At 44.6% G+C, this 131,956-nt stretch overlaps 17 protein-coding genes across 23 annotated transcripts; 12 read left to right on the top strand and 5 right to left on the bottom strand.

Moving 5' to 3' along the window:
• Nucleotides 1-13,395: 13,395 nt before the first annotated feature.
• Nucleotides 13,396-14,255, top strand: LOC120701613 (ocs element-binding factor 1-like). Its single transcript, XM_039985592.1, has one exon. It carries the CDS (start codon nucleotides 13,490-13,492, stop codon nucleotides 13,967-13,969), a length of 480 nt encoding a protein of 159 aa, XP_039841526.1. The 5' UTR covers nucleotides 13,396-13,489; the 3' UTR covers nucleotides 13,970-14,255.
• A 6,177-nt stretch (nucleotides 14,256-20,432) lies between these two features.
• LOC120700238 lies at nucleotides 20,433-22,484 on the top strand. Its single transcript, XM_039984460.1, has 2 exons — nucleotides 20,433-21,584; nucleotides 21,696-22,484. The coding sequence occupies exons 1-2, from the start codon at nucleotides 21,191-21,193 to the stop codon at nucleotides 22,112-22,114; spliced, it is 813 nt and encodes a 270-aa protein (XP_039840394.1). The 5' UTR covers nucleotides 20,433-21,190; the 3' UTR covers nucleotides 22,115-22,484.
• Nucleotides 22,485-25,945: 3,461 nt separating this feature from the next.
• Nucleotides 25,946-27,084, bottom strand: LOC120700237. Its single transcript, XM_039984459.1, has one exon. It carries the CDS (start codon nucleotides 26,753-26,755, stop codon nucleotides 26,303-26,305), a length of 453 nt encoding a protein of 150 aa, XP_039840393.1. The 5' UTR covers nucleotides 26,756-27,084; the 3' UTR covers nucleotides 25,946-26,302.
• Nucleotides 27,085-39,115: 12,031 nt separating this feature from the next.
• LOC120701612 (short-chain dehydrogenase ptmH-like) lies at nucleotides 39,116-40,627 on the top strand. The gene has a single exon (XM_039985591.1). It carries the CDS (start codon nucleotides 39,498-39,500, stop codon nucleotides 40,440-40,442), a length of 945 nt encoding a protein of 314 aa, XP_039841525.1. The 5' UTR covers nucleotides 39,116-39,497; the 3' UTR covers nucleotides 40,443-40,627.
• A 4,999-nt stretch (nucleotides 40,628-45,626) lies between these two features.
• On the top strand, nucleotides 45,627-50,872 carry LOC120700235 (CSC1-like protein RXW8). The gene is given in 12 exon segments (XM_039984458.1): nucleotides 45,627-45,789; nucleotides 46,812-47,158; nucleotides 47,265-47,411; nucleotides 47,678-47,741; nucleotides 47,834-48,043; nucleotides 48,368-48,559; nucleotides 48,645-48,943; nucleotides 49,067-49,343; nucleotides 49,486-49,761; nucleotides 49,844-49,896; nucleotides 49,898-50,075; nucleotides 50,209-50,872. Coding segments are annotated over 11 exon segments (2,286 nt in total). The 5' UTR covers nucleotides 45,627-45,789; nucleotides 46,812-46,877; the 3' UTR covers nucleotides 50,518-50,872.
• Nucleotides 50,873-54,819: 3,947 nt separating this feature from the next.
• LOC120701610 (pathogenesis-related protein 1-like) lies at nucleotides 54,820-55,840 on the top strand. Its single transcript, XM_039985590.1, has one exon. The coding sequence runs from the start codon at nucleotides 54,988-54,990 to the stop codon at nucleotides 55,669-55,671; it is 684 nt and encodes a 227-aa protein (XP_039841524.1). The 5' UTR covers nucleotides 54,820-54,987; the 3' UTR covers nucleotides 55,672-55,840.
• A 1,115-nt stretch (nucleotides 55,841-56,955) lies between these two features.
• LOC120701609 (EPIDERMAL PATTERNING FACTOR-like protein 2) lies at nucleotides 56,956-57,977 on the top strand. Of its 2 annotated transcripts, none has more exons than XM_039985589.1 (2): nucleotides 56,956-57,257; nucleotides 57,346-57,977. In XM_039985589.1, exons 1-2 carry the CDS (start codon nucleotides 57,138-57,140, stop codon nucleotides 57,664-57,666), a joined length of 441 nt encoding a protein of 146 aa, XP_039841523.1. In that variant the 5' UTR covers nucleotides 56,956-57,137; the 3' UTR covers nucleotides 57,667-57,977. The 2 variants fall into 2 exon arrangements, with proteins under 2 accessions (XP_039841523.1, XP_039841522.1); XM_039985588.1 differs by having other exon boundaries at nucleotides 57,343-57,977.
• Nucleotides 57,978-58,294: 317 nt separating this feature from the next.
• On the top strand, nucleotides 58,295-59,902 carry LOC120701163 (short-chain dehydrogenase ptmH-like). The gene is made up of 2 exons (XM_039985305.1): nucleotides 58,295-58,413; nucleotides 58,817-59,902. Exons 1-2 carry the CDS (start codon nucleotides 58,295-58,297, stop codon nucleotides 59,715-59,717), a joined length of 1,020 nt encoding a protein of 339 aa, XP_039841239.1. The 3' UTR covers nucleotides 59,718-59,902.
• A 402-nt stretch (nucleotides 59,903-60,304) lies between these two features.
• On the top strand, nucleotides 60,305-61,099 carry LOC120701162 (translation initiation factor IF-2-like). The gene has a single exon (XM_039985304.1). It carries the CDS (start codon nucleotides 60,305-60,307, stop codon nucleotides 61,097-61,099), a length of 795 nt encoding a protein of 264 aa, XP_039841238.1.
• A 6,608-nt stretch (nucleotides 61,100-67,707) lies between these two features.
• Nucleotides 67,708-70,364, top strand: LOC120700233 (ergosterol biosynthetic protein 28-like). The gene is made up of 3 exons (XM_039984456.1): nucleotides 67,708-67,982; nucleotides 69,200-69,406; nucleotides 69,855-70,364. Exons 1-3 carry the CDS (start codon nucleotides 67,841-67,843, stop codon nucleotides 69,932-69,934), a joined length of 429 nt encoding a protein of 142 aa, XP_039840390.1. The 5' UTR covers nucleotides 67,708-67,840; the 3' UTR covers nucleotides 69,935-70,364.
• A 737-nt stretch (nucleotides 70,365-71,101) lies between these two features.
• On the top strand, nucleotides 71,102-77,165 carry LOC120700234 (xylulose kinase 2-like). Its single transcript, XM_039984457.1, has 9 exons — nucleotides 71,102-71,252; nucleotides 71,420-71,475; nucleotides 71,727-71,847; nucleotides 71,919-71,993; nucleotides 72,318-72,371; nucleotides 72,457-72,548; nucleotides 72,634-72,808; nucleotides 76,086-76,345; nucleotides 76,617-77,165. Exons 3-8 carry the CDS (start codon nucleotides 71,805-71,807, stop codon nucleotides 76,343-76,345), a joined length of 699 nt encoding a protein of 232 aa, XP_039840391.1. The 5' UTR covers nucleotides 71,102-71,252; nucleotides 71,420-71,475; nucleotides 71,727-71,804; the 3' UTR covers nucleotides 76,617-77,165.
• On the top strand, nucleotides 73,236-75,636 carry LOC120700232 (54S ribosomal protein L24, mitochondrial-like). Its single transcript, XM_039984455.1, has 3 exons — nucleotides 73,236-73,252; nucleotides 73,784-74,060; nucleotides 75,122-75,636. Exons 2-3 carry the CDS (start codon nucleotides 73,864-73,866, stop codon nucleotides 75,480-75,482), a joined length of 558 nt encoding a protein of 185 aa, XP_039840389.1. The 5' UTR covers nucleotides 73,236-73,252; nucleotides 73,784-73,863; the 3' UTR covers nucleotides 75,483-75,636.
• Nucleotides 77,166-78,904: 1,739 nt separating the features above from the next.
• On the bottom strand, nucleotides 78,905-82,780 carry LOC120700231 (receptor protein-tyrosine kinase CEPR1-like). Of its 2 annotated transcripts, XR_005685810.1 has the most exons (2): nucleotides 79,348-82,780; nucleotides 79,147-79,203 (listed from the first exon to the last, which is right to left on the bottom strand). XR_005685810.1 is itself a non-coding variant. In XM_039984454.1 (1 exon), exon 1 carries the CDS (start codon nucleotides 82,381-82,383, stop codon nucleotides 79,438-79,440), a length of 2,946 nt encoding a protein of 981 aa, XP_039840388.1. In that variant the 5' UTR covers nucleotides 82,384-82,779; the 3' UTR covers nucleotides 78,905-79,437. The 2 variants fall into 2 exon arrangements, 1 of the variants encoding a protein (XP_039840388.1); XM_039984454.1 differs by having other exon boundaries at nucleotides 78,905-82,779.
• Nucleotides 82,781-86,091: 3,311 nt separating this feature from the next.
• LOC120700230 lies at nucleotides 86,092-93,517 on the bottom strand. Of its 5 annotated transcripts, none has more exons than XM_039984449.1 (9): nucleotides 93,322-93,517; nucleotides 92,685-92,828; nucleotides 91,377-92,561; nucleotides 89,409-91,115; nucleotides 88,212-89,318; nucleotides 87,753-87,857; nucleotides 87,357-87,446; nucleotides 87,102-87,212; nucleotides 86,092-87,028 (listed from the first exon to the last, which is right to left on the bottom strand). In XM_039984449.1, exons 2-9 carry the CDS (start codon nucleotides 92,742-92,744, stop codon nucleotides 86,534-86,536), a joined length of 4,860 nt encoding a protein of 1,619 aa, XP_039840383.1. In that variant the 5' UTR covers nucleotides 92,745-92,828; nucleotides 93,322-93,517; the 3' UTR covers nucleotides 86,092-86,533. The 5 variants fall into 5 exon arrangements, 3 of the variants coding, with proteins under 3 accessions (XP_039840383.1, XP_039840384.1, XP_039840387.1); XM_039984450.1 differs by having other exon boundaries at nucleotides 92,685-92,825; nucleotides 93,322-93,513; XR_005685809.1 differs by lacking the exon at nucleotides 86,092-87,028 and having other exon boundaries at nucleotides 88,212-88,294; nucleotides 88,386-89,318; nucleotides 93,322-93,491.
• Nucleotides 93,518-95,827: 2,310 nt separating this feature from the next.
• Nucleotides 95,828-99,501, bottom strand: LOC120700229 (receptor-like protein kinase 7). Its single transcript, XM_039984448.1, has 2 exons — nucleotides 96,560-99,501; nucleotides 95,828-96,485 (listed from the first exon to the last, which is right to left on the bottom strand). Exons 1-2 carry the CDS (start codon nucleotides 99,204-99,206, stop codon nucleotides 96,124-96,126), a joined length of 3,009 nt encoding a protein of 1,002 aa, XP_039840382.1. The 5' UTR covers nucleotides 99,207-99,501; the 3' UTR covers nucleotides 95,828-96,123.
• Nucleotides 99,502-112,250: 12,749 nt separating this feature from the next.
• LOC120700228 (malate dehydrogenase, glyoxysomal-like) lies at nucleotides 112,251-117,038 on the top strand. The gene is made up of 9 exons (XM_039984447.1): nucleotides 112,251-112,614; nucleotides 113,615-113,830; nucleotides 114,716-115,030; nucleotides 115,128-115,217; nucleotides 115,317-115,400; nucleotides 115,890-115,925; nucleotides 116,014-116,103; nucleotides 116,217-116,311; nucleotides 116,757-117,038. Exons 1-9 carry the CDS (start codon nucleotides 112,522-112,524, stop codon nucleotides 116,827-116,829), a joined length of 1,092 nt encoding a protein of 363 aa, XP_039840381.1. The 5' UTR covers nucleotides 112,251-112,521; the 3' UTR covers nucleotides 116,830-117,038.
• Nucleotides 117,039-119,460: 2,422 nt separating this feature from the next.
• Nucleotides 119,461-123,775, bottom strand: LOC120700227 (transcription factor MYC2-like). Its single transcript, XM_039984446.1, has 4 exons — nucleotides 123,539-123,775; nucleotides 122,256-122,949; nucleotides 120,506-120,889; nucleotides 119,461-120,020 (listed from the first exon to the last, which is right to left on the bottom strand). Exons 2-4 carry the CDS (start codon nucleotides 122,922-122,924, stop codon nucleotides 119,901-119,903), a joined length of 1,173 nt encoding a protein of 390 aa, XP_039840380.1. The 5' UTR covers nucleotides 122,925-122,949; nucleotides 123,539-123,775; the 3' UTR covers nucleotides 119,461-119,900.
• Between the last annotated feature and the right edge of the window lie 8,181 nt (nucleotides 123,776-131,956).

The raw sequence follows: 131,956 nt of genomic DNA, 5'->3' as shown, positions 1-131,956 counted from the left end.
AGCTGCTGCTGCTGCAGCTGTGGACCTGCGAGGCTCCTGTGGCTGGTGACCTCCTCGCGTCCTCGGTCCAGTGCGACGCTCGGTCGCTGGTGAAGTCTCTGCTGCTGGGGATGTCTGCCGAGTGCGGCCAGACCGTCGTAGAGTCGGTGACTCCTGTGTGCTCTGCCCCTGAGACTGCTCGGACTGCTCTGCCTCTGAATCTGAATCTGCAGCTGTATCTGACTGATCTGACTCTGCTGCTGCTGCTGTCGCGGCTCTGGTGGCCCTGGCACCTCACTCTGCCCATGCCCCTGCCTCTGCCTCTGCCTCTGCCTCTGGGGTCCTCCCTGATCTGGAACGGACGAGCGCGGCCTGATGCCTGCTCCTCGGCGGCCTTGGCCACCATCTCGGCCTTCTCGGCCTCCTTCTCTGCACGAGTCCGCTTGCGAGCGGGCTTCTCGACCACGACCTCCTTTCCCTTTCTCTTCTCGCGACCCATCTCGAACAAGCAAATTGTCGAGCACCTGGTGAGCGCTGATCGGGTGCTGCTGCGGCGTGGAACTGCGGCTGCGGCGGGCTGCGGCTGCGGCGTGAGCGGCGGCGCTTGGAGCACGGAGGCGCGCGCGGCTGGCGTGATGGCGGCGGCGGCGGCTACGCGCAGGCGGCGGGCAGAGGTTTGCGCGGGCGCGGTGCGCACGGGCGGCGCTGGGCGAGCGCGAGGGCGCGGCGGCGGCGACTCGACGTGCAGGAGCGGCGGCGAGTGGTGGCGGCGCGGAGGGAAGGCGGCGGCGCGAGAGGAGCGAGTCGAGCGGCGGCGGCGTGAAGGAGTCGGGCGAAACAGAGGCGGCAGCGCGGGCAAGAGACATATATGACAGGCGGGCCCACGATTTTTCTTAACGCCGGTCGATCCGACGCCTAGGTTTTGATCACCGGTTGATTGCGTCGGTGTAGTTCACCCGAGGCTTCTGCAGATCTGAAACTGAACGCCGGTTGAACCGATGATGTCAAGAGTATACTCGTCGGTTGATAAATCAAAACATCGGTTGATTGCTAGGTCTGATTTGCATTTACTATCACCGGTTGATCCGATGGTCTGACTTTTGTATACGCCGGTTGAACGCCTGAAACTTGACTGAGCTGAGACAAAACTTAGTAACGCCGGTTAAACCGATGATGATGCTCCATTGAACGTCGGTTTAACCGGTGAAGCCAAAAACCCCACACTCAGCTCACTCTTCTATGCTAAGTCCAATAAACTTATAAAATTCAAATAAACTCAAGTCAATGGACTTGCATAGGCGACTTTACCCCTCAAAATAAATAGGATAGCACACTTGCTTAAATAAATTTCTTTTCAAACACAAGGAAAAGCCGCAAGAGAGACAAAACGCCAAATAAAATGTATGAGCCATGTCATAGGAATATTGAAGATAGAAAGCTTCAAACTCATCATGACATTGCTCATTAGGCAATAACGCACCTAACACTTTGCTCTTTTCACTTTTCATGAATTAAGATCTTGTATATGAAAACAAGTCTCATTTTCATCAAGTGATCTCCTTTGTGACCCTTACGCATGCAATGATGATGCAAACTACAACCACATGCGAAAGTATAGTAAACATGAAGTGCACATCTAGATGACAAGAAATGCATAACAATAAATTAAGATCTACTTGTCAAGTTTGAACCCACGGGAAGCTTCTTCATGATGAGCCTTTCAAGCCTAGAGGAAAAACAAGTGGACCACCACCTCTAGCTAAACCCTTGCTCATCACTATCTTACCATGGTTAGACAAGTGTCCTATATGTATGCATTTTTCTATATGACATGGCAACTTACATGACGTTTGCCGCATCTAACACATTGAGCTCATTTCTTAGCCTAACAAAGGTACTCTCGTCTAAAGGTTTTGTGAATATATCCGCCAATTGCTCCTCGGATCTCACACCTTGAAGGGAAATGTCCCCCTTGGCTTCGTGATCACGCAAGAAGTGATGGCGAATATCAATGTGCTTTGTGCGAGAGTGTTGAACTGGATTCTTGGCAATTTTTACGGCACTTTCATTGTCACAAAGGAGTGGGATCCTATCTAGTTTCACACCAAAGTCCAAAAGGGTTTGCTTCATATATAGGATTTGGGCACAACATGCACCGCCGCTATATATTCCGCTTCCGCGGTGGACAAAGCCACGGAATTTTGCTTCTTACTCGACCAAGAAACTAGAGAACGCCCAAGCAAGTGGCAACCCCCGGAGGTACTCTTGCGATCCACACGGCTTCCGGCAAAATCCGAATCCGAGTATCCCAAGAGATCTAAACTAGCGCCTTTGGGGTACCACAAGCCTATGCTAGGAGTGTGCTTGAGATACCGAAGGATCCTATTCACAGCCGAAAGGTGTGACTCCTTTGGGTTAGCTTGAAAGCGGGCACACAAGCACACACTAAACATTATATCGGGCCTAGATGCGGTAAGGTAAAGCAAAGACCCTATCATAGAACGATAGAGGGATTGATCAATCGGTTTACCGTCCACATCCAAGTCGAGATGCCCATTTGTTGCCATGGGTGTCTTGATTGGCTTGCACTCATCCATCTTGAACTTCTTCAAGATATCTTTGGTATACTTTTCTTGATGGATGAATGTCCCTTCCTTCATTTGTTTGACTTGAAAACCAAGGAAGAAGGTCAATTCGCCAATCATGGACATCTCGAATTCCCTAGACATCATGGTAGCAAACTCATGGCTTAGCAAATCATTAGTTGAGCCAAAGATAATATCGTCAACATAAATTTGACAAATAAAAAGATCCCCGTTGACGTCTTTTGTGAACAACGTGGTGTCCACCCTCCCGATCTTGAAGCCTTGCATGATTAGGAAGTCACGAAGCCTCTCATACCAAGCCCTTGGAGCTTGTTTGAGCCCATAGAGTGCCTTGTGCAACCTATAAACATGGTTAGGATTCCTCGGATCTTCAAACCCGGGAGGTTGCTCAACATAAACAAGTTCGTTAATAACACCATTTAAGAATGCACTTTTCACATCCATTTGATACAACTTAATGTTATGATGTGAAGAGTAAGCAAGAAGGATGCGGATAGCTTCAAGTCTTGCAACCGGAGCAAAAGTTTCACCAAAATCCAAACCTTCGACTTGAGAAAACCCTTTTGCCACAAGTCTTGCTTTGTTGCGTACCACCACCCCATGTTCATCTTGCTTGTTCCGAAAGACCCACTTGGTGCCGATGATGTTCTTGTCTTTTGGAGGAGCTTCGAGAACCCAAACTTCATTGCGGGTGAAGTTGTTCAATTCTTCTTGCATGGCCATCACCCAATCCGAGTCCTCAAGCGCTTCCTCTATGCTAGTGGGTTCAATACAAGAAACAAACGAGTGATATTCGCAAAATGAAGCATGTTTAGAGCGAGTTCTTACTCCCTTTGATGGACTACCAATGATTTGACCAATTGGATGATCCTTGGAGATGCGACCATGCTTCACTAGCGGTACTTGCGTGGATGCTTGTTGGGGTGGATCATGGGTGACTGTGCTTGTGGTGGAACGTTTTGCTCTTCTTGTTCTTGGACTTGGGGTGTTGGCGTTGGCACATCTTCTTGAGGTTGTGTATCATCTTTTTCTTGATCTTCATCCATTTGGGGCGCCGTGGAGGTGCTTGGTGTAGATGAGGAAGATCCTCCCCCTTGATCATTGTCTTCATGCACCTCTTCCGGCTTGATATCCCCAATGGACATCTTCTTCAAAGCTTCATCAATCTCCTCATCACCTACATTTTCATAGCCAACAACCTCCTCTTGGGAGCCATTAGATTCATCAAACTCCACATCACATGTTTCTTCAACTAACCCGGAGGTTTGATTGAATACTCTATATGCTTTGGAGTTTGATGCATAACCAAGAAAGAAACCTTCATCTACTTTCAAACTTACCGAGCCTTTTCTTCTTATAGATGAAGCATTTGCAACCAAAGACTCGAAAGTATGATATATTTGGTTTCTTCCCGGTGATGAGCTCATATGGAGTTTCTTGAGGATGTCGGTGAGGATATACTCGGTTGGATGCATGACCGCCTGTTTGATTGCTTCCCGCCCAAAACTTCTCGTACGTGCCATAATCATCAACATTGCTCTAGCTAGGGTATGAGAGTCTTGTTCTTTCTTTCCACCACTCCATTTTGTTTGGGCGTTGTAGGTGCGTGAAAACTCATGCTTGATGCCCTCGTCATCGCACCATTCTTCATCTTCATGTTTTTGAACTCGGTGCGTTGTCACTCCGGATCTTCACAATTGGGGAGTTTGTACTCCCTTTGAGCTCTTCTTGCAAATGTCTTGAAGAGTTCCGGAGTTTCACCCTTATCGCCTAGAAACATAACCCAAGTGTAACGTGAAAAATCATCAACAATTACTAGGCAATAGAGGTTACCACCATGCTCTTGTATGTAGTTGGACCAAAGAGATCCATGTGAATTAGCTCGAGCGGCTTGGAGGTACAACATCGTCTTGATGGGATGATGTGTTGCAACTTGCTTCCTCCGGCTTGACATGCTTACATAGCTTGTTCTTGTCAAAGGTGACGTCCTTCAAGCCGGTGATCATCCCTCTCTTGTGGGCTTTCTTGAGGTTGCTCATGCCATATGAGCAATTCTTCTATGCCAAAGCCACCCAATAGAAGACTTGGTGAAGAGGCATGTCATGGTGCTTGTTTGCTTTGAAGAGAAATCCACCAGTAAATGTTGCCATGCCTAAACCCGTGAATACCAATGACTTGTCTTTTTCATGAGTTACTACAACACCATTCTTGTCAAAGGCACACGTTAGTCCAAGATCACACAATTGAGCAATTGAAATAAGATTAAAACTAAGTGCTTCTACAAACAAAACATTAGAAATAGATAAATCTTTAGAAATTGCTATTCTACCCCAAACCTAAAAACTTTTCCCCTTGAGTTATCACCATAGGTGACGTGTTCATGATCGCCGGGGTCTTCAAGGGAGGTGAACATGCTATCATTGCCGGTCATGTGTTGAGAGCAACCGCTATCAAGTACCCAATGTTTTCCACCGGCTTTGTAGTTCACCTACACACATGAGAATTCACTTTTGAGTTTTAGGAACCCAAACAAGCTTTGGGCCTTGCACATGTGTGACAAGAGCTTTTGGGACCCAAAGTTGCTTGGGGAGCTTCTTCTTTGACTCCTTAGTGAGTTTGCAATGAATTTGGCCTTCACCTTGCCCTTCACTTTACTCAAGAGAAAATGGTTATTTTCAAACATTGAAGAGTAATTCTTGGGTAATTTAGGAAGAGGACGTGATGGTAAAGTGCACTCCCTAGTGTGGTGCCCGGTGACTTGGCAATGTTGGCAATATGATCCAACTTCCTTGATGAAGCTAATCTTGATCTCCGGAGAAGGAGTAGTGCCTTGATTTGGCTCCGGAAATGAACCAAGACCTCTCTTGCCATAGTCACGTGCATTGTTGAAGAGAATTTCCTTGTGGATGTATTCTCCTCTTGAGAGCTTCTCCACACTACTCTTGAGGCTTGCCACTTGATCCATCAATTCCTTTTCCCTAGAAGGTGTAAGCTCGGGCAAAGCATTAGTAGCATTTGCATTAATGAGTAGGTCATCACATGAAGTAGAAGCATTGACCTTCTCAATAGTTTCATGAGCAAAGTTCTCAAGACTTGGGTCAATTGCTTCATAGGCAAATTCAAGTTCTTGATACTTGTGAGCCAACTCCCTATGCTCTTGTTTAAGTTTTTTGTGGCTCTCTTCAACTTGCTTAGCAAGTACAAGTGACTCATTGTGCTTTTTGATCAAGTCATTGTACTTGCCAAGCAAATCGGAGTGGGCAAGCTCTAACTTGGCACGAGTGCTCTCAAGAACCTTGACTTTGCCCTTTTCCCTCTTGATGACGGATGTATACTTATTAATGAGATTAGCAAACTCATTAGGGGTCAAGCTCATCATCACTATCATTTTCACTCTCACATACCTTAGAGTTACCTTTGGCCATGAGGCACATTGGAGGTGGAGGTAGTGATGGTTCTTCATTTGTGAGAGCGATAGTGACTATGTCTTCTTCATCACTTGATTCGTCGCTTGATGAGACATCGGTCACCCACTCTTGCTTTTCCACCAAGAAGCTTCTCTTGGTGTTGCCCCTTTTCTTTGGGAAGAGCTTGGTCTTTTTGTCATGGCTCTTCTTCTTCTCAAGCTTCTTGTTCTTGTTTTTTCTTCTCATCTTCTTCATCATCGCTTGAATCATGGCGATGTTTGCCTTTGTTATCCTTCTTTCTCTTGTCCGGCTTGGGGCAATCGGGAGAGATGTGTCCTTTTTCCCCACAATTGTAGCATGTTTTGTACTTGACATCTTCCCTATACCGGAACATCCTTCTTTTGGGGTCAAAGTTGTAACCCTTCTTTTTATCTTGTCGCTCAAGCGTGTGAACTTTCTCATCATGAGAGCAAGTTCCCCATCTTCTTCATTATCGGATGAGCTTTCATGATGATCTTCTTCTTCATTGCTTGAGCTAGATTCTTGCTTGATCATCTTGAGCTTGCGGTGCTTGTTGACCTTGGTTTTGAGAGCAATTGATTTGCTTGTTGTTGGCTCTTCTGTCATACCAAGGATACTCATTTCATGAGCGCGAATTTCGCCCACAAGCTCTCCCACTTCCATTGTATCAAGATTCTCCTTTTGAAGCATAGCATTGATAATGTTGTACTTGGGCTTCGGAAGGAGCATGAGAATCTTGCGGTTGATGGAGCCACTGTCAATTTTGGAAACTTCAAGAGCATTAATGTCCTTGACAATGACATTCAAGCGGGAATACATATCATTGCAATTTTCATGAGCAAGCATTTAAAAGAATCATATTTAGCTCTAAACAAGTGATATTTTTGTTCACGGACTTTTGTGGAGCCTTCATGAATTTCAATTAGCTCTTTCCATATATCACTTGCTAAGTCCATGACATTTACTCTAGCAAAGACTTCCTCACTAATGGCTTCGAAAATTGCATTTCTAGCCTTTGCATTCCATTTTAATTGCTCGGCGGTGGGAGTTCCGGTGAATCCGGTCTTAGTGGCCAACCACACTTCGGGGGCAATCGCATCAAGGTATGCGGCCATGCGAACTTTCCAATAGGCAAAGTTCTTGCCCTCGAAGTGAGGCGGCGAACCACCCATCTTGGCCATAGCTCTAGGCGGTGAAGCCTAATGATCCAAATGAGCAACGAGGCTCTGATACCAATTGTAAGGATCGATGGACCAAGAGGGGGGGTGAATTGGGCCTTTTTCAAATTCTAAAGCAAGGTAAAACAACCTTAACCTATGCAATACTAGTAGGGCACCAATTCACCAACCGGATAACTAAGCTACCTACACAAGCTAAAAGAGATAAAAACAAAGTAAAGCCTAGCAAGGTAGAGCTAAGTTATGATCTCTAAGTCAAGCTCATAAGTAAATTGCATGAAAGAAAATGCTTGAATAAAGAGAGTGGACAAGAGACGACCGGATTTTTCCCGTGGTGTCGATGTGTTGGCACACACCCCTAGTCCACGTTGTGACACTCACTAAGAGTCTTGTCACCTCCCATGTCACCGAGACTTGGGCGCTCACTAAGAGTCTCCGTTCACCATCCCGGCGTGGTGGAGCTCAAGCCACGTACAATCTTCTTCTCCGGGCTCCCACAATCCTTGGCAAGCTCCGCGAGAAACACCCCGATCACCAAGATCGCCTAGGTGATGCCAATCACCAAGAGTAACAAGCTAAGGCCTTCACTTGAGCAAGAACCGATCACCAAGAACGGATGCACACTAGCTTTTCTCTACTCAAGTCCTTAATCTTGCTTCTTGATTGATTGAAAGCACAAGTATGTGAATGATGAAGCTCAAGGTGGCTCTTGACTATGGTATGAGTGTTTGGATGTTGCCTGGTGTCAAGAGTAGGCGAAATGACCCATTGGAGGGGTATATATAGGCAGCTCACACAAATAGAGCCGTTGGAGAAAAGCTGCCAGAAAACTACGTAGCGCCGGTTAATCCGACGTACCCCCCATTGTCATCGTCGGTTTAACCGGTGAATGTAAACTGCCTCTTCTGAAAACTAGCCGTTACAACTGGGGCAGATTAACCGACGTAGCATCGGTTTAACCGGTGAGTGTAGTTGTCCACTGAACCACTGAAAAATCAAGTCTCTGGACAACTGCACCGACGTTAACTCAAACCTATCGTCGGTTTAACCGGTGAGTACAACTTTTGAATTCCTCTGAAAAAAAAAACATCTCACTGGTCAATTGCACCGACGTCTTGATTCAAACAGCGTCGGTTAATCCGGTGAATAGAACTTGAATTTCCCTGGAAAAACCAACTCTGGACCAATGCACCGACGTTAAATTCAAACACGTCGGTTTAACCGGTGTATTGAATTTGTCCAGACTCTGCTGACTTCGTTTAACCGACGTATGGAAAATTGAGAGCGTCGGTTAAACCGGTGTATAGACTTTTTCTGATTTTGTCTTTTCTGATTTGAGTCTTGAATGAAATCCAAATATTCTTGAGATATAGTTTGAGAACCACTTATTTGAACTTCTAGAAACCTGAGTGACCATAGTGTGCATCCATTTTCAAATGACCATGTCCATGCTCAAGTTACTAAGCTTTAACCCCTCTTAATAGTGCGATCACTACAAAACTATAAAACCTATACTAACCTAAGTGTCCTTCTCACCTTGTGACACTTAGGACTAGAAAGATCCTTAGCCTTGACATAAAATTTGAGTTGAATACCGAGATCGCCTTTTTGAATAATGAAATTTGAGGGGCCTCTTTTGACATATGACCAAATGAGCGATAATGATCTTTTAAGCTGCACAAACTCATTAGTCACAATAATGGTTGTCATTAATCACCGAAACATACCTTGAGGGCCTAGATGCTTACAGTAATCTGAGAGCACAGGGGGCGAAGATATGGCTGCAGCAGCGGCGGTTGACATGTCAGTGACCGAGCATGCTGCCACGCCGTGAAGGGGCCAGGTACGGGCGACTCCGTCCGCTGGAGTATTTATTTTTAACCCATATATGCATTTAGGATGTTTGGCGGCATCTGACCACGCAGTTCGACCTTCCTAAGCAATGCTGCAGGAGATCTATGGGAATCATCCGCACTAAAATGTGATTTCAATAATATCATTAATTATGTTATATATATATTATTTTTTTTGTTGCAGATGATAGAATTAGTATATAGTACATGCAAACCCTATGTTGTGTGATGGAATCAAATTTTTGCCGAATTTGCTTGGCGCTCGAGATGAGGAGCGAAAGAAGTTTTCCTATGCACCACACTTGGATTCTAAAGGAGGCAAATATCTATAATGAAGTACTTGTATCATTATATGAGAGGCGGTTCAAGTCTTCTCAAAATAGTGTCTGCAACCTCGTACGAGTCCGTCGATTCGACGGTTTTAGATTAGATTGGGTTAGTATGATATACTAATAAATAAATTAAATTTAGAATTCTTGATGCAATCAAATTATTTTTAAATAATTGTTCTTTAAACATGTGCCTGTGGCACATGCATCTCTACTAGTAATAATAATAATAGTACAATTTATTTACTGAGTTCACAAGAAGAAAAACAGTTACGTGTGGATCAAAATATGGTTCTATGACCTAATTAATAGGTAATAGCCAAATAACAGCAGTCATCTGACATGGTCACATGCTTCCATTTGTATAGGGTTTGGTTCCTAATAACTCTCTTGGGATCCTTTAGCCCATCACTTGCCCATCATTTCTAATTATAAGGACTAGATATATAGCCCCCTCAAGTGCCTTTGTAATTTCCACTGTTTCCATCATTAGTTTACTCGATCTCATCATCGATCTGGTTAATCTATCTATTATCTTATTATTTGGCCAACAAACGGAGCTTCCACATTCGCTCTCAAGGTCTAGAAATTTCCACATTAATCGGAAAAAATAGAAAAATAAAAATTACCCACCATTGCCATTACGATAAAAATTAGCCTAAAATACCCCTGTGTCTAATCTAAAATCACCCACTAATGCCATTATGAAAAATTAAATATAAAATACCATTTAGCTATGTATCAATTACAAATATATACCATTAATAAAAACTAAAGCTAACAACAATCAATCAAAATAAAATGAAAATAAGAATAATTATCTGCATAATATTATTAAAGCTCAACTAATCAAATTATTATTATAGGTAAATCATAGTTGAATTGTTTTAATCAACAATAAGACAAAATTTACGATAATGAACAGGATGATGTACGGTAAAAAGTTAGTATAACCTTTAAGTAAGGATACAACGACATGCAAATTTTTGAATTTTCAGTACTAGCCGCGGAAATGCGCGGGCTATACGCCTAGTTAATTAGGATTTGTGAAGAACCAATAGGAACCCGCCTACATGATCCCAACCTAAAGTTTTGAACAGGTACTGGCCAAGATCACTTTGCCTATATCTCTTTCTGCACCTTCAGACATATTAGTCTTAATAAAAATGGCAAAAGAGATTGATCTCAACCAACCTGCTGTGGAAAGACTACTACAGTTATATGCATAGATTCATGCATCCATGTTGTATCTCCTTTAATCAAATACTAGTGCTCTACTATATATATGTTTTGTGTTGGAAAAAAAATAAAATGCAAGATGGGAACGGAGAGATATGGACTACAATACTCCAACAGTAGACTAAAGCCGCTGCAAGTAAGCTGCTGTCTGGACACCTGGCCCGATGTCGTCCTCAGTTCATCCTCCCTACCCAACAGAGGAAGCAGGGGCTGGGATTTTTAGATCTCCTTGCTAGATTCCCTGCAGCTGAAAAAGGCTCCTTTATCCCCCAAATCCTGAGGCACACCATGTGGCCGCCCCAGCTCGCTAGATCTCATCTATCACTGATGATGCGTCGTCGTGCGTCCCATGATCTGATGATCCAGTGCAGGCACGCAACAACCTCTGCATCATGCAGATACAGACACGAGCTCCCAGGCTTTACTTGCTGGTAGCAGGGTACTATAAGCCACGCATGCGTGCCATCTGTCCGACAGCCGCACGCTTAACCCTCTCCTTTGATCGCCAATCGGTACAGGTAACCGACTAAACTACCGCGCTAATCATGCTGTGATGCTGTAGCTGCAATCATTCCCAGTTTCTTATTGAGCAACCCTGAAGCTCTTTCTGCCGAGTGTTCAGTTTGCTACACTACATATATAGGAGTACTACATCTCTCTCTCTGTCGTGCTGCCCACTTGCTGAAACAGAAAGAAGCAGCAGGCAACTTTATATTTCTTGCCCAATGTTCAGACAGCGCGATCTAGTATATAGTGTGTGGTGAGCAGTGATTAGTCAGTGTTTCTTTTAGGGCTGCATGCATTTGGTAGACCAGCGGGCTACCTTGTTTCCAAATGCAGGGCAGGCAAGGCCGTTTCCTTCTATCCGAAGGATTTGTTCTGCCTTCATGCAACCAACCAGCTTCCCATTCATGAATCAAAAAAAAAAAAACCAGCTTCACATTCAGAGTTGTTAATTTTTCTCTGACAGATAGTATATATTCATATATAGAGCATCCAATGACGATGTATTTACTCTGATTTTTTTTATTTCTATGAATAACAAATGGAAAGATTACTTGCTTGCGATGCTAGCTAGGCATATTCCATTTCGATAAGGGAAGGCATTATTAATCTTCTTTATTAATATCTTGCGAGGTATTTGCTGATCACACTACTCCCTCTGTCCCATTTTAATTGCACGTTTACAATTCAAAAAAATTCCCAAAATAAAGTGTCAACATAGCAATCTGAAGAGGACAGTGGTAGAGGCTGCTAGGTGGACAGTGCTAGAGGCGCCTGCCGTGCGAGAGTTGTAGTACTAGAACATTCCTCTCCCACAAAGAACTTTGTTTATTGTACTATGCTCTTTTGTGGCTCTGGTAGAGCCACGTGTTGGGTCTGCGGCTCTCCATCACTAATCACTTGCATTGGTGCCCACATAATAGTGGAGCATAACATGCTGCTGGGGTCAATCGATCGTCAATGTGCAAGCTTATTACCTTTATTAATCTTGCTTGCCAGGCTACATACTATATATACATTATTCTACAGCTGCTTGTGTGTCTACAAAAATATATAGGATAACAAACAAGATAAAATCAGCATCTCGATCTTCAGTATATATCCAGACAGATAATATATTAATTTGTACCTGAATCTCTCTCTCTCTCTCTCTCTCTCTCTCTCTCTCTCTCTCTCTCTCTCTCTCTCTCTCTCCTCTCTCTCTCTCTCTCTCTCTCTCTGTGTGTGTGTGTGTGTGTTCATGCAAAAAAGAAAGTTAAAAGGAAATAATTGATCAAACTATCATGAAACTACATGCGTGTTTAATAATTTTATAAAAAAGCTAGCACAATTTAGCAACTTGTTTCCAACAGAACTATATCTTCAAGTAAATGCCAGTTTCCGACATAACAATAAGCATCCGAACAAAGTGACAATCTTTGTTCAATTTAAAATAATATATGGGCCAAACTGAGACGACTAATGATATCTAGCTAGTCCTCCTGATCTTCCTTAGTGACTAAGGTTTAGAGGCTTCGTCTCCTCTCAATCAGGTTGAGCAAGCTAGCTAGCTCTTGTGTTGTTGTGCATGCCTTGGGCATGCACACACAACCAACCAACCAACCAACCAACCCATGGCATGCGTGCACGTCCCTCTCCATCACCACCACCTTGCTCTCAAATGTTTCCAAAGCTGTGATCTTTACTTTAGTTTGCCACCAGCTGATGATGCATCCGTCTTCTTCTATTCTCCCCTATAGAGTACCAACCCAAACTTGCTTTCATCTTCTTCACCACCATGTGGTTTATTTATTTTCTGATGTAACTCGACGGCTTTATTTCCTAGCAAGATCTGCTTGTTGGATCAAAAGTGAACTTTGGGGCGACGATAACCTACGCCATATATAAGATGATGCTCTCTCTTTAGAATTCTGAAAACAAAACCTGCTAGCTCCGTTTGAATTTAAATCTATTTGACCATGTCTTGATGAGTTAGTTGTTGTTTATTTCTCCGGAACACAACATTTATGTGTTCCAAGTTTGTTTTCTTATTCTTCACAAAACCTCAACCTAGCTCCCAATGGTTTTGAAGCCGCAAAGTTTGGTGCGACGACAGTGCAGTGAACCTGTCAATGCAATGCAAACTTTTTTGTTTTTAGAAAAAAGGAAGAAGAAGCAGAAAGCTGCCACGTCAGCGGCCACTAGGGAGCGGGGCCCACGCACCTAGCACAGGCACCCCCTCCCCCCTTGAATCGCCGCCTATAAATTGAGGCTTCCTACACTTGTTCCCTCCCTTTTCCCTCTCTCACCACTCGAGCCCCTCTGATACGCTGCTAATTACCATTCTGCCCCTGGCCAATCAGTGGCCCTCACTCTGCCCTCCCAGCTGCAGCCATGGCCCCCCAGTTCGAGCTCCCCCCGCTCTGTGATCCCGTCCTCGAGGCCTTCCTCGCCGACATCGGCTTTGGCCTGGGACCCGAGCCCACGCCCCTAGACGTCACGACGACGACGACGCCGCCGCCCGAGGAGGAGACGTCGGCGTCGGCCGACGAGCGCCGTCTCCGGCGCAAGATCTCGAACCGGGAGTCGGCGCGGCGGTCCCGCGCGCGCAAACAGCGGCACCTGGAGGAGCTCCGCGCTCGCGCCGCCAGGCTCCGCGCCGGCAACCGCGAGCTCGCCGCGCGCCTCCGCGGCGTGCAGGCCCGCGCCGCGCTGGTCCGGCTCAGCAACGCCCGGCTGCGCGCCGAGGCCGGCGCCCTGGGCCGGCGCCTCGAGGCCGCGCGCCGCGCCGTCGAGCTGCGGCAGATCTACGCCGCCGCGTCCGCCGGCACCGGCGGCTTGGAGCTGCAGGCGCTCGCCTCGCTGATCGTGTAGCATGCATGCATCATGACTGCGCGCGCGCACGTAGAAATTAAATGGAACGTGCGGATCTTTAAATTTTGACTGGATCATCATGCACCTGGAACGAAAGTGAAGGACTTTTTGATCCATCAATCATGGATCACTGCACGATCGACGGAGCAGAATATTCTTGGCTTGTAGATAAATAGATGCATGCACGCGAAATGAACGGAGTTGGCACGTCGCGTTGCACGATTTATATAGAGAAGAGATGCACGTACGCCGAATGTCCGATTTAATATGAGTATATCAGATCCGTTCTAATTTCTCTGGATCGTTCCAATTTTATCGGATGTCTCCGAAGAGACCAGATCTGTTCTAATTTAATCAATCAAGAATGCTCTCGACATATACTATTTATATTATTTGAGATGAAGATTAATTACAACGCAAACGGCCGGCATATATGAAATCCATTTCTCTCCGAATTGCATGCATCGATGTGCCCTGTGCGTATGCTCACGAATTCAATGGTTACTACTACCCCGCGTCCTAAATTATTAGTCATTTTGACTTTCTAGTAGATACATATATTTTACTATGCATCTAAACGTATGTTATATTTAGGTGCATAGTAAAATTTAATACGTAGTTAGAGCAGTTAAAACAACTAATAATAATTTAGGACGGGGGAGTACTTACTAGGCTGTTCTTCTCATTTTCTTGCGCTGTCAAACTCTGTATTGATCGATTTGGTAGTTGTCACACTCAAGCTGAGAATTTCCGCTCCGTGGAATTGCATGCTCAGCTACTTGCATCGTCTGGCGGCAGACGAATTTTCCTTCTTGATCACGCACGCACGCTTTTGAGATCGAGAGATGGCCATGGACCATATATATATGACCGGTCTATTTAGCACCCCGTTGTTGAATATTATTCAACATCCACGGCGGAGCACCCACCAGCACTCCGGCGAGAGAATATTACGGTGCAACAATGGAGGGCAGTAAAATCCTTAGACTGTGTGCTTTCAATGCATAATTGGCCATGAAGACTGTTTTGGCGCAGTTCCCTGGGCGTTGGATCGTGTCAAGGTCGTCGAACTAACAGCGACGACACCCACGGCGGCCGGCCGGCTTTGTTATTTCCAATCGCTAGTCAAGCAAAGCAAGTGTGTGCAGGTGGCTCGTCGCCGTCGCCACGTTGAAAGCAAAGCACAAGCATATATAGAATAGAATTACACGCAGCTACCTAGCTAGCTAGCGATGTGTTTTACGTCTCCTAATTGCTTGCGGCTCTTGCGCTCTCTAATGGGGCTAATGGCGTAGTCATGTACAGCAGTATTATTGATCTTGTACTAGTAGTAGTACTGTCTAGCTCGACGACAGACAAGTACCACTGCTGCCGCCTGACGATCGACACCTTGCATTGCTTGCCACCACCTGCTACTACTAGCTTTCTGCAAATTAAAGCTACGGTGCCCGTCCTTCCTTTTCCTTCATCGTCCAGCTGCTTTGATTCCTTAAACACCGCAGGTGAAAACGACTGTATGTGAGAGCTAGCTACCCCTGACATGGCTGGCCCGCGTGAATCGTGATGCAACGCCTTCAACTACTAGCTAGTGCTGTGTTGGATTTCCAACTGCTAGCTCTTCCCCGATCCATACATTTTACCTGTACAAACAATATATATTGCTGTAAGACGTCTGCGCATATTGATGGCATATATAAGCAGTAGATGTTGAGATCGATTCAGACATGATTCAGTAACTGCTGAGCTTGAGCAATAATGCAATACAATAGCAGTAGAAAAAGTAGTTTCAGGTGGAGCCTGAGATGACATTCTTGTTGCTTTCTTCTTGTAATCTACCGTACTCTTGGCTTCACAATGCAAGTAAAAGGCGTTCCTCCATGATGAGTCTCAGTATGTAATTAACAACTATGGTGTGCTGATGCACTGGTGACATATGTGAATTAATTAGGTAATTAGTGGAGGTGCCACTACGTGCTAATGTAGCAATCATACATTGCTCTAGCACATATATATGTCCGATCCACTTATATTTGAGTGAGACAATAATGGTGAGAAATCCGGTGATCTGAAACAAGGCTGAAAGCCTCGATGCGCTGCAGTTTCCTTGTGGTGAGAATCAGTTTTTTTTCTTTTTCTGAAACTGCCGGCAGGAATTAAATCTGCCCAGCTTGTATTGATGGAGAAGATTAAAAAAAAACAGTAAACAAGGTCAAACCGTTTGTGGCCAATCAGTCAAAAGGCCAACCAACAAGGTCTTGTCTGTTTTTTTTTTCTTTTTGATTACAAGGTCTTGTTTCGTATACTAGCGTAAGGAAATAATATCAGTTCTTCCAGGCCCATACTTTTTTTGAGATATTCCAGGCCCATACTTCTGTCCCCAGCTGGGATGGGCTGCAAATTTCTTAAGCATTTGCGTCCTGGGCCACAAGCCCATCTACAATTAAAGCCAAGTCCTCCGGGCCCAGATAACGATGGTCTCATAGCACCAACTGCACAGCCTTTCTCAAAAAAAGAAAAAAAACAACCGCACAGCCCATCTGGTTATTGCGATTTTGCTCAAAAAAAAATCTGGTCATTGCGACGCAAAATCAAACAGAAAAGTGCCATAAATTCAGCAAGATCTAATTATTATTCCGATTTTTTTCTACAGTTGTCGTCACTGATACCCAAAGCCACAGTAAATCAATAGTGCATTACTATTGCATAAATACTGGACAGCTATTTTTCTCTGATCCTCCAAAACAAACAGAAGATGGATAGGTTGTGTTTTGAAATGAAACTGAAAGAAGAGAGGAAGCAAAATGGGATGATGATCCATGACCCTGGTGTCACCTTAAGACGGCCTTGTTTAGATGCACTGTATGAAGTTTTTGAAAGTGAATTTTTTTATATTCGAAGTATTAAGAACTAGTGAGATGGCTCGCGCATTTGCGCGGCTAGTATCGACAATCTAAATATTTATATATATTGTTGTTGTTATTATTATTAAATTTATACTTTTCCTTTATGTTGTTCTTTACTATCACACTCTATGTCTAGTTCTTAAAAAGTAATTTAAATGTAGATATATTGTCATAAATTTTTTTGTTAGGGCTCTATTACTATCTCCACTGGTCAATCTCTCTTTTCTTTTAACTTGTTCCTATTCTAACTAAATAACTTTTGCTGGCTTTATTTTTTAATCAATAATATAAGTTGATAATTTATACATAACTTGAGGTATCTTTGCAAAGAAGGCAGCTAAAGGTATTTTTGATTAATTTTTTCATAACAGCAATGATTAGTTATTTTCGTTAGGCATAGAAATATTTTTGGCTAATATTATCATAATTATAGTGGTCAATATTTTTTATTTATTTTCTGATTAGCTTGATTATTTATATGTCTTGAGACCAAATATACATAAAGAAGCAAGTGTGTTAGCAATAGAGATTGGGAAAATAGAAAATGGCTTTTTATCTCACTTGATTCTTTTTCGCAGTACTTCTCCACCTTGTATTGCGCACCTCTGAACGCTTGCTTAATAAACGATTTGTGATTTTTTCCATCTTCGTTATCATATCTTATATTGTTGCCGCCGTATGCTATCTCGAACTCTTGATCGTCTTGCTCAACATGTTCGCCTTGACGGCTGTCTCTCAACTACATGTGATTACCGTCTTCAAGCCTAATAACAACACTGCTTATTACTCTTTCGGGCCAACTCACAGTCGTCATGGACTACTGCTCCTGCTAGTCGGAGTCGTCCCATATCCGGCTAAGCTATGACTGGGTCAAGATGAACGCTCCACGATTATTTTAATCTTCCCAATCCGTGTGTACAAATAAGTTTTCTATTTCCATGATTTAAGTTACTGCAATTCATATAAATAAGATATATAGTATTTTAGATTATTTTTTAATAACAGTGGTGGATTAATTTTAATTATGCATAAGGATATTTTGGGCAAATTTTATCGTAATGGCAGTGGTGGGTAATTTTATTTTTTTCTTTTTTCTCCGATTAACATGAGAATTTTTAGGCCTTGAGAGCGAACATGGAGGCTCCTTTTGTTGGCCAAATAATAAGATAATAGATAGACTAATCATAAAACTAATTACACAACTCATCTGTAAATTACGAGACAAATTTGTTAAGACTAATTAATCCGTCATTTGCACATTATAGTAGCAAATTAGTGTCTAATCATGACCTAATTAGACTAATTAGATTCGTCTCGTAGTTTACATGCAAACTACGCAATTAATTTTTTATTTCGTCTAGTTTTAATACTCTATGCATGTGCCGCACGCATTTGAGCCGATAGTTTTGTATTTTTTGAATTTTGCATCTAAATCAGGCATAGTGCCGGAGTAGTTGGTGCAGGTGCAAGGAAGGAAAGCTGGGTTTGTTTCTTGCATTGCATCGCTTGTTTTTTTTTTCAGTGGATGGACAGACAGACATGGACAGAGTAGACACGAGGGTGGAGAAAAGATATCGCGCTGCAGGCCTGCAGCAAACACCAGCGTAACTCCTGGCAGTATAGTGCTGCAGCTTAGCATGGAGTATTAAATTTAGACGAAATAAAAAATTAATTACATAGTTTACTTGTAAATTACGAAAAGAATCTAATAAGTCTAATTAGATCAGGATTATACAATAAATTGCTACAGTAAAACTACAGTAAATATATGCTAATGATAGACTAATTAGTCTTAATAAATTCGGCTCATAGTTTACATATGAGTTCTGAAATTTGTTTTATTATTAGTCTATATTTAATAATTCAAATATGAAAAAAATCTCTTTCAAAAACTTTCACCCGGATTTTGAACTAAAGTTTTGAGATGGGCAGTCGATGTACTAACTAGTGCAGAAAGCACAAACCCGAAAACACCTCCGTTTGTCGTCAAGTACAGCTGTTGACAGCCAATTCTGGCAGTTCAGAGGCCGATCGGTCTGACCGGTCTGTCCAGTTGTAATCCGAGTATGCTTCGTTTTATTTTGAAAATTCTTGTATAAACCGACTTGGAGAGGGGTACGACTTCCCCGGCCTATAAATATAAAGGCTAAGGCCGATTGAGGTATTCCCAATCGAATCAAATCAAAATACGTCTACTTTTTGTTCTCTCAAACCCTAGTCTTTTCCAACCCCAGATTGCTTTCTTCCTTCGTCTCTACGGCGTTTGAAGACGTTCTGAGTGTCCTGCCGACCTCAGAGCAACCCTAGCTGCGCAAGCTCCGACGGGGTCCCTCCCGAGCTCGCGTTTCTAGGTCATCGCGGTTCTCTGCTCTACACCGGTCAGACCGGTCTGTGGAACCGGCCAGACCGGTCGGCCAGAGTTCTGCTGGTTCAGATTGTTTTGACGATCTCCTGCGCGTTCTAGCGCATTCGAGTGTGTTTGCGTGATTCTGTGTCAACAACAGCCAGAGAGCCACTGACACCTTGCATATACACACGATCGATTCAGAAATTGTGAGGAAATGTTTTGATTGGATGCGCACAAGTTTCATCAGGTAGTAGGTAGGAACCTAACCGAATCAGATTCAGATTGGACGAGCTGCAAAATTATAAACGGAGTACCAACGACCATCTCCAGTTCCCCACCTAAATGGGCATGCTCTTTGGCCAGTGTTGATTGTCTGCTTCAGCTTCACTGATGCAAGTGACATGAAGCAATCAAGCATGCTGCATACATGGATCCTGTTTGGTTTGAAGTAGTATAAGTAGCACAAAAATTTTGACTAATAATTAGGGGTACTAAATAAAGGCAATTTACAAAACTAACTCTACAACCCTGCGCTACTTCGCGAGACGAACCTAATGAGGCTTTTGACCGCACGATTAGAGGATGGTTACTGTAGTATCACTGTAGCCAATCACCGATTAATTACTATCACTAAATTCGTCGTGAAAAGTTACACCCATCCGTGAAAAGGTTTTGCAAATAAACACTCATATGTAAAAAGATTTTGCAAATAACTTCGTTTAGTACTCAGGGCCAAGCACCGACGGTCTGTGATCTGATCCGAGCAGCAGGCTAGCAGCCAGCAGGGGAAAGGAAAAGCTGCCGTCCCCAGCCGGGGCCTGCTCTGCAAGAAAAGGAAGGGCTGCCCCATCTGTGTCAGTGGTTGCAGGCTGCCTTTTGTTCCCTCGGTGTTGCGGCCGCAGAGCTCGGGTAGGCTACAGAGGTGACTACAGTAGTAGATACTCGCTTGTACGGAGGATTCCTGGATTCTGACACAACCCTGTTGTGTTGTGTGATCGTCTTGAACTAGCCAAGGAGGAGGCACGGGCATCCAGTGATGATCCATCCAGCCATCCAGGCACCCACCCCATTGGCATTTGGCAATTTGGCATTTTGTTTTAGGAAGCAATTTGGCATTGGGAGAGCGAGCAACCAAGCTCAGCATTCAGCAAGGTCCTGTCTGCCCCTGATGGTCCTGCACTGCAGTTCTTCTGTTCAATATTTTTCTGTGAATCTGCAATGCTTGAATGGATCATGCACCGGCTGCCTTGACTCCGCAAGCATTTCCGTTTGTTTCGCCATGGAGCCTTGCCATTGTTTCTCCTCCAACCTTGTTCGCCGTAGAGCTTCTCTAATCGCTTGTGTGCACAAAACAGAAAAGAAGTCGCCACTAAAAGTGCCGGCCGGCTTGCTGGCTGTTGAGCATACAGCATCAGCATCCGACCAAAGTCCAATATTTTGCTTTTTTTTCCTTTTTGAAGCAAGCAAATGCTTTTCCTTTGCTGCTGCTGCTGCTGCAAATGGCGCCACATGAGTCCACAATCGTCGTTCCTGGCAACTACTTATACCTGACTAGGAGGGCGATTGCCTTGTTAACTTAATCTAGTCAGTTAAGCTTCACACATACACGGTGTCACGGTGCAATGCAGATGTAGGCTACAGAGACCAATCACGTAAAGAAAAGAGGCTTTACGTGTTGTAGCTGTAGATAGGGTGGGAGGAGGAGGAGAAGACATGCCGACCTTTTTGTTCGCACCAGTCGCCATCCAGAGGTGACGACACCTTGCACTTCGTTTCAGTTCAGTTCACGGACACACTCTCTGACAGACTACTCCTCCATGACTTGACTCTGCATCTCCATGAGAGGGAGCACCATCATCCTCACCATCTCTGCCTGCTGCATATCCCTGCTAGTGAGTGCCATCGTTCGTTCACTAGCTACACTAGACACCAATTGCACTTGCAACAATCCAACAAGGCCAGAACCAATCAATGGCGGCCACCGGCTGCTACGGCGCCAGGCGGCTCTCGGACCTACTCCGGGAGCAGCAGGAGCCCTTCCTCCAGCTCCAGGCGCCGCAGCGCCGCTCGCCCGTCGACGCCGCCTGCGCCGGCGGTGTCACTGCGTTAGGCAGAAGCCTGCTGTGCGGTGGCAACAGGGCCGCGACGAAGGCTTTGCTGTGGGGTGGCCTCGCCGGCTGTTTCACGTGCGGCGTGCGCCAGACGTTCCGCCGCCTGCCGCGAGCCGGAGACATCGGCGGCCGCTGCGACGTCGCCAGCGAGCTCGGCGGCGTCGGCGGCGATGCCATGGACGGCGGCAGGCAGCTCAGCCCCGTGTCCGTGCTGGAGCTGCAATCCGACGAGGATTCGCCCGTGCCTAGCCATTGTAAGCTCACTGATTCTTGACCAACAATAAAAAAAAATATTGCCAGCTGCCACCATCTCCGGTCTCCTTGCCCTTGGTAACCCCACTCTGTTTCTCCATTGATTGATACAGGGGATGAGTACGACGACGACGACAAGCCGTCGACGTCAGCGAGCTCGCCGCCGTCTGACCACGACCAGCTTCCCGGCGCCGCCGCCCCATGCTCCACCTTCTTCGCCACCAGCGGCAAGATTCGCGCGATGGAGGCGGAAGTGGAAGGCAACGGCAGCAAGAGGCTGCAGAGGAAGAGCGGCGAGTCCTCCTTGGAGGAGATGGAGCAGGCCACCGTCTCCGGCTGGGAGATGATCGCGGCGGACATCTCCCGTATCCCGAGCTTGGTGGCGCTCGACGTGTCCGAGTCTGCACGGGAGTGGAGGCGGGTCGCCGGCGACGAGGAGGCCCGGCGGGTGGGGCAGAGCATCGAGGCCATGATCTTCGAGGAGGTCAGGTGGGAGGCCGTGCGTGACATGATCTGCCTGCGCGAATTCTGACTTGTGCCATGAATTTCCTGCTGTAAATCGGAAAATTGGGCACAACTTTCTTGTTGTCCCGTGATGTCTTCCCTTCTCAGTATCAGTGGAGAAGGGAAAAGGTAAATTGTAGCAAGGTTTTAGTTTGATTATTTTTTACCACTCCATTCCCTACCATTTCAAAGTTTACAGTTAGCCGTCTCTCTCTCTCTCTACAACTGGAAAATTTGCTCAAGAGGACATGGAGTGAAAAATGGCCAGGTGAAGCCATATGGACTGGCAGGCATTTCTTCTATGTAGATAGTGTTGCTTCCTGTGATAAATTAATGGATTCTGGTAGTGCAGAAAGCAAAAGGACACAGCTTTTTAGCTGTCGTATCTTTTCAGAAAAGAGGTTTCAGAATGCTCTATTCCTGAATCCATGGGGGGTTTTGCACTTCGCTGCTACCAGCTGACCTGAGTCTTTTTTTTTATAAAAAAATTGTCTGGCATAAGCATGCAATCTGGTTTGGGGTTTGTTATTGTTTATTTATACTCTCCCTATCGTTCGGAGTTATAGGTTATTTTAGCATTTTTAGATAAATAGCTTATTGTAACAGATCGGCACATTGGCAGATGGGCCAGACCTCATTTTCGGGTTACTGTAACAGCACTCTACTGTAGCGATGCGGCACACTATTCCCAGGAATGATTGTCCGATACTCAAAACTTAAAGAGAGTCGTACGAGCTTAAATAGCCGGTTCCGGGAAGCGTATTAATTTCGGATCGATTTTTTTGCGCGAAGCGAGGACGAAAGCGCAAGAGAATTAATGGTGTGGTCTACTCAACGTATAGAATAGATCTTAGCCGTTATCCCAGGCCGGGTTGTTACACTTATGTCTATAATTTAGAACAGAAGGAGCAGCTAAATAATTGAGCAAAACCTAGAACCACAAATTGACGTATGAAAATTGAAGTAACCAAGCAATAATTTAGGCAGCTTTCTCTTGCCTTTTTTCATCATCTTGCTCCCCCCACACCCCCCCCCCAAAAAAAAGCTCCGCCCTTGAGTAGCACCCAAAAAACGGAGCAAGTAGGTTTCTCTATTGATAGTCTAGATAAATAGAACATTTTTTTCTCAAATACAATGTTATTGTGATAAAACCAACCAACTGCTTCCATATGCGTGGTCATAAGTTCCTCGCATATGTGTTGTCGTGGTCGCATGGAAGCTAGCCTCTGTTCGCCTAAAAGCCCGTTTAGTCCGTTTAAATAACATTTAAACAGTAAACAGAGGTCACCCGTGTCATTTAGACCCTAAACGGTGAATTAAACACTTGCATGTTTAACTGTTAAAAATCATCTAAACCGTCTAAATAGAGTCGAGTTAAAAGTGATTAAATGAGCTAAATGACCATTTAATTCATAATTTAGTTAGTAGAAGGATTACAATTACCACAACCAATACCGAACTAACTAGCATAGTAAGTATATAAAGTGTTGTGAGATTTAGATTTCTTCCAAAAGATTATTTGGTAGAATGCTTACTTTTTATATATGCAAATATGTAGACTTTATAGCATATTTGACATTTATGAACATAAATATGTATATTTTAATATTACTATGTCAAACCGATTAGGTCGTTTAACTCCGTCTAAACACCATTTAAACAGACTAAACCCTAAACAAAGGTGGCCAATTGTTTACCGTTTAACATTTAGGATAACATTGAAGCTAGCAAAATTTTATTTTTCTTATGGTAAATGGCAGTGGCAGATCCAAAAATGAATTAAGGGGTGGGCTAATTCTTTTCTTCATCCCCCTTCCTCCTCCTTCATTCTCCTCAAAAATGTGTGTGTGTGTGTGGGGGGGGGGGGGGGGAGCTCCATATTGTTTGTGGGGGTGTACCTACCGCTGGATCCACCTTTGATCAATTGGGACCTATGGTAGGTAGCTTGCCCTCGTGTGGTATATCCGACCTATTTTTAAGGTTTCAAATAACAAAAAAAAGGTATGATGTTGCAGCATCTCGATCACTTCACAATTTACATCTTGCTTTTGTTTCCATCTCATCTCCGCCTGCATTAATTGTGAGTTTAGTTGGAGAGTGAGATAGATGAAACGGTTCTATTCTAAATTTTAGAGATGGGATGGTTCTATGCTACGTGTTTGGTTAAAGGGATAGAACGGCTCCATTTCTTATTTGGTTGAAGGTACGGGCATGAAACTGTAGTTACTCCATTAACCACAATTACGTGAGATCCGTCTGTTAGTCACCCAATCCTCTTCTTTCTCTCTTCCCAATTCCCTCATCCATAGCTCCTCCCTACGCCACCGGCCTCCCTCCCTCATGCCGCTTGGCTCGCCTTCCACGCTCCGTACTGCGTTTGGCGCCGGCCCCCAGTGGTGGGTCTTGGCCTCGGGGTTGGGCTCCGAGCAGGCAAGGTGCGCACAAAGCAAAGGGCGGCACGTCGAGAGGAGTGCGAAATGGGAGAGACAGTGTTGGAAGGGAGAGAGCGTGTTCGGTCCTTTTTACGGAACGAGTCCGTCCCGCATATTGAGCGAATATTTCTCATTGGGATGGCTCGATTCCCATGTCCGCGAACCAAACAGAGAACGGAGCTGCTCAGTTCTAGTCAGCTTTCCAACCAAACATGACCTAAAATGGGGGAGGAAGTGGTCATGTAGACTCAATTCATACAGGAGATTTATTGTAGCAGCTGGATGAATACGAGAGTGGTTTTTTTAGGGATAATTAGGGGTGGTAATTGGCCATGGCCCTAGTGGCATCTTCAGCCCATAAAGGCCCTTAGTTCAAAATTGTATAAGATTAGAGCCCAACTCTTTTAAGGTCCAACTCTTAGATTTTTTTAGTTTAAAATTTTGGGCCATTTACCACCCCTAGAGACAATACAGGAGCGGATAATCGATGCGGTCCTGGATGAGGCACTTTAAAAGTTTGATGAGGAGGCAGACATTTGGCGAGCAACTGGACTTTGTATTTCATCAGACAAGCAGAAAAGAAAGTATCAGATACAACTACCAGGAATGAGCTGGGAGTCTGAAACTGATGGATCGGAGGATGGGCCGATCAGGTATTGGGCCACTCCAGCACCCAATTGTGGGCACAGCAGGGCCCGATCAACCACTTCCAGTGTTGGTGATTGGCAAGCTTCAGTGTTTCTTTCAGACAACGGAGTAGAAGAAACGTGGCATCGTAAAGCAAGTATGCAGTCCTTTTCCTGAATCTCATGCCAAATTAACCGATCACCCTACTCTGTATGGATAGATGTCCTGTATTTCCCAAGATAACAAGGTTTCTAAATCTGGTACAACTAACCCTACCTGAAACCTCCCTGGCAGGGAAACAAAAAAGGAGCACGAATGTCTGCCAGTGCCCTTCCCTCACACTCTTTTTCTCTGAATGACGTGTACAGTTTCTTTCGAGTAAGGGGCATCGTTTGGAGTGGCTTGCAATCCAAAATCTGTGCCCTGTATGGCATTGTCTAACTGTCTTCATGCCGTTGAACCGTTCAGAGGAAAAGAATGTTACTGCTACTACACCATGCGTACATGGTTTGGAAGTCATCATGCCTTGTCAGTTCCAAAATCACCGGGTCGTTTGGTTATTTTAGACAAACTGCAAGAGAGTCCAGTAGCGCATTGTGGACAGGGAGGAGCACTTCAGAGAATTCAACCATCAGTTCAGAGTTCTCAAGGCTTCGTCAGAGCAGTGTGTAGCAACATCAGAATTCTGACTCACTGACAAGGAATCAACATTGAAAGGAGCGCTGAATAAACAGATAATTTGGAGGACGAATATGCAAGTATGTGTCTGGGAAAATGGTCAGAAGCTGCTCGAGCATCGATTCAACGGTTAAAAGTCTGAGTCAAACTCTGTCTTTATCAAGATGGCACTCAGTCAAGCACAAACGGATGCATTCGCTGTCAGAAGCTATGGTAATCCGTCCGTGACAAAAGAAAAGAAAAAAAAAGGAAGATACAATTTTTCACATAACAGACATGATGAACTCGCATAATCTGAAAGTCTGAAACTAAGAGGAAGATGAGAGACTGCAAATATGTATCTTTTCACAGATGGTTCTTCCCTCGCCATACATAAAAGAAAAGAACCTCGCTAATTCAAGCTTCACACATAACCTTAAAAAATATATCAAGAGCAGAAGACTACGAGAAGAGAAGACGAACAGGCCGGCCGATCAAGCTTAAGCATCTCTAGTAGGATGCAGCTCCGGCCGTTTGGCCACCTTGACCATGCTCTGCTCCACGGCGCCGGCGGAGCTCTTGCAGGAGAGCCCGAGGGCGGCCCACGTGAACCGCCGCCGGCCCTTGGCATCCTCCCTCGCCGCGCCGCCGCCGTCCTTCCCGGACCTCCTGCCGCTGCTCTTGGTGCACGCCAGGTACGCGGCCAGGAAGGGGTCGTCCTCCGGCCGGACGGCGCGCGCCCTCGACGACAGGCTCCTCGCCGCCCGCGCGGGCACCGCTGCCCGGCCCGGCGGCGGCGGCACGGAGAGCCGGCGCGCCGGTGGCTGCGGCGCCTTCTTCGGGCTCCCCGGCGCCACGTCGCGGCGGGCTTCCGCCGCCTTGACTACCAGTGGCTCCCACGAGAAGACCACGGCGGCCGCCGGCATGAGCACGGCCTCCTCCTCCTGCCCCATGCCGGTCGATGGAGCTCCGACTTGTCGCTCGCTCGCTCGCTCGCTCGCTCGCTTCTTCGCGCGCGCGCAAAGACACTGGCCGAGACTAATCAACCTGCTGCCGTCCTATTGATATGGATTTGTGTGCGTGTCTCTTGTCGTGAGTCGAAGATGAAGAGGAAGGAGGAGAAGAGACGGTGGTTGGCGTGGAAGAAGTAGGGGAGGTTAGCAGTGGCATTTAGCGGTGGTGGTGGTGGTGGTCATGCGGATGCAGGCGTCGCCTGCGTTCTCCCTGCACGACAAACGTGTGAGCAAATGGTGTTTATCGTCGAGCGGTTACGGGTTAGGAGTCAATTAGTGGTGCCTCTGTATATATACACATCATGTTAGGCTAATGGTCGTCATCTCATTCGTGCATGGAGATCGTATGCAGACGGTTACGGTATGATAATACTAGTATATACACTGCAAGAGAGAGTTGCTAGGATTGAGAAAAGAAATACAAGAAGGCAAGGAATTGATAATTCATGGTTGGGATTAAGTGCAGGGAATTGCAAGTTTGTTAGGGTGGATGACCTTCAACAGTGATGGCTTGGCCATTCTTTCCTTCTTTTCTTAACAATAATGTCCATTCGAATCTTCTTCACGTAGTTTCTGGGCTCTGGGATTGCAACAAATTAAATAAACTATGCAGATTGTGGAGAAGAACATACACATACTGGCGGCAGGACGATGTTTTGTATTCCTGATAAAAGAATGTGGATGGGCATAATAAACATGTGATGTGATCGTCCACACAACAATCCTAGGAAAGAAAGAAAAAAAACTAATTCCCAAAATTCTGACTTTATCGTATTGGATATTGACTCCGATAGGAGCAAATGCAAGGCTACACATATGAATGAAAACACAAGGTAACAATGCAGGAGTCAAAGCACAAACCGAGACTTTATGCGGAGTGAGACCACAGAGGGGGGGGGGGGATGAATGTTTAAAACGTAATTCCCTTACGGGACATGCCTGACAAACCAATGAAACGGAGCATCTAGAAGGCCAACTAGTAATTACCCGCCAGTTACTGTCATGCGGACTTCAAGATCCAGTATTACAAACATCTGAACGAGAAGATCGAAGATACATATCGCCACGCTAGCTGGATTGGATAGTTTATATAAGGTGGTTAAGGTTTCTAGATGTTGGTGGTCAAGTGGAATAGGAGTGTTGCTAGTTTGCATATGAAACTTCCGATCTGAACTCATCTTTTAAAGAAACGGAAGATGATACAACTTTTCCTTTTCATCCTTACAGGGTTTAGTTTCTTTTAGGAACAGATACATAAATATGAGCAGAGATACACTGATGCAGCAGCTATCAAGGAGTTAGGAAATCCTGTTAGAACCGAGTGACCTGTAAAGCTTAAACAGTGATTCAACGATAAGATAAACTAATGGAAGAAAACTAAAGAACGGGAACGAACGTTCCCGTCCCGTTCTGATCGGGAACGGGAACCGACCTAGAGATGTCGGTCCCCCCCAGTGAGCCTCGGCTATAAAAGGAAAAGGGGTGAAACCCCGTTGAGGTACCCGATCAACCATCAAGGCCATCACCGGGGTTTTGTGACCGGCTCAAACACACACACATACACAAAGGCAAGAGAACAAGAATGAGAAGACGAAGAGTGGCTCTAAAGATCAAGGTATGCATTTCATGTCCTTATGTGGTTCCATTTTGAGCTAAAGATCCTAGAACATCTAACAATGGCATCAAGAGCCAGGTTAGCATCAATTGGAACCCCAATTAGCTCTCTGAGAACACATATCATGCTTGACCTAAGTGTATTTGTTCATCTTTTGCAAGCTAATGCCTCTTTCATAATGTTTTTCGCCCAAATCATGAAGCCCGAAACCCTAATCCACTAAAGAAACCCCCCAAATCCCACTGCCGAAACCCTAACCCTAAGAAAATCCCCAAACCCTAAGAAACCCTAACCCTAAGAACTAAAGAGGAGGTCGGGGGCTTACCTTAAGGGCCGGCATGGTCACCACCGTCGCCATGGCCGCCGCCATGGCTGTCGCGAACGGCGAGCGCACGCCGGGACCTGGTCCCGAGCGGCCTCGCGGCCCACCGCACCGACCAGCGCCGACCCCTCGCGCGCCATGTGGCCGAGGTGGCCGGCCGCCAACCAGATCTGAAGTTCGCCGTCGCCACCGCTGCGGATCTACGCTCGCCGCCATCGCACGCTCTCGCTTCGCCGGTCGCGGGTGGAGACAAGAGAGAGAGAGGGAGAGAGCAAATGATCTAGGGTTTGGGGGCCGGGCGACTGAGCGCCGATTTTATACGGCGGGGGAAGAAGCGCTGGCCGTTGGATTTAATCCAATGGCTCACGAGCGCAGGCGCCGCAGCGGGCCGGCGGGAGGCCGGCGGGGACGGCACATTCCCGGCCTAGGTCCAGGTTTTTGGGCCTGGAGCCCGGGTGGATAGGCGGCGCCAATTGATGGGCTGGGCCGAAGTCGGCCTGGGCCGAAATTCAATTAATATTTTTCAAATAATAATAATAATAATAATAATAATAACAACAACAACAAAAGGGATTGGGCTGTACAGTAATGTAGCAGAACCGGCCAAATTCAACCGGTTTAAGTGCACTAACTATCATCTTAATGGTTAATCGAGTTACTGTGCACTTAAAACAGTGTAATCCGGACGTCTGTCGGTTTAAGTATCGAAAAACACTGGAAGTCTCGCACGAGGACGAGCACAGATGATTACAAGCAGACAAAAAATCTCAAAGTTAATTTACAAGCAGAACTTACAAACAAGTTTACGTAAAATATCAGAGTTCAAAATGCAGCGGAAATTAAAGAGAAGTTTAGTTTAGAAAAAAACAACGATAACTACGCTGACATGAGGACGTCACATCGAGCCCACCGATGTGAACCCTGGTTAGCTCCAACCAGCTGCAGCTACCTGAAAATATGGTAACAACAAACCCTTAGTATACTAATACTCAGAAAGGCTTACCCGACTATGGTATATACTTAGCCGACTCCTAGACATGACGGCTTTTGGCTCTGGGTTTGTTTTGCTGAAAAGCTACTAATGCTAGATCTTTACTTTCAATATTTTAGCTACATTTCGTTTGACAAGTAACAACTAGATTAGCCTGAACATCTAGAGCACACCTGGTTGATCACATTAAACCTCTATTAAAACCATTCAAACGTCTTCAACTCATTCTCATTTCATCCTTTACTACGATGTGACGAAGTGACCAAGGTTCTCTTAACCGAGAGAGACGGCGAATCGATCCGATTTAACCTTGCAAGGTGGACCTAACTCACACGACACGCGTAAACCCCGTTGGGTCACACACATCAACCGTTCCCCTCTTTACCCCGACGTCTGAATCACGCCTGCCAAAACCCGGGTGAAGGGTCCCTCACAGCGAACTCCCGGATAACCCGGAGGCGGCATACTATCCAACACCCGCCATCATTCCACTCCCAGAGTAGCGGGTCACGATTCAAAGTATCGGTGCAAATCAGGTAATTAGCTTACCGGTTTCGACTACCTTATACTTCCGGTATGTGGTTAGTACTGTTCAAACTTGGTCAGCACAGCCAACAACGGTACGGTTCTCAATTAACACAGGCGGAGGCTACTTTCCATTCCTTTCATATCCAGATCCAACTCATCTCCGCCCGGTCTCCATTTCTCTTTACTCATCAACACATTTCAAAGCCATAGCTAAGGAATCAAGATCCTAAAACTCGCGAGTGACAGTAATCACTCGACTTTTACCGAGATCCTACTTAGCAAAGCATTGCTAACGATACCTGTACACTAGTATGGACTCGCAGGTACCTAGGGAAAACATGCATACTAGGGTTTCATACAACTCCGAAAACTTAAATGCACAAATACTTAAATAAACATGGAATACTTAAATTAGGGTTATGCTCCGGGGCTTGTCTGAGAGTAACACTAAGCTAGTGTTAGTATTAACAAGGCCTTGGACCCTTCCGACTTTGAGTCGGGTCTTCGGTTGCTCCAGCGGACCCTTCACTCTTCAGGACGCGTCCACCCAATACCGTCTTGTGGTTCGGTTCCGTCAGCACGTGCTCCACGTCCACACGTGGTACATCTAGCGTACCTAAATGAGATGCACCAATGCAGAGGTTTGAATGCATGGAAGTGCAGTAGACGATACCGCAAAAAGGACAAGTAGGGCAGGTACAAAGCCACGCTTGGATGGGCACGAACATGATGCAATGCAATGCGATACGATTAAGAATAAAGATATGACTGGGCAATCATTTATCGAGCAAGCACCGCATACACACTCGAAAGTCAAACTGGGTTGGTGCTACAATACAAGAGTTCATTCAAGTATTTTAGCCTGAAGTGTTTCCTACTAAAAACCATTACTAGCTTGCTTAAAAAAGGCTAAGCAAGGATATAAAGCAACAAAGAACAATTAGGACAATTTATTTAACTAACAAGATACATGACTTGCCGCCTAAAACTGGTAACCAAAATTTACCAGCATGATGAGTTATTGACAAGGCATGCAACAATATTTTGCCAACATTTATTGACAATAGAAAACATCTAATTTAACCCTAGCAAGACAAACAGAACAAAAACATATTTACAAACATGCACATAACTTCTGGGCACCAAATTTTTACGGTGAACTAAGCATGCGAAGAGTAAACTACTGCATAAATTTCATAATTTTTTAACATCCAAAAATTGTAGATATTAAATACACAAGCTAAAATAAGCATTAACCATGATTAATCAATGCGTCATACAACCATTAAATAACAACAGGTTAAATATTTTTCCTAAGTTCTACATGTCAAAAACAAAACCAACCCAACTGGTTTTATATTTTTCTCATTTTTTGTACTATTTACTAGGCATTTTCAAAGCTTGCAACCACTTAAACTAACATTTAAACTAGAGTAAAAACTATTTAGAAACTGAAGACCAACCTGTAAGGAAAGTTGTAGATCTTAGGACAAGGAATCCAACAAGTTTTAGTTTGTATTTTTCTGATTTTTCTATGATTTACTACGATTTTCCAAGTTCATAGCAAGATTTTAAGAAAAACCTAACCAAACCTTACAAACCAGTCCCTGGTTTCTTGCATAAATGCCCCTGGAATCTTTTATTTCCTTTCAACCATACCCTTGGACGGCCTGTGAAACAAGGGAGGGCGACATGGGGGCGGCGCCACCGTTTCCCGGCGAGGGAGCTCGCCGGCGGCGAGGGCCCCGAGGGGGAATCGCAAGACGAGAGCGGTGCGAACCTGTAGGTGGGTTTGGAGCGCAAGGAGGTGCCCGGAGGTGGCCTGTCCGCGGCGGCCGGCGCCCGACGTCGGCGGAGGCGGCACTCCGGCAGCCGATTCGGGGCGGCCTCGGGCCTGGGAGCATCACCGGCGCGTGGGGGAGCCCGTGGGTGGGTCGGCTTGGTCAGGGAGAGGACGGAGGGTGGAGCTCCATGGCGAGCAGGGGGCGGTGGCGCTGATGGCGCGCGGCGGCGCCTTTGGCACGCGAGCAGGGGCTCGGCCCAGCTCTAGGAGGAGTGGAGCAGGTGCGGGGCGAAGCGAGGCGGCCTAGGGCGCGAGGAATCGCAGCGGGGTGGCGAGGGAAGGCCGGCGCAGGGGCGCTCCGCGGCGGGGCTGCTCGGGGCCGGCTCAGCTCGAGCTCGAGGTCGGAGAAGGAGATGAGAAAACGGACTTGGGCGCTGGACGGGATAAGCACGAGCTCGCGTGGACGTCGAGGTGCGATGGCCGACGCGTGGAGGGCTCGCCGGTTGGGCTGGAACGCAGCGACAGTGAGCGGGCGACGGCGTTTGGCGGCGTGTCGCCCGGCCGAGCGTCGTAGACGCATGGCAAGCGCGAGGCGCTGCCAGGGAGGGCGGTCTGGGAGAAAACAGGGGGCGCGAGGGTGGTTTGGCTCGTGGCGCGGCGTGTGGCCGTCCAGAGGACGGCGCCGGCGTGACGGCCCGACGCCGAGGCGGCGACGGAGTGAGGGAGGGAAAAACAGAGGAAGGAGAGATGGAGTGAGGGCAATCTCGTAAATAAACTGAAGTTCAAAATAAAATTCGTAAATTCAGTTTTTCTCCTTTTTCTTGGTCTCAAATGAAAAAATTTTGAATATGAAAGTTGTTCAAAATTTTGAGATCTTCAACTTTTGTTTCAGATACTTTTTCATTTGAACAATGGTTTGAAAGATAAAATTTGAAACTTGAGTGCATTTGAAAATATCCTATTCCAAGCAGAATTAAAGGTTTTCTTTAAATTTCGTGCTGAAACTTGAAATTTGGCCAAAATGAAAGTTGGAGAGGAGAAAAAGTTCTACAACATTGATGTTGGGCAAAAGTTGATTCAAGTTTTGGATTTGGGAGAAAACAGGGGTCAAGGCTAAGTCAATAACTGAAATTTAACTAACCCTACACGATTAACACTAATAACCATGCTTAAGTGATGATTAGCGACTAAGCACAGAATTAGCACCTAAATTAACACGGGTGTTACAAGTAATTGGCTGAAAATGCTTATGGGCCAAAAAAAATGCTGAAACTTAGGCTATGAATATTGTTTTATGTTTTATTGTTTTATGTTTTATCTTTAAAGCATTATGATAAATGTTATTTCATGTTTAATATTTTAAAGATGTTTTATTGTGTTTTAGCAAATAATGATACAAATAATAATTAGATTTGTTGTGTAATGAAATTTTCTTATGTTTATTTAAATTTTGTGATAATTACATTATGGCTATTACTTGAAGTTATTATTTTACGTGTCATAAGTAATGTTTTAATTAATTAAGGCCAAAATTAAGCAAATATTATGATAAATTAATGACTTATCTCCATTTATGATTAAGTAATTTTCTAATGTTTATGATTAAGCATTCTCATTATGTTTTAATGCTTCACTTTATTTCTAAAGCATTTTATTATGTTCATGTTTTGCCTTAGTACAATTTATATTACAATTGAAAATCATGAGATACTCCCCATTCAAATTGTGATTATTTTCAGTAAAATTTTAGATTCAGTTTTAAGTCTATTTGAAGCATTATTTGTAATGTTTATGGTCCAATTATGATGATGAATTGCTTTCATTATGAAATTAAGTTATCTGCCACGTACTTATGTGCCACTTGAATTGAGGCTTAATAATGAAGCATCTTATGATTCATAAGTATTATCAATTATGTGAGCATGCTTTACTCACAAGAATTGATATGCCCGTAAGTTAAGCATGAAGCTTAAGATCCATTTTTGGGAAAATAATCAAATAATGACATCTTTTAATGGCCCGTCCTCTAAGAAATTAAATAATGGGCCATATTTATTTGATGTCATTAATACTTTTGCTCACGTTTGAAAAATGTGCATCCCATAAATAAGACCATTAAGGAATCATTTATTATAAAGATTGGGTGCACAAGTTCTAATGATTAAGTGGCTTTAACTTATAATTGTCCTAGATTGGAATCAATCCAACGGGATATTTTTTATTCAAGATCAGAATTTCAATGGTTATTCGTGGTTGTATTCTAACCAAAGTAGTTTACAATCATGGATTATCATTATTTAATTTATTAATGAAGTATATTATTCTTAAGCTATGCATACTTAGTGAGTTCAATTTTGGACATAAATTTTAAAGCTGGCTTTTTAATGTTTTCTTAATTGAGCCACAAATAATGTTGATGAGAATACTAAAGTAATATATGAGGACAAATTGAGTTTATTTTAATAAAGATGTCCTCTAATAAATTCATATTTGCTTAAAAGAGTCTCGGGATATCATGATTAATTGACTTGTGGCTACATACTGACTAAAAGTTGTTTGTAGTCATATGTCATTCTCACTTCAAAGATTATGATTACTTTTGTGACTCATGACTATATACTGACCAAAGTTGTTTATGGTCATGTGTCACTAAAATTAATTGAGTTACTAAGTTGCGAGCTCTTAAGCAATTGTGGGCATAATCATAAACTAAGTTTTATCAGATTAAGCTAATACTGACTGATATGAATAATGAGAAATTATGTCAAGGCATATGGGTCATTTTCAAATAAAGTTTCCGCTGCAAAAGAAATAACACTCTGGTTAAGTGTGGCATACGTTCATCATTCTGGCCAAAGCCGATTGGTGAATGTGTGACTGCAAAATTTTGTTATTCCGGTTCATCTTCGGGCCAAAGCTGATTTTGAATCGGAGTAATGTAAGTAGTTTATATCTAAAACTAAGTGTGGATTGTGTTTATCATTCTGACCAAAGCTGATTGATAAATACTTGTCCACAATATTTTTGTTGGTCTTAATCCACTTCTGGCCAAAGCTGATTTGGATTATGATTCAACAAAAGAAGTTTTATGCACATGATATTAAGTGTGGCTTGTACTTATTCTTCTGGTCAAAACTGATGAATAAGTACTAGTTCACAAAATTCTGTAGTTCTTTTCCATTTCTGGCCAAAGCTGACTTGGACTGGTTCAATAGAAGAAATTTGTGCTGATGCTTGCTAAAATATTCTATAAAGCATCACATGCCTCTAAAGATCAAAACTAATGAGTGGCACTAAGAAATTAAATGAGAGTAACTATGCCTTATGGAAAGTACATCTGTTTATGGATGCAAAATCAAACTTATGAATTATCCCTATTGATGATAAAAATTAATTAAGTCATAAGTTTCTAATAAGGTTGTTTTAAATATCACTATCAAAAGCGAAGTGCTTTTACCTGCACCTCATTGGTTTTTAAGATCATAACTAAAATGGCACATACAAGTGTCATAAGAGGTGTAGTTTCCATTAGAAAAATTCAATACTAAGGATATTAATGAGAAATTAATGATTTTATTGATCATCAATACCTAATGGGAAAATATTAAGATAAGTCACTTATGGACAAATATAAGAATAAGGGGGAGCAATCATCAAGATAAGTTATATTAAAAGCACATTTGGCATTAATGGTGAGTTATTTTTCTCATTGTGTATCAATAAGGATAAGATAATGTGATATGCCTCTAGGCATAATTAAGATAAAAAAATGAGACTAAGGTAATAAGATGAGTCTCTAAGTAAGTAAAATACTAAGTTTTAAAGAATTGTATTTATGGAAAGAAAGATAATTTGTTTCTTTGGAATAAAATTATGTTTATTTCCAATGTATATATTCATATTGTTCTTATATGTTGGAATAGGGATTTTTACTTAGAACATATATTAATAAAAAGCTATGAAAGTTCTTCGAAATATGGTACTATTGCATAGTCCACATTTCGAGGGGGAGAGTTCCACTTTCATTAAGAAAGCATTTTTCACTTTTTTATGTCAGGTAAGAATTAAATATTGACAAAATATTAAGATAAGTTTATCATGTGTTAGTTTCTTATGTATTATTTAATTAACAATGTTATTCTTATCATGAGCTATATGTTAGCCTTAGAACTGAATATTATTTCAGTATCATATCTCACCACTAATGTTGCTAAGTTGAGAATTAGATGGGATTTCTAAAGCAAGGAAAAATAATATTAAAGAAAATAAGCTAAGCTCACTTATGAATACTTGCTTTAGCTTCTTGTGGTGCTTTTGAGCCAACATGAAGACCTTTGATCAATCCCACTTAAAATTAAAGGGATTTATTATGTCATAAAGATTGGATGGCACTCGTTACTCATCATTTGAAAAACTATTGACGTCTATAAGTGATACATAAGTACAATGAGAAATAAGTTATTTAATTAAGTTTTAAACAATAGGGATATTGTGTACATAAAATCCAAATTTCTTTTTATTTGGATACTAGGATTGTCTTGGTGATATCTCTTAAGTTTTGAACAATAATGTTCACCAAGATAAAGGTCCAGAAAATGGGTTGATTCCTATTAAGGGCAATAAGTTTGCTTATGTTGTGGCAGACGTAAGTATTATGTGTTTAATTAAGTTATAAAAGGCCCTAAGTATTCTTAAAAGGACCGGGATATCTGGGAAATAAGTCCAGGACTGGACCTCTGGAAAAATCAATTAAGAACACTTTGCCTTATTGGCATAAATGCAAAGGTGTTATGTTACATGCCCACAAGTAAAGAGTCCAATATTTTGGACAATCATGCTACAAGAAGTGTTGATATTAAGAAAAATTCCACATAAGTTATTATCAACACTCTTGTGGGAGAAGTCATATGTGGAAGGCTTCAACCAATACTTTCTATAAAGGCATCATTAAAGATGCAAGTTAAATTGTGGCATGTTTTGAATTATACACCGTCAAATATGAATTTGTGTCCCTGATCCATATCATTTTAAAGATAAGAAATTGCTTTAAGCAATTTATTCCAGAAATTATTAAATGAAAGAGTGCAATTTTGGATCGAGTAACATGTCGAGAGGTATTCCCAGACCTAAGACATTGTGAAAGATTGAATCCAGAATCAAATATGAATATTCAAGGCCTACATAAACTATGTTTAAGACTAAGTGGTGCTTAACAAATTAAGTATGTCATAAGTGTTGAGCATCAAATAAGTTCTAAGATTATGGTGCTCAATATGTAAGCATTAAGTGATGTGACATAAGTCCTAAAGATTGAGCATCATGTTTAGAGGCTTGCCTAATAAATTGCCGGTATAAGAAATAAAAGGCAGCCTATTACTAAGGGACAAGTTATGATTCTGGAAATATGTTGGTTTTCTTTCCTCTTTTAAAAGGTGCATGCACATAAGAATAAATATATGAGGATAAATGTATATGTTTTATATATATAAAAGGAAAACCAATTGCACTCAGGAACTATTATAACCCCATCTCCCCATAAGCCTAAGAGGAGTCACTTTGATTTTGAATGGGAACCATGGTCACTTAGTCCTGTGGTATTTAATTGACTGCAGTAATTGATTGATCTGGTGTACCATCTTTTGAAAAGTGAGTCCGTAAGTTTTCTATAAGCATAAGGAATAATTTTTGGAGCTCCTAAGTTAAAGAAGTTCATTTGATATGAGGTGGCGTACTATAGCAACTGGGTTCAATGGTATTTATGATTCACCATTGTAATCTTTTTGTCTTAGTGCGTCATTTTGTTGAAAAGTGGACTTATAAGTTTAAGCCTTACGATCAAGGGGGAGAATGTTAGAACCGAGTGATCTGTAAAGCTTAAACAGTGATTCATTAAATGATCTACAATAAACGATAAGATAAACTAATGGAAGAAAACTAAAGAATGGGAACAAACGTTCCCGTCCCGTTCTGATCGGGAACGGGAACCAACCTAGAGATGTCGGTCCCCCCCAGTGAGCCTCGGCTATAAAAGGAAAAGGGGTGAAACCCCGTTGAGGTACCCGATCAACCATCGAGGCCATCACCGGGGTTTTGTGACCGGCTCAAACACACACACACATACACAGAGGCAAGAGAACAAGAATGAGAAGAAGAAGAGTGGCTCTAAAGATCAAGGTATGCATTTCATGTCCTTATGTGGTTCCATTTTGAGCTAAAGATCCTAGAACATCTAACAAATCCTTCTCATGTACTGTGAAAAGGACATTAAAGAAATGCCAAACCGGCTACGTTGACCGCTAGTGGTGGCATCTCGATCCAAAAGGAACGTCAGCTATTGGGCAGGCTACGGATACGAATTAAAGAAAATAACTACTACACCTGATTACAAATGGAACATTCCTACCTGCAATTGTTTAGTAATTTGGAGTATATTATAAGCATGTAAAAAGCTAAACAATGCTATCGGGGAGGAATTTAGCCGCCATAAATTTGAATGCTACGGACTTGAATAATCTGACCATGATATATAGGATGGGGATGTCTTGTTATGATGGACTTCCACATAGTTAGTCTTAAACTAGTCATCGTACATGGCTACGACTATTCCAATGACGTGATAAAATGAGCTACTGTCTTGCAAACTCTAGTCTCTGACGAAGCACCGTACGATAATACTACATGTGGGTATTCTACTTCTTTGTTTTGTTTTTTTTGATGAAACAGAACATGTGGTATTTGAAGATGAATTATGCATGTGGTTGGGATGTTTGACTGGGCTTGTTCAGCAAAACGGCCAAAATTAATCCAGTAAACAATGAGTGAATGAAGGTTCCGTGCTAATTTCCGATTTCCGGAGGTTCGTGCAATCGTGCAGAAAATGACTGAAACGCTGGCAAGACTTGTGCGCTCTGTTTCTCTCTATCCAGGTCTGATTTAGCAATCTGCCTCTGCCGTTGTGCTAGTCCTGAATGATTGAGCTGCCTGCACATCAAGAAACAGTGCTAGTCCATTTCTGGCTTCTTCTTGGCCACTGATTTGTTGGGAGTGATCGGAGCGACCGAGCAACAGTGGCAGAATGAAAGGAAACCATTTGTGCATGTGGTCACGACCAATGCAATCTTGGACGGATGCAGCATCTATCCGTCCTGCAGATTAAGATTAGATCAGCAGCTCAAACACTGTGATTGCTTAAAGCACCGGCAGGGTGCCAAAGGGCCGGCCGGCGCGGAAGATCGCCGAAGCAAGAACAAGAAGAAAAGGATCACCGGCCGGCCGGCCGGATCCCCCCGAGAAGAAGGGCAGGCCTCCGAGGAAAAGGCGCCAAGAGCGATCGCATATCCCTCCTGCATATTCCCCGTCTGACGGGCATCCCAAGAGCACAACAACGTGTATATATATGTATATCTGAAGGCTCGATTCGACGCGTACTACCCGCGTGCGTGTATGTGGATGCAGCAGCCAATGGCGAAGGACGCCGGCGCTGGTGCTACCAGTGAGGTCGCCGGCGACGCCGAGCAGCAGCAGCAGGAGGAGGAGAAGCCGGTGGTGCTGATCACCGGGTGCGCCAAGGGCGGCATCGGGTACGAGTACTGCCTGGCCTTCTCGGCGCTGGGGTGCCGCGTGGTGGCCACCGACATCCCGGAGCGCGTGCCGGACCTGGGCGACCTCGCGGCCCTCAAGCTGCCGCTGGACGTGACCTCGGACGCGAGCGTGGAGGGCGCGGTGCGCCGCGTGGTTGCCGAGCACGGGCGCATCGACGTGCTGGTGAACAACGCCGGGGTCGGGTGCACGGGCCCGCTGGCGGAGCTGCGTCTGGAGTCGGTGCGGCGCGCCATGGACGTCAACTTCCTGGGGCAGGTCCGGACGGTGCGCGCCGTGGCGCCGCACATGGCGCGGCGCGGGTCCGGGCGCGTCGTGAACGTGGGCAGCGTGGTGGGCCGCGCCGCCACGCCCTGGGCGGCGCCCTACTGCGCGTCCAAGGCGGCGGTGCGCGCCGCCACGGACGCGCTGCGGCTGGAGCTCCGGCCCTTCGGGGTGCACGTCGTGGAGGTGGTGCCCGGCGCCGTGCGGTCGGGGCTGGGGCACGCCAACGCGGCGGCGCTGCCGGTGCGGGAGGAGTGGCGGCTGTACCGCGGGTTCGCGGCGGCGATCGAGGAGCGGGCGCGGGCGTCGCAGGGTGGGAGGGCGACGGAGGCCGGGGCGCTGGCGAGGCACGTGGCGCGGCGGGTGATGAGCGCGCGGCCGCCGCGGGAGATCGTGTACGGGCACATGACGCTGCTGTTCGCGGCGCTGGCGGCGGCGCCCGGGTGGGCGCGCGACGCCTTCTTCGCCAGGCGATTCGGCCTCCACAACACCACCAAGCCCATCGTCATACCAGGCTCCGACTAGCTTGCATTGCATTGCTTGGCCCGGCCCGGCCCATGTGGTGGGTTTTCTACTTATTTTTATTATAAGGCCCAAGAAAGAAAGAAATTAAATCAAATTGGGCTCCAGCGTTGTGCGCGGCCCACGAACGAAGTCTGTCTCTCTCACATTTATTTTTTCAGTTGTAGACAAGCCTTGAATTTGGGGCATTTGGTTGCGTGACACACACGATTATATCCTCGTGCATCAACAAGCTGCATATATATATATATATATATATATATATATATATATATATATATATATATATATATATATATATATATATATATGCAGATTGCGCCTGGCCGTTGCAGATGGCGACGTCTAACGACTCCATCATATCATGTACGTACAATAGTAGATGCACGGGACACGCACGCAGGTTAATTAATTAAATAAGTTTTGATAAATTAATCAGGACTAGCAACATTTAACTTGTGCTCTCTAATGCGTACATGCATACAATGCATGACGACATGTTTACCTACGATTCCCGGCCAATTCCCCGGCCTATCATTGGGCCACGTTAGCATGCGGCATCCCGACCGTCCATCCGGCAACGAACGGCCATGGCTGCGGGAGGAGCAACGGCCCCCGGACATCGGCCGTCGAAGGGTGGAGGGGTCGTGTGCAGCCAGCCGGCCGCCGCCCCAACGGCCTTGCGCGGCCGAGGCTCCCCCGCGACCGGCTCCTCACGGCGGCCGATGAGGGCAGTGAGACCAGCACACGCCGCCGCCTCCGCGCCAGGCCATGAAGGGAAGGGGGAGAGGCCGGCCGTCGTCCGCTGCGGGGCCAAGGGCCGCGCACCTGCGCTTGCCGCAAGCGCCGCCAGCAGTTGCAAGGGGGAAGGGTCGCGCGCCGCCACCGGCCGGCCCCTGGCCACCTGCTGCCGCGGGGGGAGGGGGAGGGGGAGGGGAGGGGCCGGCCTGCCACCACGTCACGGAGGGGAGGACGAGGACGCCGCGCTGCCCCCCACCTCTAGCCTCGGCCGCCGCCGGCCATGGAAGGGAGGGGGAGAGCAGGGCCAAGCGCCGCCCCGCAGCCACACGAGGCCAAGCGTCGCCGCCGCCGCAGCAGAACAGGGCCAAGCGAAGCAGCAGCATTGGCAGAACGGCAAGCACGGCCCCAGATTACCGATAGAGCGTGGTCGTGGCCAAAGAAAGGGTGCTTACCCTCGCCGCCTGCCTATACGGCTCCCTCTGCTCGTTCCACTGTCCAACGCATGCGAAGGAGGACTGGAGGAGCAGCAACGCCACAGGCAGGCAACGCCAGCCCTTCGCAGCTCCCCCCACGCCCTCACACTCTGCAGAGCACACCTGCCAGCAGCCTTGCCGACAGAGTGGCCATTGGAAGATGACCAGTAGCTGCTCGACGAAATGGCTCAAAGTCAAGCTACTCACTGGACCAACACTCGACACAGACATCCTCTGCCTAGGAATAAGGTGGCTACAACATCCTTAGCCATGTCTTACTCGCGTTCGATGAGACTGTAGCTGCAGCAAGTCGTCTTCTCTGTAGGTAATGTGTGGTTTGATGAAATTTTCTAAAGCTTTCTTCACCTTTTTTTGTGCGGTGTGCCTTATAAAGGATGAATCTCATTTTTTTGTGCTACTTCACCTTTTATTCTGTAGCTCAACAATATTACCTTACAGATACAGTGACAAATTTACAGAGCATTGCAGCATGAGCACAAACCAATAATTACGAACCAAACAAAGTTTGTTTAATACATAGCATGGAGGTGGGATCACAAAGCTGGTAAAAAGATATGTGCATGCAAACTTTACAGACACATCTCGGTAATTGCCAAACGGTGAAGTTTGTACCACAGGCATAATTTTTTTTTGATAAAGTAGAAGCATATTACAAGTTAAGCAAAAACAACTATTAGAGATATATAGCTGTAGGCTTTTATCAGCATTCATTGGCCTTCATTGTATACTGATTCTCTACCATGTATACATAAGCCCATTGGCTATATATATCAGTGACACCCCCCCTGATTGGGGTGTGTGGTGTTCCCCATATTCACTTCCCTACAACAACTTCAACAAGTATTTACTAAAGTGAAGTTCAGCTGCTATGGCATTATGGATTGTAGGAGTATCTTGTGCTATGTAAGCATTAGGATAAAATAGCATCTATACATTCTAACAAATAACAGTGTAGTAGCAGCCAATTTGGCTATCATCAAACTAGGATGTACACCTAAATGAACTTGAAAAGAGAAAATTTGAGGAGGTAGAAGAACTTCTGTATAGCTTCAGAAATATAACTCTCAACATATTGCTCTGTTTTCCTGATGGAGCTCCAGCTTTAATTGCACTAATCATGAGAAACATCAGAAGGATGGCTCTCCCAGCAGATGTTACAAATGCCATTTAAGATGCAGCTACAAGTAGCAATTAACGTGTAGTATGCACTTGTGCTATCCTATTTATTATGCCACTCAAGCACATGCTTAGCTGCCTTAACAACTTTGGTTTCAGGAGCCATCCCTGAACCCTTATACAAGAACCAATCAAAAAGAGTCCATAGTGCAAATTATAATTTTTTTTAGGAAAAATGAATTTATCAGAAATATCACACTCTCATGCAACAGTATTGTACAAAAGATTAGTGCTCAGAATACAATGATACTTGAACTAAACTAAATCTTACTGAGTTGCATTGACTATTTTGCTTTGTTGAATAAATTGGGCACCGAGGAAGTTCTAGATTGCAGTACCAAATTTTTTTGGGATAATATAGCTTAATAAAACAACTCTAAGTCCAAGCTATGCTCATCTTTTCACTAATTTCTCTATAGTAATATCCAAGTTTAAAAAGTGGCTTGGGCATGATCTTTTATAATGGTTGCAATCAGCTAGATAAATGGCAGGAAACAATTTTGTCAGTACATAGACAAACATGTACACTACTCATCTATGGACAATTTGTTTATGACTGTTATGCATACTCCAAACAGTGTGGTCACTCAGACATTTTTGGAGAAACATTACAAATAGAAAATGACATATGGGTTAAAACTTTAGACACGTATTCAATATGTATATACCTCCACAAATGATACTGTATGTTCATCAGGATTCAGTAACATAATTTAAAATTTGCCATTTCATAGACTTTGGAGCAATTCAAAACTTCAATAACTTGAGTGCCCCCTTTTATAGCTGTGATATATTCCTTTAGGCCCTTTTAGAAAAAAAAATTATTTCTTAGCAGCTGACCACTTAAGCATATTAGAAAGTAATTTTATCAAAGTGTAAAAGTTTCCTATTAGTCCTACCGAAGTGTTTGATCCCTTGTTTTTACATTACCTTGACATTACTATTCTGATCTTTTACAAAGAAAACACTGATCAATTATCATTATGGAGTGAAGGGCAAACTGGCCAAATTAAGCTGGCGCGGCAATGCCAAACACCAATCTTTTGGCCCCTATGTAAAGTCAGGATCTTTATAAAACCATGTTACATCTAGAATTCTGGTGGTTCAATGCAAGTATGGTGCTCGCTCATCGGTACATTTGTTTCTTACAAATTCAAAACCACAAGAACACAGTTCGGTCATCACAGTGAAATTTTGCATACATTTTCATCGATCTAGCTACCACAGCTACATATTCTGTGCATGCATTCGCTATTCTCAGTATCTAAAATATATACAAACATGCGCCAAAACCAAAAGTAGGCAATGGTTTCAGCGCGGCAATGCTGCGTGTTGTTTCTAGTTATTTCGAGCCGGCGTGCCTATTGTAGGCAGACCGTACCATTATTGTGCACCTCACACACACCTCTAGATAGATGATACAGATATAATAATGTATACGCGCTCTCAAGAACCATGAGAGTATGTGGTGATATATGTCTATATACGATCGAGGCGCATATATATATATATATATATAGTCTTTTTTTATCATAGATCTGGATATTGCGTATGTTTAGGTGTATAGTAAAAATTATGACGGGCATGGTCGATGGACAGCGCCACTGATTCAATTTTTTGGCTTTCTTTTTCTCCCCTGTTGCGATGGCATGCTGCCAGTCATGGCATCTTGCATTTTGGACCGGAGGGTATAGTCACCGGTATAATCTAGGTACTGGATAGATTTAGCAGAATTCGGTATTCCAATCCAATCCTAGCCGTTGTTGGATGGTCCGGCAGATTTCTGTACTCCAAACAATCCAATCCTACCCGTTGGAGCGAATCCAATCCAACAGTCAGTGTGGTGGACTTAGGGGTGGGCATTCGGTTCTTCGGTTCGGTTCGGTTCGGTTCCTCGGTTTTCGAAGAAATTCGGTTCCTAGAAAATAGGAACCGATCGGTTCCAAGAAATTTCAGGAACCGAGTATTTCGGTTCTCGGTTCTTTCGGTTCGGTTTCAGTTCTAACCGAACTAACCGAATTTTTTTACCGAAAGCTAAGATAACAAGAAAAATATACATGTTCTATAGCAAATTTAGACAATACTTCCTCTACTTTAGAGAATAATAATTGAGAAGAGAACAATAACAATATAGTAAGAGAAATACATGGCAATTGAAGTATGATACATCACATGTAAACTAAATATACTCTTACAAAATGCAAAGTTTATGTAATTCGGTTCTTTCGGTTAATTCGGTTACCCGAGGGTAGGAACCGAATTTTTTTCGGTTATTTCGGTTCTTCAATAACTGGAACCGAACAAGGAACCGAATTTTTCGATTCCGGTTATTTCGGTTTCGGTTCCGATTCTTTCGGTTCGGTTCTTCGGTTTCGGTTAAATTTGCCCACCCCTAGGTGGACTGGTGCCTAACCAAAACCAAACGATTCAACGGGCGATGCGCCAAGGCGTGTGGGACCCAGGAACTGAATCGGCGCCCACCACGTGGCCCACCGCGACACGCCTCGTCATTTGCGTAAGCAGCACAACCGATTATTCGCCTCCTTCGGCTGGCTGGCTGGCGGCTAGACTAGACTAGACTGATTTAGCGTGAGAGGAAAATATTATTGCCAGCCGAATAAGACAATTACCTGTAAGCAAGCAAGTGTTTAATTAATCGTTTTTTTCCTTTTTCTACTCCCATATATATAGTACATATATAAATATATACTGTACAACTAGTAATATAATTTTAGTAGTATATAAACAACTCCAGGATGAGTTGAGTTTCGGGGTGTTCATCATCAACTTGAAACGAATCAAACCCAACCAAAGTTGTCGATTAGACGCCGCCGCGCTGCAGCAGCCAGCAGGCAGGAGCAAGCGCGGAAAAGCAAGGCGCAAGGGAGCCGAGCCGCCACAACCACAGCGGAGAAGACGCGGCCGCCGCCACCCGCCAGGTTGGTTTGGTTTCGATTCCTCCCTCCCCTCAACTCCCCCATCCTCCAAGCACTCCCTCCCTCCTCGATTCTCCTCGCGTCAGATTCTCCCTTCCTTCCCATAGTTCAATCTCCGTCCGCCGCCCCCCCCCCTTTCTCTGCCTGCCTCACTGATTTTTTTCTGGATGCTTAATGCCACGCTCTCGGCTCTACTAGGTGCGAAGGGCTTCTCCCCGGGATCGCCGCGGCGGTTGCTATCCTATATTGCTGCAACGGACCCGCGCCCTTCTTCTTCTTGGAGGTACCAACTCCTCATTCTTCTTTTTGTTTCAGTTCTGCTTGTCTCGCCCAACCCATCCTAGTTACGCACCAGCCCCTTCCGCCGCGATTGATTCTGTTCGCGCATTTGCTCGCCGCCGGTTGCCCCCGCCGACCCCTGCAACCCTCCCCCTCTTCGTCCACGCTACTTCACTTCCTCGGAGGTAGCCGGCGATTGCTCTATATTTTTATCACGAGCGGTATGGTTTTTTTTTTCTTGTTTTTCGAAAAAAAAAGTGTTGCTGCAAGCCTGCAACCAATGATTCTGCTCTCCGCATCGCGTCCTTGCCTGCTCGCTGCCGCTCATGCTCGCACGCAACATTGTTCGGATTCTCGATCCGATCCGATCCAATCCAATCTACCTCTTCACTAAAGTAATCGTCTTTGCCCTCCATACATCCGGTTAATGACGTTGACGTTTCTCTCACATCGTATCATCGTGCATCCTTCACGCTACCACGAATCTACATACAACACCAGAAGCTGACCTCGTTACCTTGGACTTCACACACAGGCCAAAACTGGCTTCAACTTCAAATCGTAGCTTCTGAACTTGCGCTATAGTTTTTTTCCCCCACAGAAACATATGGGCAATTGCCACTGCTACTGTTCGGCAGAGTATTATATATATACTATTCTAAAGTCAGTGCTCTTTTGGACGGTGATGTGTTGCTACATTTGAAAATTATATAAACGCTGTCTTTGCTGCCAATCTCTTCCTGCAGGAAGGCTACCAAGCAAGATGCTTCTCTTCAGATGACATAAACCGTGCCAGCGCGTCACCCTGAGAGATGAAAATCAGCGCGCTTCTGACCTCTGCTGGCATTAACATCGGCCTCTGCGTGCTCTTCCTGTCGCTCTACTCTGTTCTCAGGAAGCAGCCGGCCAATGTCAGGGTCTACTTTGGCCGCAGGATCGCCGAGGAGAACGAACGGCTCCGGGGGGCTTTTATATTGGAGAGATTTGTCCCGTCGACCGGCTGGATAGTGAAAGCCCTGCAGTGTACAGAGGAAGAGATCTTGGCCGCTGCTGGGTTGGATGCTGTTGTTTTCAATAGAATTCTTGTATTCAGGTATGGCGTGCAAAACTTCCGTTTCACCTCCTCCTTGTTTCCTTTGTCCTCAAAAAAATTATGTGCTTCTGCATGTGTTTAATAACCTCAGCAACTAAATTGGCAGCATACGCATCTTCTCCCTCGCTGCCCTTCTGTGTGTCTTCGGAATTCTTCCTCTAAACTATTTTGGAAAGGATATAAAGCATGTTCGAATTCCTTCGGAGTCACTGGATATATTTACAATTGGGAATGTGGAAGTGAAATCAAGATGGTAAGCCGAACAAATTCTTTTCAATTTTATTAATTATCAACTGATGTCACCAGTAGCAGAAATGCTGTGTTCTGTATTAATAACTGGCATTTTAAAAGTGTTTTATGCCTTTGCCAATATTCTGCGTTGATTAATCCGCCATGCTTCACTTCTTTAGGAATTCAAGGAATGAGCATTGTGCAATACTAGAACATAATATGAGAAATACAACAAAACATAGTGCATGACTCGACTGATGTTAACTTTATATTCCGGTTTCCTTGCAGGCTCTGGGTCCATTGTGTAGCCCTGTACATAGTTTCTGGAGTAGCTTGCATTCTTCTGTACATTGTAAGTTCATTTGACAATTGAATGGCTGGGATGCTCTATCTCCCTGTAGCTGGGACGCTTTTTTGATGATTCATTTTCATTTCCTAATTCAGGAGTACAAGCACATTGCCAGGTTGAGGCTCCTTCACCTTACAAGGGCAACACCAAATCCAAGCCACTTTACCGTCCTTGTTCGTGGAATACCAAAGACAGCTAAAGAATCATGCAGTGATGTTGTTGACAATTTCTTCACAAAGTATCACTCATCTAGTTATCTATTCCATCAAGTTGTTTACAAAGTTGGGAAAGTTCAGAAGATAATGGTACTTAGTACTCAAATACATTTCTCTTTTCCTAATGAAGAGCATTTACTATTCTGAGTGAAGTATCACACTGTGCGTCTATTCATTAGATTTCCTCACATGTGGATAATCATTATGGCAGATAATGTAAAATTCTATTTATAGTATTGCCATATTCCTTGTTATCTCTTATCTATATATTTTGAAACGAATCTTTAAAAAAATGTCCAAATCCTTTGGTTGATTTTTCTTTTCCTTTGTGAATACTTGTGTTTCACTTAATCTTTAATCTTTATAGTGTCCAAATGCTTTTTGTGTCTAACTTTAATCTTTAACTCTTGACAGACAGGCGCAAAGAAAGCATATACGAAGTTCAAACATTTCACAGACGAAACTGTTGATCAGGGATGCAGAACAATTACCTACCGCTGTTGTCTCTGTGGAACCTCTTCAAATTCTTTCAAGTTGTTGAACACTGAATGCGAGCAGAACAAGGGGAAAACTGGCAATGAATCCAGATCGAAATTAGATGATGAGGTTAAGCTTGCATGCATTCTATCTTTTGCTTAATCTATCAGTAATTTTGAATAAATTGGTAATTACTATGTGGAATTGTATGCAGGAATGCACAGCTGCTTTTGTATTTTTCAAAACTCGGTATGCTGCACTTGTTGCCTCAGAAATACTTCAAACATCTAACCCTATGAAATGGGTTGCTAATCTAGCTCCAGAACCAGAGGATGTGTATTGGTCCAATCTTTGGCTACCCTATAAGCAGCTTTGGATTCGTCGTATAGCTACACTCATAGGCTCTATTGTTTTTATGTTCTTATTTCTGATACCGGTGACATTTATACAAGGATTATCTCAGCTAGAGCAGCTGCAGCAGAGGCTCCCTTTCCTAAGAGGAATATTGAAGAAGTGAGCATTGATAGTATAAAGGTCATCTCGATAGAGTTTGGCGTATAATGTGATATCATGCTGCTAGATGCTACTCATTTACCCATCTCCACACTGCATGTTTTGACTGTTACCTATGTGCAGGAAATACATGACTCAGCTAGTGACTGGGTACCTTCCCAGTGTCGTACTGCAAATTTTTCTGTACACTGTTGCACCAATTATGATGCTATTTTCTACATTGGAGGGCCCTACATCTCACAGCGAAAGGAAGAGGAGTGCTTGCTGTAAAGTGTTGTACTTCACGGTTTGGAACTTATTCTTTGTTAATGTATTATCTGGTACTGTCCTAAGTCAACTGAATGTGTTATCAAGCCCAAAGGATATTCCTATCCAGCTTGCTAGAGCTGTACCTGGACAGGTAAATCATTTTCTTTTGCTTGTGATTTAAAAAGAACAAGATTTTGATTAAGATAAATAAATTTCTTGCATGTGGAAAGATACTGTATTTAGTTTTCATCTAACATTTGTTTTGCTTTCTGTAAATATAATTTTATTTCCAGGCTACCTTCTTCATCACCTATGTTCTGACCTCAGGATGGGCTAGTTTGTCATCTGAACTTATGCAGCTCTTTGGTCTTATTTGGAACTTTATAAGGAAATACGTTCTGAGAATGAGAGAAGACACAGAATTCGTGCCCTCATTTCCCTACCACACAGAAGTACCAAAAGTTCTGTTGTTTGGGCTGTTGGGATTCACATGCTCTGTGCTGGCTCCTCTGATCTTACCTTTTCTGCTGGTGTACTTTTTCCTTGGTTATGTTGTATACCGCAATCAGGTGAGAAGCTTGAGAATGTATTTTTCTTATTTACCTCAAATTTGTCCAGACCATTCTGATGTACTATTTGTGTTCTTTTCAGTTGCTTAATGTGTATCGAACAAGGTACGACACAGGCGGTTTGTATTGGCCAATCGCACACAACAGTCATATTCTCTCTTGTGCTCACCCAGGTCATTTGCCTTGGTGTATTTGGCCTTAAAGAATCACCGGTAGCTGCAGGCTTCACCATACCCCTTATCATCCTTACTCTTTTATTTAACCAGTACTGCAGAAACCGGCTTCTTCCATTATTCAGGACTTTTCCTGCACAGGTAATATTAATGATCCTTAATAGCATATGGAGATGTATTTGGGTTGACTAGAGCATAGAAAATAATTGAGGGCTAGAGTTTGTTTACGGTGAGTTGCTCTCGTGATATTCACTGCTGCATTGCGATTGTGCAGGATCTAATTGACATGGACAGGGAGGATGAACAGTTAGGAAGAACAGATGAAATTCACCACCGACTACATTCTGCTTACTGCCAGTTCCCTGACACTGAAGATGTACCCCTCGAGAAAATTAAAATTATTGGTGTGGATGAGGAGCAAGGTTCTAGCTCGGGCGAGTCCACTGGCAAAGAAACCCGTGAGGATCCCAAAAGGGACCTGTCCCACCCAACATTAAAAGGACTCCCGGTTAGCCGTCTCCGGCATGCTGTGAAGTCGATTACTTTCCTCATCAGATTGCAGAAAAGAGGATTGTCAGAATAGAAAATTAGATAATTAGTTAGCTGCTAACTCCTTCGCCTGTCCATTCATGTAATTGTGCATAGCACAGAGACATACATAGTACAGCATTCCCTAAGAAAAAAAGGGATAACATAGAAATATATGAGAGCATCGTTACGGGTGCTGAGCAATTTTGGTGGTTTTAGTTGCTTCATGTTGTGGTGCTGCATGTTTTTTGTTATGTAGCATGTTGTGGTGCTGCATGCTAGTTGTTAGCTGGTAGATTCAGCTTTTCAAACCTGAGCCTTGCACATTGATGTAATGCCCAATGGTTTTCTTGTACTGAGATTCGTGTTGCCAAAATGATACAGAAATAGTAATGTTCCTCCTCCCTCCATTGGCTTCTTTGATTGTGCCTGTGCTAACTTTAGCAACTCTGTTAGCAATCCAGGTTTCCATGCACCTATTGTTTTGTGGTTGAGGACTATACTAATTGGCCTTTTGAGCTGGCTTAGCTGTAAACATGTTGGATTGAAACGGTTACCGAATCCATGGCTGTCAACAAGCATGTGCCATCATTTACAATTGAGCTGGTATCTGCATATTCGCAGCTGTTAGGAATTATATTCCTGTACCGAACTTCGCAGCCATCCCCCAAGGGCGCGTTGTATCATGATCTGGGTACGATGATAAGTGAGCAAGGGTCGGGTCGTCACCTGAATGGCGCGCTACATCTACGCCCGGGTGTAGTGAAAAATGAGTAAGGGTCTTCGCACTTCCCTCGACGGGTGCGAAGGGTAAGGAAGCTAGCCGAACCAACTAGGATTCGTATAGGTAGCTGGAACGTAGGGTCCATAACGGGTAAGTTGCGAGAGCTAGTTGATGTAGCAATTAGGAGGCGTGTAAATATTCTAAGCGTTCAGGAGACTAAATGGAAGGGCCAGAAGGCGAAGGAGATTGATGATACTGGCTTCAAGCTTTGGTACACGGGAGCAACTCCGGGTAGGAATGGTGTAGGCATCTTGATTGATAGGAGCCTTACGGATGGAGTCGTAGAGGTTAGAAGGCAAGGCGACCGGATTATCCTAATCCGGTTGGTAGTTGGAGATTCGGTTTTGAATGTGATCAGTGCCTATGCCCCTCAGGTAGGCCTTAGTGAGAGCACCAAGATGCAGTTCTGGGAAGATCTAGATAGCATGGTTAGTACCGTGCCTACCAGCGAGAAACTCTTCATAGGAGGAGATCTCAACGGCCATGTGGGTGCGACTAATGTAGGGTTCGAGCGAGTGCACGGGGGTTTTGGGTATGGTAGCAGGAGTCAAGAGGGGGAGGATGTGTTGAACTTTGCGTTAGCCTACGACTTGTTGATAGCGAATACCGTGTTTAAGAAGAGGGAATCCCATCTTGTGACGTTTCGTAGTGGACAACACTCGAGCTAGATCGACTTTATCCTTACTAGGAGGGAGGATAGACGTGATTGCTTAGATTGTAAGGTGATACCTGGGGAGTGTGTTGTCCCTCAACACAAGCTTGTGGTGGCGGACTTTCGTCTTCGGGTACGTGTCCACCGGGACAAATGTGCCAAGATTGCAAGAACAAAGTGGTGGAAGCTTAGAGGGGAAGCGGCACAAGCGTTTAAGGAAAGGATGCTAGGTGAGGGGCCTTGGGAAGAAGGAGAAGACGCAGATGACATGTGGCTAAAGATGGCAACATGTGTTCGGAAGGTGGCCTCAGAGGTGTTTGGCGTGAGTAGGGGAGGCAAACAGGAGGGGAAAGACACCTGGTGGTGGAACGACGAGGTGCAAAGGGCTATTAAGGAGAAGAAGGAGTGTTTCAAGCGGCTCCATCTTGACAAGAGTGCAGCCAACATCGAGAGCTATAATTTAGCGAAGAGGGTTACAAAGCGAGCTGTGAGTGTAGCAAAGGGTAAGGCGTATGATGACCTGTATCAGCGGCTAGGCACGAAAGAAGGGGAGAAGGACATTTATAGGATGGCTAGGATCCGCGAGCGGAAGACAAGGGACATCAACCAAATCAAATGCATTAAGGATGGGACAGATCGACTGCTAGTGAAGGATGAGGAGATCATGGATAGATGGAGAGAGTACTTCGACAAGTTGTTTAATGGGGAGAGTGAGAGCCATACCCTTGACTTAGATGACTCTTTTGACGATACAAACAGACGTTTTGTGAGGAGAATTCAGGAGGTAGAGATCGGGGAGGCTTTGAAGAGAATGAAGAGAGGTAAAGCGATGGGCCCTGATGGTATTCCCATTGAGGTGTGGAGATGCCTAGGAGATAGAGCAATAGTATGGTTAACTAAGCTTTTTAATCTCATTTTTCGGTCAAACAAGATGCCGGAAGAATGGAGGAGAAGTATACTAGTACCTATCTTCAAAAACAAGGGCGATGTTCAAAGTTGTACTAACTACCGTGGGATTAAGCTGATGAGCCATACGATGGAGCTTTGGGAGAGGGTTATCGAGCATCGCCTAAGAAGAGTAACAAGTGTGACCCAAAACCAATTTGGGTTCATGCCTGGAAGGTCAATCATGGAGGCGATTTTCTTAATACGACAATTGATGGAGAGATATAGGGAGCAGAAGAAGGACTTGCACATGGTCTTTACTGACCTTGAGAAGGCATATGACAAAGTACCGAGAAATGTCATGTGGTGGGCTTTGGAGAAGCACAAAGTCCCAACTAAGTACATTACCCTCATTAAGGATATGTACAAGGATGCGACAACGTTTGTCCGGACATGTGATAGCAACACCACTGACTTTCCTATTAACATAGGCCTACACCAGGGATCAGCATTGAGCCCTTATTTATTTGCTTTAGTGATGGATGATGTCACAAGGGATATACAAGGTGAGATCCCTTGGTATATGCTCTTTGCTGATGATGTGGTACTAGTTGACGAGAGTAGGGCAGGGGTTAATAGGAAGTTAGAGCTGTGGAGACGCACGTTAGAGTCAAAAGGGTTCAGACTTAGTAGGACCAAGACCGAGTACATGATGTGCGATTTCAGCGCGACTAGGCATGAGGGGGGAGACGTTAGTCTAGATGGGCAAGTGGTGGCCCAGAAGGATACTTTTTGGTATTTATGATCGGTGCTACAAAAGGATGGCGACATTGATGAAGATGTTAGGCATAGAATTTCAGCTGGCTGGTTGAAATGGCGGCAAGCTTCTGGCATCCTTTGTGACAAGAGGGTGCCACAAAAGCTAAAAGGCAAATTCTATAGGACAGCAATTCGTCCGGCGATGTTATACGGTGCTGAATGTTGGCCTACAAAAGGCGACATGTGCAGCAACTGAGTGTAGCAGAGATGCGGATGTTGCGGTGGTTTTGCGGGCACACAAGGAGGGATAGAGTCCGGAACGAAGTTATTCGGGATAGGGTCGGGGTGGCACCAATTGAGGAGAAATTTATTCAGCATCGGCTGAGATGGTTTGGACATATCCAACGAAGGCCTCCTGAGGCGCCGGTGCGTAATGGGGTTCTTGAGCGGGTCGATAATGTAAAGAGGGGTAGAGGTAGACCTAAACTGACGTGGGATGAGTTGGTTAAGAGAGATCTTAAGGATTGGAATATCTCTAAAGAGATAGCTTTGGATAGGAGTGCTTGGAGACTAGCTATCAATGTGCCTGAACCTTGAACTTATTTCTTTCGGGTTTCATCTCTAGCCTACCCCAATTTGCTTGGGAAAAAAGACTATGTTGTTGTACCGAACTTCGCAGCCACATCAGTCATCAAGATCTCTCAGGGGATCATCTTTTGTATTGTCCTTCAAAGAGATGTAGGGCTCACCGATTTCAGTGAATATTTGCTTTGTCTCTGTTGGTGTTACTGTCTTCTTTATGACAGTAACTGTAATCTTTTTCACCGTTCCTGGCTTGAAAGGAAATAATCTTCCTGCTGCTGCCAGTGCATAGGACAAGGGTCTGCCATCCTGGTTGTGCCTGCTTGTCTTCCTGCTGCTGCTGGGGAACCTCTTGGTGGTAGTGACCCAACTCAGTGCCAGAAATTAAGATGGCAACATGATGAATACTTATATTTGATTTTTTTTTGAGCAAACCATACTTTAATTAGCTAGACAAAAGGGAGTTACAAATACTGTCTGGCGGAGACAGCAGCCAAACAAACATTCCTACCAAGGGCTTTATAAAGGGAGCTCACGAGCTTCTCCATGAACCTTGAAAAGCTTCTCTCCTTGTCCTGATCTCCCGTATGAGCATCCACGCAGGTATGTATGGCCCGCATATTTCGTATTGTGTCTTTTTCTGTTGCAAGCAGGGAGGCAGGAAGGAGCTGACGACGACGAACAAGCACCGCCGTTGACGCTCCGCCGTCGTGTCGTGTGCAACCAAAAATAGCCTCTCCATTTGCATGCATGCTGTTGGTCTCCAAGAATAGCATCGCCCGCTCGCTACAAGTACCAACACACATGCATCGTTCGCATCCACCAACGACGACGAGACATTATTGATACATCATCACCACATCATGCGCCTCCACGCCACGATGACGATCGCCGCCGTGCTGTGCCTGCTCCTCTTCTCCGGCCGCCTCGCCGCGGCGAGCAAGTCCTTCGGTGGCGGCGGCTACGGGGGAGAGACGACGACCGGCGGCGGAGAGAGCGCGGCGGCGGCGGCGGAACCGGCGACGCCGCAGAAGGCTTACGTCAACGCCCCGGAGGAGCCGTCGCCGTCGTCGTCATCCGAGTCGGGCGGCGGCGGGCTGGACCCCGCCGGCGAGCCGGAGAACGGGATGAACCAGAAGGCGATCGACGACATCCTCAAGGAGCACAACCTGTTCCGGGCCAAGGAGCACGTGCCGCCGCTGGCGTGGAACGAGACGCTGGCCAAGTTCTCGCAGCAGTACGCGGAGACGCTCAAGGGCCCCTGCAAGCCCGTGCACTCGACGTCGCCCTACGGCGAGAACCTCATGTTCGGCACCGGCGGCATCACTTGGAAGACCACCGTCGACGAGTGGAGCAACGAGAAGAAGAGCTACCACTACGGCTCCAACACCTGCGACCCCGGCAAGATGTGCGGCCACTACACCGCCGTCGTCTGGAAGAGCACCACCACCGTCGGATGCGGCCGCGTCAAGTGCAACAACGGCGACACCATGATCATGTGCAGCTACTGGCCGCCGGGCAACTACGATGGCGTCAAGCCATACTGATCCATCCATCCAATTTCTTCTGACGACTTGGATCGATCCAACCACCACCATCGTCATCATCATACTGATCGATCGATCGATCGATCACCTCCTACGATAAACATTATTATTCTTAATTATCGATCAATTTGACCGACCACCTGAATATAGTAGTATATGATATTCTGATTGGTCGACGATGTAAAACATTATTAATTTCGAATTATTTCATTAATTATATGAATGCAATCTCTTGCCTGTTCAATACTCCTTCCGTTTCAAGTTATGAGTCGTTTTGGTAATAATTCCTAGTTCTATAATTTTTACCATTCATGCACCTAAATATATATACACCATGCTTGGATACATAGTAAAAATTCTAGAAATGTCAAAACGTTCCCTAGTTTGGAATGGAAAAAGTACATTTGAATGGCTTTTATTTTTTAGTGGCTTTTATTCACTCTGTTCGATGTACTGTGGCTAGTGGCTGGTGCTGATTTGCTGTGAGAGAAAAGTATCGGTGGCTGTCTGGTGACTGGTGCTGATTTTATGTGAGAAAAAAATACTATTCGCTTTGGTTGCGGAGTGATTGTTTTCACTGCCTCACTGACTACTCTGGATGTTTGAATGTTTTTATTTGCGGCTCGTGGGTCGTGGCGACTGGCGAGAGAGAGAGAATTATGGGCAGCTGCAGCTAGGGCCCTGTTTGGTTTGGGGGTATAAAAAAATTCGCAAAAATTTTATGAATTTTTTACCACTAATTTAGAGTATTAAATAAAGTCTAATTACAAAACCACCTGTAGGACTCCTGGTAAATTCGCGAGACCAATTTAATGAAGCATTTGATCGCACGATTAGATGATGGTCACTATAGCATTACTGTAGCAAATCATAAATTAATTACCATTATTAGATTGGTCGCGAAAAGTTGCACTCATCTCTGAAATTTTTTTACAAATAAACTATATTTAGTACTCCATGCATATAAGATTTCCTTTTCTGAAAAAGTTTACTGCAGAAACCAGCGGCGGATCCAGCAGGGGGGCTAGGGGGCTCCAGCCCCCATAAGCTCCCCTAATTACATGTAAAATACTGTAGCAAAAACATCAAATCACCATTAAATTTTCACACAAATCAACATCTCTATTGTTTCAGCCCCTTGCCTCTCATCCTGCATCCGCCACGGGCAGAAACCAAACATTGCTTAGCTACCGTACAGAGGGGGGCGAGGCAGTCAGCAGCAGCTCTGTCCTCCGTTTCATTGCACCAGAGGATCCATTCAATCAATCGCTTCCATCACTTTAGTTGCAGCTCGCGCTCTCTCTCTCTCTCGTGCTTCCTGTTCCTGTTCGAGCTGGCTCGCCCTGCCCCCCTCCTTATCCTCCTCCTCCTCCTCGGCAGCCGATCATTTGCTTGATTTGCCTTTTTGATCGATCCGAATCCGATCGACGAGACCACGATCTTCAATATATTCCATCGAGTGAGTAATGATGGGCCGCAGCCGCCGTCTCTGTCGTCTCTTCTTCCTCTGGCTGGCGGTGGCGCTTCTCCTGATCATCAGCAGCACCGCGCATGGCCATTCTGAAGCAGCGGCAGCCGTCAGCCAGGTAGGCAGTACCTCCACTAGCTCGTACATACGTGTGCTCGCTCCATAGTTGATGGGTAATCAGCTGCGAGATATGATCATGGCAGCAGGGCGGCACGGGTGGCGTCGGGAGCAACGACAGCATGATGAGGAGGACCACGGTCGGGTCGCGGCCGCCGAGCTGCGCGGGGAGGTGCTGGTGGTGCGGGGGCCGCCGCTGCGTCGCCGTGCAGGTGCCCATCACGCCGCGGGATGACAACAAGATCCATCATGTTCATGTCCATGGTGGTGGTGTGAGGCCAACACGAGGAGGAGGAGGAGGGGCGTCGTCGATGTCGGCACTGCAGCGGCGGCCGGCGGTCTCCTCGTACGACGACCACTCCAACTACAAGCCGCTGAGCTGGAGATGCAAGTGCGGAGGCATGCATTGATCCGAGCGGCTATTTCGTTCCCCGATCGATCGAGTTTCTTTTAATTTCTTGGTGTGCGTGTGCTGATGATGATCTTTTGGCCGGTCGACGCTCATCGATCGGTGGCCTCTTCGTATTAGCTAGGGACTCGATCCATCATATCGCTAGTGATCGATCGAGTTCAATGAGCAAGACTGCATGCTTATTAGCTAGCTAGCTAGTGTTTTATTACTTGTTGCCTGCCTGCCTCTGCCTGCCTGGTGTTCATTATGTATGTAGTACTTGATTAGCTGATGGCTACGATTAAGAGTGTTCCTTTGGTATGTAGTGTAGCTCGATCTGGCTTTCCTTGCTTCATTTTCACTGACTAAATTAAACCTTGAATGAACACTAATAACCTGCTCTTCAAGCAGTAAGCACTAGACTGTTGGAACGTCGCAACATGCTTTCTTCCTTCCTATAACTGTGTTTGCCATTCAGAACATGTGGAGGAGGATCTTACGCATCTCTTTATAACCTGCTCTTTTCCAAGAGACCTCTGGGCTTCAATTGGTCTACAAATTCTGCAAGACAACCCATAGCAGGTTTTTGAATCCCTAAAAATCCAATTGGGTGTGCTATTCTTTATGGACATTGTTATCGCCCTCGAATGGTGTATTTGATGCAAAAGAATGACTTCATCTTCAGAGTAAAGGAATGTGCTCTTGTTATTCTACTAAGAGAAAAAAGGAAGTATAAAGATGCAATATCTCTGGCTAGAGCGTCATTGTAATGTTTTTCATTTTCTTTATCTCCTTTTTTTTGCTTCCTGAACTCTTCTATCTCATAAAAAAAGAATTGACACTAATAAACCTTTAAGAAGAGTGTCAGTACGTACGTGTAGGTACTAGGGAGACAAGCTACGAGATTCGAATTCGGTCGTTTTGCTGGTGTCGTGTCGTCGCACATCAATGCACGGAGCATGCAGGACAGCAACGTCCTGTCTAATCCACTGAATTGAAGGCACCCATCCATTAACTCCAGTGCAAACCAGTGTGGGCCATGTTTGGATGAATCCACGAAAACTTTTGCACAAAAAGACGAATGCATGCATGAAGTATTAAACGAAGTTTATTTGCAAAACCTTTTTAGGAATGGGTGTAACTTTTCGAGACGAATCTAATGAGTCAAGTTTCATCATTATTGGCTACCACGCCGAGCAGCAGCAGCAGGAGGAGGAGAAGCCGGTGGTGCTGATCACCGGGTGCGCCAAGGGCGGCATCGGGTACGAGTACTGCCTGGCCTTCTCGGCGCTGGGGTGCCGCGTGGTGGCCACCGACATCCCGGAGCGCGTGCCGGACCTGGGCGACCTCGCGGCCCTCAAGCTGCCGCTGGACGTGACCTCGGACGCGAGCGTGGAGGGCGCGGTGCGCCGCGTGGTTGCCGAGCACGGGCGCATCGACGTGCTGGTGAACAACGCCGGGGTCGGGTGCACGGGCCCGCTGGCGGAGCTGCGTCTGGAGTCGGTGCGGCGCGCCATGGACGTCAACTTCCTGGGGCAGGTCCGGACGGTGCGCGCCGTGGCGCCGCACATGGCGCGGCGCGGGTCCGGGCGCGTCGTGAACGTGGGCAGCGTGGTGGGCCGCGCCGCCACGCCCTGGGCGGCGCCCTACTGCGCGTCCAAGGCGGCGGTGCGCGCCGCCACGGACGCGCTGCGGCTGGAGCTCCGGCCCTTCGGGGTGCACGTCGTGGAGGTGGTGCCCGGCGCCGTGCGGTCGGGGCTGGGGCACGCCAACGCGGCGGCGCTGCCGGTGCGGGAGGAGTGGCGGCTGTACCGCGGGTTCGCGGCGGCGATCGAGGAGCGGGCGCGGGCGTCGCAGGGTGGGAGGGCGACGGAGGCCGGGGCGCTGGCGAGGCACGTGGCGCGGCGGGTGATGAGCGCGCGGCCGCCGCGGGAGATCGTGTACGGGCACATGACGCTGCTGTTCGCGGCGCTGGCGGCGGCGCCCGGGTGGGCGCGCGACGCCTTCTTCGCCAGGCGATTCGGCCTCCACAACACCACCAAGCCCATCGTCATACCAGGCTCCGACTAGCTTGCATTGCATTGCTTGGCCCGGCCCGGCCCATGTGGTGGGTTTTCTACTTATTTTTATTATAAGGCCCAAGAAAGAAAGAAATTAAATCAAATTGGGCTCCAGCGTTGTGCGCGGCCCACGAACGAAGTCTGTCTCTCTCACATTTATTTTTTCAGTTGTAGACAAGCCTTGAATTTGGGGCATTTGGTTGCGTGACACACACGATTATATCCTCGTGCATCAACAAGCTGCATATATATATATATATATATATATATATATATATATATATATATATATATATATATATATATATATATATATATGCAGATTGCGCCTGGCCGTTGCAGATGGCGACGTCTAACGACTCCATCATATCATGTACGTACAATAGTAGATGCACGGGACACGCACGCAGGTTAATTAATTAAATAAGTTTTGATAAATTAATCAGGACTAGCAACATTTAACTTGTGCTCTCTAATGCGTACATGCATACAATGCATGACGACATGTTTACCTACGATTCCCGGCCAATTCCCCGGCCTATCATTGGGCCACGTTAGCATGCGGCATCCCGACCGTCCATCCGGCAACGAACGGCCATGGCTGCGGGAGGAGCAACGGCCCCCGGACATCGGCCGTCGAAGGGTGGAGGGGTCGTGTGCAGCCAGCCGGCCGCCGCCCCAACGGCCTTGCGCGGCCGAGGCTCCCCCGCGACCGGCTCCTCACGGCGGCCGATGAGGGCAGTGAGACCAGCACACGCCGCCGCCTCCGCGCCAGGCCATGAAGGGAAGGGGGAGAGGCCGGCCGTCGTCCGCTGCGGGGCCAAGGGCCGCGCACCTGCGCTTGCCGCAAGCGCCGCCAGCAGTTGCAAGGGGGAAGGGTCGCGCGCCGCCACCGGCCGGCCCCTGGCCACCTGCTGCCGCGGGGGGAGGGGGAGGGGGAGGGGAGGGGCCGGCCTGCCACCACGTCACGGAGGGGAGGACGAGGACGCCGCGCTGCCCCCCACCTCTAGCCTCGGCCGCCGCCGGCCATGGAAGGGAGGGGGAGAGCAGGGCCAAGCGCCGCCCCGCAGCCACACGAGGCCAAGCGTCGCCGCCGCCGCAGCAGAACAGGGCCAAGCGAAGCAGCAGCATTGGCAGAACGGCAAGCACGGCCCCAGATTACCGATAGAGCGTGGTCGTGGCCAAAGAAAGGGTGCTTACCCTCGCCGCCTGCCTATACGGCTCCCTCTGCTCGTTCCACTGTCCAACGCATGCGAAGGAGGACTGGAGGAGCAGCAACGCCACAGGCAGGCAACGCCAGCCCTTCGCAGCTCCCCCCACGCCCTCACACTCTGCAGAGCACACCTGCCAGCAGCCTTGCCGACAGAGTGGCCATTGGAAGATGACCAGTAGCTGCTCGACGAAATGGCTCAAAGTCAAGCTACTCACTGGACCAACACTCGACACAGACATCCTCTGCCTAGGAATAAGGTGGCTACAACATCCTTAGCCATGTCTTACTCGCGTTCGATGAGACTGTAGCTGCAGCAAGTCGTCTTCTCTGTAGGTAATGTGTGGTTTGATGAAATTTTCTAAAGCTTTCTTCACCTTTTTTTGTGCGGTGTGCCTTATAAAGGATGAATCTCATTTTTTTGTGCTACTTCACCTTTTATTCTGTAGCTCAACAATATTACCTTACAGATACAGTGACAAATTTACAGAGCATTGCAGCATGAGCACAAACCAATAATTACGAACCAAACAAAGTTTGTTTAATACATAGCATGGAGGTGGGATCACAAAGCTGGTAAAAAGATATGTGCATGCAAACTTTACAGACACATCTCGGTAATTGCCAAACGGTGAAGTTTGTACCACAGGCATAATTTTTTTTTGATAAAGTAGAAGCATATTACAAGTTAAGCAAAAACAACTATTAGAGATATATAGCTGTAGGCTTTTATCAGCATTCATTGGCCTTCATTGTATACTGATTCTCTACCATGTATACATAAGCCCATTGGCTATATATATCAGTGACACCCCCCCTGATTGGGGTGTGTGGTGTTCCCCATATTCACTTCCCTACAACAACTTCAACAAGTATTTACTAAAGTGAAGTTCAGCTGCTATGGCATTATGGATTGTAGGAGTATCTTGTGCTATGTAAGCATTAGGATAAAATAGCATCTATACATTCTAACAAATAACAGTGTAGTAGCAGCCAATTTGGCTATCATCAAACTAGGATGTACACCTAAATGAACTTGAAAAGAGAAAATTTGAGGAGGTAGAAGAACTTCTGTATAGCTTCAGAAATATAACTCTCAACATATTGCTCTGTTTTCCTGATGGAGCTCCAGCTTTAATTGCACTAATCATGAGAAACATCAGAAGGATGGCTCTCCCAGCAGATGTTACAAATGCCATTTAAGATGCAGCTACAAGTAGCAATTAACGTGTAGTATGCACTTGTGCTATCCTATTTATTATGCCACTCAAGCACATGCTTAGCTGCCTTAACAACTTTGGTTTCAGGAGCCATCCCTGAACCCTTATACAAGAACCAATCAAAAAGAGTCCATAGTGCAAATTATAATTTTTTTTAGGAAAAATGAATTTATCAGAAATATCACACTCTCATGCAACAGTATTGTACAAAAGATTAGTGCTCAGAATACAATGATACTTGAACTAAACTAAATCTTACTGAGTTGCATTGACTATTTTGCTTTGTTGAATAAATTGGGCACCGAGGAAGTTCTAGATTGCAGTACCAAATTTTTTTGGGATAATATAGCTTAATAAAACAACTCTAAGTCCAAGCTATGCTCATCTTTTCACTAATTTCTCTATAGTAATATCCAAGTTTAAAAAGTGGCTTGGGCATGATCTTTTATAATGGTTGCAATCAGCTAGATAAATGGCAGGAAACAATTTTGTCAGTACATAGACAAACATGTACACTACTCATCTATGGACAATTTGTTTATGACTGTTATGCATACTCCAAACAGTGTGGTCACTCAGACATTTTTGGAGAAACATTACAAATAGAAAATGACATATGGGTTAAAACTTTAGACACGTATTCAATATGTATATACCTCCACAAATGATACTGTATGTTCATCAGGATTCAGTAACATAATTTAAAATTTGCCATTTCATAGACTTTGGAGCAATTCAAAACTTCAATAACTTGAGTGCCCCCTTTTATAGCTGTGATATATTCCTTTAGGCCCTTTTAGAAAAAAAAATTATTTCTTAGCAGCTGACCACTTAAGCATATTAGAAAGTAATTTTATCAAAGTGTAAAAGTTTCCTATTAGTCCTACCGAAGTGTTTGATCCCTTGTTTTTACATTACCTTGACATTACTATTCTGATCTTTTACAAAGAAAACACTGATCAATTATCATTATGGAGTGAAGGGCAAACTGGCCAAATTAAGCTGGCGCGGCAATGCCAAACACCAATCTTTTGGCCCCTATGTAAAGTCAGGATCTTTATAAAACCATGTTACATCTAGAATTCTGGTGGTTCAATGCAAGTATGGTGCTCGCTCATCGGTACATTTGTTTCTTACAAATTCAAAACCACAAGAACACAGTTCGGTCATCACAGTGAAATTTTGCATACATTTTCATCGATCTAGCTACCACAGCTACATATTCTGTGCATGCATTCGCTATTCTCAGTATCTAAAATATATACAAACATGCGCCAAAACCAAAAGTAGGCAATGGTTTCAGCGCGGCAATGCTGCGTGTTGTTTCTAGTTATTTCGAGCCGGCGTGCCTATTGTAGGCAGACCGTACCATTATTGTGCACCTCACACACACCTCTAGATAGATGATACAGATATAATAATGTATACGCGCTCTCAAGAACCATGAGAGTATGTGGTGATATATGTCTATATACGATCGAGGCGCATATATATATATATATATATAGTCTTTTTTTATCATAGATCTGGATATTGCGTATGTTTAGGTGTATAGTAAAAATTATGACGGGCATGGTCGATGGACAGCGCCACTGATTCAATTTTTTGGCTTTCTTTTTCTCCCCTGTTGCGATGGCATGCTGCCAGTCATGGCATCTTGCATTTTGGACCGGAGGGTATAGTCACCGGTATAATCTAGGTACTGGATAGATTTAGCAGAATTCGGTATTCCAATCCAATCCTAGCCGTTGTTGGATGGTCCGGCAGATTTCTGTACTCCAAACAATCCAATCCTACCCGTTGGAGCGAATCCAATCCAACAGTCAGTGTGGTGGACTTAGGGGTGGGCATTCGGTTCTTCGGTTCGGTTCGGTTCGGTTCCTCGGTTTTCGAAGAAATTCGGTTCCTAGAAAATAGGAACCGATCGGTTCCAAGAAATTTCAGGAACCGAGTATTTCGGTTCTCGGTTATTTCGGTTCGGTTTCGGTTCTAACCGAATTTTTTTACCGAAAGCTAAGATAACAAGAAAAATATACATGTTCTATAGCAAATTTAGACAATACTTCCTCTACTTTAGAGAATAATAATTGAGAAGAGAACAATAACAATATAGTAAGAGAAATACATGGCAATTGAAGTATGATACATCACATGTAAACTAAATATACTATTACAAAATGCAAAGTTTATGTAATTCGGTTCTTTCGGTTAATTCGGTTACCCGAGGGTAGGAACCGAATTTTTTTCGGTTATTTCGGTTCTTCAATATCTGGAACCGAACAAGGAACCGAATTTTTCGGTTCCGGTTATTTTGGTTTCGGTTCCGGTTCTTTCGGTTTGGTTCTTTGGTTTCGGTTAAATTTGCCCACCCTTACTAAACACACCCACGGAGTGGTAGCTCAAGCCTGAACCTGCACCCTTCATGCTGCAGGCCAGAGAGAGGGATCGGTTAGTCGGCTGAAGGCTACAGTAGTGCTGCCTGGAAGTCAGAACCACATATGGGTCGCTCGAATGCAGCTACGCCTACGCCATGCCTGTAAACGGCCGGGATATATTGCACAGTGGTGCTCCACCAGCTAGTAATTCCTTTTTCTAAAAACACAAAACGAAAACAGCACACTGCATGTGACAATACTCCGCAATAAAGATTGAGAGAGAGCTTATGTCCGTCCAGTGTGCGCTGCTCGTTGTGCATGCAATGTGCTGCTGCCGCGCTAGCACAGAATCTTTTGAATTGTGCCCGGCTGCCTGCCAGTGCCATTGCGACGTCTCTCTGAAGAACTGGAGACTGAATCGAGCGCTGCGTGCCCTGCAAGCTGGAGGTCGATGTCCTGATGATCCGCACCAGACTTCACCAGCCGTTAATAAAAATTGGCGAGCAAACAAGCTTGGCTTGACTGCTTCTGCTTGAATGGATGGATGGATGGGTCGTCAGTGCAAGACCACCATGCAAGGATTGGATTGTCACGGTCGTCGTTGGCGTGTCCTGTGAGCAGCAGTGCGGCTTGCTTGTCGTCCTGTCTAAGCCTATCAGCCTGTGTTCACTTTTCTTCCATTTCTCCAAACTTTTCAAACTTTCCATCACATTAAAACATTAAATATAACAAATAACCCATGCATGGAGTATTAAATATAGATAAATAAAAAAATTAATTGCATAGTTTTGATGTACGTTGCGAGACGAATCTTTTGAGCCTAGTTAGCCTATAATATGATAATATTTACCACAAACAAATGAAAAGTGCTACAGCATTCTGCAGTGTCCGATGTGACTTTTTTCTCCAAACTTTCGGGGATCTAAACACAGCCAGCCTCAAGCCCTGTTTAGTTCCCACCCCTTAAACGCAAAAACATAAATTTTTGTGAAGGAATTTTGCTAATTTGAAGTACTAAATGAAGTCATTTTACAAAACTTTTTGGGATGGGCTGTAAATCAGGAGACAAATCTAACGAACCTACTTAATCCATGATTTGCAACATTGATGCTACAGTACCATCCGATAATTATTGATTAATCATGGATTAATTAGCATCATTAGATTCGTCTCGCGATTTACAACCCATCTGTGCAAAAAGTTTTGTAAATAGACTTCATTTTGTACTTTAAATTCGCAAGATTCCTTCAAAATTACACTCGCGAGGAACTAAACACGGCCTCAATATACTCAGCAGACAACGACACACAGTAGTAGTAGGCTGCTGCTGCAGCTGCTGGCTGGTCAAGTCAGCCCCCGGCCCTCTCAGGTCAGATCAGGTGCTGCACTGCATTGCCCTTTCGACGCGGTCCAGCAGTCCGTGCATTCATATGGGGTCTTCTTGTTTTGACGTGCATGTGCATGCATGCGTGGTGAACTTGACCTCCAGCATCTTTTTAATGTCCAGGTAATTCAGGTGCATGGAGGCAGGCAAGGACTTTCTTTTTTGGAAACATTTCTTTAAAATACTTTTTTGGAAACATAATGGAGCCTCTTTTCGACTCGCTCCTTCGTCTTGGTCACATAAATCTGGAGTAATCAACTTAATCCTCTCTCTCTTCTCCGGCTGCTAATTTATACTCCCTCCATCTTAAAAAAACAAGTCATTCTAGAATTGAAAATTTGTCCAAAAAACAAATCTTCTTATCTTATTTAAAAAGTGCATATGCATACAAAAATCAATTTGTACCAAATATAGATCATAAATAGGTGCAAACATAGTCATTTTATCTTTTTGTTAATTTGTTCTAAAATTTCTAAGCTAACTTGTTTTATAGGACAGAGTGAGTTCGTAAATTAGACACCAAGGAAACTAAGGTGGCTTTTCTTCTATATTACATATTATATATATACTTAGCACTATTCGATCTATCTATTCTATCTATATACTATAAAGAACAAAAACTTCCAAAATAGCAGCTCGCATCGTGCGAACAAATGTTTCAGAAGGGCCCATAGGAGCCTGGCCGAGTAAATTGGTCATATTGATGTGTCGAGCAGGGAGACAAGTAGATGGATTGGCATTGGACTCCCTAGATAATCAGTCCGAACAACATATCAAAACTGTTTGTTTTACTCCCCCCTCAACGGTTTTACAAGTAGTTTTACAATTTTTTTTATAGATTTTCTCCCTTTTCTATTTTCACTAAATCGAGGCAACAAACGTAGTCCAAAAAACATGAAAATTGCCTTAGTGGTGGAGGAGAATAGAAAGAACCCAATTTCACAAAGTTTAAACCTAAAGAAATTTGAAACTTGGAATTTGAAAGAAAGAAAGAATTCAAATTTTATTGAATTATCAATGCATCAAGATGAGCTCCATCTTTAACAAAATTTGAACCGTGTGACACATATTAGAGGCATACCACTTGGGAATTTTTTTGTGAATATAGTTTCTATAGCAAAATTTGAAGTTTACTATGAATGGTTAAATTTGAGCTAAATTTTATCTTTTTAGTAGATTTTTAATTATATGAAAGTAAATAAAAAAGGATAAAACTTGGCTCAAATTTGACCTTCCTAAAGAAAATTAAAATTTTGTTATAGAACCATATACTCACAAAAATTCCTTGTTGATGTGCCTCTAATATGTATCACGCAATTCAAATTTTGTCAAAGATGAAGCTCATCTTGGTGCTTTAAAAATTCAATTAAGTTTGAATTCCTTCTTCCTTCAAGATTTTAAATTTCAATTCTATTTGAGTTTGAACTTTAAAAGTTGCAAACTCGGTTCTCTATACTCTCCTATCTCCTCTACCTTTATGCCAATTTTATAATTTGTATCCACGTTTGCTACCTCAATTGAGTGAAGTTGGAGAGGAAATCTATGAAAAAAATGTAAAACCGTTCGTAAAAACACAGAGGGAGGTAAAATAAATGGTTTGATAGTTGGGGAAGTCCGGATACCCAGTTTTGTGGTTGAATGACGAAAATTATTTTTGATTTTTGCGATAGTTGAGAAGGAAAAGTGGGCTTTTTTCTCCAATATAATAAAGCCGTCGTGGGCTTATCCACACGCGATTTGAATCCAGCCCAGCGGATTTGAATCCGCTAACGAAACAACAAAAGGGCCAGGCCCAGGCCCACTTGTCAGTCGCCATCATCTCACTGACAGAGTCTCAACTACCCCCACGGCGCGCCTCCGTCGTTTCGCTGCTCCGCCTCCACTCCACTCCACGCCACGCCACCGGTGGTGCATCGGGGAAGCATTGCCACGGGGGGCAGCGCCATGCCGGCGGACGGGAACAAGAAGGGCGTGCCTCCGCTGGGCTGGTGGCTCATGCTCGTCGGCTCCCTCCGCCTCGCCTCCGTCTGGTTCGGCTTCTTCGACATCTGGGCGCTCCGCGTCGCCGTCTTCTCCCAGGCGGAGAGTGAGTGCCCCCGGCCCTCTGCATCCCTCCATCTCCAACTCCGCCGCCTCCCTCCTTGTGTCTTGGCATTTGGCAGCCCAACGGGGTCTGTCTGTCTGTGATTCTTGACTCTTGAGTTGGTAGGTTGGTAGGTACATCACTAGATCTGATCGGGTGGAGATGAGGTGCGCTAATTTTACCCTGAGATCCGCACTTACAACTCGCTTGCTCCAATTCGCCATGCAAACTTGGGGTTCTTTGTGCATCTGTGGTCGTGGATTTATCGGATTGGTCTTCGAGACAAGGCGGCCAAGACCTCACGTTTGCTAAATGTCATCTTTTTACTAGTTTTTCGCGACCGGTCTTTTTACTAGTTTTCACTCACTCTATGGATAAGTCCAGGCTAATAATAGCAAGCAAGTAGTATTTCAAGATTGCAATTGGCATAGACGCATAGTTGAGACTGGTCTCACGAGGGCACTAATAACTGACGCCACCTCATTATGGGCTCTCCATAGGTCAGAAGCCATACTACAACAATATCTTAATTTCTGATTTGGTCAGGGTTAGATATTTGGTAGTTTTTTCCCCTTTTTGACAGAGTCTTGCATTGAAATCCTAAGAGGGTCAGAGGCCATGATTTTCCTAAGTGAAACATTGAATTTCACCCTGTCCATACAAATATTTTCTACTTCATATCTATTTACTGGACTCAGCACTTGTTATCACTGCTAAATCCAGCAGCATGGTGTTACTTTGTTATTTTGATGTAGAGCTTTGCAATCTTCATGCTGGCACAATACAAGTGAAGAAGAATTGTGCGATACCAGACATTGTGATTAGTACAAGAACAGTATTTATATGGGTAGTTCCATGTTGCCTGTTTTAAAAGCGCTGCGCTATGTAGTGTTATTATATAACCACGGTCAACTGCTGTTGCTTACTTATTAGGTAAAGAAGCAAATTAGAATCTGGAATTTTACACTGTGCCTAACCACTATAAAAAATTCTCCCTTATTTGTGGAACTCGGCTCATCTTGCTCAGCATTTCTTCTAGATTGATTTCATACGGAAGTCCTGCTACCTTGGCTGCACTGTCTTTCCTGTAGGCAGCTTTAGTTCATAACATTGTTTTGCAGCATCTCAAGGACAGCCCTGCTACTAATCACTTCCTGTTTATGTGACATGCTCAAGAAAATCCTCTATTTCTAGTCTGAGTAATGTTCCGTTACATGCAGTGACTGATGTACACGGCCGTACTTTTGGTGTCTGGACTCTTCTGACCTGCACGTTGTGCTTCCTTTGTGCACTCAACCTGGAAAATAGGCCTCTATATCTGGCCACCTTCCTGTCATTCATCTACGCTCTTGGTCATTTCCTAACGGAATACTTGATATACCATACCATGGCTGCGGCAAATCTGAGCACGGTTGGCTTCTTTGCAGGTACTAAATTTGCCTTCTGAATGTACCTTTATATTCATTTTGTCTTTGAAAAATTAGTCCCTCAGAGCCTAGCAATCAGCTTTTACTACCACACTCGTTACAGTTTGATTTATTATCTGGTGTTTTTCTCAAAATATTTGTTCGATTTAGCTTTTGGAGCTGCTGTAATGTTTTCCTGTGCAGTCTTGTAGTTAAAACTTGGATTTCATCAATATTATATTTTTGCATTTAAAAACAATGCAGTGGTGCATTTATTAGTTCCACCTTGCAATCGTGCAAATGGCCTCGGGAGCTCGTTGTGCTTGTCGCGTGTGTAGCTTAGCAGATGGCTAGAATAAGTGGCAATCATCAATCTAAAATCATGAACCAGTACCTTTTGTAATGCTCCATTTCAGTCTTGGTTATTTGTTTAGCCATTCTGATCGACACTCCATGTTTGTTTACATAGGAACGTCAATTGTATGGATGCTTCTTCAGTGGAATTCTCATGGTAACCCCCGTGGATCCCATGCTGTGAAGCAGTCATGAGGAGTGCTCGGGTTGTTAGCTTGATGTGGTCTGGGCTCTGGGGGGAAGAAGGATGCGTGAAGAAACCTTGCCAGAAAGGCTCCGTTGCCATTCATACTTCATTTGTCATCATGTTATTTCAGTTCATGAAACATTTGTCCTACTGATTAGAGTCTGGAAATTCGAAGGTTGTAAACTGTGTGCGTCTGAATCTTGTAGCCAAGAGCTGTAACATCCGGTTTGATGACATTCAGGCGTGCCTGGGAAACAGATAGCTGTTATTCTCAGATTATCACATGTCGAGAGCTGAGACGCCAATACGGGGATATTAGACAAAAAGAGATAGTGCAGTATCATGTACTGCTAGCTCTTGCATTTGTACGAGGCAAGGCATAAAGTTGCGTGTTGTTTTCTGTTGAAGATGGTTGATGCGGTCAGTCAGCCTTGGAAATCTCTTCTTGAATCGTTCAAAAAAAAAATCTCTTCTTGTAGCTGTAGGCTGTTGCCTTTCTTCTCCCCTTGATGGGCAATCAATGTTGAAGCTCTTTGTTTAGGTGAACTATTTGCACATCTATCGGATTACTCAGTCTAGCAGCAGGTATGTCCTGTTTTCGGGCATGGAAGCTTCTTGCGCAGAGTACCACCCTTCTGTAGCTTTCGCTAGCATCACGTCTCTTTCGCGGTCGCATCATCTCATCTGGAAGCGTACTGTAGCTTAAATAAGTGCCTCGTGCCTTTGCTCAACAACCTCTGCCATCACTAATGTGGCTCGTACGCTGTTTTTTATGTTCAGGATTCAGAGTTTCAGGCTTCATACTTTTCTATTTTTTGTTCTCTCTCTCTCAAAACATTTCACACTTCAGAATTATAATCTTGCCACTGTGGATTGCAATTGCATCTTGACTAAAAATATGCTACGGCGCATACTAGGATTAAGGTCGATTAAGAAATCTTGGTATTTCGATGTTGTAGGCTACGGCTCCAAATTTAGAAGAGAGGATTGGGAAACTGGCACCAGCTCATGCTGTGGCTGGAAAAATATCTCCTTATTTTGTTCAGAGGTAATAAAATGTGCTTTCCGAGATGCTGTTGTCTGATAACGTGTTGTGCTCCTTCGTCAGCAAGTAATGTTTATTTTGTATGTGCGCGCGCACATCTGAATTCGCAACATAAAAGGCTGGATAATAATGTAAACGAACTGCAGTAACGTTATGTTCATTGTTTACACATGACACCAACTTGTCAGATTCAGACATACTTATATGTTGTAGCAGATTTCAGTTTGCAAGCAGCTGTCTAGTTATTCAGTGGTCAGGGGACAACCCCAATAGCCTTGCAGGTACTTCTGTTCGTCCCAATTTTTGGCATTCAAGTCTCTATATTATTACATTCTAATGTTGGTGTGTGTTCAGATAAAAGCATGACCTAAATTGGGCATATGTTAAGACTGCTTGCAAACTGCAAACTCAAAATATGCTTTCGGCTTCCATATGTGTGATTATGCAGGCTTAAGTTTGAGCAATCCTGGTGATCTAGCAATCAGTCTAGGGACAAGTGATACAGTAATCATCTACCACCCATGTTTTATAAATTTGTTATTGACTTATTTCCCATGAGAGAGATTCTACAAATAAAGGAAATACATGGTGAAGTACATGCTATGACCTGGTTGCAAACTGAACCTTACTTCTACTACAGTGGATCAGTTAGTAAAATAACCCTGGAAAATGTTCTCCTTATGCAACGTTGTCCCACTCTATCTAGTTCTCTATTAACCACTGGTGCTGATTGTGGTGCCTCATGGCCCTTTCAGGTTTTTGGGGTCACTGATTCACCAGAACCAACCCTGGAGGGAAACATCTTTCCTAACCCAGTTGATCCCAAGACCTACATGGTTTTGCTTTGCTATAAAAATGGATCTCTGACACGAGAAGGTATGGTTAGCACTTAGCAAATGACTTCTGTTGCGCTCTTCCCATTTACTAAATGCATACATTTTGTACAGACCTTCGCAATCGTTATGCTGAGAGATCTTGGGATATGTTCAATAGGTTGCTTGAAGAAACAGCCCCCTTGAACGGTATACCAATCTACTATAGCTTCATCGTTTATTTGTTAAAATGTGGGCTTATGTTATAGAATGAACATTGGAGAGTATGATGGAGAGCTGAGACTGCTTGGCTTAGAAACCGCAGGATAACAACATATTTCAACCACTCATTTACATCCTTGCAATAATTGGAAACTCAGTCCGAGTCATGCTAGGATCCTGACATGGCTAAGGCGGTTACTACATAAAGCTTGCCTTTCCTAAGCTTCATGATAGATGCTTGCATAGTTGCATTGACCACACAAAAGTAACTTTCCTGAAGATTCCTGACCTTATGTTTTTCTTCTTCTGCAGGAGGGAAGTTGGGATTTTACTACAAGGAACATGAGATTCTCCCACCACTTCCAGGTTAGTTTTGGCCTTACATCTTTCTTCCCCCTTTGGCAATTCAATCTTCATCTCCTTGCTCATTTAGATGCTCATCTATACACAGTTGGATTTCACCGGTACGTTGTCAAGAACTTGACTAGCGGATCTTTAGATGAGATGGTAGAAGAAGTTGGCGAGTTTGATCCTCCTTCAGAGGTTTGAAGACCTCAAAACCTGCGAATCAAACTGTTTGGCATGCTAAACTTTCTTGAGGTAGATTAATTAACATCCCTGATTTTAGGTGCGTGCAATAATTGAAGGGCAGTTCCTGTCCATGAGGGGCCATGCTGAGCAATGTGGACTGCCAGTACCTCCAAAGCGGATTATAGCAACTGGTGGCGCGTCCTCAAACCCAACAATTCTCAAGATAATGGCATCTATTTTTGGTTGTCCAGTGTACACTTCCCAAAGATCAGGTATGCCCGCACAGGACATATACTGATGTGCACCGCTTACATATTAATATGATTACTCCTAAAACAACATGATACATTATTTATAACTAATCTAGTTGCTGTGAATGCTTCCGCTTTTCTTATTCTAGAGAATGCTAAATCATTTCTGAGAAAATGTAATTAATATACATTTTAATTCTGATACTTGTTTATACCATTCATTCAATCAATACAGACTCTGCATCTCTGGGTGCTGCTCTGCGAGCAGCCCATGGGTAGCTTTGTAATGAGCAAGATGAGTTTGTGCCATTCTCATCTGTGTACTCTGGAAGAATTGATAGAACATCACTAAGCATGAAGTTGGCTGTTCCTTTTGGGGGAGTGCGAGGGAGACATTGAGCTTCTCAACAACTATACATTGTTGGTTAGGAAGAGGCTGGAGATTGAGCAGAAGCTCATGGAAAGGTACAGTTCTTAGTGGCGCATGTGGCCTCTTAAGTTATAGGATGTGTTGAGGATCCTACAAATTAAATGTATTCTGTCCATTTTCATGAATTAACACCACTTACATGTCATGCAAAAGTCAGATGTGTCGAGGATCCTACATATTCATCACTCAAAAGTCAGAATGCTGAGCCGACACTCTGACATGATTGTAGCAGGCTTGGTTCATCCATCGGGAAATATAATGATTGAGCAGGCGCGCTGTTGGTATTTCATAGCAACATTACTAAGGAACTTAATCCCTAGCAATGGTGCCAGAAATATAATGGTAATTCTCGCGGTTTCACTGACACGTGGGTCCCACACTGCCACGTTGGACAAAAATCGGGATCAAAATCGACGACCCGGTTTTAATTTGTAAGCTGAGGATGACATATAGTATCTGGTTTTATTTACGGTTGGGGATGATTTTGTAATCAACTTTTTTTCTTCAAAAAAAAGAAAGAAAGCAACATATTAATTAATGGGCTCAGTCTGCTGTTGCAATTCCAGCCCACATTGCCCAACACAGCCAGAAGCGGCGCCGCACCACTCGTCCTCTCCAAAATCTCCGCCGCCGCCGCCGACGTAAGATGTCGTTCCGTGCGCGGGAGATGTACAAGAAGGTGGTGCGGCGCGTGGGCGGCGAGGGGAAGCTGCCGGCGGAGCTGATGCTGATGGCGAACATGCTGCCCGACAGCAAGGTCGTCATGGGGAGGGCCAAGCGCGGCATCTACGCCGGCCGCCACATCCAGTTCGGCAACAAGGTCTCCGAGGACGGTGGCAACAAGTAATCCATCTCTTCTCCCGTGCCCTACTCGTCGTCGGATCTATGCGCCTAGATACTACTGTAAGGTTCAGTTCGTCGATCGGGTTACAACCGTATGATTGTATATTTCGAAATCAGATTTGGTTTGATTATGGAGATACTTGTTCAGGGGAGCAAGACTCAAATTCTCAATGCTTGACTAGTTTCGCCCATCGCACTGTTTTGGGTTGTTTGCGTGTCTAATTGGTTTGCTCCTAGTTACTGACTCTGAGCGTCGGATGAGTTGAGGGATCAATTTGGGTTTGTTTGGCCTCCATTTCGGATTGGCCTTAGTAGTTTGTACCAAGATTAATAGAGTTTTTCATGTTTCGAATGCTCAAACCTACACAATTTGCTACAGTAAGGACACCCCCCCCTCCCCCCAACCCACACACATAATCTTTTTGCTAGTGTAAATGCTTATGTTCGGCTGGCTGGTGCTGATTTGCTGTGAGAGAAAAGTACTGTTGGCTGGCTGGTGTTGATTTGGTATGAGAGAAAAATGTTGTTTGCTGGTTGTCAGCAGAACAGAATCGCATGTTGCTTACTTGTTTCATCCATTCACTGTTGTGCAATTTTGGTTCCTTGATGATAATTTTTCAAACGTCAATTATCAATTGCCTTTAGAATGAGAGAAATGACGATGCACAAATCTTGCAAATCTCACCATCTATACTTCCTCAACTGCCACCACCATGGCAAAGCTGTCTGCATGGTTTTTCATGAGTCGATGTGTAAGCTCAAGACATAATGCAAACCCGCTTAGTTAACAATGCCAATAACCCTCTAGGCTTGCATCCTTCCATCCCTATAACTCATTTTTAGTGTGTGGAGCCGCATTCTGGATCCCTTTAAGAAGAAAGGATTGTTTTCTTACTACTGTAAATGTGTAATTGTGCATTTTTCACACTTTAAAATCTCCTTGAAATTTGAAGATACTTCGTTTTAAATTTCCATAAGGCATGAGCCTTTCATAACCCCAAAAAAAAAATATTTCTCTTGGTTTCCCCCTAGTAGTTTTGAGCATGTCTTTTTTTTTCCAGGTCAAGGCGATCATGGAAGCCAAATGTTCAGGAGAAGCGTCTTTTTAGCTATATTCATGACCGGCACATCAGGGTCAAGGTAACCACCCATGCACTCCGGTGCATTGACAAAGCTGGTGGGATAGACGAATACCTCCTGAAGACACCTTACAACAAAATGGATACTGAGATGGGGATAGTCTGGAAGGCAAAGATTGAGAAGATGTATTCACAGCTAGCTGAAATGGAGGTAGGCTTCTTCCCTCCCGAGGAAGAGGCTGAGATCGAACAGGGTTTTGAGGAGGTTCGAGCTGCCAAGAGAGAGCACCGCAGGGAAGCAAGAAGAGCTTTGGCTGCTTCTGATGTTGCAGTGAAGTCCTAGCTTGGACCTGTCTGTTCGTCATGATTGGTAAATGTGATTATATATCCTCTTTTTCATAAATCAGCATCACTTGTGTGCAATATGTTGCACTCTATTTGTTTGGCCAACAGGTCACTCTTTAATAAATCAACTTCTTTTGGAACCTTGGTGATAACTGCTAGTGTGAAGTTCTACTTATGCCTGAAGGTTTAGTGGATATGCTAATTTATCTTTGCTTCATTGCTGATCAATGTGAAACCTCTCCATGACAAGGTGTTACCTTTAGTGGAGGACAAAAGTTTGTATATATTAAAAATATACCATATTATTGAAATATGTTTTGTGCTTAATATAACAATACAATTTTCGCCCATAAATATATGATAATTTAAGAGTTATCAATGGTCAAAGATGGAACAACACTAGTCAATAGTGTTGTTCCATATATTATTTATAATATGATTACTCCTAAAACAACATGATATATTATTTATAAATAATCTAGTTGCTGTGAATGCTTCCCCTTTTCTTATTCTAGGGAATGCTAAATCATTTCTGAGAAAATGTAATTAATATACATTTTAATTCTGATACTTGTTTATACCATTCATTCAATCAATACAGACTCTACATCTCTGGGTGCTGCTCTGCGAGCATCCCATGGGTGGCTCTGTAATCAGCAAGATGAGTTTGTGCCATTCTCATCTGTGTACTCTGGAAGAATTGATAGAACATCACTAAGCATGAAGTTGGCTGTTCCTTTTGGGGAGTGCGAGGGGGACATTGAGCTTCTGAACAACTATACATTGTTGGTTAGGAAGAGGCTGGAGATTGAGCAGAAGCTCATCGAAAGGTTCAGACGACGAGAACTAAGTGGTTTCTAGGTAATTTTTTTTTCTAGGTAAAACCTCTCTGCTAAAATACTTTTGGTAGCAGTAATGACAAATTGAACGGGCTACTCTTATACGTATCTGCAGCTATACAATACCTGCAGAAATTAGACATCGACCATTACAATGTCACCACAAAGAAAATATCCATTAACCTATAAGGACTGGATCCATAATTAGCTGAGAATATTTCTTGACTTTTCCTGGTTTGTTTTTTTGGGTTAATTTTGAATCTCATCTAGCCCTTTTTTGTTCTTTTTGACAGTCTTGCACTGTTGCAGGTTGAGCACTATCCTTGGTACAGTTCTTAGTGGCTCTTAAGTTATAGGATGTGTTGAGGATCCTACAGATGTATTCAGTCCATTTTCATGAATTAACACCACTTACATGTCATGCAAAAGTCAGATGTGTCGAGGATCCTACATATTCATCACTCAAAAGTCAGAATGCTAAGATGACACTGTGACATGATTGTAGCAGGCTTGGTTCATCGATCGGGAAATGCAAATGTCATGCATGTTATGCTGGTGAATGGCATCCTACTCAACATGGTGAGGCTATAACAAGGATGGCCACCGAATTTGCAAAATCTAGTTGTCAGCTACTACTGCTATTACCACAGCAACCATGCACTGCTCCCACTTGTAAATTAGTGGATTCCTATTGCCACTACACCTGGCCTGACTTCCTATGCAGAATGGGCACTTTGTACGGCTGACGAAAGGAAGGCTTATGCTCTCCTAGATGGCTAGATGCCTATGCCACAGTTCGCTCGCAAAATGACAAGATCGTATTTCTTTTTCACTTTGCAAAATTGCTCTTGCTCTGAGTGCTTTTTTTTCTGATTTGGCAAATATTTCTTTTTTCCACTACAAATCTTTTTGCTGCTTAAGTGCTAAATATATGTGCCATATAAATATATTATAACAGCAATCCATGATGGTATGAACCTAAGCTTCAGAGAGTAAGGTCTGAAACTTAAATGTCGTTATGCTTTATGTTTCTACAAAGAGTGGAAAAGAATATCCTTTTGAAAATATTAGAATGGCTCGAATAAACTGAAATATGTTATACGCACAGTTTAGTAAAAAAAGGAAAAGGAAAAACGGTCCTTTGGGGACTTTTTTTTTCATTATTGTGACTCAATGTATCAAAGAAAGGAATTGCAGTAACATTTGGAAATGGGGATTGAATCCTACCAAAATACTTGAAAACGAAATTGTGAAAGCAACTACAAGTATTATGATACATACTGTAATTTGCAGATAGAATAAAATATTAAAAATGCACGTCTTTTTTTTTTTGCTTTGCACTTTAATGCTTTACCAGATTTCCCATGAAATGGCACTTGACAGTAAAGTGCCTCTTCGTAATCAAAAGCATAATCGATGTTTTTGTTTGTTTCAATTCCGAAAATAAGAAATAAGATACCATGTGTCACACTCACATGAAGTGAACCATATTCTATATGATGTTTAGGACAATAGAACAAGTCAATTACCCTATGTTCTTAAATATATAAACTGTTGACTTTTTACTTGAACTTTGACCAACAATATTTATTTAATAAATTGATTAAATAAAGTAACTAGTACCAATACATCTATTCTCAAAAATGCTGATCCAATGACTCAGATTGAAGTTTTCATAGTTTGCACGGAGAGGTTGGTTTGCATCTGATACGTTCCATTTTCTATTTGCATAAATATTTGTATAAAAGATGAATAGCGAAACGAATGAAAAAAAAATCAATAGTATTATTTACTTAAGAATAGTTTTTTATTTTTTTTGCAAGTAATAGTAGTTTTTCTTTAACTAATTAGATTGCCCTAAACATTATATATTTAAAAATGGAGGTGGGTATACGAAAAGCTTTGCTTTAATTCATAAGGTGTAAAGAACTGAAGATGCTCAAATGTCATCAGGAAGAAAAGTTCCCCTGTTTTTTTCTTATTCTTGATTAAATTTCCAAAGAAAATAATATGTCACCAGGCTCAGCACTGATTTTGACACGTGGACAGTATTATTCTAGTAACAGAGTGCCCCCGTGGAACTACCAATTAAAGAAGAATTGTGCTTTAGTTACTTTTGATAGGCTGAGTCAACCTCCATGGCACTCGTACAGTCGTACTACGCTAATCATTTCCTCCTATCACGCAGTGTACTCGCAGCCACGTCACCATCCGGGCCCACAAACAGAATCCAGCTGACTTTACTTTCAAGTGGGAAATGTACATTGCACTCGCAGCCAAAGCCTTCTTTCACGAAGCAAAAAAAAAAATCCTTTAACGGAAAAGAGAGAGAGAGAGAGAGAGAGAGAGAGAGAGAGAGAGAGAGAGAGAGAGAGAGAGAGAGAGAGAGAGAGAGAGAGAGAGAGGCAAAAAAAGAGGATGGAATAAAAGAAGTGAAAACAGCTGCAAAAATCCTCTCATCATCTAGCTAGCAGCCCTATTCCTTGGCATCACTCTCACAAAAACAAAAGCTTGCACAAGAGAGAAAAAGTTGTCGAGAAAAAGAAAGCTAAGGCTCCATTGATCCAAAGAGAAAGGAACATTTCAAAGTAGAATGTGCCAATATATTTGCATTGCTTGCTTCCATCCATATATGATACAATTTTTTTTCTCTCCTCTGGTCCACTGGGAGCATCAGATTCTGCTTAAACACCAAGCAGTGTATGTATACTACTACTTGAGGAGGAGGACCCAATGCGATAAAGCTGCCTGCCTGCCTTGCCTAGAGCTCTAGCTAGCTAATATCCTACTTACACATATGTATATATAATATAATATATATATATATATATATATATCTCTCGTACTGCAAGAGTAATCTTTGCTACTTGCATTGCATGCCTGTGTAAAAGGAAACAACATCATCCTCTGATCAATTAGTATTATTATAAGGGATAGTTGGGTGCTTAATTAGTACTAATTAATTAATAATGTTGTTGCATATTTAATTGCCTGATGATCCATCAGCAGCTCACCTCACCCCACCTGGTTGGATCTTTGTTTAATCATCGATCGATCGACCACAAGCTATGCTGCTATGCTTGACACGCACGTTGCTTGAATTCGTTCCTGCGGCTATGGACTAGTAGTAGCTGCAGGTAGCTTGATGATGGGCTGCTGGCCGGCGGCGTCGTACTTGTTGCTGTCCTTGTTCTTGTCCTTGGGGGGGCCGGCCTCGGCGAGCATCTGGACGACGTCGGCCATGGTGGGGCGGAGGCCCGGGATGCTGCGGGTGCACCGCACGGCGACGCGCAGCGCCTGCACCATCTCCTCCTTGTAGGGGCTCCACGCCAGGCGCTTGTCCAGCGCGTCCGCCTCGGCGCCGGCGGCCACCTTGCCGGAGACCCAGTGCACGATGTCCCGCGTGTCCCCGAACTCCGGCTCGATGGGCTTCCTCCCCGTGGCCAGCTCCATGAGCACCACGCCGAAGCTGTAGACGTCGCACTTGGTCGTGGCCTTGGACGAGTAGGCGTACTCGGGCGCGAGGTAGCCGTAGGTCCCGGCGATGGTGGTGGTGGTGGTGGACGCCGCGTCCCGGCCGCCGCCGCCGCGCGCCAGGTGGAGCACCTTGGCGATGCCGAAGTCGGCGACCTTGGGCTCGAAGTCTGCGTCGAGGAGGATGTTGGAGGACTTGATGTCGCGGTGGACGATGGGGAAGAGGAGGTCGTGGTGGAGGTAGGCGAGGCCCTGCGCCACGCCCAGCGCCACGCGGTGGCGCGTCGGCCAGTCCAGCAGCAGGAAGCAGCCGTGCAGCGCCTCCCAGAGGTTGCCGTTGGGCATGTACTCGTACACCAGCAGGTTGCTGTCGGCGCCGGAGTAGCAGCAGTAGAGCTTGACGATGTTCTTGTGCCGGATGCTGCCCAGCGTCTCCACCTCCGTGCGGAGCTCGCGGTCGCCGAGCCACCCACTCGTGGTGGTCGTCGTCGTCGTCGCCACCTCGTGCTGCTTGCTCGACACCCACAGCTTCTTCACCGCCACCAGCTCGCCGCTGCTGAGCTCGATCTTGTACACCGTGCCAGAGCCGCCGTGCCCCACGATGTTCTTGTCGATGAGCTCCTCCAGGATCTCGTGCTGGTCGAAGCTCAGCTTGTGGAAGCTCGTCACGTCGTAGGACGAGCCCGACGCCGGCGACGCCGGCGCGCCGTCGTGCTCCGCGCCCTGCCGCAGCGCCCGCAGCACCCCCCACCGCCGCGCCAGCGCCAGCGCCGCCGCCACGCACACCAGCGCGCACACGCCCACCACCCACACGTCGTTCCCCCGCCGCAGCACGCCGGGGCGCCGCGGGCACAGCGGCAGCGCCGGCTCCGTCTGGTTCAGCCGGAACGCCACGCACAGCCCCGGGTTGCCCGCCACGCTCTCCAGCAGGCCCTCCTTGATGAGCGGCGCCGGCACCGGGCCCGACAGGTTGTTGTTGGAGAAGTCGAGCGAGTTGGGCAGCAGCGCGCACAGCGCCTCCGGGATGGCACCGGACAGCGCGTTGTCCGACAGGTTGAGCACGTTGAGGCTGCGCAGCCCGGCGAGCGACGCCGGGATGGCGCCGCTCAGCCGGTTGCCCTGCAGGGACAGCTGGTTCAGCCGCGCCAGCCGCCCCACCGCCTCCGGGATCGGCCCGCCGATGAGGTTGCCGCTCAGGTCCATCTTCACCAGCGCCGAGGCGCCGGCGATCTCCGGCGGGAGCTCGCCGGAGATCCGGTTGTTGGACGCGAACAGCGACGTCAGGTTGGCGGCGCGCGCCACCGCCGCGGGCACCGGCCCCGTCAGGTGGTTGTAGGAGAGGTCGACAATGGAGGCGTGCGGGAGGCCGAAGATGCCCGGCGGCACGTCGCCCTCCAGGTGGTTGCTGCTCACCCGGAACCGGAGCAGCGGCGTGCACTCGGCGTAGGCCGCCGGGATGGGGCCCGTCAGGAGGTTGCTCAGCACCAGGATGTACTGGAGCTGCCCGCCGGCGCAGGCGTACGGCGGCAGCGGCCCCGTCAGCTGGTTCTCCGACACCTCCAGCACGTTCAGGGCCGAGTAGCGGCCGAGGTCGCCGGGGATCTCGCCGGTAAGCCGGTTGCGGTACACGGAGAGGATGCGCAGCTGCGTGGAGTTGCCGAGCACGGCGGGGATGGGCCCGGTGAGCTCGTTGGTGTACAGCTGGAGCACGCGCAGGTTGGGCAGCACGCACAGGGACTCGGGGATGCCGCCGGTGAGCCGGTTCTCCGACAGGTCGATGTCGGTGAGCTCCGTGAGGTTGCCGAGCTCGTCGGGGACGACGCCCTCCAGCTGGTTGTAGTAGAGCTCTAGGAACTGCAGCTTGGGGAGGCGCGCCAGCGACACGGGGATGCTGCCGGTGAGGAAGTTGCCGCTGAGCTCCAGGTCGGTGAGCGACGTCATGTTGCCGAACCAGGCCGGGATGCCGCCGCGCATGGACGTGGTGGAGAGGATGAGCACGCGGATGCGGCGGAGCGCCATGAACGACGACTCGGGCGGCCGCCAGACGTCGAACCCGGGGTTCTCGTTGAGGTTGACGACCTCGAGGGTGGTGACGTTGGCGATGGACGCCGGGAACGCGCCGGTGAAGAGGTTGTTGGACATGTCGAGCACCCGCAGCGCCCGCATCGGGGACAGGTCCGGCACGGCGCCGGACACGCCGGAGTAGCTCACGTTGAGCACCTCGAGGGCGGTGCAGTTGAGCAGGCCCGCCGGGAAGCCGCCGCGGACGTCGTTGTACGCCATCCGGAGCTCCCGGAGCGCAGGGAGCGCGGCGCAGACGCCCGGCGGGAGCCGGCCGGACAGCCGCCACGACGTGACGTCGATGCCCGTCACGTTGCCGCCCCGGTCGCACGTGACGCCCTGGAACCTGCAGTAGTCCGGCGCCGGCGAGGAGAATTCCCACCGCGACATGCCCGGCCCGGGGAACTGCTCCTTCATCCTGGCCAGGTAGGCGGCCTGCGCGTCCAATGCCGCCGCGCCGCCATCGCCGACGGCCAAGAAGAGGAAGAGAATAAACCAGAAGAGCAAGGGTGAGAGGAACACCATAGCGCACCAGCTGCTGCTAAGAAACCTTCTTCTTCTTCTTCTTCTTCTTCTTCTTCTTCTTCTTCTTCTATCTGCGTGTTGAGTTGATGAGCTTGGAAGAAATTAGAGCAGCAATCTTAGCTTATTATTGCACACCAGTAGTAGTGTCGTTGCTGTTGTTGCAGTGGGATGGAATGGAATGGTGAGGAGGCGCTATCAGGAAGGGAGGGAGTATATAAGTGGAGTGGGAATCTGTGGAGGGAATTGGAATTGGTGAATGGTGATCGATGATATAAAGGAGACGAAGGAGAGATGCATGGCTTTTGCTGTTGGGGATATATGCCCAGCCCCAGCTCCTCCTCCTGCTGCTGCTCATCACCAATCACAACCAAACAGACTGACAGCTGCAGAGTGTGCAACATTCTCCAGCCTCTTCTTTCCCATACGTGCTCTTTCTTCATCAGCTCTTGCGCCAGTGCACTAGTGCTGGTCAAAGTAACTGAGACATTCTCTAGCCCAGTCAAGCCCACCTTGTCCACTAGCCACTCAGAGAATCAATTCAAGAACATGCAGGGCCTGGTCATTCTTCAGCCCGGAACTGATACTGGCCCGCCCGGCTCGATCCGGCCCGGACGAGCATTAGCTGAACCCAAGTGCGTGTTTGTGTGCACATTTTGAGACTTTGAGGTGCAGCAGCTGTCAAGTGATCAGTAAAGCAGCAGCTTCTGTTCAGAGCTGACATGATTCGCTTTTCTGTTAAGAGCTGACATAAATCAGTTTCTGTTAAGAGTTGACATAAACCAACACTACCTGCTAGTATAGTACCTATGCATCTATTACCATATTTTCTACTGAATGGAATTGGAGGGCACTGTCATGGTGGAGAAGCATCACTCACAGTCACAGCCCAGCACCACTGCACTACTGTGAAAACACTCTAGGCACAAAGACACTGCAGATCAAACTCGCAGCAGTGCTGCTGCTAATCCTGCAATCTCCATGGGGAACAAGAACAAAGCCTCCGCTGGTGCCAATCCAAATTAAATCATTGCTCACACTTTATGAGGACAAGCAGCATGCTGACAAATGTAAAACCTCTTCATCTCCCAAAATGCAAATTTCTATAGCCCTCACAACCTGTGAGTTAGAGGAGTGTATCCTGCACCAGAAAGTAGCAGCGATTAACAACAGCAAGTGAGTGCTACTGCACACACTCTCTGCTCAACTGCTTTTTTTTTTGGGTAGTCTCTGCTCAACTGCTTGATACTTCAGTAGTGGCCTGAATGGTGCTGTGCTTTGCTAGTATAGTTTATTTGCAATGTGTGCATACGCCAACCTGCATCTTTTTCCTGTTCAACCAGTACTTAGTAGTTTATTAACTGAATTAGTACTTTAGTTTACTGTATTATATTAGCTTAATGGAGTTAAAGACTAAAGGCACGCATGCCGATAATTGATATGCAAAGTTTTTTTTTGGAGGAAAACTACTGTTGATGGTTTTGGATTTGCCTGAAGAGTCCCTCAGTCAATATTCTCAACCCGGAACAATTAAGAATTCCATACGGAATTTAGGCGCTTCACCATTAGTGCTAGAGCATTCGTAGGCATTTGGCACAGATTCTGCACTGTTATTAAATTGTCATAAGAACAATTCTTCCAAAAATGAAATGCCACGGGACGTAAGAATGCACACGTGTGCTCCAACGTTTTCCTCTTTCCAGCCATCTGGATAGCACCGAATAAAATTTCCATCCTTAATTATACTGAAAAATATTGTCCTAGAAAGAACAGCGTGCATGCAGGAAAAATCAAATATCTTTATTTCCTTTTCTAAATTTCGCCAAAAAAAATGAATACATAAGAACGATTTTTGTGGAGATGGTAGTGGGTCCACGCGGAGGAATCCATGGCGGATAAGGTGTGGCAGTAAGGTGCCTGGTGATACATCATAGATGCTCACTAATCAAAAGGGAGCAAGCACTAGAGAGATTAGATAAAACTCACTGTGGTGGAAGTGAAAAAGGAAGCCTTGACATGCCCAAAACATTAATTAAATCCCTCATCATCTGTTTCCTGTGTCTCCTGATTGGCCAAAAAAGCATTATTAGGTTCAGAAGCACATCAGGCTAATCGTTGTAGAAAAGGCAGCCCATAACGATTCGCCCCGTATGGAAAAGAGCAAGGCTAATTGCTTGGTCTAATAAGTTCACTCATCAATGGCTTCACCTGATAAACCAACAATATCATGGATTAACCCAACTAAAAGCTGCATGCTAGAGTTGATAGGTTATTTTTCTCTTTACTGATCCAAAGAAAATTGGATCCGAATTATGGTGTAAAGAGTTCAAAATGTCTCTTTTTTATCAATCTGGTAGCTTATAGCAGTTTGGGAGGCTGATCGACGGTTGATGGTGCGTGCACGTGTGTGGTACTATGAATGCGAAGATAACAGGACATTATGCAATGGAAGAGTTAGGTATGGCATGGTAAATCCCTTTTTTCCCTTCACCATGAAAAACAGGAGGATCGGTTAAAAGATATGAAACGGTATTTAGTAGTGAAAGGAGAAATGATTACGGTCATTAGCAAGGCAAGGTGAAAACACTGTCATATAGCATTAGCTTGTAGTGGACGGAGAATGAATACTCCTTTTGAAGGGCAGGGCAAGGTAGCCAAAAGTTGAAGACATAACAAACTTGAAGGTCTTCTTTTTTTAGGACAAAGATTATAGATGCTGGAGTAGCGCCTACCCTGCGGTTGCAGCACTAGCTGGAGCTAGCATGATCTAGAACGGTTTTTGGTTCAAAGAACATGCATGTGACGGTGAATGGACACTCTGATCTATCTGAATGTTTACGATAGCTCACTTGTTCTATGTAGAGGAAAATTTTTATCAGATTGTCCTCCGAAAGCTTTGTTGCTCGGTCATAAGTTTCCTCATGTATTCCTACTATATACAAAATGAAAAACAAGGTGTCATCTTTACAAAGTTATGAAGCATGTTGGTTTTCTTGTGCGCTGCAGTGATCTGATGCGTTCGAGTTCATGGTGCAGAACGATCTTCGGATTGGCCAATGAATAATGGCATTGTTATGTTCAGAAGCACATCAAGCCAATCTTTGCTAAGAAGAAATAGTGCAGAACGATTCGCCACATGTGCATGGAAAACGGCAGTGCTGATTAATTTCAGTTAACTCATCAGTGGCTTGGCCTGATAAATAAAAAAAGTATCGTGGTTTTACTCAATTAATAGCTGCATGCTAGAGTCATCATCAGTGCTAATTTTTCTTTACTTATCCAATGAAGCTTGGATCTGAATTATGGTGTAAAGTTTTTACTATCTTGTCAGTTTGAATTTGTGCACGTGTGATGTGGAGATAACAGGGGCATTATGCAACGGAAGAGTTGCAAAATAGGGTGTGGAGATAACTGCGCCCCCTTTTTTTTGTGAATGTATGCTGAATGCAACCGGGTTTGTACTACTTTTGTATGTGGTTCACTTGACTAAGATCTTTAGGGATTGCTTTTGTTGTATATTGCTCCAGTTATGGAGCAGTTTTAAGTTTTAGCAGGGAGTGGGCAACATTTAGTTTTCTTGTTTTGCCTCTGTGCAATCTCACTTGTCGGCCGCTGGAACAATTCAAATTGGAACCAGTTAAGTTGTTACATGAGTTCAAAACGGAGAAAAGGCAAGAGTATTTAACATTGTTACTTTGTTGTAGATGGAGCTGAAAACTTAAATCGCCATGAAAATTTGCAATTAATCTGTTGCAAAATCAACAAATACATCTCCATAGTTCCAACTTTTGATTGACGGCCACCAAACTAGTGAATAAATACTCAAAATAAGTAAAGATGTTTATCTTAAAGACTTGATTGATAAAAGTAAATTATGGACAGTTCCTTTCTTCCATATGGAGTCGGATTTTTCTTATCACAGTTTTCTTTCCTGTACATAGCAGTGCATCTCTCCCTACATAGCTATTTTATCTTTAGACTGCATGACTTGATCAGAATATCAGGCCACGTAACCTTTTCAAAACTATAGTCAGATCCCAGCCGAACGTCCATTTGCCTAGTGTTTTGAGATAATTAGTCTGAAGCACCATCCACAAAATTGTAAAATTTAGTAGCTTGGGCATTATAAGTAAGGTCAGCTATAGAGCCGAATTCATTTCTCACGGCAGAAGAACTCCTCGGCTCTGTCCAAGAAAGAAGCTGGGATCTTTCTATGCAACAAGAAGTTAGATGAAGCTTCTCCAGCTCTTCGCTTCAGAGGCCCATCATCAACACCTCTTCCTCTACCATCCTTCTGAGCCCTATTTCTGTTGTATCTGATTCCTCCTGAAACACTCTTCCCAACAACTGGCCGTCCAATTTTACGGCTTGGCCTTATTGGGATGTCACCTTGTGAGTTCCTAGTATCGAGTAAACTCTGAGTGTTATCACCTGAATTGTTTCCAGAACCATCTACAGCAAAGGAATCTGGAGGAGTCAATCCTGATGTTTGACAGGACTTGATCAAAGAACGAAGCATATCTGTGCTTATTTCCTGCTGTACAACACTTAGGTTCTGATCACAACCATAGCAAGCAGCGATCAGAGCAGCAGCCAAGATGGGCATCAGCTCGGGGTCACTGAAGAAAACAAATGGCAGGTCGCACACCTGTATCCTAAAACTCATCAGATTATTGCCCAACAATCCAAAGAAATTAAGAGAGAAGTGTCTACTTATTTACCTTATGAAGTATGGTGGGACTCTTTCCCCACCGAAGAACAGCTTGGTTCTCAGCATGGAACAAAGAAAAGTAGCCAAGAAGTAGCAGAGATTCTAGAAGCAGCAAACCAACCTAAGAAAATAGCACAAACCTCACAACTGAGAACAGAGGAAGCAGGAAAAAAGTTATACTTGTAAAAGCACTAAAGAAAATAATATGATATACATCATGCTGGATGAACACACGATTATACAAGGAATAGACTTATATTTTTACCTGATCATTTGGTACCCTCCATTTGTTCATGCAATGACTCAGCAGGAAGCTGATTAAATGGAAGAATTCCATCTTTAGATCTGATCTAGCCTGAAAACAATTCATAACCAGTAAGAATACTAACTTATGCAGGAAAAAAAAAAGAGAGCAAAGGTATCAATGGTTCCCATATTCATACTGTTGGCTTTGCCAGACAGATAATTCATCTGAAACCTTTGTGGATAGATTGTTCTACACTGATACCATGGACAATAACTAGTGTAGGGAAGTAGTTAAGTTTTAGTGTGTCTGAATGGCCGACATTGGTTTCAGTACTCAAAGTGATACATCCAAAAGAACAGGCAAGTAACCAATAATAGGACCGACAATATCTATCCTTTTATGAAGAGGACTTACCAGCATGCACTGCAGAAGGTTAATATCCAAACGTGCCATATTGTTCAAAACTTTTAACACGCCAGTGGCCACTTCTTCGAAATTTGATGGAAGAATAGCTGGAGTCTGAAAAATGAGTTAGTAAATTTTTGTAGCAAGAAGAGATTCATAAAGAAATGCGTCAAACATGCGAAATTTGCCCTACTAATTTCTAAGACGCCAAAACTCGAGTTTCTGCTAGTAAATGAGCAGTGTCATTTTAGCATGTTTTTTTTTGTTACAAGAACACAAAGCACCTATTTAAAGATGTTACATATCAATTATCATGTACCAATAATCTAGAATGCACATGTAAATTTTATAAGGAGTCATGTAATTTTGTGAAAATGACAATAGGTCTAGAGATATAGAATTTTGAAACAGCATAACAAATTTCTCAAAAAAAAAAACATTGCCCCTCAATACAGAAGGCGGACAAACCTGATCTGATGATGATCTATTATTTGCCTGGAGCAAAACAGCAGTCAAAAGTGATGGTAGACTAACAAGGCCAGTCTCAGCCATTGCAGAGAGTAAAAGCATTACAGGATGCTTTAGGTTTGTTTCATTGCCTTTTCCAGGACTATTATTATACACTGAACCTACATTGTTCACCTTTCTTGCTTCAAGAAAACTGTCTGTTGTGCTACTTTCATCTCCCTGGCTAGGAATTTCAGAACACTTCTCTGTAGTAATCCCCAAATCAGGCAGTTGCATTGCTGAGTTATTCAGGCCATCAGAGACTATCAAGTCTTTTCTAGTTTCATCAACATATTTTCTGTCCCCTTGAATGCTCAAATCATGCAGTTTACAGGATTTGTTTTCTTCGGTCAGTTCACTACACAAGGATGGCAATTTTGTATCTCCAGACTGATCTAGTGTCATCAACTGGTTCCCCATACTGTCTTGTGAGCTAAGATATTCATATTTTTGAACTATATTGCCACCTAATGTCCTGCATTTGCAGGACTCCCAATCGATGGTAGAGAAATTTCCAGGTTTAGATGTTAACACAGCCAAAAGGTTGAGGCCAAAGAGTATCGATGATGGGAGTGGGGATCCTTCCACCTGGGGCCTATCATAAAGCGCAAACAAATCTCGGAGACGGTGAATTATTTGATAAGCTACAATCAGTTCGATCAAACCTCCTTGCATTTGAAGTTGTTCATCATTGAGGTGCACATGGCCAACAATTGTGGTCACTGTCCATAAGAAGCCATCTAACACTTCACCTGACGACTCTGTATTCTCAGTTGAAGTTTTGTTAGACAGAAGATTTGAGCTTCCAGAGTTGGATGCTGCCACCTTAATGTAATTCTCCAGTGATGCTGATAGCATCGGAATAATAGGAGGTAAAAGATTCTGTACTAGAAAATATGTTCGATTAGCTGGAAGTGAGAGCAACACTCTCAGCAGGTGCAAAAGGTAGACAGTGACTTGACAAGCTCCAGGCTTTGAAGTGTGTGATGCAGGTAAGGCGGATGCGATGAAGTCAAGCAGACCAACTTGTCTTGATGCGTGTAGTTCAAGATCCTTTCCTTCTAAATACTGTACCCAAATAAACAGAAAGTGCTATTAGCAAACATCTTCGGTACTTAGTACAATAAAACACATAATGAATAGGACAATGAGAAATACCTTTGTTATGTCACCAACAATCAAACCAATACTAGCAGCACCTTCTTTTCTAGCTTGACGATGTCTCTGTAGGTCTTGAAGCCATCTACTTAATTTAGCTTTGGCAGCTCCTAGAGCAGCCCTGTGTGTGATTCCGGTACTTTCACCTATTGGTGGTTCAATAAATTCATGCTTTAGAGCCATTAATCTCTGGCGAGTCTTTTTAATCCTTCGTTTCATCTGTACATTATTAGATGATTTAGCCATAGAATCTGCAGCACTCGAATTGCCAGTTGTCTGTGAATCTTCACCACTATTAGTATAATTTGAACGGTTTTGGCCATCTTTACTTGGAAAGCGGCGCTGAAAAGGTGAAGGCTGGTCCCTAAGATCCATTGAAGCTCGCTCGCGTATCTGTTCTAGATGATACTTACGGCGCTGCTCACTCTCACGGAGCTTTTCAGATAATTTTTGGGCTAAAAGTTCAGCTTCCTCTTGTTGCGCTTTTGCTCTTATTTTTTTTCTGCGTTGCTGTTCAGCAGCCCTTGCTTCCCTTGCAGCACTAGATGCTTTGCGCTCCTCTTCTCTTCTGAAAATAGCCTCTTCTTTCTTGCGCTGTATTTCTGCAAGGCGCTGCATCTTCTCAGCTTCAAGGAACTTTCTTCGTTCCAAAACTGCTTCTTCCCTTGCAGTGTCCTCCTTTTGCTTTGTTTTGATCACCTGTAGCTTTTCAGCTCTCCGCATTTCAGAATCATAAAGTTTCTGCCTCAGCAAGAATTTCTTGTTTTCCTCATTCAACGATGTAATAAAACGGACCTCATTTACTTTAGTACTCTCATCACCAGCTCTTTTTGCAACCTGGGCAAGATAAGCTTCATGACGAGATTCACCACGTTGATGGCGTGCATTCATTACTTCTCGCAGTTTTGAGCTGCGCACAGCCTGCCACTCATTGACACGACTCAACTTTTCAGAGGTACGTTGTAGCCTCTGAACCCTCTCACTCTCTAGTTGACTCCTAATACGCAATGCTCGCGCATGCTTTTCTTCTGCTTCTTTTTTCATATCCACGGTGCTTCTTTTTTTCTTTTCAGGAGACATCAATTTGTCATGTAAAACACGAGCACGATCTGTAACTTTTCTGCCAGCACCAGGAGAATGAGAAACACGAGAACTCCTTGCAGGAGATTTCAATATGTCTTCCCAGTTTCTTTTCTCCTTCCAGGCATCCATTGACTTCCAAGGTGCTGTAATTTGCTTCTCCTTATCAAGATGAACTGTACTCTTTTTAACAACATCAGTTGACTTGAGCCTGTCAAATTTGTTATCTGGCAACTCCTTGCTATTCTTAAAGGTGTGCTTATCTATTTCCGAGATCGGTTCTAGTGACCCTCTTCTACTCCTTGCAGAATATGAAGGCATACTTTGTGGATGTGTTTTATCTGACTTGAATGCATCCCTGATTTGCTTCTCTCCAGTAATCTTTTTCTCACTACTATCAGGAAGTTTTACCTGACTCTCCACTTTCAAACTTATATTCCTAACAGTTGCCGATGCTGTAGTCAGCTTTGACGAGCCACCTGAAACTTCCTCAGAAGAGCTGGATGTAAATCTCTCTGCTGTTATACCAGCCTGCTTGCATGCCAGTTCCAGTTGGATTCTCTGGAAGGCCTCTAGAGATGAAGAGAGTATTTCTTGCCTATGTGGTGAACTTGACATCCTTCTAACCTGCATGTATGATGTAGCCAATAAGATTTAGAGTACTAAAAAACAGCAGAAGATAGTATTGTGCAAGGCTGGAAAGAAAACATGCAGCTTTCTCAATCCAGCAAACACATCACAGTGAAGGTCCCATTCAATATTCATGCACACATATGTTGATGCAAGGAAGAAGATGTTATGCTCACATAGTTAGTGGTCAATTAATCATAAATATGCAGAAGTAAAAATGGACCACAAGACATCAGGATGCCTAGTGAGAAAACATACTTCCCAAGACAAGGCATGAGGTCTCCTATGGTCAGCTTTCACAGTCATTGGCATCCCCTCCTTCGCTACACCAGCAGATTTTTTGGTGTTATCAAAATGCTCTGCTCTGGATTTAAGTTCTTGAAAATCAGATATAGCTTCTTCAAGAACAAGAATGGATTCATTAATTTGTTCCATGTCGCATTCTAGTTCACAGAGGAGGTAAAGTTCATCAACAGCCCTATTCAGATTCTCAAAAAGAAAACACCATAGCCTCTGCCTGAATCTTTCTTTGCTCTCAGCAGTTTCAGATCCAAAATCTGCAGAAACTGGGGCATGGTCAAGAAGTAGCGTTCTACTTTCTGTGGAAGCAACAGATGAAGATGTAACTGGAACTTCATGATCATTATTGGAGCAGGATTGGGAAACAGAGTCAGTTGAGGTTGTTGAACCACTAACATTCAACATACTGTCTGGTATTTCATGTTTATCCTGTGGCCCTCTCGTGTCATCTTTGGGCGTCTCAGTTCCTTGTATAATAATTGGGGATGCCTCATCAATTATTGTACAAGAGTCCGTCTCCAGTTTGAGTTTACTTTCATCCTTTTGTTCATTTCTGAAATGTGCACCATCTTCACCATGGCTGTCTGTGGAAGAACTATTATCTCTGCATGAATCTGAGGGTAGTGATAGACCTGGAACTTCATCAAAGTCCCCAAACTTTACAGGAGTATTGGACAAGGCACCTACTAGCTCTGTTTTTGGAGAACATTTTACATGATGAGAAAGGTCTGCAAATTTTGCAAGGCTGTCTGAACAGGTGGAGGATTCATGAGGAACTGAAGGATTTGCATGATCAGCCAGACCAGTTTTAGGAGGTTCACTTGTTTCTTCAGCCACCAGCAGTTCTTCAGGTCTTTCTACTACATACTCCGAGGCTGAAGCATTTAGGACACTCTTGAGACCACTGGTGCCTACATCATTGCATCCTTCAGCGTGAACATTAGTTGTTTCTCCACTACCAGATTCATCAACACCAACACCAACACCAGCATGTACACTCGGAGGTGGGTGTTGCGGCCTGTCATGCAACCTTGAACTGTCACTGTTATAGTTGGCCCGTGACCGTGATGGTAAGTTTGGAATTTTATTGCTGGAACCTCCAGAAGACCTCTGCAATGTGTACTTTGAGCTGGACCGATGTTTCTGCAAAATGGGTTCATGGTAAGTTAAGAATGATAGCAGTAAGAATCATGAGGCACAATGCAGCGCCGTGTGAGAAAATCATCAGAGCAAGACACAGAAAATAAGGCAGGTATAGAAGGAAACCTTTTTTACTTCAAACCACCCTGATCCAAGGTCATCCGCATCTCCATTATCATTCTCCATAGCCACCGACGAATCATCAGCTGTTCGTTACAGCATTCTTACTTCCCCAGGCAAATACATCGCACTGATTACACCTGCTTGCTGCTGCAGGAAATGTTGGAGCTAAATTATTTTGAGTGTATTGAAAAGGGACTACACAAAAATCACATTTTTTTCAAGACAATCCGTTGGTGCCTGGGGCAAGCATCTCAGTTAGAGACTACTATTAAACACGGATAGAACTCAGTAAACCCTAAAACTGAAATGCACAATAAATTAAGGAACTAGGAGAGAGAAAAACGGGGGGATTCCATGGGCATCATTTCCATGGGCAGGCTTCCATTGGAATGCATCATTTCCATGGGCAGGCTTCCATTGAAATGCAATATAAACCCACCGATGCATCATTTCCATGGGCAGGCTTCCATTGGAATGCTCAGCGGCGGACCCAGTATAGAACCAATAATTTTTGCAGAAAAATCGAAGTTAGTAGGTAAAATCCATGGTCAGATCCGAATACAAATAGCACGCGTTAAGGGGGTTTGGGTGTTCGATTTCGCACAGCAGGAAAAGGAAGGGAAGGATAGGGCGGACATACCTCGTCGGCCGACGAAGAACTGGCAAGGGCGGCGCCACTTCCCTGTCGTCGGCGCTTGGAAAGAAGGCGGCCGAACGAGCGCAGCGAGCGAGCGAGAGGAGAAGAGGGGAGAGAGAGTGGCGGCGGCGGCCGAGCGAGCCCTTTACCCAGTGCTTCGTTTCTCTCTCTTTTTTTTTAGTTCTTCTGCTCGTTACTTGGAGTAAGTTGTAACTAGCAGCATCTATAAAATATTAAATTGACGTAGCCAACTTTTTTTAATCACACGGTACAACTTCGACACTTACAACGCACGCACACTCACACCTCTATGAATACACGTACGCAAACTCTACCCCTATGAGCATCTTCGAAGACTGAGCCGGCAAATCTTTGAGATTGACGAAGTCACTCCAAGCGTCTCGCTATCGACGGGAACGTGGCCTACCATTAAATGCACAACACTGTTAAATCCGAGAATATTCGAACGTTCTAAAATACAAAATTAACTTGATGCAATATTTTAGATAAAATAATCGAACAATTTATTGCAAATATATTTATACTCAAGTATAAAAATACAACACTAATATTAATTTTATTTTTCCATAACTAAAACAATAAAATTAAACAGGGTAGATTTTATTCTATTATATTTATTCTCCACGGGACAGTAGTAGGAATGGAATCGAAAATACATTCACAATTTGAAAGAAAAACATATTTCAAAGGTTATAGAAATCAATCTAAACCACATGCACGAATCCTGTCACTATAATATTTAAGCACTCCATCTCCTTTCCCACTCGTATATGTATGCTTATATTGACCTAGCAGGAATTTCAGAGTGAAAGTTTAATAATAAACTATCTTCCAAAAATTATATAAATTTTGTAACGAAAAAGCCGCCGAATATTTTTTTTCGTGTTGAAAAAGCCCAGCCATCATGACAAAGTAGGATCGATCAAAAGGTCCTTTTAGCCCAATGCGCGAGAAAGGCCAGCCTAGTTTAGTTTCTCCCTTTTCATTCTATTTTGTTTGGGACATTTCTTTTTAATACTTTCAATAGTTCATTGTTTCATAAATATGTACCTTTTAAAAATTTTAAGTGCTTAATTCAACACTTTGTGGAGGGGCCTAATAATTGTGTCCACCACTGGGTGGAACACAGTATAGACCATGGGCTGATAATTTTTTTTTTGCAAAACCATCGATATTAGCAAGTAAATAGAAGGTCAGATCCGAATACAAATAGCATACATCTGGTTTTTGGGTGTTGGATTTCACACAGTAGGAAGGAAAGGGAATAGGGCGGCCGCTCACCATCCCTGTCGGTGGCGCTAGGGGACAAAGGCCGAGACAGTGGATTGGATTGGAGAAAGAAAAAGGAAAATGAAAAAAAAATTATAGGTATAGGTTTAGAAGTTTGACTGAAAGAACTCGGTCGTCGTCCTCAATGAGCCGTGAAAGAAACTGCAGAAGCCCAAACAAGAAGTGGTGCAAAGCGACGCGACGGCCCAAGATGGGCCGAACACGTTCCAAATCAGCCCAGATCCATCTCCCCACCAACAAGTTAAAATCCATGCCCTGAGCGATGGCTCACACAGACACACAAGAAAAAGATGGCGTCAGCTTGCTTGCTTCCGCAAATTACTACTATCATTGTTTGTCGGGGCAAAACAATCTACGCATGTCCATGAACACATTTGCTACTCAGTTTGAAACAGACAGCTCTGAATCCTGTGTGTTTGCTGTTGGGCCAGAGCAAATCAGTGCAAGACTAAAACAAACCGCATGCCAACAGTGCCTCAGCATCCAAGAAACCCCCTACTTCTCTGGAAAACCTGAGTCCCTCCATTTCGTCATCCTATTTCTGGGATGATGATGTGTTCTGGGATCGATCGACCTATTGCGACGCAACGCACGCACTGTCAGTCCGAAGCAGCTGTCCAGTCAGCTTAGAACAGCTCAGGATTCAGACAGTGCACATCGACGTATTACCTGCAAATGAAGGTGAGATGATGGCCTTATGATTGGGGAGGCAAGACCTCATAAACTCTGAATCCACCACCGCCAACAAGGAAGACAGACCAGACAGACAATCCCCTGGTCTTGCGGCAGTCGGTTCTTCGCTCCACCGCCGGGCGGTGGAGTATTCAATTCCTGTTTCAATTGAGCACGCCTGCCCTGCCCCGGCGGCCTCGAAGAAAAAAGTCTCTGCCTTGTATTAAACCACGGCGTCGCCTCGGCAGCGATTCCCGGGCCGGCGAAAGCTCCCCGTCGCCGGTCCAGGATAACGACGCCTCCCTCTCCCTTCCGTTATTCTCACGTAACCACACCTCAAGAGCTGAAACCAATTCCGAACTGAACTCTGTTTGAGCATGTGCATCCAGGTGGCTTGTCTGTCTCATCTCGCGACTTCTCAATCAAGAATCTCTGGGTTTTTTTTTTTGTTTGTTTTTCTTCAGAAGAAGATGAGTGAACTGGTGTTGGAGCCTGCCGGGCAGAAGAGAATGTTTGGCGTGCCATGGAAAGAGGAGCAGCTAGCTGATCGAGTATTACTCCATGCATTGACCTCTGACTGAGCGAGCGATTACAAAACTCTCCTTGACGCTTCTAGAGTACAATCTTATCTTAGTGTTACAGGCTGCAGATATGCTAAACTACATACTGGTTGGTTGGTTGCTTTGCTTGTGCGATTGATTACTATTATTATTCTAGCAACAATAATCTAATCTGGCTGGCTGCACATGCGATAGCTTTGACCTCGTCTCTGCTCTGAAGAATCCTACTGTACTACCTGCTGATCGACCTTGAGATAGATATTCAGATGACCAGCTTGACCTGGAGGAGCTTTGCGTCGTCCTCCCGCGCGGCGGCGGCGTCCTCCAGCATCTGCACGACGGAGCGCATGGACGGGCGCATCGACGGCGTCCGGCTGGTGCACAGCACGGCGACGCGCAGCACCCGCACGGCCTCCTCCCGGGCCCACCCCTCGGTGACCCGCGCGTCCACCAGGGACATGGCCTTGTCCCGGCTCTCCCGCCGCCGCGACACCCAGCCCACCAGGTCGCCGCCGCCCTCCTCCGCCGGCACCATCGCCGGCAGCCCCGTCACCAGCTCCAGCAGCACCACGCCGAAGCTGTACACGTCGCTCTTCTCCGTCACCTTCCAAGTGTACGCGTACTCTGCAGCGAAAACATTATTAGTACTAGTAATCCAACAAATCCAACGCATCAGGACAAACCAACAAATAATCCACCTGGCGCCATGTAGCCGAGCGTGCCGGCGACGACGCCGCCGGACGAGTCGCCGGCGGGCGAGCCGCCGCTGAGGATCTTGGCGAGGCCGAAGTCGGCGAGGCGGGGCTTGAAGGCCTCGTCGAGGAGGATGTTGCTGGACTTGACGTCGCGGTGCAGGATGGGGCGGTCGCAGCCGTGGTGGAGGTACTCGAGCCCCCTCGCTGCGCCCACCGCGATGTCGTGCCGCTCCGCCCACCCGAGCCCGCCCAGCTTCCTCGCCGCCGCCCCGTGCAGCCGCGCGTCCAGGCTGCCGTTGGGCAGGTGCTCGTACACCAGCAGGCTCGCCGCCCCGTCCTCGCTCGTGATGCTGCACAGCAGCTTCACCACGTTCACGTGCCGGATCGCGCTCAGCGTCCCCACCTCCGAATCGAACTCGCGGCACCGCACCGACGCCGTGCGACGCGCCGGCACCCTCGCCGCCGGCAGCATTGCCGCCGCCGCCGCCGCGCTCTCGGCGGCGGCGGCCGCGCGCGCGCGGGTCACGTGCTTCACCGCCACCACCGCCCCGCTCCCGAGCTTCACGCGGTACACGTTCCCGGACCCGCCGCTGCCGATCAGGTTCTCGTCGCGGACGCCGTCGATGATCTCGCGCTCGTCGAACGCCAGCACCCGGAACGACCTGATGTCCCACGAACCCTTTTTGGCGGAACCCAGCGCGCCGGCCGCCGAGGCCTCCGCGCGCCGCCGCTTCCTCAGATACAGGGTCACGCCGAGCGCCGCCAGCAGGACCGCCGTCGCGGCGAGGACGCAGGTCACGACCAATCGCGCGGCGTTCGCCGACCGGCTCCTGGACCCCGGCGTGCAGCGGCGGAGGAAGCCGGCGCCGTTGGTGGCGCACAGCCCGGGGTTCCCGACGAAGCTGTCGCCGTAGGCCGAGATCGCTAGCGCCTCAGGGACGGGGCCGCCCAGCCGGTTGTCGGACAGGTTCAGGAAGCTTAGCTTCAGCGCGGCGAAGCTCGCCGGCACGGCGCCGATGAGCTCGTTCCGGGACACGTCCAGGGAGTTCAGCCGCGGCAGGTTGCCCAGCTCCTCGGGGATCGCGCCGGCGAGCTTGTTCCTCGTGAAATTGACCGTGCTAAGCGCCGAGCACGAGCCGAGGCTCGCCGGGATGGCCCCGCCGATCGCGTTCGCCCCGATGCTGAGGCTGTTGAGACGGGACAGCCTCCCGATGCTCTCCGGCAGCTCGCCGGAGAGCTCGTTCTCCGACACGTCCATGTTCTCGAGGCTCGCCGCGTTGCCGATCGACGGCGGTATCGCACCGGCGAACCGGTTCCCGGCCAGGAGGAGACTGGTCATCGCCGTGGCGTTCCCGATGCCGTCGCCGATGGCGCCGGTGAGCTGGTTCCCGGCGAGGTCCATCACGTTGACGTTGGGAAGGGCCCACAGCCCCTCGGGCACCTCGCCGGAGAGGCTGTTCTTGCTGACCCGGAACCTCACCAGCGTCTTGCAGCTGGCGTAGGTCGCCGGTATCCCGCCGGAGAAGTTGTTCTCGAGCATGAGCAGCTTGAGCATGGTGCCCTGCTTGCACATGTCCGGCGGGATCGGGCCGGAGAGCGCGTTGGTGGACACGTCGATGAAGTTGAACTGCGCCCAGCTCCCGAGGCTCCGCGGCAGCTCGCCGGTGAGGTGGTTGCTGTAGAGGGACAGGTTGACGAGCTCCTTGAAGTCGCCGAACTCCGGGGGCACCTCGCCGGTGAAGTGGTTGAAGAAGAGCTGCAGCGACACGAGGCGCTTGAGGGAGGCGAGCACGGCGAGGGTGCCGGTGAGCATGTTCTGGGACGCGTCCAGGTACTGCAGCTTGGTGAGGTTGCCGAGCCCGGCGGGGAGGTCTCCGCGGAGGGAGTTGTTGTAGAGCTCGAGCTGGGTGAGGTTGGTGAGCCTGCCGATCTCCTTCGGTATCACGCCGGTGAGGTTGTTGTCGGAGAGCTCGAGGTCGACGAGGCTGACCAGGTCGCCGATCTCCGGCGGGATGTTGCCGCCGATCTTGGCCGCGGACATGTAGAGCACGGTGAGGTTGGTGAGCCTGGTGACCTCGCGCGGGAACGCGGCGGTGGGCGCGAGGAACGGGTTGTCGCCGAGCGCGAGCACGGAGAGGTCCGGCATGGCGGCGAGCGAGGCCCACGGGAAGGCGCCGGCGAAGCGGTTGGAGGAGACGTTGAGCTTGCGGAGCCTGGCGAGCGGCGAGAGATCCGGGATGGCGCCGTCGAAGCCGTTGAAGGCGAGGGTGAGCTCCTGGAGCGCGGCGCAGGCGACGACCCCGGCGATGCCGCCCGCGAGCGAGTTCTCCGGCAGGGACAGCGCGGCCAGGGACGGCAGGGCGGCGCAGAGGTCGGCGAAGGGCACGGACTCCGCGGAGACGTTGAGGCCCGGCAGGGAGAGGCCGGTGACGCGGCGGCCGGCGCCGCCGCACGAGACGCCGGCGAAGCCGCAGGGGTCGGCCGCAGCGGCGTCCCACGTGGCGAAGAAGGGCGCGGCCGCGGGCGGGACTGTGAGGGCGCTCTTGAAGGAGAGGAGCGCGTCCACCTCGGCCGCGGCGGCAGCGCCGGTGGCGAGGGCGGCGAGGAAAAGGAGGAGGAGGGGGAGGGCGGGGGCGGGGGCGGGCGGCATGGCGCCGGGAGGACGTCGATGTGGCTGGCTGGTTCCCTTGGTGTCAGTGTGCGGGTCTTCACTGGTTGGTTTTAAGGTAAGGTACGGCAGATGCACCTACGGGCTGCAAAGCGCTAATGATGATGTGCTGGACCGAATTAGGCAGCAGCGAGGGTTACGTTGGATTATATGGGGGTTACTTTGACTGTTTATTAGTACTGGACAGAGAAACAAAAGGTTCTAGAACTAGAAGGTAGTAGTAAGAACTTGCAGGGGATTCATATATAAAAGTGTAATCAAGCAAGCACTGGGCTTTGCTTAATTTGGTGCCATACATGTAGTAGGAGAGTACTCATGCAGAAATATACTCCCTCGATCGGTCCCCATGTTTCTAGAACCGGACTCGATTAGTTTTGTTTTTTTGTTACAGTATTATATTGTGGAAACTGAACAGTGGTGTGCGTTGTAAAAGTCAGTCTTTTAGCACTAGCACTAGCTGGTGGTCGTCGTTATCTGATGATGAAGGGGAGAAGAAGGGTCGGATAGTGGTGTGCAGTGCCGTCAAAGATGGACGAGCCCGACGACAAGCAATCAAGCATAGTGGACTCGTCACTTGGACTCATATATGACCGGGCGAGTAGCTCTGAGTCCCAGCGTGCTGACTCGATCTGCAGCACTGGACGAGAGAGAGTTTCGTTGAAGCGCGCAGGCCACAAAAAAGCGCAGAGTGCATCGTGTGCGTTTGTAGCCGACACACACACACACACACACACACACACACACACAACACTGCTGAATGCTGCTAAGCTGCTCATGTAACACGAGCTGGATTCATAGGTGAAAATACTAGTAGTATTGGGAAGTGGCACTCGGAGATGCAGAGGACGGAGGAGCTAGCAGTAGTAGCCAGTAATCATGCATGGAGCATTGAGCATTTCGATGTATGCGAATAATACTGCTCTCTCTCTCTCTCTCTCTTTTCCGGCGAGGACACAGAGATACTGATATAGTATATTTGCTAATAATGCAAATCCAGAAAATTAGTAGTAACTTGCATTGGTGTATCATTATGCATGTGTGCTGAAGTGCTGCGTGCAAGTGACGGTCGAGCGCGATGGAGCTGTCGAGACAGAAAGGCAGCGTCTCCATCCATGGATCGATATCGATCTCCTGCAGCCAGTCAGTGGTCACTCCACTCCAGACTCCATACACCACCCCACTTGAATGCCTTTGGGAGGGTGGGCGGCGAGCGGCGGACGGAACGGGACAACAGGCCGCCCCGCCCCGGCGAGTCGGCGACGGCGACGGCGGCCGACGGCGACAGCACCGGCACGGCATGTCCAGGCCACAATGAGCATGTAGTACAACAGGAGGCGGGCGCCGCCGCGTTTGACTCATCTGCGTCTCTGTCTCCACCGCGTTTCGTTTCATTTCCACGCACCAACAGCAACAGGGGCAACCGCGGGTGGGGGGCCAACACACCATCAGTCTCTGCTCTGCTCTGCTCTGGAGTCGCTGCATGCTTCCCTCCCATCGAGGTGGCAACTGCTCTGCCCCCTCCTCCTGAAAGCCACCACCATCATGCCAGTATCTCGTTTGGTTAGCTTGTTACTCCCTCTTCCGTTTGATTTTTTTAAATTCATAGTATTGCTAGTATCTAATTAACTTGTGAGATTATAACAAAATATGTAGATTGTTTTAAAGAATAACTTTTTAGTAATTTATGATATACAGTTATACTTATATTATACCCTATAAATTTGAGTATACTTCAGAGGATAATGTCATCATATTTTTATGATGCACAAAACTTTTAATAATCTTCCAACCCTTCTGACAGACAATATACAACAATTGTACAATTTAATGCAAGTCTTAAAGATCTGTGGCGGATAATTTTTAAAACTTCTATGAAGAGTCATGAAGATATAAACTTTTTTACAAGGTTAACATAAACTCAAAGCACTCTCGATATAGAGTACGATTCATAAATAGTGTCAGACAACTTTTCATAGATAATAGACTTTAAAAAGTGAGCCTTGCCATACAGAACGTCAAATCAAAATGGAAGAAAAGAGGAAGCAAAAAATATAGCCGTGTGCTGTTCACGTGAACTCAAGAAAGGAAATGAAAATAAGCAGGGGACCCAAGGAGCGATAGTTCGGACGTCCCTATGTGAACTAGATTCCATTCCTATGACGAAAAAAAGAAAAGAATTAAGCTCAATGAATGTACTATTAGTGTCGATCGTTGTTACTTTTGCTGGGCGCGCGCGGATTAGCTCCCCCCTCTCATCCCCGCGTGTCCTTTGCAATATGATTGATATTCAGAGTTTTCGGACCACAGGATGGGACAAGCTAGAGACATGGCCACCAGGTGTGCTCCAAAAGCTAGCTAGCACAGCAAAGCGCAGCCAGAACAGCAGCTCCAATCCAATCCCACACGTGCATTACTCACCACCCACGGATCGGATGGCATCTTCCTTCCTCCATCGCTCTCTGTCCTTGGTTGCTTGACAGCTTCTCTTTGTCACGCACGCACAGTTCCGACTCCATTCATTCCTTCGCAGCTCCTTCCTGCACTCAGAAACTCTGCACCTCAGTCTGTCACTCGCTGCAAAGCTTGCTAGGAATCACAGGATCGATCCATCGCTGCAGATGCCACTGCTGCCTGACTGACCGATCACCCCAGACGACGACCACCTTCTAGACAAGTGTCACGGTCTCACTCCTCTGCAATGCAAATGCCTTGCCTTCTAGAAGGCATACGCAGGCCAAGTATACTACTATAGTTACTAGAGTTGAGTTCATTATAGATACTGCTAAAGCAAAAGGGGGTCGGCATGCAGATGTTACTGTCACTCGCCCCGTCCTTGCCTGAAATGCATGGCCAGCAGCCTCATCAAGGATTTGCCCGTCGCCATCGCAGGGATTTCTCGAAATCTGCAGATGGCCTGGTTTCCATCATCCATCCCACTCACATCATCCAACCCAAACCGGCCATGAGTGGAATTCCGATTAAATTAGTAGCATTTCGTTTTAATTATATTAGTCCAAAGTCAAAAGTGGTTCATTATACCTTCATTTTCCTTAGAAAAAGGACATGACTAAGTCCAAAGTGGTTCAGCTACGCGTATGCGCACGTATCCCTCGCCATCAAAAGGAAATAAGCCGCATCAATATCAGTCCTTATCGTCGGCCAGTGTACTCGTAATATACTTTGTGCCTCTACCCTTTTGCAGTTTTTTTTATTTACATAACACAACTCAGACACTCACAACGTACGCACACTCACTTTGTGCCTCTACGTACTGTTTGGAAACACTAATTATTTATTTCCTATAAATAAACTTAATCCATGATTACTCTCTCTTCCAATATAGTATGTAACTAGGACTGCTGAGTACTGGCCTTGTATTAATTTGTACAAAAATTATTCCATTCGGGCCATTCATCAAGTCATAACATTTTCTTAACTTTCCTATAAACTTAATCCATGATTACTCTCTCCAATATATATATGCAACTGGGACTGTTGACTATTGGCCTCAGCTTGTATTAATTTGTACAAAACTTATTCCATTCAGGCCGTTTATCAAGTCAATGTTTTCTTAAATTTTCATAATATTTTTTATCTTGGAGAGAGAGAAGGTGGGAGAGCGACATAAAACATCGATATCACACTACAAAGGAAAACACGGCACTCACCTCACCACATGAAAATGATGGAAAGAACATTTAATTTTGCATGCTTTGGGTACATGGCAAAGCCTTTTAGCCTTTTCGTTTAATTGTGTGTTTAAACTACATCATTGCATTTTCATCAGAAACATAAGTATGTATCTTTATGCTTCTGGTTATTAATACCATAATCTATTACATCAAACACTGTGGATCGTATAAGTACAAATCATTTTTTTAACAGTTGCATTAGATATCATTACTTCACGCATGCAATTTCAAATCCCAATATTTGAATTAAAATTGCATTAAACATTACTTTAATTCCTTGAAAACTTAATTAATCAGTTAGTTCTGTTCAAGAATGGAAGCGCACAACTTCATGCCTTAATTTCTATAATTTAAACATAATATATCAGGTTTGCAAAATAAGATTTATGAAAGTGACGGGGAATTGTCACTATTATCGCACCACAAAGAAAAAGAAGCCCCTAGCAATAGATTACTAGATGGTTAGGACCATATGGAAATTAGATGGCGCCAAGTGGCCTAAGGTTGTTAGCTCAGTCGGTCTGGGCGCAACCGGCGGCACCCACAGGTGGGGGGTTCGAACCCCCGCCAGGGCGGATTTCCCCCGCATGCGGAAAAAAATCCCCCTCGCTGTGCTCTTGATGGCTTGTGCTGTGCAGTCAGCCCGGACCCGGCCCGGTGGGTAACGGTCCCAAGAACGTGGCGCCAGACCCAGTGGGCTGAGTGGTCAGCTTGGTCCCGGCCCGGTGGGTAACGGTCCCAGGAACGTGGCACCAGACCCAAGATCAAGAGCCGGGGTTCGGGGGGTTTTTTCGGCCGGGGTCAACTTGGCCTCTTCTTAATATAATGCCGCAGGGGCGGTCTTTCCCCCGTCCGGTCGAGTTTTTTTAGATGGCGCCAAGTGCATGCATGCGTGTGCATTCTCTCAGTTTATCATGTACATAGACCCAACAAGCTATCTCTACTTAATTGATTTGGTTGGAGGTGCTAAACAGATTGATCGATCTGTGACATGATGTAATAATCAACAACAAAAAAAAAACAATTGCAGGCGAACGATGACTCGACCACACCACTCGCGTGCGACCAAAACTTTCCAAGACGTGAGTGTGTTTCCCCTAAAATGGGGTTTACATATATTTAAAAGGTATCAGTATAGTAATTCCCTGAAATACATGAAGGATATTTATATATAAAAAAACTGCCCATCTTCTTGTAATCTCCTGTTTTTCTTTAGAGCTGAGCAACTAAAACATCCAAGTTAACGGATATGTTATGATTACAGTGAGTGCAGCAGGGTGATAAGGAGCAAGTATATTTAGTAATTGCCGTTAAATTTGGTTGCTTGGTTTGCTTGCCGGAAGGAGTGCATGTGCGAGTGTTTGCATCTGCAGGCATGGCAAGACAGAGCAGAATAACAGAGCAGACCAACAGGTGTGACAGCATCCTTAGGTCCTATTTAGTTCTCACCCCATAAACCCCGTAAACACAAAAAAACATCACATCGAATGTTTCGACACATGCATGGAGTACTAAATGAAGTTTATATACAAAACTTTTTGCATGGATGGGCTGTAAATCGCGAGACGAATCTAACGAGGCTACTTAATCCATGAGCTTGCAACAGTGATGCTACAGTAACCATCTGCTAATTATTGATTAATCATAGATTAATTAGCATCATTAGATTCGTCACGCAATTTACAACTCATCTGTGAAACTTTTTTTTGTAAATAGACTTCATTTAGTACTTCAAATTAGCAAGATTCCGTCGCAAAAAAATTTCTAATGACGAGTTTAGTACTTCATTTAGTACTTCAAATTTAGTACTTCTAATTTAGTACTTCAAAAATTTTTTGTAATTAGACTTATTAGATTCGTCTCGTGATTTACAGACGAGTTCTGTAATTAATTCTGTGATTAGTCTATGTTTAGTACTTTAAATGTAGAAAGATGCTCTTTCAAAAACTTTATGGGAGGCAAATAAACACGGCCGAGATCCAATAATCCCAACCGTCAACTGTTCAAAAAATTTCGGTCGTGGAGGGTGAAAGAGCTACTACTAGTATTAGCTTTCTGAATATTGGCCTATAATAAGACAGACAAGAACTCAAGAAGGGCTACTGCCACTGTGTGCTGTGTGGGGGTGGTGTGTTGTTGTTGCACTCCAGCATTGGAGGCCAACCCACCAAACTAAAAGACAGTACCCAACAAGCACTTACCTCCCTTTTTTTTTTCCCTTTTCCGACACACAGCTAGCTAATCATCGATGGATGGTGGAAACACCCCTTTTTCTTTCTTTTGTTTGTTGACTACTACTAACTCTCAGCAGTGACTAAAGGAGACGGATCGGACAGCGACGGAGCAACATATCTTGTGGATCTTGGTTTACATCGTCGACCGGGCGCGGGTGTCAAAAGAGAATGTCCCAGCGTTCACACACTGAAGCATCAAGCATGGGCTGATCGATCATGTTGATAAGTAGCACATCACTTTGAGAAGCTACGCACTATTGTTGGCAGCAGCAGCAGTGATGAGAATAACGGCACTGGAGGAGCATATATATACAAAGTAGCCACACTAGGGCCAATGCAAGTTAGGCGTATGTTGTTGTGTACTTGTGTACTGTTCAGTCGGCCTCGAAATACATCAGAATCATCATTTTCAGGAAGGAACTCGAGAACAAGTCCCTGAAGAACTCTGATGCTAGCTTGCTTGTCATGCAGCTAGTTACCAGTCTAGCTACTAAAATGTAAAGGGGGAAGAGAACGAATTTCGTTAACGAACTAGTTGAGCTAGTTAACCATAATTTTCCTTTCCGACATAAATTTGTTTGAAAACTTAAAATTCCACTAAAAATTAAGATCTTCTTTGGTACCTGCAAAAGGGGTTATTTTAACCAAGGATAATCTTGAAAGGAAAAACTGCAAGGGCCGTCAAAAGTGTAGCCATTGCAATTGTAATTGTAACGAAACAATCAAACATCTTTTATTTATTGCCAACATGCAAAGTTGATCTGGAGGACTATCCAAGTTGCTACCGGTTTAACCCCACCTAGATCGCTAACTCCACATGCATGCTTGAGAATTGACTTCAAAATTTTAATGCACAAGAGGTCTTTACTATTTTAACGGGGGCAGCAGCTCTGTATTGGGAAATATGACGTTGTCGAAATGATATTATCTTTCATAACGTTATATTTTCAGGGGGGACCTATACTGGCTGCGATTTTGGTCAATTTTGCAGCATGAGGAGAGGACAAAGATCTGTTCACGAAGGCCAGCAATTCTTTGGAGATGGTAGCTTTAGAACTATTTGCGAGCCATAGATGGAGCATAATAATATCCTTTGTCAGGCTTAATTTTGTTTTGTGACTCTCCTCTTAATCCAGCGATTGAAGCTGGAAAAATGTAATAATTGAAAGCTGTGTACACTAAATCGTAGGCCGGAAAATACCATTATCTAAAAAAATTAAGCTAGCTAATAATGGTCGATGAAAAGGTAGCTAGCTAGGAGAGGAGGATGCGTGCGTACATATCGCTCGCTGGAATCTTGCAAGCAAGCAAGCAGTGCCAACACTGCAGGGCGTATAGGAAAGGAAGAAACCAAGGGGAAGCGCAAGAATGCCGCGTCATGCGACCTGCTGCCGCTTTTGCGTCGAATCAACAGAGGCATCCGCCGAATATATGTATGATCCGGCCTTAAAGCTAGCTAGCCTTGCGTGTTGCAGGGTCATATGAGCAGCAAGAAACAGACAACATACAGTTTCCATTGCCGGTTCCACGCACACGTATGCGATATACTATATATTTTGGTTTCATTTGACCGGCGTGTGTGTGCACATCGACTAGCAGCTACTGGCTAGCGTGAGCAGGGATCAAGATTAGGGAGGTTACTGTTACCTACACTGCAACAGCACACAGCACATCGATTAGGTCTCTGTACTGTAGTCTGTAGGGGGTTGTGATCGACAGTAGTAGAATATACTGCAGGCCGGTGCTAGGAAGAAGTCCATGCAAGAAGCAGTATAATGAATGAACGAAGCTATGTAGCTGCTGCTACTACTACTATTGCCTTCTCTGTTTGTGGTGCATCATTTGTTGCCTATTACTATTAACTAGGCATATAGCCCGCATTTTCGCGGCTACTATTAAAAATTCAAAAATTTATATGTCGTTGTATTTTTACTTAAAAATTATACTATTTTTTTACCATACATCATCCTGTTTATTATCGTAAATTATGTCTTATTATTGATTAAAACAATTCAACTATGATCTACCTATAATAACAATTTGATTTGTTGAGCTTTAATAACATTACGCAGATAATTATTCTTATTTTCATTTTATTTTGATTGATTGTTGTTAGCTTTAGTTTTTATTAATAGCATATATTTGTAATTGATACATAGCTAAATGGTATTTTATATTTAATTTTTTATGATGACATTTGTGGGTGATTTTTAATTAGGCACAGGGCTATTTTTGGCTAATTTTTATCGTAATGGCAGTGGTGGGTAATTTTTATTTTTCTATTTTTCTCCGATTAACGTGAGAATTTCTAAGTCTTGAGAGCGAACGTGGAGGCTCCGTTTGTTGGCCAAATAATAAGACAATAGATTACTAGCTCATTGCTTGCAGCATGTAATAGGTATATGTAAAACCTTCTCCAAAAATTAAAGAAAGAAATTGCGTACTAGAGCAACTTCAAGAGACTCTGTATCTATCTCAATTGTTAAGAATAGAGATTTTGATGGAAGAATACCCTCCAAAAACTTCTCTAAGTGGTTATTCAAATATACCCATCGTCTATTTCGGATTTCTCGCTAGCTAAAGATAGATAGCGAAAATAACACTCTAGAGTATAAACAAGAAGCTGTTGGAGAGTGAAAATATATAGAAAGCGATTTTTATGGAGATGACTCTTCAAACGATGATTTAGAGAGTGAAATTTGAAAAGACTCTTGGAGATGCTTTTAACTAACTAGGTTTGATATGATATACACAGAGCGAAGGAGGTCGACCGATGGATCAGGCGCTGCACGGGTCCATTGCTCGGCGACGACGGCGGCCAGTTATCCGCGGCGGTACGGTGCAGGTCGCCGAGCATCCGCCGGCGGGGAGGGGACACGGACGATGGAGAAAGCGGCTTTCATTTACCGACCCACCAGTAAGGATGGATTCGGATGTTTATTCGAATGTCAGATTTTTGGTCATTTTTCTTCGATTATGGACAAATAAGATATAGAATTTACTATGTAGATTCATAGCCTTGTATTTAACATTGATCTTGTAAAGATTCATAAAAACTAAACCTCAAATTTATCATATATATTCTCAAATAATAGATATAAAAATTCGAATACGGATCGGATACGGATTCGAATCTTTTTTCACCTTTTTAATTGTAGGGAGCAAATAATACATAAAAAATCTATACAAAATTTTATTCTTATGTGTAATAATATGCTTGATAATATAAAAAAATATTAGCATAAAATTTTAAACATATCTATTTTAAAATATCAAATTTGTTCTAAGAATTCGGATGTCTAGATCCATCCTTACCCACCAGGCCCGGGATCATCACTTGGTGGGCTTGGGGATTCTTTCTGCTGGCCCAATTATTATTGGAGGCCCAGTCAGTCACCTGAGGACTGCACGCACTCACCCCTAAAAAGAAAGGAAACATGATTTATGAATGAACTGTAACAAAAAGAACATGATGTGCAGATAGTTTTTGGATGACTACCGGCAATATCTGCATGCTTACTATGCCGCAGTTACAAATACTATATACTAGTAGTCCGATAATGCTCTTGGATGTCTAACTGTTACTCCCAATGCAAAGTTCTCCATGGGCCAGCGCAAGTCCCCTACCTCACTCACCTTCTGAAGCATTGGAGGAGACCAAAATACCAAAAAGTTCCCAAGTTTATAACCATAACTAACGGCAGTGAGATTGACGCACCTTTGTATATATGTTTCACATGTACACCTCACTTGGCTAGGTGCATCTTCCATGGTGTACCTTGCTGTCCATCGACTACCACGCGCCATTGCATGTTGGAGAAAAGATCAAATGATGCAAACATAATGCAAGCTGCATCGCCTTACTTAGATGTGGGATACCGTTTTGAATAAATATTTTTCTTTTCTTTTTTATATTGTTGAAGCTCAGCTGGGTGTGCCCTTGAGCTCATGATCAAGAAGGGCTTTGCTGAGCTCGATATCTACTGCCGACCAACCGTCCACTCACACCTTCTGTGAGCAAATCCATTTGTCAATCTCTGCATATGTTTGAGTTTGACCTCTCTTATGTGTTGAGCAATTCATCAACAATCTAAAGCATAGAGCCAATTTTCACTTTGGTACATTTTCAATTTCATTTTGTTTTTGGATCAATTTGTGTGTGTTTTGGATCCACACAAGACAGATCAATTTGATGGGCGAGACTTCTGTTCTATAAGTTCTCCGAGAAGAGTTGTAGTTGGCGCGGCTGTTAATTTTGCTCTGTATTTCACACACACACGAGGGGGCGAGAGGAGAGTACACCATCGTCAGGCATCATCAATACTATCCAAATCCGAGACAGCTAGTATTAGTAGCGCTTTGTTAACCTCTTCTGTTACCGATCAGCGCTCCACCCAAATCTTTCTTTCCAGGCCGGCATCTGCCCGCACTGCAGGCAAATGAACCCAATTAGCTAGCTTAAACCAAAGTACAAACATAAAGTTCAGACCATTTTCATTTTTCAGCAGCTGATACCACGTTGCCACCACTCGGCATCAGCGAGCGCAGCACCATGCCCTCGCATGTCTAATGAATGATGCAAATGGTTTTTCGGATGACTTCGGGCAGTAACTGCATCCTTACACTCATCTGTAATGTGTATAAATAGAAAGACCAGGGGTGCTCTTGGATGTCACCCAAAGTGCTCTCCCAATGCATGAGCAGCTAGCGCTAACCGTCGTTTTTTTTCCGTAAGGTGTATGAGAAGAAAAACTTGATCTGAAGCATTGGAGGAAACCAAGGCCCGCCATGTTTAGAAGAAAGAGATGTTTTGTGGAAGGAGTGATGTATACGTACGATCAGACATACACCACCGATTCGCCCGTTGCTCGATCCGGATGAGGGCGTATGAGTTATTCGCCGGTGGGGACACGCGCGACGGCGGCTAGAGACCCAATGATTGATTTATCCTATCGGTGCTGCAACAACGGGTCCACAAATCAGGTAGGCGGATGGGCCGCCTGGAGACCCGCAAACTTCATCTAAGTGATCTGTGATTCTGGCCATGCATGGTTTTTGGTTTTTATTTAACTAGTGTTTGGCGCGTGCCCATGTGCGCGTGGATGCACACTGTTGTATGTTGCGTAGATATGAAGTAATATGAACGAATGTTGATGCAAAAATATTAAATAGATATGATACCGTATATCACATATAACATTAGGACGGCAAACCAAGTATGTAGCTAGTGTGAAAACGATATATATATATATATATATATATATTACACACAGGTAATCAAGACCAGTTTTGAGTGTGAAAAAGTCCATGCATGGTAGCGTGGATGTCTATTATAGAAGGCTTGGTAGCGCGGAGAGAGACAGGGCGAGGACCTGCTGGTGCTTGCTCTGCTGAAAAATGGTATGATTTGTTAGTGTATATTATGAGATGAGTAAAATGGTTGTGATAGTAGTGCAGTTCATTACAAAGGAATTTTAGTCAAAATATATCATGAGGACAACACTATTCTCTTTCTCTGCTAGAAAGAACTTCATGACTCAACTCAACATCCAAATTTCAGAATAGTTCATTCCACTTAGCATGGAAACCAAGTACACAAGCTTTACAAAGTAGACGAAGGAAGCTTTACAACAATGACATTTTTTTACAAAGTAGTCAAAATATTGTTGTAAGTTGCAGTAAACAATCAAGCAGTACAGAGGTTCACCTAAGTGTAGGTACCAATCTAGCAATATATGAGCACATATGAGGAAAATTTCTATTAATTATCATCATAACCCTTGAGCATCAACGTATATTCTGATTCTTTTTAGATGTGTATATCACAGCACTAAATCACAAAACAGAAAATAGGCAACAGAACTAATAAGGAGTGCCTATGTTGCAGTCTTGCAGATCGGGCATGGTTCCAGCCGTCAAGCGATTACCAGGAACAGAGGTTACCAGGAACAGAGGTGATTGCAGGTTGGATGATGGCCGGAACTCTGACGGAGTTACAACGGAGAAGATAAAGCGACCACCACATCCTCTGTACAAGGTGCCGCGAAAACTCATTTGTTGAGGAATGAACGGAGATGGATAGGACTTGTGCGGTTAGGGGAGGTGGATTGCTTGAGAGTCGGCTCCAAACCAAACTAATCCGATTCGGCACAGAACAGAACGGGGGCACAACGCAGGGAGGCGCCGAGCACTGCAGGAAAGGAGGCGGATGTGAGTGTCTCGGCAATCCAGTGCTCGGCGGCGTGCTTGGGTCCGGGGCTAAGGTCGAATTGTTGCAAAAACAGATGGTCTTGCTGTATGTAGCGCCGGCGGCACCCGAGAGCGGCAGCATGGGGGCAGCGGACGAGAAGAGGAGCCATAGCGGGTGCAGGTGGCGAGCATGACAGAGGAGCCGGATGCCATGAAAAGAAAGAAGTGGGGATGAAAGGAAGAATACGACGGGGACATTTTGATCCATAAATTTTAAAAACATATTGAATGGATAAATAGTGATGTATTTATAAGAATTGTGAAACTGTAATGGTACGTTCATCACAAATACTAACGATTTATCTTCAAAGTACTATTGCCAAATGCTCCAACAAAGAGAAGGAAGGATGCTGGTTGAGGCCACTGCATGTTTAAGGTTCCATGGTATAAATTGCAGCTTGGTTGTACATACCCATCTGGCCCGTGGATTGTCTAGTTACAATTCGGGACCTATTTGTTTCAGTCTGCAGTTTGGGCAAAATTGCAATCGCAGTCTGCAAGCTAAAGCAAACAGGGCCTAGAAATGATTATGTATATAGGACCTGTTTAGTTCATAAAATTTTTCATATAGTACCAATCACATCGAGTTTCAAACATATGCATGGAGTATTAAATGCAATTGAAAAAATAACTAATTATACAGTTTAACGGTAAACGACGAGACGAATCGTTTAAACCTAATTAGTCCATACTTGGATATTAATTACCAAATAACTATAACTATGAAAGTGCTACAGTTTCATAACTTCAAAAAAAAAACTTTTCTGTTCACGGTATAATAAAATAGGTAAAAAAAGTCCCAGACAAAAGAAAGGAAAGAGGCTGCAGATGGGAGTGACCAAGACCGAAACGATGTTGGGCATCGTGTTCGTGTGGACTCCCAAGACCAGACAGACCCCTTTCTTCATCGCCATCGTCGTCATCGCCCAGCGTGCCCGCTCGGCCGCCTTCCTGCCCATACGGTCATACCATACGGCCCAACGAACTCGATCGGAAACGTGCACGCATCGTCCCGCGACCGCGAACCAAACACCCCCAACCGGTCGGTCTTCCTATCCCCCTCATAGTCATCTCCGACTCTCTCTGCAAGTCTGAAACTCCAAGGCATAGCCAGAGGCAACCATGGAGCAGCAGCGGCAGCAAGGGGCCGCGGCCAGGCGGATGGCCACGCTCGCCTCCCACCTGCGCCCGCAACGCGCATCCTCTCACCCTCAGGTTCGTCACCACGCTCTCCCATCTTCCTCGGGCCCCTCTCCGGCTCGCCTGATTGATTTGCCCGGGGTCCTCCGAATCAGGGAGCGATTGCGCTTTGCTTGGATTCGCTCCTCCCCAGATTTCGCTATGAATAATTCGGGTTCTTGGAGAACCAAGCTCCGACCAGCCCCAAAGGTCAAGGGGCTCATTTGCCGCGGCGAAGGCGCGGCCGCCGCTCCCAAAAGCTGGGACCTTGGCGTCAAAGGAGGCTCCTTTGGGTCTGGGGAGCCGAATTTCGTTTCTAGTACAAACACTGTCTAGGATCGTTTGTCGATTGGGGTTGCCTGCCCGCCAGGCTTTCGTTTGTGCCAAAATTGGGGCATCTCTTCTGTTTCCTCAAGTGCTAGTAGTAATTTGCTGCTCGGGATGCTGATTCAGTTGATGTTCCCGAATGTCTGTACTGCCAAATGTAGAATAAACCGCCCGCGCACGGTGTTTGCTGCATCATGCGTTGTACCATTGCTCTCGCATGTGTACTGAATTGTGGGTGAATGATTTGTGTGCCAAAGGGGCAGCAATGCTGATAAAATTGCAGAATCTGTTTTGGTCTCATAGCAAATATCATCATTCCAGTTACAGCAATCCATAAATTTTCTGCTTAGCTTAGCTGTGGATAGTTAAATGACAGTAAGTACCTGATAAATCACATATGACACATGCTTTTAAGTTTTAACAAACATGACTTGAATCTGGTGATGAACCCAAGCTATCCCTTTCTGATACCTGTATACTGATTGCCTTCGACCTGTCTAGGGATTTTACAATTGTTTTCAGATTAGTCACCCTGATAAGTATATCTGATATGATACAATAATACTGGCTACAAGTTTCTACCTTCAGACTCAATTCTAGCCTCAACTGTGGTGGTTGGAAGCTAAAAGATTGTAATTGATGTGCTGCTATCTTTTCTGGGTCTGTTTTCACTCTCTGCTAAATTATCTACTGTTGATTTATTTTGAAGATGGAGGAGGGACCCCTCCTAATGGGATCCAATTGTCGTGCAAAAGGGGCGGCGCCAGGCTTCAAAGTCGCGATCTTAGGTGCAGCTGGTGGAATCGGGCAGCCACTCGCGCTACTGATGAAGATGAACCCTCTCGTTTCGGTGCTCCATCTATATGATGTCGTCAACACACCTGGTGTCACAGCTGACATTAGCCACATGGATACTGGTGCTGTGGTATGCTTCTTGCCATTGCGTGTATCCCATCTTTATTTGAAATCATTCTAAGAGATACTGGTAATTTGATTCAGAAAGAAAGATTGCCACCACAGTTCCATGCTACTATGCTAGTAGGCCTTTAAGACTTGGTCAAAATTTAGAGGATATAAAGTAGGCCTTTTATACTGTACTTCTGACTAAAATGAAGCAGTTCAGCACTAACCAGCTTGCTGCTATTTCAGGAAACAAATAAGAATTTCCCAAAAATTTAAGTTGTAGTTGTATAAAATCATGTCATGTCAAAATTTCTGCTGAAAACCTTGGAAGAGACTTAGTACCTGACCATTCAGTGATAATTGTTTAAATCTCAATTTATATCGTTACCTTTTTACATAATGGTGTAAGAAATCTCAGCTGCTACATCCAAATATGCACAGAGCCATTTCTTATTACAAAGCTTTTGATGTGTAGACTTCATCTACCACATAACCAGTAACCAGATGTCTGCATCTGAACAATAGAGGCTCAACAGTATGAAGAAGTTCATTATTAAATTAAACATGATTCTATTGCTAAACTTCCATCCATTCTTAGCAAAGGCGGCATACAGTAGGCTTATTGTCCCCATCGTGCTCCTCCCCTTTTGTAGAAACGTCTAGAAGCGAATCCATCGTGTGGCCCGGAACAGAACCTGCATAGAAGAGTGAATTATTGCCTTGTAAATAACAGCTTCCTACTTGGAGTTTTCCTAACAACTGTGGAACTATCATTGGATTTCAGTTTTGTCAGTTCTGAGATGTTCTTGAATGCCATCTGCCATTTGTTCTGTTATTCATTTGTTTCTTGGATCATAAATGTTAGTTTGATCATTGGATGTAATTACTTAGGTTTGAAATTCTACAGGTGCGTGGATTCCTTGGCCAGCCACAGTTGGAAAATGCTCTAACTGGGATGGATCTTGTGATAATTCCTGCTGGTGTCCCTCGGAAACCTGGGATGACAAGGGATGATCTGTTTAACATCAATGCTGGAATCGCCCGTACTCTTTGTGAGGGAATTGCAAAATGCTGCCCCAAGGCGATTGTGAATGTGATCAGTAATCCTGTCAATTCTACCGTTCCCATTGCTGCTGAAGTTTTCAAGAAAGCTGGGACATATGATCCCAAGCGCCTTTTGGGGGTTACAACACTTGATGTAGTGAGAGCCAACACTTTTGTGGTATGCACTTCAAATCATAAACAGAGTTTGCCATGGTTCATTATTGATACTAATTTCTGTATTGTCAGTTTCTCTGATTCCCTTCCTCTGATTACAGGGAGAGGTTCTTGGACTTGATCCCAGAGAAGTCAATGTTCCTGTCATTGGTGGGCATGCTGGAGTTACGATATTACCACTCCTTTCACAGGTTAGGAGTAATTTGAAGTGATACAAAATTCTTGACTTTATAATTAGTCTGGAAATAGTAGGCAATCAATTTCAATTTCCACCTTTGTTTTATACATAGGTAAATCCTGCCTGCTCATTCACTTCAGAAGAGGTTAATCACCTCACTTCTCGCATACAGAATGGTGGGACAGAAGTAGTTGAGGTATGCTTGTCCTTGCTGCATCTCTTATACACGAGGAAAGAATGTCAACTACATATTCCCCTTATGCATTTATTGTGCCCTGGATTTCGGTTCAACATTCATCTGACCCATTAGATCTATGCATTCGGGTTTGATCTGTTTAGTTCTATGATTAAGAATCTGCATGCTTAATTTTGAGAGTATAAGAGTCAGACCACTAGTAAAATGGATATGTGAGTCTGGACAGTCCTTATATTATATAAAAGACTAATTAGGTGTGTATAGGCATATCAATGACATCTTCATGATGCTGAAAACATGATTAGGTGCACACCTTTTTACCCATATGCAAGGTACTAGGTTTTGGTGGTACTTGTTGTTTACATGCGTTTTAGTTAGGTGACAGTCTCATACTTTTCTCATAAATAGTTTTGTTCTTGATTGTCATGCAGTTAATCCTAAAAATTCGTTTTTTTTTCTCTTTTGGTCTCATCGTACTATATATTTCAGGCTAAAGCTGGGGCAGGATCAGCAACTCTTTCAATGGTTTGTTCCTGCCACTTGTACCAAGATTTGTGTTCACAGTTTGTAGTTTGTAGTGCTGCTTCAGTTAACACTGAAACTTGTTTTGTAGGCGTATGCCGCTGCTAAATTTGCAGATGCTTGCCTAAGAGGATTGCGTGGTGATGCTGGAATAGTGGAGTGCTCTTATGTAGCTTCTCAGGTTCTTCTTCTGTGCATACTGAATATTATCATGATTCAATTTCCGTTTTAACCATCTTCACTGAATAGTATTTCTGATTTGTAAATTCTGTTTTCCTTGTCTTGTGGTTAAAGGTGACGGATCTACCTTTCTTTGCATCCAAAGTTCGGTTAGGGCGCTCTGGCGTTGAGGAAATTTTGCCACTTGGGCCGTTGAATGAGTTTGAAAGGTCTGCAGTCTGTACTCTCTACTTTCCGAATTTTGAAGTCCTGTTTGCAGCATGCATTTAGGTTAGATATATCTATCAGTCAACACCAACGGCAGGTAACTGCCTCAGCAAATTTACTTTGGCTGAGCTTTGTCTTGAACACCAAGTTCATCTTGCATGTTCTCATCAATCTTCGTGAATCACGATTGACCTTTGACGGTGGTAGTTGATGCTGACAATAAACCAGTTTCGTGCGTTATTCTCTGCTGGACACGTACATACAGCTCACAGTCGGTAACATATATACTAGATTACATGGCTCACAACCGATTCAATGCCATCCAAACCTGTTTCATCCTACCATACTTATAGTGCTGACAAGGACCACCGCAATTGTTATTGATGTCTTGGATCTCTACTGACGACCTACATCATTTCATCTTTTTCACACATCACTATCATGCAGAGCTGGTCTCGAGAAGGCAAAGAAAGAGCTGGCCCAGAGTATCCAGAAGGGCGTCTCTTTCATCAACAAGTGAGGCAGGACATCTAGCAAATGTCCAACCCCAACATAGAGAAAGATTTGCCGTGTTTTGGCTTCCTGCTGGAAACCATTGTATTGTAATGTCTCTGTAAAACTGTGTACATGGCGTGAATGAATGATCTACACGGCTGTACTAAAAAGGATAAATCTTTTCTTTGGTCGCAAAAAAAAGGAAAATCTGGTAATAAAAGTTGCTTCTGAACAGATGGGTCTCTAATGTCTGAATGTTGCCCTATATATTTACGGTATCAGCAATCTTGTGACGAGACCTTCTGTCTCGTCATCAGAGAAATGAAAAAATAATAGAAGAGAACTTGTACACTGATTGCTCGGTGTGATGGGTTTAGATGTTGGCAGCGCTGCTGTTGCTTTCATTTCCTGGCAACAAAGGATTGGTGAGTGATTCTGTTTGAGGACGGACACAGCATGCCTCCTCTGGTACAGTTTGAATCTGCAGAGATTGTTAATGCTCAATGTAGTAATTCGCAAAAAAAAAAAGCTCAATGTAGTAATGATGGTGAAACCCAACCAGATCGATTGTGACTGGAGATGATGGGTGGTGGTTGGTATAATGGTATACATGTTTGGCATGCATGCAGCGCTGTTGCTTTCACGATGCAATATAATGCAGGAAGAAAACAATGTTATCCTGGCAAAGGTTATTACTCCTTTGGGGCTAGCTGGATCGGATAACACTGTACCACGTCGTGCTCGATCCAAAGCAAGGCCTTCATGCGTCGCAGCAAGAACCTTCAATGGCGGCGGCAACCCAATAAACAGCCTCTTAGATCGAGGATGGCGTCGCCATAGGGAACAAGCAGGCAGGGCAAGTGGTTAAGTTCAGTCACACAAGGCTTGGATTTTCTAATGGCTGCTACATACTGGGAGCTTCACTGCCTTAATTAGTCACATCGAACCCGTCACTACCTTAATTTTATCCTCCTCTCTGCTGGGCTGGGTATCAAACCAGCTGCAGATGCCACGTGTGCATGGTATCATCATAAAACTGCAAAATAGTATAGTATACTACTAGTCCTAATCACCGCTGGATGACGACACTGACTCTGTGGTATGGGCAAGAGCCAGGGGCGGATCCAATGTGGCCTGTAGGGGCTCCAGCACCCCTGTGCACCATGGGAAGGAGCTTAAAGGTGCTGAAGAGCAATTAAGCACGTATCTGTCCAGCACAATTCAGATTTCAACTTGCACCATGCGAGGTTCAGTTTGCCACGATGATCTAATCATTCAGTTTTGCTGCTATGATGCAATAATCTTGGGCGTGTTCGTTTGTTGGGATGCAGATTCGACCGAGATATGTATGATGTGTTTCTGATCCTCTGCATGCAATCTTCTTCTTTTTTTCTTTTCCTTCTTTTGATATGACATTACGATGGTGCTTCCTTTCACTACGTCTACAGTCAGCTACGCATGCAGCCACTCACAACTGAACACTGAAACGGCGGCGTCTACCTGCAACCACCAAATTGATAAGCTTTTGTTGGCAATAAAATATACCAGGGCAGCATGGCTAATCCACCAATTATTGAAAGCTGCTTTCAGCCATGCATGTGCCCAGTTGCCTACTCATAGATGTCATAATTTACTATCAACTAGATCAGCTTTAGCTAAACTAAACTGTAACTTGATATATTCTAATTTCCTATTTTATATGACAGAAAAAGTTGAAAAGAAAAGTTGCTTGAGATATGCTGATCTGCCAACTGATCCCCAAGTCCATGTCCCTCCGGTTTGGTATTGTACCCTTATTCATTAGAGTATTTCTTGTCTGGCAATGACCAGACGGCGGGGTCCCAGAAGATGGAAGCTGTTTTGTATGCAGTGTTCATCACCAAGATGCTTCCTTAGCGAAAAAAAAATCCAATAGGATTGCAACAAATCTCTCGAAATCATCTAAAGGTTGCTAAAATCATCATGCTTTATTCCTTGATGGGGGATTAGGACCAGACCACGTGTATTAATAATATTTATTTGTCTGTACACAGATACACAAATGATTCATGACATGAAGGTATATATTGGTATGCAACAACTGCAGTCTGCAGAATATATATAATACAATTGCAGTACCTGATCATGATCATATCTTGCCATACCAACCAAAGACATGTTGCATTTTATGCAAACAGCACTGTGCCAACTTTACACTGCATATCTCAACAGCTTTCCCTATACGTATCGTATCTGCAGTACGTGCTGTACAGATCACGCGATATCCCTTAAACAAATGCTACATAATTAAAGAGCGTCTAACTAACACTACTAAACCATGCATGCATGCACCTTTATATTAATATTTTCTTTTAGTGAGGATCAGACCTTTATACGATAGAATTATATTATTTTCTTTTTGGATGCATGACTCATGCATGAGTCAGAGAAGATTGCATACCAGATTACAATGGACTCATAAACTAATTTAAAAAAAATTAAGATATATTTTTTAAAAAATAAGCAATGATGCAATTATTTGACAAGATCAGGGTGATATCATATCGGATTTCTTTAGCCCTATTATAATCTAATCATCATACAGTATTTTCAAGAAATACTTTTCTCGGTACCAATTAAGCGCGTACATATCCATTTGAAAGAGCCGGGATTGATATGATGCAAAACATTGCAACTTGCAAAAGCAATATTAAACAACATATGTCTCATTGGACATGAAGCAAAATGTCATTTTGATTCTCTCATCAGTGATTTTGATTGAGCAACTGCATGAAGTGCGACTCGACGTCTCGCCCAAAACTTGCAACTTGTGGTTCAGAAATCCTCGTAATTGATCAAAAAGCTGACAATGCATGTCATCTTCTGGTCATAGTTTACCTGATGAATGTGATGTGTTAAGCCTACATGTTGCATGCCCAGAATAATTCCATACCATGAGTTTGTATTTGATCATCTCTCGATCGATCAGCTGTTTATATCACCAGATGAAGAATCTTGCGTGCTTATCAATTATTATTAGATGTCCTTCACCACAAGGATGGCATGGCTAGCTGCTGTGACCCTCTTCTTAGTTTCCCCCCAGTAAGTAAGCTAGGGCTAGCAGTAGTCTACTTTTGTATCCTCTTTTTCTTCAGAACTGCTGCTGTAATGTTGGTGCAGCACTGAGTTAATACTTCTCACGATCTCATCTACTGTGGCAGTGAACCCCTCCTCCACCTGAAAGACAATTGAGTAAAAAACTGATCAAAATATTACACTGTCCCCCTAGCTAAGTTGACATTTTACAAAAGTGAAATGATGCTTTTATACGTTTTTGACATTAAATGACAAATCAACTCACCCTTTTCACAGTTTATTCCTACATGTCGATTATTTTCCTACATCATTTTTTTATCTTCCGTTTCAACTAAAGCACATGCAAAGTCAAAATTTTCACCTAACTACTTTTTAATTGACGAAAATAATACCTGATAGAGAAAAAGTGGTTCCCAGTGGTGTCCGCAAGCTGACTTATTAATTTATTATACCAATCCACTCCTAATGAGCCTAACATTTCAACTAACAGCTCATGTAAAATACATGTGTACTTCAGCTTTGTGCAATTAATTCTCCGTAACACCGGCAATGCATTATATTTTGTCCTAAATACTGAAATAGAAGCATGAATATAATCCCACAAAGTTCTTGATGCGAGTGCTTGCCTTGGCTGTGATGGTGATGATGGCGGTGGAGGCGGGGAAGGGCATGACGTTTGTGTGGGTGATGGAGAGGTGCATCTGCTCCACCTCCGATATCACCCTCACCAGCAGCCCCCTCGCGTTGTAGCAGTGGATCCGCAGCAGCACGCTCTTCTCCGACAGCCGTGCCTCGATCTCCGGCAGCTGTACACCGCCGGCGCCGCCACCATTGCTGCTCGCCATGGCCTCATCGCCGGGTAGGTGGTGGCACGGCTTCTTCACGAGCACCGCCGACTGGATGCTGCTGCCACCGGCGCTGTGGGCACCGTCCTCCTCGAGGGTCTTCACCTTCTCCTGCAGCTCCCTCACGTACTTCACCGCGTCCCCAAGAATGGTTGCCTTGTCCATCTGCAATAATAATGTAAATTACAAGCTCGATCATCAGTTATTAATTTGTTACTGATTGAATTAGTAATTACATGCATATATTGTCACTCTTTTGTTCTCAATAATTCTCCATCATCAGCTTAAATTCAAGCTAGTGACTCAACAATGTAGATTATGTTTGTTTGTACTCCCTCCTTCCCCGTTTATAAGGCATGGTGGAACATGACACGGTCTTCTAAACAATACTTTGACCATTTATTTATCATATATTATATCACTTTTGATTATAAACTTATAATCATTGTAAAATATATTTGATTATGAATCCAATCATATGAAATTTGCATTATAAAAATAAAAATTTAATAGTCAAATTATTGGTCAAAGATGACAAGGTTTGAATCTTGATATACGTGTATGCCTTATAAACAGGGAAGGAGGGAGTATTAATTATACGAACCGTTTTGAACTGCAGATTATATGTTGTTCCTGCAGCTCGATTTTTCCTAGCTAGCATAATTTAACTTTGAAATTTATTCTAGAAGCAAAGAATATATGCTCCATGTTTACACTTTTGCTGCTGCCAATAATAACCAAATATTATTCTAGCTAGCTTTCCTTTGTACTATGACCATCAATAATCAGAAATGATTGCCCCACAGTGCCTGTAAATAATATATGCACACTTCTGTTGAGCGAGATGATATAGGCCCTGTAAACAGTTCCCTTTACATGTAAACGCAAAATTTTTTTGCAAAGGAATTTAGGTAATTTGAAGTACTAAATGAAGTCTATTTGTAAAATTTTTTAAACAGATGGGTTGTAAATCGCGAGACGAATCTAACGATGCTAACTAATCCATAATTAGCGGATGGTTACTGTAGCAGCACTGTTGCAAATTATGGATTAAGTAGGCTCATTAGAATCGTCTCGCGATTTACAGTCCATCCATGAAAAAAGTTTTATAAATAGACTTCATTTAGTACTTCAAATTAGCAAGATTCCTTCGTAAAATTTTGCGTTTACAGCTTATTTGCGTTTACGGGGTAACTAATCAGGGCCATACATGCAATCTTGGTGAATATAGTCAACATGAAATTTACCAAGGGCCCTGACGAAGTTGAAAACATTACTCCGGCCTGGTGAGATATATAGATGGCTAAAAACAAGCATGAAATTAAAGGCAGAAAAAAAGAAATAAAGAAGGAGAGGAGGGATGAGATCAAGGAGAAGAAGAAATTGATACTCAGCTCCTAAACAAGAAGAAGGGGAGCAGATCAACAGAGTAGTAGCTATCTCATGGCAGCTGATCGAGAGCTGAATCAGTCATCGAAAGAAAGAAAGAAAGAAAGAAAGAAAGAAAGAAAGAAATGGAGAGCTAATTAACCTTCTTGAGCCCGGGGATGACGGTGGAGAGCTCGATGAACCGCTGGTTGATCTTCTCCCTCCGCCGCCGCTCCGCGATGATGTGGTCCTGCACAGGCCCCGGCGACGATGATGCCGCCGCCGTAGCAGCAGGGGGTGCCGCGCTGCTGCTCCCTCTCCTCCCCGCAGATGCGAGTTGCACCACCCTCGCGGCCACCGCGGCGTCTGGCAGCGCGCCGCCGCCGCCGCTCTCGCGTGTTGGCTGCGCCGACGCGGCGCTGAAGTTCCAGCTCACTGGCCAGTTGTTGCCGCCGCCGCCGCCGCCGCCAAGGCCGGTAGTCCTGGAGCGGGCGGTGTGGGGGGACCAGCCGGCGGCCGCGTCGTGGTCCATGGCATCGCCTGCGCCCGGGCTGTCTCCGGAGCTAGAACTGTTGGTCAAGTGGTCCACCTGCACTGTCAGGTCGCGGACTCGGACGCTGGCGGCGACGGGCTGCTGGGACGACTGGGTCTGGCCGGCTCCTCTGCGGAGCGCATGGAGCGACGGGAAGATAGCTTCCCGATCTCCGGCACCAGCGCCGTCGTGGTATGCAGAAGCTGCGGCGGCGGCTGCGGCGGCAGAGGGGTGCTGATGGTGCAGCTGGTTCATTGCCCACTGGAGGAAGGTGCTTGAGTCCTCCATATGTCGATCCATTAATCCTCCCTATCCCTGCTGCTGACTGCGTGAACAAATCATCAGGAATAACGAGAAATCATCAAGAAATGATATGTCATGCGGATGTAGTCAACCAGCAAATCGATCAAGAAATTCTATGTTTGTGGCTTTGTGCATGGAAGATAAATCGAGAAGAACGAAGAAGACGATGAAAAGAAGCAAGATTAAGGCAACTGAAGGAAGCTTCTGAATCAAGCTGCTGCTTGCCTGCTTCTACAAGTGGTTTCCAAGATAGCTAGCCAGGTAAACTGAGCTCAAGCTGAAGAAAAGCCAAGCCAATCAATCAATCAATCAAAATCAATCAATCACAGGTCAGGGCCGAGGTCAGGAACTCAGCCACACAGGTGCGCCCAGACAGATGGGCATGCAACAGTGCAACAGATCTTCAGCGAATCGAACCATCAGCTGGATGATTTGAGAGCATGCGCATATATCTATATATACGCAGTTGAAGAACAAATAAGCTAGCAAGCCAATAACAATAAATCAAGACAAGAAAGAACAAGCAAGCTGGCCAAACAAGAAAATTAAAGGTGACGACTCCTAGCTAGAAGAAGAGGTGTATGCTGGCCGACCTTGCAACCAAGAAGTACCTGCAGATGGTAGAGAAAAGCTATATACCCTCCTCAAATATCTGGTGCTACTATATGATGATGATGCCTCTCTGCAGCTAGCATATCTTGAGTTGTTGATTCCGGAGCATCCAGAGAAAAAGAGCCAGGCAGGACAAATGATCTTGCTCTGTTGTTTGGTAGATATATGGATTGGATCCCTCTGTATTGCTGGACATATATATGCTTTCTCTATCTTGTCAATGTCCCCCCTCGCCTCCTCTATGATTTCGTCCAAGCAACTCTCTCTCTCTCTCTCTCTCTCCATAAAATATTATTTTCCTCCCAGCTGTTGTAGTGTGGCCTAACCCTCCAAATATTATATATGTGGTACGTACCATAGGGCTTATATACATATATATACTTGGCTTTTACACTACTACTGTCACAGAAAAGTGTGAGGCTGGGAGCTAAAACATTAGTATATGATTAGTATGCGGCCTGTTCGGCTGTAACCAGCCAACCGAATAGGCCGATGCATGTGTACAAAGCAGCACGCAGAACCGAATAGACCGTTTCTAGGGTTCATACAAGCTAGCAGCATGTCCATGATGCATGCCCTGCTGCATCTAGCTATATATCTTTCTTTTTCCTAATTATTAAATGTCAAACAGCCAACCAACTACTGTTATTAGTTCACTCTTGAGTTGTGTTCCCTCAAAAATCTTACTTGTGCATATAACTATTTTTACCATTTCAGTTAATAATTGTGTATGATAATATAAGATCAGTGACAGCTAGCTAGCGAAGAACAAGTGTATCAATCAACGCTTTGCCCCATTATTATATGCATCAATTAATAGAAAATGCTTAAAAATTAATTCTATATGCTGTGGTCTGTCAATTAGGATAATATATACTAGTATATATAGTCGTATTTTGTTTCGACTCATGAGGAAATTAAAATACTATTTTGGTCGACGCAAATACAGGAAAATCGCTGGCTGGCCATCAGGCTGCTATATATTAATTGATTGGGGCCTACTATACGGCTGGACAGCTCAACCAGATTCTGCATGCAGTCCGCAGGCCCAGCATGCCGCATGTACCCTACACCATGCTGGCCAGGTGTACTGTGGCGATCATATCCGGCTCCGTATCATACCTATCGCACGATTCCCGAAAAAAGAATCTCACATGCATGTAGTACTAAACGAAGTTTATTTGCAAAATCTTTTCACAGATGGGTGTAATTTTTCACGATGAATCTAATGATAGTAATTAATCGATGATTGGATACAGTGATGCTACAGTAACCATCCTCTAATCGTGCGGTCAAAGGCCTCATTAGGTTCGTCTCGCGAAGTAGCGCAGGGTTGTGGAGTTAGTTTTATAAATTGACTTTATTTAGTACCCCTAATTATTGATCAAATTTTTTGTGCTACTTCAAACCAAACAGGGCCTCGATCACCCAACACACTCCAACAGTGCCCTGACTGTGTGTTTAATTTTTGCAATAATAACGAACACAGCTGCCTAGAATTATAACTATATATCAATGTTTTAAATAGCGGGCTAAGCCCTTTAGCCTTTGATTTTTCAAAGGCTAAGAAAGGCTATAGCGAGCTATAGGCATTTAGCGGTTTGTAGATCACATTAAAGATTAAATCATCAAACAGATAAACACATAGTTCAAACTTACATAATTCAGACGCTTAGTACATGATAGTCTAACAAATACAAAAGGATTCCTCTTAATACCAAGATCACGAGGATGTCAAACAGTTTAGACGGTGCAGTGACCATTAGTCTAGCATAAAGTCCAACAGATTAACAAGAATATAGTTCACACATAAATTGAAAATAAAACTTGAAACTAACATTAGACTATCAAATGCATTTCGGTATTTAGCGGATTTAGCGGGCTAAACCACCCCCAATTTAGCGGATTTAGCGGGCTAAATCCAGCTAATAGCGGATTTTCCAGCTTAGCGCTAAAAGGACCTTCTCCTAGCGTTTTCTTGTCCCAGAAGCTATAGCTGGCTATAGCGAAGGCTATAGCCAGCTATTTAAAACCATGCTATATATTCGCTACTAAATTTATTTTAGTCGATGGGACCGAATTATTAATACATACATAGTCGCATTAATTGGTTGTTAATCACAAGTGTTTTGCAACCGAACCTGCAACTTAATTCGTTCAGTGCTTCCAACGTATATATAGGCATATATGATGACACCCTATCTATTATTTATGTATAGCTAGCTAACCTCAATTCCTAAGTTGAAAGTACGTTGAACGAACCCCTCGTACATTGCTATATATATATATATATATATATATATATATATATATATATATATATATATATGTGTATATATATATGTATGTATATATATGTATGTATGTATATATATGTATGTATGTATATATATGTATGTATGTATATATATGTATGTATGTATATATATGTATGTATGTATATATATATGTATGTATGTATATATATGTATGTATGTATATGTATATATGTATCTATATATGTATATATATGTATATATGTATATATATGTATATATGTATATATATCTATATATGTATATATATATATATGTATGTATATATATATGTATGTATATATATATGTATATATATATGTATATATATATATCTATATATATGTACATATATATAGATATATATATATACATATATACATATATATATATATATATATACATATATATATATATATATATATATATATATATATATAGCTAGCTAGTTATTATTACATTTTCATTCGTACATTTCTATATATGTGCAAAAAGGTTTAATGACAACTAATTAACCCAGAGACGCTATATATATCCAAATAATTGCAATCTGGCTCTCGCAAATTAAATAACTCTAAATTGACATCGCTAGTAAGTTACATATCGACAGGGAGGTTAATATATATAATTAAGCTAGTGACTCGAAAAAATAAAGGTGATCGGCCGTCTGCCCCGTCGTCTTCAAAAATTTGAAAAAACACTAGTCATAGATGTGTAGCTATCTGCTGTTTGTTCATCTCTCTCTCCACATATGGCTCGCTCTCCATAATAATAAAAATAACAACAACAACAACAATAACAACAAGAAGTCAACAACAACAATAATACACCACAGCATGCCATTGACATTTTGAGCTCCCCACCCCACATGTCTCTGTGGGTGGTCAGAGATAACCAAGAACACAAACGTACGTGTTACACATGATCGAGGAGAGGACGACTAGAATAGAAGAGATGGGAGGGACGGAGGATCTTGCTGACTCGATAGACGATCTTGAGCTAGCTCTAAGCTCTTCCCCACCAAGGAAAGTTACTCGATCGATCACACGGTGGTGGGTTCACATTAACATCTCGTCACAATCGCATATTCGCATTAGCCTCAGATCGATCACTCCACTTAATTTTTTATTTAGTGATCGATGATAGATATATAATATAATGGGATGACGTGTAAGTGTGTTTTTGTCACAACTCTAGCTAGCTAATATAATTATAAGCTGTGTCTGTTATTCTAATCCTACGTGAAAACCTCCACAGCACACACACACACACACACACACACACACACACACACACACACACACACACACACACACACACACACAGTGACATGCAGATAATTAAATCTATATGTCGCCTGCATGTGCATGAAGAAAAGAACGTTATTAATTCCGTTTGTGCGTGCGTTATATATATTTTAATGCTTGCTGGTAGGAGTAGTAGGGTATATGCACCTTTTAATTTACTAATGTTCCACTACTTCAATTTTTCCTCCGAGAGGCAAGCAAAAGGGACACGGCGATCTATCGAGTAGCCTAATCAAACACAATGTATATCTCAAATGTTTTTCGTAAATAGAAAAAATATATATCCAATCTTATATAGTACGTATATATATTCATCATATCCTTAATTTAAACATGTCTGTTGAAATCACGTTTTACACACTTGCATATATAGTAATATTATTACTAACTAAAATGCTGCTGCTTCTACACACACACACGTTTGCAATAATACAATCCTTTTTGGCGTAAAATACAAAAACTCAAGGGTTAATTGGCTATCTACCATTGTTATTATCACATTTCAGAGATATATCACTACTACTATTCGCGATACTGTAAACGTACCATTACAATTATTAATTGCTTGCTATAGCCAATTGACAATTATTGATGAATCAAGTGCGCGCGGGTATGTGTATACCAGTCGATTTATTTCAAAAAAACGAGGCAAACTAATCGATCACGTGCTCCACGCATATATATGGGTGCCTCAAGCTGTACAAATTGCGGCTGTTAGAAAACAATAAAGATTTTAAACGCGTGATGAAAAGCTTGATAGCTTGGCACCTAAAGCTAGGCCGCCGGGGTCATCGATTGTCGGACAAAAAAAGTTGCGAATTATATTAACAATGCTTGCTAACCCCTGCTTTTGATATTGATGTGCTATACATCCAGCAGCCCGCCGCGGAACATGGTATTATCAACTTGTTATTAATAAACTGCTAATTAAAAGCGTTAGTTTTTTTTTGGGAACAATTAAAAGCGTTAGTTGGATCTTCATCCTTGCATGTGTTGGGTTCAAGCTACGTAGCGAAACCCAGACAGAAAGGAAGGTGGATAGCGTACCCGAAGGTTAGGGTATAAAAATGCACTGTAATCTCTGAAAAATTCAACCTTGTACATTACAAAAGTCTCGGTAATGCCCCTACCTAACCCAAATATAGACCCTTTTGGTGTGTTAGAGTGTACAATTTGTCCACTACAAACTCATCATGCTTCTCACGCGACCCTGAAGGTGACCTCCAGGAGAAGTCCCTACGTCTTCGAAGGTCGAGCGGAGCAAGTCTTCTCTGCCGGACGCGGAGGTTCCCGTGGGTCTCCATGTGCCACCAGCACTACCAGAATCTGGAATTGTCTTGGCGGCCAAAAACCGCCAAGGAATATACTAAAACTGTCAAGGAAATAGTTCTTGGTGGCCAACCGCCAAGCAATATGCGCCAAGAATAGAGAGCCAAGGAAACTCGATTTTTTTGGCAGCCGGCAGCCAAGAAATCTCATTCTTAGCGGTATGTTCCACCCGCCAAGTTAATAGTTTTTCTTGGCAGTTGGCAACCGCCAAATTAATAGTTTTTTTTGGTGGTTTACAACCGCCAAGTTAATACTTTTTCATAGCAGTTGAAGACCGCCAACTAAAGGTGTTACCTTGGCGGCTCTCAATCGCCAAGGTATTTAGTTGTTTCCTTGGCAAATTCTTTCTTTGGCTGCCAACCGCCAAGAAAATGAATACTAACAATAAAAAAATATATCAATAAATTTGAAAATGTCGACACATACAATTAACCATGCATTTAGCAACTCATCTTAACACGTACATCAAAAGCAAGATCTCATTTTCAAAAGCAATAAAAATGACTCATCTCCAAGATCATTGCAAGTTCATTTATCCTACAAGTCTCGAGTAAACACATGCATCTAAATATACAAGTCACTTATCATAGTTATCTATAGACCAAGATTTACTCGCATCTCACTACAAAATCATGGAGACCAACTTCTTCCTTATCCAAGTCATCAAATTGATCCCTGCAAAAGGATAGTTTCATGACTCAGTTCTACTCAACACAAACACATCAGTTCCGAAGACATATCTCAGTAGCCACATCAGACAGATCAGCAGGACTTCACATTATTTAGACAATATGGTTAAGCTATTGGATGAGTACAACCAAATATTGACTTGCTAAAATGCAGATATTTTAAGATTAAGGCTTTTGCAAAATTTCACAGTTTCCACCTTCCGAATGTTTAACATATGCCAAACATTTACCTATTTTTTCCAACAAATTTTAGATGTTTCAGCAAAGTGATTGATTAGCTACTCCTGGGTCTAAACCGAGAAGGATTGAGTTATTTGTGACAGAACCGCCAAATTAAAACTCTAATTAAGCGTAACGGCCGTCATTTGAACACATCAGGCTCATTAGCTTAACGACTTAATTTGGCGATTCTTTCGCAACCCACGTCCCGATCGAAACATCACCGAAAGTCCCACACGAAGGTGGGCGCAGATGGTACAAGTACGACACATAATTGAAAATACAACAGATATACATAAGACTTTACCTTAAGTTTTACAAACCAAGTTTGAATAAATACATAACTTACAAACTTCGTATTACTGAAATCCGGGTTCAACTAGAGGAAAGGGCCTACAACTACCAAAAAATGTGCCCTAGGGAGATCCCTAACTAAACGTCTGGCTCCACGACCTCCCATCCCTCGGCATCCCGACAGATGAACTTGGCGCAGCAGGGACAGAAGTCTACGTCTGTGTGTCCTGAAATAATGTTGGCAACAAACCCTGAGTATACTAATACTCAGCAAGGCTTACCCGACCAGTGGGTATATCTTAGCCCACGTAACTAGACATGCAAGACTTTTGGCTGGTGGTTATTTTGCAAAAATAGCAACTGGAGGTGTATCCTAACTTTCAATGTTTTAGCTGCATTTTCTATATAGATAGACTCTCACTAATGTTTGCCTATCTACACACACATGTTGAAGCACCCAATTTAAGATTCAGAATAGTATCCATTTTTCATATCTCTACCATCCTAACTCATTTGCTACGAGGTGACAAAGAGATCAAGGCCCTCATAACCGCGAGACACGGCGGATCGATCCGATTTAACCTTGCAAGGTGGACCTAACCGACACGACGCGCATAAGCCCCGTCGGACCACACGCACCAACCCTTCCCCTCCCCGCCTCGAACTACAGGACCGCCCCACCATCATATGGTCAGCCGAGCTCAACATGAGACCACCAAAAGTAATACTTGCATCCCCATTTCTCTGCGACTACTCGACTACCCCAGGAGGTGAGATGGAGTCCTGTACTTTCGAAGCAAGGCAGTACTAGGCTTACCGGTTTCGACTACCTCCTACTCCCGGCATGCGGTTAGTACAATTCAATCCCCGATCAGCACTGCCACAACGACCGGTCCTTAAACGACACAGACGGGGCTAAGGCACCCAGAAACCTTGTCCTGCTGCCATCCCTAAACATTCTCATCATTCCCCGTCCGGTCTCAATTTCCAAAGCAAAAAAATTAATAACTCATGTACTGGAATATGAATATATATATATATATCTCGCGAGTAACCGGAAATTACTCGACTCCTAACATCCTACATCTCGCGAGTGCAGGAGACCACTCGTCTTCTACCGGTAACATTAAGCATAGCACTTCTATCGTCCTATACATGCTAGTATAACTCAGGGAATCCTATGGATCATGCAACTAGGGTTCCAAACGATATGCCACTGGCCCACATTGCTCAACAATAAGAAAAGGCCCAACATAGCGAGGGGCGAGCTTTCCCCTCACCCCGAACCGTTGAACCCCTTTCATTGGAGACACCCGCAAGTAGACATGATCCCCCACTTGAAACAGGATAGACTGACGCTTCTTGTCCGCATAACTCTTTTGTCGGGATTGGGCAATCTTCAAATTTTCCTGAATGACCCGAACCTGCTCTTCTGCTTCATTCACCATATCGGGCCCGAAGAAAGTTCTCTCCCCCGCTTCTAACCAATTCAAAGGCGTTTTGCATTTCCGTCCATATAAGGCCTCAAATGGAGCCATCTTGATGTTTTCTTGATAACTGTTGTTATAAGCAAACTCGGCCAATGGCAAGCACTCATCCCATTTCTGGCTGTATGTGAGCACGCAAGCTCTAAGCATGTCCTCTAATATTTGATTTATTCTCTCCGTCTGACCGTCAGTCTGGGGATGATAAGCCGAGCTGCGGAGGAGCCGAGTGCCGAGGGCGGCATGAAAGTGCTCCCAAAACCGGGCAATGAACTGAGCACCCCGGTCCGAAATGATTGTTTTTGGAATTCCATGAAGACTCACAATGCGATCTATATATAACTGAGCATATTGTTTCGCCGTATGTGTGGTCCTTACCGGTAGAAAATGGGCCGACTTGGTGAGACGATCTACAATAACCCATATCGAGTCATACCCCTTGGAAGTTTTGGGTAGACCGACAATGAAATCCATACTAATGTCTTCCCACTTCCAGGATGGAATACTCAATGACTGCAAGGGGCCGGCTGATCTCAAGTGGCTAGCCTTAACCCTCCGACAGGTGTCACACTCGGACACATATTTCGCGATTTCCCATTTCATTTTGGTCCACCAGAACCGCTGCCTGAGGTCTTGATACATTTTATTACTGCCTGGATGGATTGAATACCTCGAGAGATGAGCTTCCTCCAGAATCTGCTTCCGTAGCTCCAAATCCTTAGGCACCACCAGGCGATTGTTAAACCATAACACACCCTCACCATCCTGGTGAAAACATGCAGCCCTAGGATCATTTTCCAA

Source organism: Panicum virgatum, chromosome 3K (assembly GCF_016808335.1).
Source record: "Panicum virgatum strain AP13 chromosome 3K, P.virgatum_v5, whole genome shotgun sequence".
NCBI classification, from domain to species: Eukaryota; Viridiplantae; Streptophyta; class Magnoliopsida; order Poales; family Poaceae; genus Panicum; species Panicum virgatum.
This window is presented reverse-complemented; position numbering and strand designations above follow the sequence as displayed.

Coding starts and splice junctions, on each gene's coding strand:
- LOC120701613 (XM_039985592.1), top strand. CDS start 13,490: ATGGCCCCCCAGTTCGAGCTCCCCCCGCTCTGTGATCCCGTCCTCGAG.
- LOC120700238 (XM_039984460.1), top strand. CDS start 21,191: ATGGCGGCCACCGGCTGCTACGGCGCCAGGCGGCTCTCGGACCTACTC. Junction 21,585..21,695: donor TTCGCCCGTGCCTAGCCATT/GTAAGCTCACTG, acceptor TGATTGATACAG/GGGATGAGTACGACGACGAC.
- LOC120700237 (XM_039984459.1), bottom strand. CDS start 26,755: ATGGGGCAGGAGGAGGAGGCCGTGCTCATGCCGGCGGCCGCCGTGGTC.
- LOC120701612 (XM_039985591.1), top strand. CDS start 39,498: ATGTGGATGCAGCAGCCAATGGCGAAGGACGCCGGCGCTGGTGCTACC.
- LOC120701610 (XM_039985590.1), top strand. CDS start 54,988: ATGCGCCTCCACGCCACGATGACGATCGCCGCCGTGCTGTGCCTGCTC.
- LOC120701609 (XM_039985588.1), top strand. CDS start 57,138: ATGATGGGCCGCAGCCGCCGTCTCTGTCGTCTCTTCTTCCTCTGGCTG. Junction 57,258..57,342: donor CAGCGGCAGCCGTCAGCCAG/GTAGGCAGTACC, acceptor TGATCATGGCAG/CAGGGCGGCACGGGTGGCGT.
- LOC120701163 (XM_039985305.1), top strand. CDS start 58,295: ATGGTGTATTTGATGCAAAAGAATGACTTCATCTTCAGAGTAAAGGAA. Junction 58,414..58,816: donor TCTCTGGCTAGAGCGTCATT/GTAATGTTTTTC, acceptor TAATGAGTCAAG/TTTCATCATTATTGGCTACC.
- LOC120701162 (XM_039985304.1), top strand. CDS start 60,305: ATGGCTGCGGGAGGAGCAACGGCCCCCGGACATCGGCCGTCGAAGGGT.
- LOC120700233 (XM_039984456.1), top strand. CDS start 67,841: ATGCCGGCGGACGGGAACAAGAAGGGCGTGCCTCCGCTGGGCTGGTGG. Junction 67,983..69,199: donor CGTCTTCTCCCAGGCGGAGA/GTGAGTGCCCCC, acceptor CGTTACATGCAG/TGACTGATGTACACGGCCGT. Junction 69,407..69,854: donor CACGGTTGGCTTCTTTGCAG/GTACTAAATTTG, acceptor TTGTTTACATAG/GAACGTCAATTGTATGGATG.
- LOC120700234 (XM_039984457.1), top strand. CDS start 71,805: ATGGTTTTGCTTTGCTATAAAAATGGATCTCTGACACGAGAAG. Junction 71,848..71,918: donor TGGATCTCTGACACGAGAAG/GTATGGTTAGCA, acceptor CATTTTGTACAG/ACCTTCGCAATCGTTATGCT. Junction 72,809..76,085: donor GTACACTTCCCAAAGATCAG/GTATGCCCGCAC, acceptor CAATCAATACAG/ACTCTACATCTCTGGGTGCT.
- LOC120700232 (XM_039984455.1), top strand. CDS start 73,864: ATGTCGTTCCGTGCGCGGGAGATGTACAAGAAGGTGGTGCGGCGCGTG. Junction 74,061..75,121: donor TCCGAGGACGGTGGCAACAA/GTAATCCATCTC, acceptor TTTTTTTTCCAG/GTCAAGGCGATCATGGAAGC.
- LOC120700231 (XM_039984454.1), bottom strand. CDS start 82,383: ATGGTGTTCCTCTCACCCTTGCTCTTCTGGTTTATTCTCTTCCTCTTC.
- LOC120700230 (XM_039984449.1), bottom strand. CDS start 92,744: ATGGAGAATGATAATGGAGATGCGGATGACCTTGGATCAGGGTGGTTT. Junction 89,319..89,408: donor TTGTTGGTGACATAACAAAG/GTATTTCTCATT, acceptor ATTTGGGTACAG/TATTTAGAAGGAAAGGATCT. Junction 87,213..87,356: donor GGAGGGTACCAAATGATCAG/GTAAAAATATAA, acceptor CTATTTTCTTAG/GTTGGTTTGCTGCTTCTAGA.
- LOC120700229 (XM_039984448.1), bottom strand. CDS start 99,206: ATGCCGCCCGCCCCCGCCCCCGCCCTCCCCCTCCTCCTCCTTTTCCTC. Junction 96,486..96,559: donor GCTCGGCTACATGGCGCCAG/GTGGATTATTTG, acceptor TTTTCGCTGCAG/AGTACGCGTACACTTGGAAG.
- LOC120700228 (XM_039984447.1), top strand. CDS start 112,522: ATGGAGCAGCAGCGGCAGCAAGGGGCCGCGGCCAGGCGGATGGCCACG. Junction 115,031..115,127: donor TGAGAGCCAACACTTTTGTG/GTATGCACTTCA, acceptor CTCTGATTACAG/GGAGAGGTTCTTGGACTTGA. Junction 115,401..115,889: donor GTGGGACAGAAGTAGTTGAG/GTATGCTTGTCC, acceptor TATATATTTCAG/GCTAAAGCTGGGGCAGGATC.
- LOC120700227 (XM_039984446.1), bottom strand. CDS start 122,924: ATGGATCGACATATGGAGGACTCAAGCACCTTCCTCCAGTGGGCAATG. Junction 120,890..122,255: donor TCATCCCCGGGCTCAAGAAG/GTTAATTAGCTC, acceptor TTATTATTGCAG/ATGGACAAGGCAACCATTCT. Junction 120,021..120,505: donor TCATCACCATCACAGCCAAG/GCAAGCACTCGC, acceptor ATTGTCTTTCAG/GTGGAGGAGGGGTTCACTGC.